Genomic DNA, 112871 nt, shown 5'->3' on the forward strand with positions numbered 1-112871 from the left:
GTTTCTACATCTGTTTTTCATTGTTTTTCATTCATTGCCAGGATTGTTAACAGGACTGCCAATTTGTTGCAAAGAAAAAAAAAACCTGGCTAGGATTAAAAACATTTTTATAATCCATTTGTTTAAAACTTATATTTTTGTGTAAAGTGGAAACATTGATATTACTTCTCATCCAGTCTTTTAAGCATGGACAGCTCTCTTTCTCTCTGAACCAGAAACCACAGAATAAGCATTTGAAGGCAGATTGTCATTAGCATGTAAGTATGCTGAAATGCTCTTCATTCTACACACATGTAACCTGGACAATAAGGTCTCCTCGGCACCTTCAACCTAAGCAAGTTAATGAGCAATTACTCTTAATTTACCAGACAAATAAGGCATAAATCTCTTCTGTTATCAAGATATAATGAAATGAAAAATACCTGATCTTTCTCTTTGGAGAGCTCAAAGTTATTCTCAGGTTCAGGTTGTACTTGTGTTTTTCCTTCTGTGGGAGAGAGTTGCTCATATTCATGTTACCCTGGACTGTAATTGCTACTTGACCACTGTGGCTTCAGTACATGCTGTCCAAGTCACATGCTGTGAATAGCCTGTCAGTGTGTGAGGCCACAGTGATGTCTATAGATGTCTATAGATTCCTCGGTTTCTGTGGGTGCAGGAAAACATGTGGCCTTCATTCTAACTAAGCAAACACGTTTCTCGCCAGGTGCTCCTCCAGCTACTGGAGGAGCTCGGACTTGGTTGATTAATATTGTGCAACCCCAAGTGTTAGCATTCCTCACTGAAACCGAGGAGTGCAGCCTGCCGTCCTCTCTAGCAGTGTGCTCGGTTTCAATGAAGTGAATGAAAAGTTGAAGCCATACGTTGCATACTCTTGCTTGTTTTAAAATGAGGTAGCCTTCTGTTGAAAAATAATGAGCACAGCAAAGAAGAGTCCCTCCGGGGGCCCCATTACCATCTGACAGGAGATCACCTCGTAATGGATTAGTCTGCTTATTACATGGCTTTACCTTATGAAGGACGTCAAAAAAAAAAAAAAAAAAAGACAGAAAATAATCATGGATCATTTATGACGGCTTTAGCCTACAAGCTAAGATAAAAAATCTTCATCACATTCATTTGTAGAGCTGTTTCCACAACACCATCAGTAGTGAAAGCAAAGAAATTACAATAAAACAGTTTTTAAAGGGCGGGGCGTGCCATCGTGTTTAAGTCTCAGGTTGCCAAGTGGTTTTCAATGTAACTAGTATGCAAACATCATCCCACCATAAATATCAGCAAGGCTTCACAACAGTAATTTGGAAAAAAAAAAAAAAAAAAAAAAAAAACATTATGGCAATTAGCTTGAAAACAGTCTGTCATTCAGAAATAACTGCAGAATGCCTTAACTGACCAACCAGGTGTCAACATAGCCATGTAATAATAATTATTGACAGTGCTGTCACCATGAACACGCTAATCGCATGGGATTATTTTACTTTAGCTTAATAATTGCATGGTTTTTGTTTATTTTTGATGCATCGAGAGGAAATTAAGTGTCATTTAAGCAAAATTCATGCTAAGAATTGCGAAACATAAGAACTGTTTTAAATTGCAAAATATGGCCTTGTAAACATATAATGAAACATGATTAATCATGATTAACTACTGATATTCTGAGATTGCAATTTAAAACTAATGTCATGTATGGATGTCAAGTTATTACCCACTTTATGACCTATGATCTTGAATTCCTTGTAGTTAAATTGTGTTAGTATGTTAACTCAGAGGGAGGGAGGTCTGCTGTTGTCTGTACAGGACAACCAGGCTAAGATATGACCAACTGTGTTCTTATGAGACGCTGTGATGTCTGCTATATTGGGGGAAAAAACGTTTGTGTCACATACTGCTAACATGGGAGAAATTAAAACAGTATATCGACACTTTTCATTTCAGTGACCTCACTCTTTCAGTGAGTGGCTCTGATTTTGAACCTGCCTTTATTATTTGCAAAAAGTGTGGCTGAGCATTGCCAGCTATTTCCTCTTTTTGTCTTAGCGAACAGAAACCTTGATGTCACGTGGGCTCGGACAAAAGGCATTAGGTCACCTGCTGAGTGCTGCTGTTGAATTAACCATAAAGCATACCTTATCGACTTGTAGTGGCTTGAAACCACAGACGTGCTGTGCACTCAACAGAAGGCTCGATGCGTGACTCGAACCACAGACTTCAATCCATAATCGTGTCCTTTCCACGAGGCTGTAATTTAAATGTTTTGCAGTTCGAGTTTTTAAAAGATTACTGGTCCAATAATGTTAATAGTTGGAGATTTTGGATTTCTGCTGAGAAGGCTTTCAGAAGCCAGGTGCTCTGATAGCAATGACAGACTTGGTGAGGTAGGAAGTAGGCCAGAGGAAAACCACGGACGGCACCTACAGAGAGGTGTGCATTGTTTCCATTGTGATAAAACTGTGAGTCTGCAGCCTCCTCTATCAGCAGGCGAATATGACACTGGTCTGGTTGTTGCTCTGCGCTACCTGGAGGCCGTAAAACTCACCCTAAAGATGCACTGGTGCACACCAATAAAACTGTATGTATCACTTTAATACTACGTCCCATCATAAAACATCCTTCTAGACTAAAAGACAGTGTATATAGCTGTGTTTTCACACCACTACATCCCTGATTAGACATAAGACATGGATGATTTTCTCATGAACAGCTACTACACTTTTTCGTCTTTGTATTGTCTCTTATCTGCAACTCTACTGAATGGGTACATACACTTGAAGCAACAAAAAACATGTCCTTGTACTTATTTCATTTCAGGGGCATGAAACTGTAATTCTTATTTGTAAAAAAAAATAGTGTCACCGTCATGTCTTACCAGTCTTGTCAGTTTCCTCAGTCAGAATAGCCTCCTCAGAAAGCATTGTGATGCAGAAACCTTGTTTTGTTTCCTGTTGAGCTGCATGCTACTACGTGCTGTTAGAGTGAGTAAAAGATTATCTTGTTTTTTCTGAACACGTCTTTGTGTTCGTCATTGTTCTGCTGACATACAGGGTGATAAATTTGCGATAAAAAGCTCTTCAGTAACCTGGACACTGATCTTTTGGGCACCAGCTGCTAAAATACAATGAGCGAACGACTATCAGCATCACTTTGAGAAACACTTTGACGTGACACACAGTGTGTTGCTCAGGCATAAAGAGAACCAACCAGCTTTCACTGTGGCCGTCACCTTTACAATGCACCTGTTGCCATGACATTTTTCTTACTGTTTCATGAAAATTATTATCCGATTCATGATTATGAAAACTTTCAAGGATTTCTTTATTCATGACCATAATGCAGCCCAATGCTAAATAAGTCAGTTCTGTCAGCTCTGCCAGTTTTGGCCTAATTTACAGTATAAATGATTTAATGGTTGGGCCTAAACTATCAGCTGTCAGCATGGATTGCCTATATTTTAGCAACGGGTAAACACTGGGAAAAATATGTGTACAGTACAGGCCAAAAGTTTGGACACACCTTCTCATTCAATGCATTTCCTTTATTTTCATGACTATTTACATTGTAGATTCTCACTGAAGGAATCAAAACTATGAATGAACACATGTGGAGTTATGTACTTAACAAAAAAAGGTGAAATAACTGAAAACATGTTTTATATTCTAGTTTCTTCAAAATAGCCATCCTTTGCTCTGATTACTGCTTTGCACACTCTTGGCATTCTCTCGATGAGCTTCAAGAGGTAGTCACCTGAAATGGTTTTCCAACAGTCTTGAAGGAGTTCCCAGAGGTGTTTAGCACTTGTTGGCCCCTTTGCCTTCACTCTGCGGTCCAGGTCCGGTGACTGTGGAGGCCAGGTCATCTGCCGCAGCACTCCATCACTCTCCTTCTTGGTCAAATAGCCCTTACACAGCCTTGGGTGTGTATGGGGTCATTGTCCTGTTGAAAAATAAATGATCGTCCAACTAAACGCAAACCGGATGGGACGGCATGTCGCTGCAGGATGCTGTGGTAGCCATGCTGGTTCAGTGTGCCTTCAATTTTGAATAAATCCCCAACAGTGTCACCAGCAAAACACCCCCACACCATCACACCTCCTCCTCCATGCTTCACAGTGGGAACCAGGCATGTGGAATCCATCCGTTCACCTTTTCTGCGTCTCACAAAGACACGGCGGTTGGAACCAAAGATCTCAAATTTGGACTCATCAGACCAAAGCACAGATTTCCACTGGTCTAATGTCCATTCCTTGTGTTTCTTGGCCCAAACAAATGTCTTCTGCTTGTTGCCTCTCCTTAGCAGTGGTTTCCTAGCAGCTATTTGACCATGAAGGCCTGATTGGCGCAGTCTCCTCTTAACAGTTGTTCTAGAGATGGGTCTGCTGCTAGAACTCTGTGTGGCATTTATCTGGTCTCTGATCTGAGCTGCTGTTAACTTGCGATTTCTGAGGCTGGTGACTCGGATGAACTTGTCCTCAGAAGCAGAGGTGACTCTTGGTCTTCCTTTCCTGGGTCGGTCCTCATGTGTGCCAGTTTCGTTGTAGCGCTTGATGGTTTTTGCGACTCCACTTGGGGACACATTTAAAGTTTTTGCAATTTTCCGGACTGACTGACCTTCATTTCTTAAAGTAATGATGGCCACTCATTTTTCTTTAGTTAGCTGATTGGTTCTTGCCATAATATGAATTTTAACAGTTGTTCAATAGGGCTGTCGGCTGTGTAGTAACCTGACTTCTGCACAACACAACTGATGGTCCCAACCCCATTGATAAAGCAAGAAATTCCACTAATTAACCCTGATAAGGCACACCTGTGAAGTGAAAACCATTTCAGGTGACTACCTCTTGAAGCTCATCGAGAGAATGCCAAGAGTGTGCAAAGCAGTAATCAGAGCAAAGGGTGGCTATTTTGAAGAAACTAGAATATAAAACATGTTTTCAGTTATTTCACCTTTTTTTGTTAAGTACATAACTCCACATGTGTTCATTCATAGTTTTGATTCCTTCAGTGAGAATCTACAATGTAAATAGTCATGAAAATAAAGAAAACGCATTGAATGAGAAGGTGTGTCCAAACTTTTGGCCTGTACTGTATGTCAGACAGAAATAATGTATTTAAGTTTTATAGATGCTCAGTTGCTGTAATGGCACAGAAGGACAGTATATGTTTTTTGAAGGCTTATGAGAGAAAGTTGTCAGTGGTTTCCTGTGGCCTTCAGCGTTGTTACCACTGCGACTGAATGTAATTTCAGCTCCTCTACTCATTTTCCGATCCGCCGGTGTTTATTTGGTCTTTCTCAACAGTGCCATAGTTATCCTGGGCTTGTTTCAGTGAATTAGCCTAATTGATCCATAGCGTGGAAATGTTTCAAAAGGAAGAGTCATTTGTGGAGCTTGGGGAACATGATTATGATGGTGTAATTACAGCAATTAGGGCTGATTAATTTCTGAAGGTAGGCGCTATATTAATGTTGTTTCGGAAACAATATTATCAACAGAAGAAATATTGTTTGGGGTTGTTTAGTTTTTTTTTCTTTTTTTTTAGGATGATCTGATATTTTGTTAATGATTTCTTATGTATTATGCATGATTGTGTAATTTGAACAAAGACATCAAATCATTTTTGTGTTGTCATTCCTCGCACAACAGAGCCTCTCTCTAGGGTAGATTTCACATTAGCCTTCAGTCAGAGAAACTGTGTAATGACTGTGGCAAACATCATTTATATCATTTGTTGCATTCTAAAGACTAATCACCTCATCAATACACAAACTGTGGAGTTTACTGAAAGAGAAGAAAAGAAAATTCACACTTTTTCACTTTATTTCACTGTTTGAGCTGTTACAGGTCAATGTCATCATAACTTTGGAAATATTTATTTTATTAACCGCCAACTTTCACAAATGGGTGGGATTGAGCTGTCTATTTCAATGATAATGAATTACAAACTGAGTACAATGTAATGTCACTGTCCATTTTTGGGAGTACCTGCTGTGTAATATGTAGAATATAATAAACAACATTTTTGCGCCATAACTTGAATAAATCTACTGTATGTAAAAATCCAGGTTGTCCCTGTGCTGTATGTGGATCTATTAACACATCTACTGTCATGGCTCTAATAAAATTAATATGCCTGGGCGACTGATTTTTTTTTTTTTTTTTTTTTTTTTTTCCAGTGCATTGAGTTTGGACTGGTCCCTCTGTCTATACTAGTGGTTTGACACAATTATGAAGGTTTTATCAAGGACTTATGAAAAAGTTATTATTAAGACAAGACAAACACATTAGGGGAAAAAGAAGTGCTGTTCTGAGCAATGTACAAAATATTAAGAAATTTCTCAGCACTATCCATCGCCCTAAATAGACATCACATCAGTGAAAAACAAAAAAAAAAAAACAAACAAACAAAAAACAACAGCCCCTAAAAGAAAAGAAAATGAGAGGAGAGTTTTTCTTTTATGTTCTCACTTTGTGCAACCGGCTAAAAGTTTCAAGTTCTGCCTAATTGGCGACTGCACTGGAGATGATCAAAAGGCTATCTATCTGTGATTTAAAGCAAGCACTTATGCAGCCCTCAACAACTGAGTGTCAGAACATCATTACTTTTCACAAAAAAAAAAAATAAAAAATAAAAAATAAAAAGGAAATTCTGTATGTAAAAAGGCGAACTTAATAAACTTAATTTGTGCAATAAGAAATTTGTGTTGATGTTGCGGTCACATGTAGAAGCTGATAGAGATCGTGGATAAGAATATCAAACCATGGGATGAAAAACTTCACTATTGCCCTCCTGACAAAGGGCAGTGGAGCCATATTCATGCTCCTCTCTCTCTAATCTAATATTTCTCCTCCAGCTCTGTAATGGAGCGTATAAACTGTTTCTTTCCCGGAGGTTTTTCCCGCTATCACTGTTGGAGCATCAGATGTCAGAGTTAATCCTGCTAACCCTCCTCATCAGTTCCCACCAGCAGAGCCAGCAGCCTGCACACAGTGACTAGTCTGGTTAGCCAGTTTCCATTCACACACACACACACACACACACATAGAAACACGCACACATTACCTGCCCACAGTTTAACATCAGTGTAGGAACAGGGAGAATAGGGAGATCAACAAATTTCACAATGCTGTTAATAGTTTTTATGATTAATTACCATAGTAATCAATCATATGTGATTTATTTTGTTTATAGAAATTATGAACCTCTATGGGCTGCAGGTGAAACTTCCTCACTCACCTGTGGTTAGGAAAAGGTGTCGAGCTGCTGTAGCATGTGAGGACAAAATATAGAGGACAAATAATAAATTAACCATTATTGTCTGTTCATTAAAGTCAAACTTAAAAAAAAAAAAAAAAATCAGATTTGTATTTCTGCAGGCATTGTGATGGTAATCCAATGATGATTTCACTGTGCATGTGCTGTCAGGTCAGACCAGTAAGACTGACACGTGCTGGTTCTGGAGCGAACCCAATCATTTGACTTGGATCTAAAATACAGTTAAAAATGTGCTATTAAGTTGATCACATGCATAGATGTTCATTCTCTTATTGATAATCTGTTCAGTTTGTTGCTCATGACTTTGATAATTGTGGCGGTAGAACGGGGACACGCAGTGGTAGCCGACGCCATTAAATTTTGATGAGAGCATAATATCTAGTGTGTGGACTATTTTTCTGTTTTTCACATGATTATATGTCCAGCACCAACAATTTATCATTTGGATGAGCACACTTTCGCAAAATTTGCTGCAACTAATGAGGATCCCAGTACACAAACAAATGAACCAACAAATAAAACAAGGCTTTTGTGCCGTTTGCCTCTAGGGGCACTAGGAATGAGAATTAAGGAGTGGGGCTTTCTAAAGAAAACTGTTGGCGACCTATAAGGAGCTGGAGTAGATCATGGACTTTATGTGACGTCTTGACTGTGCGTTATCACCCAAATGTGTCACTCATGTCATATCACTGCCTCGCTCTAAGGTTACATATCTTTTGGTCATTGACACTAGTCACCGTCTGCAGCTAATGGGATAAAAATGAAAGAAGTGTAGTACAAATCCAGTGGGAATTGGAGCAGCAAAATAAAGAAATTGACTCATTGGGTTTGATTCTATTTTTGTCATTCTGTGTCATCCTGTTCTGTTCCGAGTTGATTCAATTAGAGTTATGAATGGCTCCGATCCAGACTGCAGGGCACCTAATGATAAGTTGGTGTAGGGGAGCTTTGCAACACACGCACACACACATACAAGACAGAGAGGGAGAGAGAGAGAGAGACTGGTGGACAGAAAATTAGACCTTTGCAAAAGACAAACAAGTATAATGACACAGAGGAAAAGCATTCCCTTGTATTCACTTGGGCGATGTGGGAAAGAGATCCACAATCTAAACTGGAATAATTCAAATAAACTGGGAGGTAAAGCAGCAACAGGTGTCATGCAGCCGGAGCAGCACCTCTTCTCATCTTCTGCTCGTGTTGTTTCAGATTTTTATGTTCATATTTGGTTTAGTAGTAATGTAGTAACGTAATAATTTCTCACTTGTTTGTACAAATAAATGTGCCTTTCGCTGCTCTTTTTCACTGTTTTATATAACACGACATGATTCAACCTATTGCCAGTTTTTATATTTGTCAGACTTGATGCTCTGTTTGGAATAAACCTTTTTGCAACAAAGGTGATAGTGAATCAAGTTGCTATTCAACAAATATTACCATCATTACAGGGTGGTGATGATGTGGAATCGATGGGAAAGTGGCTCGACACACTGAAACACAAGAGACACATGTGAACAGTGAGAAAATCTACATGTGTCCGTTTTTATTTTTGCTTGTTTGACTCGGTTACATAATGCATTTCAGCAAATTGTCTTTGAGGACTTTTAAACACTGAACACCTGCTAACTCAACAGTTTTTTTTTGTTTGTTTTTTTGTTTTTTGCTCCTATAATATGTCTGCTTTCCATAATAATGTAACAATTCCATTTTCAGTTTGGTCTCCCTTCAGCCCCTACTATAAATATACAATCAAAGAACAGTTATATGAAAAAAAAAAAAAAAAATCACCAACTTAAAGTTAAGCATTCAACATGAGAGTAAGAGAAAACATATCAACCATCATACCTGCCATTCAACATCAAGATCCTCAAAGTAAAATCTTTATGATAATAAATAATACATTGAAGTGTGTATTGAAGATGTGGCTTTGGCTGAGACGATGAGGCTATAAATCAGAAAACAGAGTCTTGTTTATCCAAACTCCTACAGGAATAGAGTTCATCATGAAGAAACGCAATTCACTGACAAAGCTCAGGAAAATGAAATGAACGGATGAATATGAAGGGTTTAATTCCAAAATGCTATTTATACATTCTTAGAAGAAAATCGCCACTTGAAATGTACTCATTCATTCATTCGCCCGGTAGCTCATACATATAGAAGACTGGATCCTCTAAAATGTAGCAGTTGTTCACACTGTTTTTTTTTTACATTTTCAAAATGATACCTCACTTTGGAACAAAACTCTCCATATGTACACTGATCCCTAAGCCACCTAACACAATGCCACCGCTAATTCAGACAAATGTAACTGCTTTTTCATTTAACTATCAGTTTCTGTGGATAAGTGGTGAAAAGTTTAGACATCTGTTTGAAATGTCACGGTGTACTTTAGCCTTTAAACTATGAGGCACAGTAGCAGAGAAGATGAACATTTCTGGAACCAGACAGTTGGCTCGAAATTTGTCTGTTTTTCTGGCCATTTAGTGTGAGAAGGACTGACCAGATCTATGTGTGAATTCACGCAGCTATTCTGCCTCCAGGAATAATGATGATATCCTTTCTATCTGCAGTAACATCCAGAATCAGCTCACAGAGCAGCTCAGCAAACGAGCTCTTTAGTGTCGGGGTATTTGCTGGGTAATCAAAGCCTAATCTTGGAGAAACACCCCGACCTACATCCAAGAGATCCATGATCTTCATAAGGCATGTCACAAATCACCCACATCTGGCACCATCATGAAAGTCCACTGGAGAATTAGCTCCAACAACACCTAAAAAATGGCTAAATATACAACAATCAGGTCATAAAAAAATGATACCTGATGAAATGCTTGAGCACGTGTAGATCCGTTTGGTAACACTGTGAGTAAAAGTGGATAGTCTGGCAAGTTTGATCCAAATTTAGGTTACTGTGACACAGTCCACTCGTCTTAAGCCCTGGTTTCTACTCCACAACAGCATACTAATGACTACTAATGTCAACTTTTACTACATACTTTAGCTACTTTGCAAATCAGATGTGTACAGTGATAGTTAACCAACCAGACGTTGTGGTTCGCCAGTTAACAAGATAACATTACCCTAACACAAAATTGATGATAATGTGTCGGTGATAAGATGATTAGTACTCATTCAAAAACAGCGCAGACATTTACCATCACTACTGATTGTGTTGAAACGGCTAAGTCATCCGTTTCGAAAGACAGTCACCTGTTCACAGCCATTGTTGAGCTGAGGACCTCCACCATGGCCACCAGAGTGTGTGTTAAGTCGCCTGAAAAACCTCGGCAATAGTCTCTGCTACGGCAATCACACTGTCAAGTGTTTTTAGCAATGCATTGACCAGGGTTAGCAGGAAAGACAAGAACAACACAGGAAGAACATTCCTAATGCTTAATTACTTAAATAAAAAAAAAAAAAAGAAAATCTAACTTCATATTTTTTTTTTTTTACAATGCATACAACATATACCAATCCGTCAACTGTGTAATAAACAAGGCAAATAGCAGTCTTAATAAAATACTGACCAAAAACATTTAAAAAATCTTAAATGTGTGGCAACGCACAAAGCATCACCCAATAAATTACATTTGCAATAAAATTTCTTTTCTTTTTTTTTTTTTTTCCACCAGTGGTGTTAATGTGTTTAAGTTCTTCTACATACAAGTTTTACAATGCAAAAGATAAGCCTTTCTGGAGTCAGTTAACCTCTAATAACCTTAACGTAAGCAGTGAGAGGCTGACCTGCAGGGAGATTCGAGTGGGATTCAGTTGGTAATATTCAAGCAGTGTTTCTGATACAGATTTTATTTCATGTAAACTTCTTATCCTAAACACTGGAAGCATCTACAGTGGCCGTGTGTGTCCCTGTTTGTGTTACTACTTTGTTTTCCCTTTACAATGCCCCTGAACGACTTTGGAAAGAAGCATGACTGAATCCCAATGTCAAGCATGAGTCCTGTTGTATGTGTGTTATAACTATGAAATCCAAAAGTCATCTGTCAGAATTACTAATGACAGTTAACATCTAATAATAAGCATGTTTTTGGGTGTGAACGTTAACCCTCAATTGATCCCAGTGACGGTGATGTACACATAACAGCAAGTTCTGCATTTCCCCCAAAACATCTTACCGACTGAATCTTTTAATACAAACACAGGACAGGGCACTGACATGTCAGACAAGCAGCGTCATGGCCAAGCAAGGGCACTCTTTCTCCACAGAGAATGCTAAAACATAGATGAGACACTTAAGGGGAAACCCAACCCCAGATTTGAACTAATATTCAACTAATGTGGGTTTTTAAGGACTGTTTTTATTCTTATGTGCACATGTTTAGCATTACTCACTAAACTTACTAATTTTATTCTTGTCAGGATGTAATTGCCGATGAAACAGTTTTCAGTGATCGGTGATTTTCAGCCATGTGCTATCGAGGCCCAAGTGTCGTTAATTCTCATTCAAATCGAACACTACAGCGGCTCATTTCACTGATTCACTCCTTTCTGGTGGAGGTGATAAAAATGAGTGAAATGCACTGCTGTAGTAACTGGTGAAAATAAAAACTGAAAAACTCTTGGGGTTCAATGAGACATGGTGGAGAACCACTGCACATACCACAGGACGGCAATGCTGTCCTTTGAAATGCAGACAAATTAAATTATATTTGGGTTAGGCACTCCTTAAAGGTATACTTTACTCAAAATGCATAATATTTGTATCAAGTACTGTGTACATACTGTGTGCTGCCTGTCTTATGAAATGAAAAAAAAAAAAAAACAACAACTTGGTCTGTAATTTTACAATTTTACAACAGCAAAAGTCTATCAAAATTTCCATTTAAAAAGTTTGCACTTGTCATACTGTATAACCCGAGTCTCAGGTGTCCAGCTGTATGCTCAATATTTTCAAAACACGCATATTTTTGCTCAAATCTGCAAACCACTGCCCATTTTTTTCCACCGAAGCAGAGATGGCTGACGTTTTCGAAACATTCCAAGCTTTGCAAGTAAAACTCTCTTTGTTTGGCAGCACACGGTGAGTACTTGACGCACTAATTATGTATTATGGGTGAAGTATCACTTTAAGGTAAGGTGGCCCACCTCACCAATTCATTGGTACAGTACAGTACAGTACAGTAGAGACTCTGGCATACATTACCACTTTTAAATTACTACTAGTAAGAATTTATTTACAAAAGACATTTTCAAACAATCAAAGCTGCATTAGGCAACTTCCCATGTTGGTGGATCTAAATGGCAGGAGAAGAGGCAAGAGGCAACAGTTTGATAAAATGTGAACTTCGATACCCAAAAATCCTGTAGGGTGACATCAGTAAACTGCACACAGCATGCTCACATTCATCTGTGATACAGCCTCACTTTGTGATTTAGGCTGATTGTTATGTAAAAGTCTTGCCTAGTGCAGCTTTAATCATTCACTGCGTTTACATGCACTTTAGTCACAAGTTGGTTTCCCTAAGCGGAGTAAGGGATTAAGAGAAACACGTTAGCACAGGTAGATTTCTGCTGGAGAAACCTGATTATTAGATTGTGTAACACCTTACTTGGATCTCTAAACTGTGTTTTTGTGTGCGCATGTGCAAGAGAAGAGACCGGGTAAGGAAACTGATCCGAGAAACACAATAAACACACACTGTACAACGCTAGGCAGAGTAAAAACTGTTCTACATGATTGTTTAAGAATGCTTAATAATTTTATGTCAGCGTTACCTATGGTGAAAATACATGATAAGGAAGCAAAAAACGCATCTGCCACAGCGTGCTTGGGGAAATTCCCACAAGATGCCAGCTATCCGATGCAGGCTGCCGGCTGTGATCATTGGACAGTGCATGTTTACTGAGGTTTTTGAGTAATCAGAGTAAGGTAATACATGCAAACACGTTACCCGGTTTCCTGTCATAACCTGGTTACTCACAGAAATCTGAATTTTCATTTGCATGTAAATGTAGTGAACGTACAAGGAACATTTTTTTCTCCTCTATCATATCAGAGGAGGACAGCATTTACAGATTGATATCCAATATTTAATAAAAGGCAAACATCACCTCCATATATTGATCTGAAACCAACCCATTGAAACTACACAGATAACATGGAGCCAAAGGGGAAGCTACTCTGAGGTTTGTGTCTAACACTCTAGTCTATACAGCACACAGGCTCTGAGTTGCGCTGAGTGGGAGTGACATGTTGTGTACGCCGGCGTGATAGTTTAGCATTACAGCTGTCTGGCCTCATTCTAGCCAGCCACCTCACACTGCCCGCCCGCCTGTCTGGATATCTGTCTATCTGCTTGCCTGAGTCTGGCTGAGTCTTTTTCTTCTGTTGCTCGGCCTGCCTTATTAGTGGTTTTCCTGTCTGCTATTCTGGGTGCCCATCTCCCTGGCCTCATGTCATTCATTTGGTCTACATTTCTCTCATCTTCCCTCTTGCCTGCGCAGATCATTAGCAAATCTGGGCCTCTCTGTTTTTGAAGGGAAACACAAAGGAGGTAGCAACAGAAGATGACAGAGTGGTGTAATGTTTTGCAACACCACTTTGGTACCTAAGTTACTGTGAAGCCTTCAGCTAATAACCATGTATAGTATTTTTTTTTTTAGATTCACTGGCATGAAAATCAGGGCATGTGGAAAAGTCTTTTAAATACTATTTTGTATCTAAACTGGTTTTCAATGATCATGACTTTACTAGCTTCTGCGACTGCTGTACTGAAACCAAAATCCATCTGCAATCCCAAGAGATTACCAAAACAAGTGAAATACTTATACTACATGAATACTTCTTACATTTTTCTTAAATAACACTCAACGTACATACAAAATCCTTTCAGAACACCTCTGCACTGTGTATCATATGCAGTGCCTCAATGCATGATTTCAGACATGTTTATGTTGCCACATAACAAGAATACCATGTTTTCATGACCCTTGATCCATGGGAAAGACCAAACTTTTTTTATGTTCGGTGAAAATTTGAAAATTGAAGAGCACTTTGCCTGCTGTAATGTTTGATGACAGATTCAGGAGTGGGACATTATTGCCAAAAATATAATGCACATACAGCAAAGTCATAGAAGAGTGTGGTGAGGCACCCCCCCATCCCGACCCCCCCACCCACCACCACCTCTACAGTCCCAAATTTAACCTGTTTCAGATTCAACATCCACCCATATGATTCCCTTTTACCAAGCTAACTATTACAGAATATAGGCTGTTTTACAGTGCTTATTACAGTGCATACAAAGTCTCAAAGCGTATATGAAATTTGTCACAACAAAATATATAATGTTGGTAACGAGGACATCTTCAGCCAAATAAATACTTGGTGTCATAACTGATTCTTTAAAAAGCCAGTCTGGATAAGAGCCTCGTATTTTCTAAAGGCATGAGGAGTACTGTATACTCTCATGTGTTGGCCTGAAAAAAGAGACAAAATGGCCTTAGGAAAAAGCGCATAATTCATGAAGTCAACTCTTACAGTAAAGGGGGGTTTGCTTTTCTAAGAGATAGCTGGAGACAGACCGATTCTTTTCACATGAAAGAAGCCCATGCCCCCAGTAAGCCCCGAGTAAACCTGCAGAGACTGCCTGGATGCCAGTCAGCCTAGTTTGGCACCAGGTTGAACAAGCTCATTATCACCACTCCTTATAATCCTGACCCACGCGTCTTTATCTTTTGGGGCATTTTCTTCTAAATACGGTACAAAAAAAGAAAAGCCTCCAGCCAGCGAAGTGCAGCATAGGAACCGTGGCCCCAAGCCCCTTTGAAGTATGATTTCCACTCCCCCATCTCCCCTATAACCCAAATACTTTATAGCTGTAGACAACGCTACTCTCTCTCTCTCTGCAAAATATAATTTTCACCATGTATGGCACCTTCACTACTCTGTCTATGCGCTTCTGTTTCTTCTAGCCGTAAGAACTATCTCCCCCCTCCTCAATACTGAGGGCTAGATAACTCTTTAGAGAGTGAATTTACAGTTTTGGAATTGGCACTTGACAAATAGCTAAATAAATAACATATGGAACACCACCAGTAGCTCTTAAGATGTCCTTCTGCCCGAGGAAATGTCCCTCTTATGATGCCGTCTGTCTCAAGCACAGAGGAAGCTATTTGTCTGTCTGCTTCATTTCAGCTCATTTGGCTCCTTGAGTCCAAGAGAAATAAGCTTTAGAGTCCAACAGCAGCACTTTCTGGGGACCATGTCTTCAGAGTGTGTGCGTATGAGTGTGTCTGTGTCACTCATGTACAAATAAGTTAGTGAATTTGTGTATTCAGCTTCAAATGTAGTTGGGTTTTTCAGCCATTAGTGTGTGTGTGTGTGTGTGTGTGTGTGTGTGTGTGTGCACCTGTGTTTGTATGTACAGGTGCATCTCAATAAATTAGAATATCACCAAAAAGTTGATTTATTTCAGTAATTTTGTTTAAAAAGTGAAACTCATATATTATATAGATTCATTACACACAGACTGATATATTCAAGTGTTTATTTCTTTTAATTCTGATGATTATAACTCACAGCTAATGAAAACCCAAAATTCAGTATTTCAGAAAATTAGAATATTACTTAAGACCAATAAGTCTCGCATCTTCCAAATCAGCATCTCCATAAAGCTGGTCAGCAGAGGGACGCATGAAGTGCTCTAAAACTTGCTGGTAGACGGCTGCGCTGACCTTGGACCTGATGAAACACTGTGGACCAACACCAGCAGATGACATGGCTCCCCAAACCACCACTGACTGTGGAAACTTTACACTGGACCTCAAGCAACTTGGATTCTGTGCCTCTCCTCTCTTCCTCCAGACTATGGGACCTTGATTTCCAAATGAAAAGCAAAATTTACTTTCATCTGAAAAGAGGACTTTAGACCACTGAGCAACAGTCCAGTCCTTTTTGTTCTCAGCCCAGGTAAGACACCTCTGACACTGTCTCTGGTTCAAGAGTGGCTTGACACAAGGAATGCCATCTGTACGTGGTGGCTCTCACAGCACTGACCCCAGCTGCAGTCCACTCCTCGTGAATTTCTCCCAAATTCTTGAATGGGCTTCGTTTCACAATCCTCTCAAGGCTGCGGTTATCCCTGTTGCTCGTGCACCTTTTTCTACCACATTTTTTCCTTCCATTCAACTTTCCACTAATGTGCTTGGATACGGCACTCTGTCAACAGCCAGCTTCTTTAGCAATGACCTTTTCTGTCCAATACCAATACACTCACAATATTCTAATTTTCTGAGATACTGAATTTTGGGTTTTCATTAGCTGTACGTTCTAATCATCAAAATTAAAAGAAATAAACACTTGAAATATATCAGTCTGTGTGTAATGAATCTATATAATATATGAGTTTCACTTTTTAAATTGATTTACTGAAATAAATCAACTTTTTGATGATATTCTGATTTATTGAGCTGCACCTGTATGTGTGTGTCAGTTTGTGTGTGTGGTCAGGGGGTAGTTTCCAGCTGTCTATGTGTGTTTAGTCCAGCGACAGGAGTGGCTGCATGTTGTCTTCTTCACTCTTGACTTTATCCGGTCGTTTCAGAACACCGGGCTCCACCACGGACTGAGACCTGGGGAAGAAACGACAAGATGTCCACCATCATTATAATGATTTTGGAACAGTACCCGGGGCTCTCTGACCACCAGGAACCTGAGCCCCTTGGGATCAGAGGCCTTTGCTTTCCTGGGCAACGTTGTGATACTCAATTCCCTGAGGGCTGGTTTCCAGGCTTGCAAAGGCAGAAGAACATGGCAGAGGCCCCTGGATACTGTGCAGACCTACAATACCCAGGGACCTCTGTGCAGGAGGGGGTGAGGTATCCCCTGTTGGTCAGAGGGTCCAGCTGGTCTGAGGCTCAAGGGCACTGGGCTAAATATCACAAGCAGACCAAACACTTGGCTAACTGGATATCAGACCAGCAACTTGTCATGATTTTTGTACAGCACAATGTTTAAAATGGCCTTGGACATTCACAGGGCATGTAAAAGGTTGCTACAATATCACACTAATAAAGTCTGTGTGTTTTGACAGGTTGCTTTAATAGAGACCTTTGATGATAATGACCCTTCAGCATCACCTAGGGAAATCTGTGTGTGTGTGTGTGTGTGTGTGTGTGTGTGTGTGTGTGTGTGTGTGTGTGTGTGTGTGTGTGTGTGTGTGTGTGTGTACACCATTAAATGAACAGAGATTCACCAGTGAGTTGAAACACTGGACCTCAGACGCATGGCCTTGAATCACCTGGAACAAGGACATGTGAACCCTCACTGGAGAGGTATGGATGCTGCAGGTGCTTAATAATAGGTGTATTTCCCAAACAACACCGTTCAACGGTCCCTGAACACACCACCTCCAGGTATTATTGCTTTAATCAAATTAAAAGCAATTTTTTGATATGCATGTAGACAATTGTAAGAATTGTTGTCAGTGTTGAACAAGCAAGCATTCATAAAGGGGCTTATGTGATTTTCGAGAGATCTGTGCTAGTGTGCCTCAGCCAACCAGTGCCATGAAAATAGCAAAGCGCACCTCAGACCTGGCTTTTAATGACAATATTTAACACCAAAGTGGTACCAAAATTGCAAAATTACAGCATAAAAAAACTCTTAGTTTAGCTTCTTTACCCATCTCAGTGCTGGCGAGGTCAGTTTAGATCACAAAAAATCCCAAACTGGCAAAAATGCTCAAAAACTAGTTTAACACCTGATGAATAGGCAGCTTGAACGTTGGAAAGCCACAGCATAGTGCCCAGCTATAGCCATCATTAAAAAATAGGTCCCACACTGATTCCCACCATTATTGTGTGCGGGTGGACTCTCACTACGCTACTCGATGATGACACTAACCAAAAACTGCTTTCCGTGCACACATTGGGACTGGCTTTTAGATCCCCTATTTTTCTCTGCGATCTGTGTGTTCATGTTGTTTACTTTGTCGGACAGCAGAGGAAAACGCGGGGTTAGGTGGGACGACCAAACCTGCGCAAACCAAAATGTCGCAGTAACATCATGTGATACCTCTGAGAAAGACTGCAGGACACACAGCAGGCAAAACATGTCAAGGTGACCAATTTAGCACATCGTCTGTATAGAAGAGCATCCTAACTTAGGGTTTCTAGGTGGCTCGTGGTTCTGAGGTTGCTAGGGTGTGCTCAGGCAGTGTACTAGATTTTCCCTAAGACATTTCTAGCCAAATAATAATAACAATTAAATAAATAAACTAGAAAGAGTGTATAAATGTGTTTTGCTGAAGAAAGCACATTAATAAATAAGTAAATAAATCAATAAATGATGAAGTAAATAAGAGTGTAGGGCCTATAAGTGTGCTTTGCTGATACAAGCACACTAATACCGTGGCCTGGCTCGCCCTTTCGGCCCTGCAGTGGAAGTCATCTGCTGTTTGATCTCCAAAATAGAAGCAGACTGCAGAGCACCGCTAAGGCAAATGTCTTTGAGTGGATGAGTCACTTGACATCACATAGCTGTCGGATGAGTTACCGTGAATCATATTGCATCTTGGCCTATTGGAAGATTCAATACCCCATGCAAAGTCAAACATGCTTACAGTAACACAGTGCTAATGCCCTTTATAGAGGAGCAAAGTGGGCGGGGTTATATTGGGCGGCCTTTGTTCTGGAGAAAAAAATCCTACTTATTTTCCCAAAGTCAGTGTTACATGATGGCACATTCAAGTACCTCAAATATTTGGATGGATATCAAACTCCCGGTTCATCATCTGTCTCATATCACAAAATGATCATCATATATCTATGGGAGGTGGATGATTAATCTTACTGATTATTTAACTAGGTTTGACCAAGATTTATGGCATTCAAAACTCACTTTCTAGCTTTCAAGACCCCCAACCCCTTTTCTCTTGACGTTTCTGCTATACCTCTGCTGTAGCTTAGGCCTCTATATTCTGAAAATGTGACGTTTTTATTTATGTCAATTACAGGCCACTGTAAACTGTGCCAGGGCCTTGCTGATGTTGTAATTCCTAGTGGTCGCTGTTAGAGGTTGATTAAAGTCATATGAAACAGGGCCACTGAAGAACTAGGCCAGAAGTAGCTAACCTGGTCAGAAAGTTCTCTAGGACCTTTACAATAATCAGGCTGTTGAGGCCCACACAGATAATCATACTGATGTTTAGAACATATGTCAATATTCAATTTCTATAAATTTTCATACCAAAAAAATCCTCAGCATTCCAAGCATTGAGCATTTCGCCTTTGATTATATTGTTCTCATGGTGGATAAGCTTCTGAAATAGCATTTAGTCTGTAATACTGAAAAACTGAGGGTTGTAATATCAATACGACTAGTGATAAAACATGAGCTGTATTGTATCCATATCAAAGGCGGATCCACATTTTAATAAAATGGTAACTCTGGTGTCTGCCATGAAAAAGAAAGTCCTGCCTCATACATAAATAATACTAATGTGCCGTCTGTAGTTTCTCATAACCATTATTCAGTCAATTTCAAAATCATATCTCAGATTGCCTCGACAGAGACTTAGAAATCTGCTGCATCACAGACTCTCAGAGCACATATGCTTTGAGATTGGTTCTGCACAAATCTGCAACAACATGCACGCACACAATCTCTCTCTCTCTCTCTCTCTCTCTCTCTCTCTCTCTCTCTCTCTCTCTCTCTCTTTTGGTCACTCAATAAAAGGCTAACAGAGGCACATGTTTATCCCTGATGTTGCTGTGGAGGTCTTGTCACATCATCTTGTCTCACTGTTTTGCTCATACTTGTTTTCTCTTGCTCTCTCTTTTTCTGTCTCAAATACAGTATCATCATTAACAATAGCTTCTTGACTAAGGAAAAAACAAATTTACCAACCACAGTTTTTTTTTTTTTTTTGAGGTTAACAGGTAGATGACATCATTGTGAAGAAACAGTTCACCCAAAAATGAAAATGTTGGCTGTATGTTGTTATCCTTGTCACTTGAATCACTCTATGACAGATCTCTCCAAAACAACTGAGGTGAATGGGGAATGATCCAAATGGGGTCCATAAAATTGTGCAGTTTAAACCGAGTGGTATTAAGTTAAACAGGCTATATTTACACCTGTGTAGTGCAATTCTTCACCAAATCTGGCTTACAAAAAGGTCCATGCTCAAAAACTGATAAACCCAATGCAATAAAGAGTTTCCTGATGATGTTGTGTTGGACTTAGGCCTATATAGCTCAGTTCAGTGGTTCTCAAATGGAGGTGCACGTACCGCTAGGGGTACATTAGAGAACTGCAAGGGGATACGTGAGATTATTTAAAATGTTAATTTAAAATTTATCAGTTGTGGATAATCCCTAAAAAAATCAGAATCAGAATCAGATGTGGTTCAGTAAAAAAATGTAAATGTAAGTTTGATAAAGATTGAAGATGTCAAATGTGTGTGTTTGTGGTTTAAATCTGCTGCCGAGGTCGTCAAGCAAGGATGTTTGTTCACTAAGAAGCCAGATAAAAATCAAATAAATAGATTTGTGGTTGAAACGTGGCAGCGCTACAGCTGACAACAAGGAGAAAGAAGTGAAAAAGAAGGAAAAAGCCGACCAAACATTGTCAATATCAGCTTGTTGTTTCAGACACTGATGGAGCTGGATTGAATCTGCACTGGTCAGGGGTTACTTGTCTGAAAAAATATATATATATATATTCCAAAGGGGGTCCAGTATTGAAAAAAGTTTGAGAGCCACTGACTTGGTTTGACCCCTTTTCACACGTTTTGACTTTAACTTAAAGTGTGTGTAGCTTATAAACTAGACAGATGCATGTGTTCAAAGTGCAAACCCCACCTCTTCATGGTTTTCGGAGACAGGTCTTTTTCCAGGTCTCTCTCCAGGTCTTGTACTGACAGGGTGTATGACTCTGGACAATAGTCAGTCTCTTCATCATAGGCGTGGTCCAGCAGCGTTCGTGCCCACGTGCCCATGTCATATGGTGGCATCATGCCGCCCAGCTCCGACGGCAGGATCTCCGGGTGGATCAGCTGGTGTAGGCTGTTCAGATTGTTGCCATGCATGAAGATCTGTCCAGAGAACAGATCAGGAAAATGAAGGACAGACATCAGTTCAGTTCAGCTTGACGTTGTTAGGCAGGGGTAGCATTAAAAATATTAAAGCATTAAAAATTCAAAAAAAGAAGAGAACACATCTCCTGCAACATTGCGGCTTTAAATATAAAAAAGTATAATGTAGAAGTAATTCAGACTGACAAGGCTTTTTTTTTTCTTTTTTTTCTTTATTTATTTTTAATTACTTAGTAACTGTTAAAAGAATGTCATGCATGAACTATAGCTTCTTCTCTATGTAAGTAGACCTGTTTTAAAACTATACTATTGCACTTTGATGAAACATAGCCTACTTATGATACCATAGGAAAGAGTTTACGCAAATTTAAACAAAACATTCACAAAGATCCAAGCGAAGTGGGTCACCTCGTTTGCATGATGGGCACGCCAGTTGGGATTGTACATATCTGTGTTCTTGTCTTGAAACATATTCTCAGATTATCACGCAGGAAAGGTTCTACACTTGCCTTTTCCAGTTTTTTTGCTGGCTATAGTACAGATGTGCAATGTTGAACTTTGAACTCATTGTGCACTGTCCTCTGAGAACGCTTGCCAGCCTATGACAGCACCATATGGTAGCCTGTATGTTTCAGAATTTATTGAGCTGTGCAACAGCTCTCTAAAGGCATATAGAGTCCACAAAAAAAGATTGCCTCAACAAAGACTTAGACAGACTCTCAGAGCACATATGCTTTGAGATTGGTTCTGCACAAAACTGCAACAACATGCATGCACACACACACTATATCTATTTAAAAGTGGTTTGACACACTGGCAGAAAATCTAGAGTAGTGGTTTAAATTTTACCTTGCTGCAGTGATGTAATTTTGCACATCCAGCAGTGCTACATCACTGGGTCTATGCAACTCAGTTTCTCCCATAACAGGTTTAAACTTTCATCACCCTTTAATGTAAAGTACACTTACCCTTTTTCTGGTCTTGTCTTTGAGGAAGGGCCTTATGACTGTGTAGAGGGCATGGATGTACCAGGGCTGGTTAACAAAGTGGATCCCTCCAAACCTGGCAGGGAAACTGTCCTGTTACAAAAAGAAAAAAAGAAAATGCAGAGAATGTCTATATAACATCTAATTACAATCCAGTGAATGATGCACAAATAGCCAGACGTGATAAGAATAAATGACACACAAACAGTCAATCATGTGAACAGAATAGAAAAAAGGTCCAGTTGGGAGACACACCACACATGGGGATACACATGGGGTAAAGCAGAGCCTGCTGTGCTCCAAGCATGGAACCCCAGAGCACATCCTGATTTGCTGCTCCAAGGCACTAGGGGAGGGGAGACACTGCTGGTGGCATGCTGCAGTCTTGAAGGTCATTGCAGAAACAGATCATCATCTTCATGAGAGCTGGGGAGCAGCCAGGACCCCCCTGGAAGAACATCTGCAGTAAGTTTGGCCTCTGCAAGGAACTGGCAGCTGTTGGTGGAGCTAAATAAGCAGCACAAGTTCCCTCATATCACTGTTACTATTTTGATACCAGACATCTTTCTCATCTCTGAATGCACCATTCAAGTCATCATGCTGGAGCTAACAATCCCTTGAGAAGATTGCTTGGATGAAGCCTCTGAAGTATGAGGGTCTGATCAACGATTACTGGTAAGGAGACTGGAGGACAAGGAGATTCCCAACTATCGTTTCAAAGCTGGTTGCACAGGCTTTGCGGTGAAATCTCTTGGTAGAGCCTTTAGTGAATTCAGCATCAAAGGACAGAGGAGAAGAAGAGCCCTCCGTGGTGCCACCGATGTGTCAGAAAGAGCCTCTAGTTGGCTGTGACTCAAGAGAGAAGGACCATGGAGGACAAAAGCAGTTAGCTAGCCATCTGGACACAAACCTGAGGTCTGAGCAGCCTCAGCTGGGTCACCTGGAGGAGGATTTGTGATGCTGAAAGACCCAAAATACCAGAGGATTCTAGGAACATCACTGAAGATGTGTCCAGAAGCATCAGCAGATTTATTTGCTCATCTTGTCCTTTTACACTAGATTAGTCTGGTGAATGGGCTCTAATGTGATCATGTACTCTTAGGAAATGGTCCAGTATATTTTGAAGCCAACACAGCACAGCATGACTGAGCGAAATGAGTCGTTATAATCCAGGTTACAGTCTAGAGTCTGGGTCTGCCATGGTGTTTCCTAGAATGCTGGACACAATTATCATAATTACACTTCTCAGTGTGTGTGTGTGTGTGTGTGTGTGTGCATGAATCATCATTTGGCTTTGCTCCAACAGTATGGTGAGATTATATTCTGACATAACAGAGCTGGCTGATGATGATTATGGCTGGGGGCAGACACTTATATAAAAGCTGTTAACAGTGTCGGGGGAGAGAGAGCTGGGTTTGGGTTTATCGGGGCTGATGTCAACACCAGTGTGTGTGGTTTGAAACAAAAAATAGCTGATACTTTGTGCTGATATTCAATCTGTAAATCTGACTTTTTAATAGCCAAAAAAAAAAAAAAAAAAAGAAAAAAAGAAAATGAAAATGAAAATAATGCAAAAATTCAGGCTATAAAAGTCTATCTCACCATCATGGGGCACCAAATTTCTCCAATGAAAATCACACTAATGAGATCATTTGGGCTTATTTTGGGGTAGCAGAAGTGGACCACACCACTGGTATGAAATCATATCCAGTACGACCAACACTAAAGCAAAGTGACTTGTTGGACTGTTCCTACTGTATCTTGACAGCTGACAGTGGTAGGTGTTTTGAGTTGAGTTGTGGGTTGTCGAAAGTGAATTTGCACCATTTGCAAAAACACCTCCTTTTCCCACAGAAACTCAGAACATTCATCACTTAATTAAATAAATTAACACATATTGAGGAGGTGCAAGAATTACTGCATTAGCAGGTAGGTTGACAGGTACAAAAAATGAAAAAAAGAAAAATAAAATACAAATTAAAAATAAAAATCCAGACTTCTGTGTCTGAAATGTGCTGGACAACTATTCCCTCTTAGGACATTCTAAGAATTGGCATACTACGCACACTATACATACAACCTGCAAAATAATACTCTAGGGCACATGTACTGTAGTATGTTCAGTATGAAAGATATCTCATTCCAAATGGTCCCCAGAATGCATAGCTGTTAATCTAGCCAACTAATTAGGGTCTCGTGTGCACATGGGACATCAGGTGAATCTGAAATGTCCTTTGAGACATGCTTGTGATGAAAAGCTATGTAAATAAATGGTCTTCACTTGATTCGACTTGACGTAATTACCTGGTAGTGTAGAAAACCAGAAGTACGTTGAGTCTTAAGGGCCAGCATTGAGGAGTTACACGACATTAATTTATAGTATCAATTCCATGTTCGTGAGGGCTCCATAAACTACTCAGCACTTAATAAAAGCCTTCTCCAGTTGTTGAGTAGTTCAACAGTTTAATAGTTATGTCCTAATTAGCTAATGGCAATGGTTAATGATAACGTTTCTAAATGCATGCTGACAGTGTACTAGCCGGCTTATCTTTATTTTTAGCTAATACATATTCAACAGATCCTCGACTCTCATCTCTCCAGCGCACTTGCTCGCTCTCTTTTCCAGTATTAATCTGACTCGTCTAGATACAGGAGTCCTCAGCGCCGCTGCTGACTGCGTTTCTGAAGTTGCCACTTGTAATCTCACCATTTTGGAGTAGACACTGTACATTTCTGTGCTGTTTTGACCTAGCACTTTGCCAGTTTTTCAATAACAGTGTTTTTTTTATATCATAAACCACAGCATCTGGTCAGCTAATGTCACTGCCTTATTAGCACATCTGATTTCCAACAGTAAACATTATGTAGCTGCAAGTTTGTGAGCCATTTTCAGTTGAACCTATAGGGTACAGAAGGCTTGTGTGTCAAATTCTATAAGGTTTGTATCAAATCTAATTTCCCTTCCTATTTTTTCCTAACTAATTGCTATGTCCTAAACAGTATTACACAAAGTATTACAGCCAGAGTCCCCATGCCATTAGGTCAGAAGATGCCTCTGACCTATTTTTATATTTACCGTGGCCCAGATAAGACTCATCTTTACAAGCTGCAGGAATGCAACGAGGTCATTATTTATTAGTGTTATGAAATAATAAATGGGCGCCTGAATTATGTATTTCAGCAGCAAAATACAGTATGCTTTTGATTTCAAAATTAAATCATATTACCTTCACCCATGTTGTTAACTCTTTGCTTCAAGGCACATGAACTGTTGCCAGGCTGCTCCACCACTCACATCCACTTCAACTTTTTGTTTGGTATCTGGCTATGGGGGCAAATGTCTGTTCCACATGAATAAGTGATAGCGGTGCTTCATTTGTGAATTTGTGAGCCTTGGGTCACTGTTGTTCAATAGGAAAAGCTGATGAAGACTAACAGTGACAGAGGGTCAAGAAAATCCCATGTCACCCCTAAGACAATATTTATGTAAGAATCCTGCTGTCTTCTCACAATAACAGTTTAACATATTCATATGTCTCAAAATGTACCTGTTAATGATTTACTGGTGTTGAAAGTAGACATAAAATGTGCCGTATTGAGTGTTACGTAAATTAAAAAAAAGCACACAGACCTAATGCAAATGGTAATGCAGAGTTTTGCATTGTTTGATGGCACATTTAAAAGCATGAAACACTTTATTCCTTGATCAGAATTGGTCAGTGCAGGAATGTGCACTATGCATGGGTGTAGTTCACATTTTTTTAGCCGGTATGCTGTCAGTCAAAAAAATGCACAAATCCAATGTTTTAACCTCCAACAGGGGTCACAGTATTACACAAACTGGCAAGGTCCCGACACTGCGAGTTAAATGCTGCTTCTTTGTTGAGGGAAACACTGTGACATTCAGCGACAGTGACATGTGATGCTCCATCATCCCCTGAGCGGCTAAAGCAAAAGGCAGATGAATTCAACCAATCGTGAACTGGCAGAGCTGCTTCTCAGTAAAGTGTCTGTCCACCGGGATTAAAACCTGCACTGTGACTAGTGCAGCAGTGCTAGCCCGCTTACTGGATACTGTACGCCTTGGTGAGTCATGAGGTGTGCGTCTAATACATTTACTCTCTCCCTCACACACACACACACGCACACATACACACACACACACACACACACACACATACACACAAGCCCCGCAAGCCCCTCTGCTGGGCAGCTTTGACATAGTTTCCATGCTGGTGCTGCTGACGGCCTGGTTGTCAAAATCAGCATCAGTATGAGCCAGAGAGGAAGAGAAAAAAAAATATGTATGGTATATTAGATCAAACTGGAAATGTGTTAGAAGTCAAAGTTTTCCACTCAAAATTATATTATTATATTATTATTACAGCATTGCCTATATATGTGCTGAGGTATGAATCAAAAATAAAACATGTTTAATATGATGTCATCTCAATTGCTTTACATTGAAAAATGCAATTTTCTTTTCCAGCTTTCTGCATGGTGGTGTTAAGTTAGTGTGAATACATATTTTTTTTATTAAAATATATATTTAAATAAATATTGTATGATCAAGATCTGGATTTAGAAATGGGTGAAATTCTTATGTTACTATACTGCAAATATAATCAGTTGTCCCACCTTTCCACATGTATCTGTGGTGGCAACAAGCAAGATGCTACGTTTGAGAGGCTAATGATTTTGCTTACTGCCAAAATCACTAATCAAACATGGCAGACAGCCATCATTGTATAATACCAGGGTGCCAATCTGCAAGCCCAAGAGAAAATTCAAGTCGAGCTTGGCTTTTTCATTGGCTGTATCTGCCCCACTTAGACTCAGCATTTCTGTGCAGCACTGGACTGTGTTCTGAGGACCAGGCAGCAAAAGCAGGGGCTGAGCAGTGAAGCCAGTGCCTTAAAGTATAATTCTTCCTGATACCTCCTAATCTCAGCAGGTGGCCACTATAGTGGCTGCAAAAATAATCCGACTGCACGATTTATGTCCACAAGAAACATTTTCCCCACGAGGTAATGTTCTCAACTGAGGTTTTTAGCTCTTGCTTCATGTTGCCTGATGTCCACTGGAAATTATGGTCCAGTTCACCTTAGAGTAAAAAAATCCATAAAGCGAGGTATGCTTTTAGAGCGTGAATACCTTCTGATTGACAGGTCGCTGTCTGCAGGCGGGTGGCACAGACTTGTCTAGCTAGAAGCAGCAATTTAGTCTGTGTAACCACGGCAGCGTGTACATCTAGCTGCCTGTGAAGTTTTTTGTGCCATCCGGTCCGCAGCAAATGACTGCACCGTCTCTCAGGAGTTAGTGTTTTTGTTGAGAGACGATGACTTGGCTACATTTTCCTCAGCTCATCACTGAAATTGTCTTGTTCTGTATTCAAATTCCAACATATAGCATCTAAGGGTTCTGTTCTGTTTTTGTGGTAAGTTTGCTTTTGAACTGAATATCAAAATATGTAATTGCTCTGCCTATTTTAAGACTGTGACAAATTTTCAAAACATATCCTATGTATGAAACTTTACCTCAAATTATGTAACTGTTAATGTCATGTGTGGTCTGAGTGGTCAGTGTATTTTCTCTAGAATATTTTTCTTACAGAAGCAGCTTGGTTTGGGAGGTGAGGGTATTTTCAGCAGCAGCTATGTTATAGAATAATTAAAGAAATGTTATAGTAACCTTATAAGCAGCAGTGTGCCTAGTTGTTGCTTTGATTATGAAGGTGATATACTGTGTTCTGCACGGTCAAATACTATATTTATAGTATAGCACACTTATAGTAGCCCACTTTATACAGACTGGTGAACACAGCATGGTAAATTATACTATAAATCAGTGGAGTACACTTGCTTGTCCTTAGCTTCAATATGTCATTTAGATGGCCACCACTGTAAGGCAGAATTCAAAGTTTCAAAACAACGGGTCAGAAACCAACAGGTGGCATCACAACAGCTACATCCACTTCTTTTATACAGCCTGTGCTCAACACTACATCAGATACTGGGATGTTGACAGCTGATGCCATTCTGTTAACTTGTCTGCAGGAAGCTACCATTATATTTACAGTAATGTTTACATATGCTATAGTGTATCATTTGTTAGCATCTGTCCAACATGGCCGACCTCTTTTTACAGTGTGGTCATCGCCACTGTGTGCGTGGCTGTCAAGTTGCCATTCAAAACTCTCTTAGATAGATAGATAGATAGATAGATACTTTATTCATCCCGCAGGAAATTCACATTTTTTTCAGCAGTATCCACAGATTACAGATTAAGTAAATAAAAAAAATAGAAATAAAGAATAAGAACTAAGTACAACAGAATAAGATCTGAGTACAATAGAATAACCTAAGTACAACCCAGTGTGCAAAAAGCAATGTGCAACAAAAAAAACAGAAAAAAACGTGTGCATGGGTGTATAAAATGTGCATAGAGGTAGGTCAATGTGCAAATTTAGAAGAAATATACAGTATACACATGATAAATAGCAGTAAGCAATATAAACACTATAAACAAGGATTATAAAAAGATAGGAATATGAACAATTTCAACAGAAGTATTAACAGTTAAACAGAAGTAATAACAGTTAAACAGCAGTGGAAAATAACCTAACCTGAAGAACACACGCTCCGACCAAGGTTCAGAGTTAGTGTGAAACCATGAGACCAAGACCGTCGACAGAACCTGACGCCTGGTACTGGGAATTCAGGAACTGTCAGACTTGATCCAGCCTTATGGAATCACCCCTTCCCCTCCAGTCTTTACGTCTTGTAAATGCCAAAGATATTTCCACAGTTAGAAAGACAAGAGGGATGTGGTAAATATGTGAATGCATAAACCTGCAATTTCTAAAATCTGTGTAATTTCGCTGCAAAAATTCCTACAGTGAGTTTTGATTAAAGCCAATCTAACATCAAGCATTTTTGGCTGCAACACAACAACAACAACAAAAATTAAACTCTGGAGGTAATAATCTGGCATTTGTCTTTGTCATACAGAAACCAAACAGGCAGGCATGGAAAGCTTTGGCCCATTATTTGGAATGTGGGTCTGTCTCCATTCTGCAATGAAGAAGTTGATGTTATAACATCTGACATGAGATTTCTACCGCTCTGTGTGTGTCTGTGTACATTGTGTTCATATATGTCTTCCTCTCCCTGTCTCTCCTCCCCTGTCTCTCATGCTTTTTTAGTCTTTCGAAAGCACATCAGGTTGATGAGCTCTCTATTCTGCTCTGCTCATGTCAGTTGACATTGATAGAAGGATGAGTAAACTTGTCCTCCAGTAAAGGGGGGAGAAAGGCGGGGAGAGTGAACATTCATTTGAGTGCATTCCTTTTCTAATATAAAGTATAGCCTGGAGTGAAAACATCATTTTGGTACTGCTGTGCTCTCAAAGGAAAACCTCTTTGTGAGAGCACTTTTGAGGCAGACTGGAACTAATGCCAACTTAAAGTAGATCACTCTCTGCCTCTGTTTTTTTCACATGCTAACCAGTGCTAGGTACATGTGCAAAGCAGCAAATTTGTCACGTGTACAGATAGGTACAGTAAAGTGCTAGATAAAAAGTGAAAAAGTATTCTTTTCAGTTTTTGTTTGATTAGGAGGCTAAACACAGTCGGCAACAGAGTGACAACAGAGTGCTAAATGAGAGGCACCTAGAGGAAGAGCCTGACTCAGAGGATGGGTCACACCAATAACAGTTTCTGCGGGAGGCTGGTTACTAATATGAGTCAGCTCCATTCAGCTCATTCAGCTAAGCAAGGGAAGAGAGAGAAAAGTGGGGCTTTCTATTGACTGTGAGATAGAAACCTCAATTTCCAAAATTTAAACTTGAGTTGGTGCAAGAAACGAAATGCCTGGGGCCAGCAATGCAGAGAGCAACACTGGAACAGGCCCAAGAGGAACAGCCAAAAGATCAGAGCAGTGTGACCTTGGCGGAGAGGGCCATGAACCTGGAATGATGCCAGAAAGGTCAACTGGCTGATGGAGATCTCCTGCTGAATGAGAGAGAGGCAGCAGATTCTCAGCCTCTGCATGGAGACACAGAGTCACTTCCTGGAGCAGAGAGAGGCGAGTCTGTGAAGCAGACATCAGAGGAGCAAGGTGAGGACTCCTGCTCAGCGGGAGAGTGACAATCTTCAGGCGAAAGAAACTGAAGATGGGAAGAATTCAAGGACGTGACCTCTCCGTTGAGGGAAAGATAGTGGCTCTAAGTGATTGCTGGGGGGAAAAAAATGCTGAACATAGACTTGGAAAGTGTGCATCAGAAAGCACACATAACTCAAGGAGCCCTATTTTCATATTTCACGTTGACATTTTGGTGAGGTTTTTCCTTGCTTGAGCATGTTTGGCATTTTGGTGACATACTGTGCATCAAGGTGGGAGGAGAGGCACAGCAGTGGGTTTGCTGATACCGATGTAGCGGCAAGCTGCAATTTTGGTGCCATTTGATGACAGCAATTTGCACCAGCCAAAGCCTGCCTGCTAAGACCAGTTCAGCTGCGTAGTGCACCTACATTTTGTGTAATTTTCATCACCTTGTTTGGTTGAAGTGCATTCACCCAACTATGCATCTAGAATCACAAAACCCAGGTTTATGTGTTATGCTTGTGTCTTTCACTTTGATATGAATTTCTCAAGGAAAAAAAAAATTCAATACAGCGTTTATGCATTCTAATGCACAGCTAGTGGTGTTTAAATAATCATATCAACAAAGCTGCTGTACACCAGGGTGCATTTATCCTTTTCAATGGGCTCACCGATTGGTCAACTAAATACATTGCATTGTGTTCAGGGGTGCAGAGATTTGATTTAGAAAGTCAGAGACACAAATATTTCCTGCAGTTCTTCAACATAATACAGTACTCTCTTGAACACAATAAAGGCAAATAATTTAGAATTAAGCCAGTGTTGATTCAAACATACGTTTTTATGTTGGGCCTATTTTAGAAGCAAAATAATAGCATGGACATTAACAAATAGCAAATATATTGCATATTCTGTTTTGCCCAGAGGGAAAAGCAAACATAATGATGTTCTGCTCCATGACATTAAGTTACTCATGTATCTATTTACAGAAGAAAAGGAGGAGAATGGGACATAAAAAAGGCTTGCAGCTTTAGCACTTTCCCTCAGTCACCACAATACTGGAAGGATAAGAGTAATTGGTGGATTCAATCCCAGCTCCTGCCAAACCCACTGATGCTATATTCATCTCAATCCCGCAGCATTCCTAAAGGCGCCAGGTGCATCTTGTCAGGAAAATGTTAAAAGCTTACTGCCATGCAGAAGTGCACTTTGCACCATGTGTCAAGTGCATGAAAGTAGGGCCCAAGGAGAACAGTGGAAAGGAAATTCTGGGCGTGGCTGGAGGCTGCTGTGATGAGTGTATCACAGAAGCAGAGGCTGATGGTGTTGATGGTAGCTGCTATTGAAGCTGAGGATGCTCCTGAGTATATCACTCTGGATCAGTGGCCTGCCTGTGTGAGACTGATGAGGATACTACACCACCGACATCCTCTTCACTCAAAGCGTTAGAAGTGTTTTCAATGGTGTCTCTGCCTCCCAGCCTAGGGGAAACCGGGGAGACTGTGGTGCGAGAAGAGGGCATCAAGCCAAAAATAGTGGAAGAAGCAAGGAAGAAGCAGTGGACCCAACTGGTGAGGAGTCTGAAGAACAGCAATCAAAGACACCGTTTATGCTACATATAATTCTGCTAAGCAATAAAATCCAACAGAATATGAGCAGCATGAGCTTGAACATTTGCAACTTTCCCTCCATTCTGATTGCTCAATCAGGCAGTGGAGTGACAACAGGATTTTGGCCATATTTCCTTTCTCCTGAAATTGGAATTCTGGAGTTCCTGTATGAAAAAAAAAAGATGCAACACAGCCTTGCTCTGTAAAACTATGTGGCTTTTGGCCCTCTGTTGCTGATATGGAGCAGAGAATTAAATTTTACAGGTGCTTTTGAGCATCTTTTCACCTCTAAAGCCACTTGAGGCACCTCAGTTTCCTCAGCTGTGTCTGCTTGAGTGGTGGTATTGTGGTAGATTTCTTTGGATTGCACATAATGCATTATGAAAAATGTCTGTTCAGTGTTGATACATCACTGGTTTCATCCAGTAGATGGAGAATAGCGATACTTCTCTTCATCTCTTTCTTTATTTCACACAAGTAGCCTGTGCTCATATCAAGTCATTTCAGTTAATCAGGAGATAATGTCTCGGCTCTTTTGCCTTACTCTCTCTCTTTGGCTCCTTGCATTTCATGGTCAACCCTTTCAAAGGCAAAGTGCAAAGGCATTCCACCTGATCATGTTAAACATGTGTGACTCAGTGCTGCAAAGCTTCTTCATTTTCCCTTTGGCCCATTGCCTGCGCTGATTTCCATCCAGCCCTACTCTTAATCTTATCATCATTCATAAAAAGACAGCAGTGGAAGCAGTACATGGCACCATTCTCAGGAAAATATTCTAAACAGGGGTGTTCTTCATACCAGTGCGCCTAAAAAGACCAACCTAGTTTTTTTTTTTCTTTTTCTTTTTTTTGGAAACTGCAAAATGGGCCAACAGCATCCAAATGAATTTGAAAATTTTATGAAGGCCTCATTTTATTGGGTATTGTGATTTTGTACATGGGCCACATCAGCTGGATTTTGTAACATAAGCAAAACATCAAACTCTTGCAGGCTCCTTCTCCCGCGTGGATTCTGCTGTGGTTGCCTCACTCTCCATCTCTTCCCTTTCACTCTCTATCTCTTCTCTTCCATTATTGCCTCTGTCTCTGAATTTTCTGCCTCTGTCTTTCTCTGTTCCATCAACATATCTTCTCTTTCTTTCAGTGTGGTCCCACCTACTGGCACTTCTGTTTGACTCCCCATATCTACACTCTTTTGGGTAAGTCTTTTGGGAACAATGCTGAGTCAGCTGAAAGGTTATAGCTATATTGTTATTTCAATTAAAATCTGTCCGCGTGGTTACAGGAAATATGACATTACCAAGAAGGCAATGGACTAGGCTGTGTGTGGTGAGCTCTGATTTAAGTCCTATTTAATGTACCCTACATTGATGATTAGATACAGCAAAATTATCTCTATATGGCACACATTTTAAGACATCCTCAAACCTCAGCTTCAGTTCTCAGACATCACATCAAAAAACTTTGTCAAGTCCTATGCCTGGTACTAGGGCTGCATGATATATAATTTCAGCATGACTACACAATGTGCGCATGTGCAATAGCCACATTATAGGATGAGCAATGTCAAGTACTACAAATTAACTCAAACACATCCTGAAACAACTTTTTTGCTGCTTGAAACAAGAGGAAAACTCACAAGGTTCTCATTTTCCATGACTGAACTATAGGAAATGTTCAACTGTTATTAAGTAATTTTGTCCAGATTAAGGATTCTCAGATACACAAAGTTTGCTGCTAGTGACAACGAACAGTTTGCTACACATGAGGGGGTTCCTCAACATAACTCCACTGGACAAACTAGCACCAGCCAAAACAGTATAGTAGATATTATATTAGATATTAGATATTTACTTGTGAATCATTAGAAGTCGCTTAGCCCCATATGCAAACCCAAACGCCATTATCCACCATGGATGATAGTGGTGTGTGCATGTGTGTGTGTGTGACTGTAGATTGTTAGCGTAGTACATTTGAGCTGAACACCCAGATGGTGGGCCGAGGCTCAACAGATCTTGACTCCCTGCCAGAACAGGCTGAGGGAAGGAGAGACAGCGGGAGGGAGGCATTGAGATAGGCAGTGACAGAGCCCTGATTTGGCCCATACTGCCCTGTTTACCACCACATAATGCCTTCCTCCTTGTGAGCAATCAAAATTATATGTAGCCCATCTTGGCAGAGTCAGAACGGTTCATGGATCTCAGAATTAGACTCCTCCTGTCCTCGGTTGAATTCCTCAGATATTACAAGGCCAAGCAAGCACCGACATCACACCCCATATGAGGAAACCAGTCATCCATCCGCTTGTCCATTCATTCTTCACTACCAGTGACTCATCATTTGATAAGTGCCTTTAAAGGCCGCCTTGTTCCTTTCTCAATATGAAAAAGTTGGCTGCGGCTCAACCTTATAGTGACCTCAAAATTTTGTGTGTCAGCAGCCAATCACATAATATACCTGCTCTAAATTGGCTGTCAGGTCATATAATTTCACCCGCTTGCATCTACGTTGGAGGTGCTCCAGTCTTGGCAATAACACCACAGTTGTTTGCATTTCTGCATGTGGGACACACGGTACAATTCTCTGCTGAGCTTCAGAATTTGTACTGGCCCTCAAAAAGTTTATATTGATATTATGCTTTCAGATTGTGCTTTATTATGCTTTCATTTTGATATTTTACTATTATTATTGTTGTTATTATGTATTTTGTTACTCTTAATTTGTCATCATTTTTATGTAGTCTTATCACAGTCATTTACTGTATGCCAATTTTGTGCCCTGTGTAATATTGTTAAATGTTTTAACTTTAGTTAGCTGGAGGCTATTGTGGTCATTTTTGATTTATCATTGTCCAGCCTCCCGAATGACATCTGTGGGAGCCTACCCCCAAAATCTTTTCTTATTCCGTTAACAGTCAAGTTGCTGACAAGGCTCTGGTTTAGTTCAGTGAAAGTAGTCTCTCCTGATTGAACTCACATCATATCACTGACAAAAATGCAGGTTGAAACAAGTTGAGTTTGGTTCTTAGGAATAAATGAGTTTCTTTTGAGTTGAGAATGTTATGTTCTGTTCTGCCCTTTCCTTCCCTAGGGGATTTCCTTTTAAGTGAGCTCATATCATGTCAGTCATGTTACTTTATTTACCTAGATCTGAAAGCTTTTTGGTCAGAGAGCTGCTGTCCTTCTCAAGCTGTAGACGGTGAAGCATCAGACTGGGAAAGATAACAAGAAGAGAGGACACGGACAGAGCTAACAGGCTTAAATCAATACTGCACTTTTTACAAGGACAAACCTGGTCCATAGCACATTAAATCACAACAAACCCTGTCCATTGCCTGCTCACTGACAAATAACCACACACTGATAGCTAGCGACTCCCTTCAAAGAATTTCTGAAAACATTTAACTCTTTCTGTAGCAAACACAGAGCCTAAAACATGCTGTAAATAATGTAAACAGGTGCTTATCAAAATGGGATCCAGGGACTTCTGGTGGTCTACAGTGAAATGAATACAAATATAATTTCAATTCAAACTAATTTAACAGACATCATCCCATTTAAAGAACATAAGAACTCTCTCCGTCAGCCATGTTGGAAAATGCTGAATCTACAGTGACCCTGATATTGTTATAACTGTAAATATGAGTTTCCTATTGTTTTCTCCCAATTCAGAAACTCAGGATTTTCCGCTTCTGCACAATTTCTGTCACTTGTTAATATCAGTAGTAGTAGACTGTATAGCTGCATATTGCCTGTCCTCTGATGGTCCACATTGCTGTTTCAGAGAATAAAATCCAAGAGGAAATACTGAAAAAACAACATTTGAAGTCACATTTACACACTGATTCTGAGAGGTTTAATTATCTTGGAAAAAATAACCACATAAAAAAATGAAAATGAAAATGTTCCCATAATTATGACAACTGTGTTTTAAATAATAAAATAATAACACTGAAAGTTTCTTTTGTTTGTTTGTTTTTTTCCTGAATCATTTCTTCTAAAAATAAAAGAATGTTTTGGCTTGTTGCTGTTTTCTGAGAGGAGAGGTCATTATTAGCATTTTATCTTTACACAGCCACCATCAGCTCAGTTCTCTCAAGTGTGCCAATAAGCTGGAGAGCTTTGTATGTTACATAACAATACTAATGCAGGCCAAATCCACAGAGACCAAGTGACTGGAATTTTATATGTTAATGTAATCTAAATTTGCAGAATGAGTCAATAAAGTCAGTGGAGACAGGGGAGAGAGAGACAGAGAGAAAGAGAGAGAGAGAAAGAGAGAGAGAGAGAGAGAGAGAGAGAGAGAGAGAGAGAGAGAGAGAGAGCGAGCGACTGTACAGCTGTGTAGAGAAAATGCACTCTGCTATCTGAAGTTCTAAAGTTAATAACTAGAGATAAATAAAACCCAGTCTTATACAGATGAAAAGAATGGCAACTATAAAAGTAATTATACATGCATTTCATTTAGATAAAAGGCTCTTTATAGGAAAGCATGAAATGCAGTCAAATGACAATACATGATAAACATAAAAAAGAAACCCAAGAAAAGGGGAAAAGAAGTTGAAAAGGTTAAAACAAACAAACAAACAAACAAACAAACAAACAAACAAACAAACAAAAATCACCATGAAACAAGACAGTCTTTTCTATATTGTTTCTCTACTGGTTTTCCCCCTGAGCCTATGGTATATAGCAGCCTATTGAGCAAAATTTGCACTGTCTATGGTGAAATGATTTGTATTATGTGGAACATTATAATTTTATAATACACTATATATTTACAGTATTATGTGCAACAGCTGACTTTGTAATGTATGCTCTAAAATAGGGCATAATTTAATAAGACCTTTATTTTATTTTCACTTCTGGGGGATTTTAGCACCACAGAAATAATTTGAACAGTTTTTTTCTTGGCTGCAAGGATTCAATTCAATACACACACATGCACACACACACATACACACACACATTCAGCCAGTCAACCAGGCAGCCAGTCTGTCAGCGTCTTGGAAGAACGAGGGGTGGAAAAGTGTGTTTCTGTCATCGCACACACACGCACATGCACAAAAGGGAGCCCATCTGGAGAGGAACGAGCTCATAGCGTGGCAGTCGGACATGTTGCCGTGGCAACTTAGCAGGAGGGTGGGGAGGTAGAGGGAGGGAGGGCAGTATTATGCAAGGGAGCGAGAGAGAGGGTGTGGCGGAGGAAAGAGGAGGCTTACATCATCTGTCATGATTGGTTGCTGACGGAGAAGATGCTGTTTCTTAAGGTTTCAAAGAGACAAAAGAGAAAAATAAAGGGGGAGCGAGAGAGAGATTTTGAGGGCTGCTCAATATTTAACTACATATTCTGAATTTGGACTGCATTGCATTTCTATCGCTGGTTATGTGCTATTGTGTAGTATGATTAAAACAAATAATTTCTAGTTATTGCAGATGTTGGCGATTGTGTATTACTGTATTCATGTTTTAAGCCAAATAATTATCTGAATATAAATGCAATGTATGAGCTGCTGGTTGTTTTTCTTTCTGAAGGCTGACACCATATGGAATGCTCTTTGCCAGCATTGCCTCTGAGGAACAATGACAATAAAGTGGCTGAACCAAGGGGAGATGGAGAATGATAATGTTGACAGAGAGAGGGGGAGGGTAAGACAGAGCAAGAAAGCAGGAGTGAGGGGTGGAGATACCGGAGGGCAGAGACAGACAGACAGAAAAAAGAGGAGAGGAGTGAAACCAAGGTCTGTGTCTGCCTGATGTGGTCTCTCTTCTTTGACAAGTCAGACAGTGACCTTGACATTAATGCTGCCGGTGCTTCACCACTTTCAATATGATCTCTGTCTAACACTGAAGTCAGTGGACTCAGCAGGTTCAAGAGAAGGCCAACAAGTTCTCATTTGAATTTAAAATTATATATTATGTCATATAATTACGAATGCATAGAAAAGTGGGCCATGTTAATTTAACTCTGTTCAAATCAGCGCTAATATAAAAATCAGGATGATCTCTGAAATGAAGATTGTGTTATGGATACAAATTCTGTGAACACTGTATTCCTCCAGTACCAGTTCGATTATGTGATGTTAATAGATTTCATTAATAACATCAATTATACAAGCCATCTTCATATACTTAATAAAATTAGGCAACCGTAACAACGTTAGGATAACGTTAAGCAACTAAGTCTTTGTATGGACACTCTTATTTTATCTCAGACCAGTGCAACCTCCCACCTCCAGAGTGCCACAACTTGCGTGGCTAGATAACATTTTCCAGTGTGGAGAACATGATAAACTGCACCAGGGCGATTCAATTTTTCATCACTGTCCATGTGTAGCAGATATTCTCTTTTCAAGGGGAACTGGGGGTGAAGTGAAATCAGGTAAAATTAACAACATAACCTCTCCCACAGATCAGGATGAGTTAACTTTATTAACCAACTAGTTCCCTCACACTTGCGTGAGATGAAATTAAGTCTATTCAGAAGGTAAAACAACTTCAAGTGGCAGTAAGTGATTTCTGACCAGTAAAGAGTGCTGAGAGCTGAAACTCCACTTGTTAATAAACAGTCAGTGCAGCCCCTGGGTTCATGGTAGCTTGGTTATAACAAAATCGAAAGCTCAGGTGAAAAAAAAATTGTATTTGAGATGGAAGCGAGCAATATACAGTATTTCATTCTCACAAGGTTCTTGTTTGATTACTTGGATTATTTTGTCTCTGACCTCCAATTTCAAAATGTGGTGAAGCTGCAGAGTGTCAAGGTAAACAACTGCTTTAAATGAACTTTTTCTCTCACTGCAGCACTGACAGTAGCAATAGATACTCACATGACTGACTACAAATTTTGTTATGTTTATTTGCAGAATGTGGTGTTTCAGCGGCACTTTGAATGATGTTAAAGAAGTGAGGGGATGAAGTGGGCAGAGCTAAATTCTGGACTGGAATTTGACAACAAAGTGAGAAACAAGGTGGCAAAAAGAGGTCAAAATCACCAAGATGGCTAGGCCCAGCAACTTGGTAGTGGTTTATATAATATAAAAGTCTCCATAAAACACAGGTTAGGTTAAGAATTGTTAACAGGTTCTGAAATTGTATGCATTACAGGCCTTTATAGCTCAATTCCATTTTTTTTTCTCAGATTTCTGAGTGAATAACTCAAAGTGCCTCTAGTCACAAGTATTGGACTGTCAATCAGGCTTTAGGAAAAAAAAAATAACACAACACAAATCCTGCTGCTTTCAAGGTTGTTCATGAATTTACTAATGCTCTTGACACGCAACCGCAATGTGCAGCCTTGTTGATCTTTCTAAAGCTTTTGACACTATTGAATCTATTCAGTGGTTTAAAAAAATTGTATCAGGTGGGATGCAGTGTGTGAAAGCTGAAGGTCTTGCTTCGAGCTTCATCAAGGTGTCAAAGAGTGTTCCACAAGGCTCTGTTCTGGGACCACTCTTGTTTTGTATTTATGTTGGTGACCTTGGTAAGAATGTGCCTTATAATACAGTGATTTATTACTCTGCTTCCTCAAAAAAATCAAGTTTTATATCAACTGCAACTTGCTTTTAAACACTGACAGCTGTTTAAAACTACAAAGAATTACTCGCTGAACCTTCCAGTTATCCTCTTTCTGCTAGTTAACTATACTGAAATGGTATCTGTTCTGACTGATGAGTCACTTTCCTTAAAATAATCAGATTTCACAACTAGTGAAGAAACTAAAGTGTTTTTTTTTCTTCCAGGAATACATTCTATGTATCTGTTAAAGCATAAAAGAAGCTTGTGTCTGCCACATTTTTATCTGCATTTGACAACAGGGATGTAATTGATATGCATACACCCCCTCATTGCCTGAATCCAATACATACTGTATCATAGTGCTCTAAGGTCCATCACAAATTGTATAAGGCCACTGCACACCACTGTGTTTTCAGAGTGGGCTTGAACCCAATTACCAACATGTCGGCTCATACACTGGTATATGCTTATTTACAAAGCCATGATTCAATTGCCACTGTATTTCTCTACCTTCATTCAGCAAAAAAAGGTACTAAGTACTGCATGAGATGTTTAAATTCCTGTTTCCTTGTTGTCTCCACAGTCTGCACTGAACTCGATAAAGAGGCCTTCGAGTATGCTGCTCCTCGTGACTGGAATAAGATTCATGAAACCCTAAAGTTACCTGACCTTGTATCCTTAGACTATTTCAAAAGGTTGATACATGGCATAGTTGCTAGACTAGCTGCTTGTAGATGCTTTTAGACTATTTTTAGAAATACTTTTTTTTATGCTGGGTGCCTGCAGTTTTATTGATTGCAGTGAATCATTGCCTTATTCTGCCTATTTATTCTTTTATTCTCTGTATGCTAAATGTAATCTGTTTCTATATGTTGTTTTGACTTCTGCACTAGTCATCCTGTCTAGCCGTCTTGTGTCTCATTTTTGTAATTACATGCAGCCGATCTTGGCTCTCCGGGTTAAATAATGGTTTGAATAAACAAATATGTACCAGGTTTACAGCAAGGCCAGTAAGCTCCCTCCTCACTTTCAAAGAAAATTTGTCTCTTTTTATCAATCAGTGTAAATGCTCCACGCAGACTTTGACATCATCCTCCTCTGGCTTTCACACCATGCTGAGACAGGAGCATTCATTATAGAAAGAAAAGAAAGAAGAGATGAAGTGCTACCACATTTAAAGAACATCAAGATGATCATAATTTTCTTCTCTGCCAGAGAAACATGTGGGGCAAGCACTAGTTGTTCTTGTTATGGCAGCAAACAAACAAATAAAGACTGCAATAATATGATTTATCTTCAGCAACGGCCTTAAAAAAAGATTATTTCTTTTTCATTACTTGCATTGTGATAGGTCCTAAAGAAATTTAAATAGTCTCTGCTGAGCTTCAGGTTCTGGTCTGTGGGATAAACTAACAGAAAGTTGTCATTTTTGGCAGTTAGAGTGTGATGTGGGTTTTTGAATACTGATCTCCACCAAGTCAAAATGAATATAAAGCAGACTCTGTGCTGAAAAAATAACAAATAAAAAAGATTTCTGGCACTGGTTTATACTTTCTCGGAGCACGAAATGGGTGGGCTTTACTGTATCAGGAGTCTACAAACCCGGAGAAGGAGTCAATCACAGAGAAATGAAATAAACTGAACTAGAAGTGAATGAAGTGTGCTGCTTCAAATGAATGAAGTAGATACAGGCTGGGGCACAACATGATTCTGAGTAGTGATACGAAGCTGTAAACTTGTTTTTAAGGGTGCATGACAAAACACATTTGTTTTGGTCTCACTTTCAACACTCTTTGTAGTCCCTTGGCCTCCGAAATTTTCTGCCCTAGCACTGCCACTGTGTCACCATGCAGTGTTGCTCCGGTCCTGTATTCAAACTACAGGGTGATACACTGGTAGTGCTACTTCAGAAAATAAGCCTGTCATATTGGAAACCATGGGATTAGAAAGATCTTAGGAAATGAAACCAAAACAAATCTGTGCTGTTCATCCTTCAAAACAATTTTTCAGCTTTGGGTTGCTGCTCATCATTTTGTTTTCCTGTCTGCACTGTCTTCTTTATTAATTTTGGAGCAGTAGGCTGCACTCCAAGTGAAGCTCTTACTCTTGTGACAGGGAAGGAATTAACAGACCAAACTTGATGGATGTTTACACTCACATGGAGCATTAAATACAACTATACGGCTAAGAATCCAAACTATCACTTTCACTGTGTCTAAGCTTCCTGGCACTTTCTTGGTTATTGTTTTTTCTTTTCCTCGGGGCCTAGCAGTTACCCAAAGACTCAAACAAACCATTAAAAGTCCCTTGTAAGGTTATGAATCATAAAGTGGCAGGTACACACCACAGATGCAACATACATACCATTAAAACCGCTAGAAGTAGGCCACATAACTGCATGGTGCTCTATAACAAAATTCAAACCCCTGCTGCATTCTAGGTGAGTGGGCTTTCATATACAGAGCTGTTTCACCACTGTGTTCTCATTAGGAAAATACATGTTGACTTCAAGTGAAAAGGTCTACAGCATGACTACATATTCCAACATGAATTGTCACCCATTTGCCAAGCAGTAAGAAACTACAGTAGATGCTAACTCTGCAATCAACTCTGTGAGCCAGTTCATGAGTAAGTAGAAGTGACTCAGCAGAGGTCAAACCTCCACCAACACCAACACCGAGCAATTCTCCAACCTGCAAAGCTGCGGCCTCCGTAATGCTTGGATCATATTTCAGATTTGATTTTTAAACGCAGCAAAACAGTTATGGCTAAAAAATGAAAGTCAGTATATTGATTTGCCACCATGTCGCAGCCACACCTCATCATTTATTTTAGCCTGATATAATGACTGGATTTTTTATGCATAAGTTGTGATGACTGCAACTTTAAAGGTTAAACATATGAAAATGGATGAGTGAGTTATTCCACTGGTCTGCACTATACACTAAGTAACAGTCAGTGATCCAGCACAGCTCATCCATCAGTGTGAGTGTCAGGTAATTGATCTGAGGTCAGGTGATGTCAGGCTGTGACAGATCACCCTAACAAGATGTTTCACATCTGCTGCCTGTACAGCGTACATTTTAGGATATCCCCAGACCTCAGCTTCAGTTCCTAGACATCAGAAAAAAACGAAAGCCGTTTTTTTTTTTCATTTCCCCGTGAACTTTTTAGATAGTTCCTCAGCAGAGAGTGGTTTCTCCCGCCACAGACAACATAGAAATTTGCTTTCTTAAAACATCACACATTGTCACAGGTCAGGAATCAGATTGTTTTGTAACTGCCACCTGCTTAGGAATATAACATTTGTTTAGTGCTGTGACATACCCGCCCAAAGACATTTGCTTGCAAAATCCAAATATATAATATATTTATCATTTTACTGCAGTTTATCTGAGCCTGTGTTGTCTGAGACTGTTTTTTTCAGAGGGAGTTTTTTCTCTTTGAGCATTTTGTTGGAGGCTGTTTTATCCAAGGGAATTTTGTCTTATGGCTAGTTGTACTAGATCTAAGACATGACATATTTTTCCCAAAGCCTGAAGCCTAAAGTCTGTTTTGTCTGATGTTTGACAACTGAGGCTGAGGATGTCCTAAAGTGTCAGACAGTAGGCCTGAAAACCAACACACCCATATGACATAGGATACTTCACTTTCTCAAGTCCACTTTGAACACATTCTGAAGAAAAGCTTTTTAACCCCTTAAAACCCACTACTTTTTGAAGTTTGCTTGTTTTGGAATACTAAAACGAAAAAGCTTATAATAGAAGAGCTGTATGGCCAAGATGTATGTATGAGGCCTTATTTGAAAGGCAACATCCTGTAGTTTCTGTAAATGTCCTCAATGCAAATGGGGCTAAACTACAACCTGCACTACATCAGCTCAAACATGAAGGAAAAATTATATTTTTTGGTTGTTATCTTGTGTAAGTCATATTTGAATAGCTATAACTAGGCCATGCAATGTTAGAACTTCATCACCACATACGTTTTACATTATGTCAACACATCTGTGTAAAAATTTGCAACTATGGGACAAACTTTATGGAAGCTGGTAAATTTTTAGTTTACGGTGTCACTGGCATCAACCATAACCCTAGCTCTAACCAAGTGTGCTGCTGATACAGTGGACTTTAACAGGATAAGGAACATTATTACTAATAAACAAAAATTTAAATGTTCTAAATCCCTGGCTTCTGTCTAAAGATAAGGATGATTTTCTAATTCCTGAATCATTGCCATTTTGGAGATACAAGGTTTTCACTTAAAAGCAACAATGGTATTAAAATGGGCAACTCTACCAGATACAGTTTCAGTTGTGTGTTTTACTGGACTTATAATTTGAAACCAATTTCAAAATATTTTTTCAAACCTGACAGACAAGAAACAGCCAAAGAGGAGTTTGCAGACTTGAAACTTTAATCCCACTACAACCATGTAATCCTAGAGGATTATGACTGAATTGGTTTGAATCCCATCCTATACTGTCTCACCTCCTCTGGCTCCCTGGTCTATTCACTGTAATCTCCTTTGTAAAGAAATAAAGAGACGTAAGTGGAGAGGCTTTTCACAGCCACCCACCTACCCAACCAAGCAACCAACAAACTGGGAAAACTGGGTGAGTAACTACCCAAGAAGAACAAGCACATCAATAGTAACATAAAAAACTGAGACTGCAGAGAGGGTCAACCAAAGGCCAGCAGGCTTTGTTCACCCTGCAGCTGAAAGTGTCTCAAGTGTCATTTTTCCATAGATCTGATATTTTCTGATTAGCATGAACAGCAAAATGCTGCAAGGAGGTTTTTTTTTTTTTTTTTTTTTTTCAATTCTGATGTGGATTACATGTGACCAACATGAGTTTTGCATTTGAACACTTAAGTAGAGTTTAACCTTGTTGCCATTACAATAACTAAATGTTGTATCTTTCAGTTGTAATCATTTATTCTTCTTGTCTTAGCCAGCAGTAGAATAGTGAGCAACAAGACACAGTGCTGAAAAGAAAGACAAATAGAAAACTTGATGCCCCAATTCAGTCAAAATTGGAAGGCGTGTACAGCATCATACCCAAAATGTGTTGAAACAACAACCGATGTGACATATTTTATTACTCTTACTCTGCACATCACTGTCACGTCATATTGGTGTCAAGTATGGGTGCAGTGTCAAGGATGGGTTACACCCTACAATAGATATCCAAAAAGGGTGGGATATAAGCCGCAATGCAGAACTGAGCATGACAAACTAGCTGTTCTTTTCCTGAAAGGAAAATCTAACTTTGGACACAAAAAGACACAAGGATAGCAGAAAGATCTAGAGTTGCTGTTACATGAGGAATTTAACTGATTGAGCCGGGCACTGGACTACATCACTCATCAGCGGTGAAACTCTGAAACAGGCATTTTTCTGTTCTAATAGACAGCAACATTACAGCTTGAAGGTTAGGACTGTTCAGATGGTGTGATTCATATGGTGTTCATATTCATATTCATAAACAGATCTGCTCAAACAGAAAAAGGGTTCAGGTTTCAATATTTGGTCTCTTTCGAAGGAAATCACTCTAGTGTACTCAGTATTCCTGTCCTCTGATATTGTACACAGTACGGGAAGTAAATGTCAGTTTTTCCAGCAGATTCAAAAGCCTCCTTGGCCAAACTTTTCCAGTATCATGTTTAAAATTCTGATATTGAATAATTATTGCCATTGTTCTTTATTTTTTAATATAGTTTCCCACATAACTGCTATGGTTGTAGCAGTTACGTTGAGAAACAAGATGAAAACATTGTCATCACATTCCTAATGGAGTTCATTTATGCTCAATGGGTTAAATTTAATTGAATAAAAATCCAATCACACCAAAATATCCCATTATGCTTTCTTTTGTTTCTGTCCAAATCATGAACAGCTATTCATGTGAGCCTCAACTAGGAATGACTCAGCTTTGCTAATAGCTGTTATCAATAATTCAGGCTCTAATCTGCGCCTGGAGAGCTAACAGAAACGTGTTATATAGGGGCTCATCACGGTGATCTACCGGTTTTTGTCTAAAACCACGACACTGGTCTTGAAAGGATAACAGTTTGTCCTTGCTAGTGTAGCGCCTCAACTCCCCCTTGACAGAGTGGAAAACTAATATTTAGAAAAAAAATGGCAGAGGTTGAAAGGATACAAAATAATCCTGCTCATATAGATGTAAGCAACTGGTATTACTATTTTGCTGAAAACTGACAAAGCAGATGTGAAAGCATGATTGTATCTTTCTATTTTATTGCCAAAAGGGTGAGAAGACAGACAATTCCCTCACTCACCCACTCAAATCAGGTTATCAAGGTATACTGGTTGTTGGCAGAAGACACATGTCATACAGGCTTTACAACATAAGCATTACACCATCTACCTTTCCGTGGTAATGAAGACAAAATGCCAGATACAATACAATGCCCAAATAACAACATCAAGAGTCCTGCTTTCATCCTGCTAAAACTAACCGGGCTCCACAACACAGAGAGTGAGAACAAAGCAAAACATGAGCACTGCCAAACCAGCTTCCAGCAAACGTTACCAGTGAAGTCTGAGATGGCGCCAAATCTGGCCAATATCCATTTAAACATCATCAAACATATTGTCTGCAGACCATAATAATAGTTTACTATACATTTTACAACACATCTGTGGAACTGTAACATGCAGCTTTGAATATGAGCAACTGTGTACATTGCTCATCTTCAAACAACCATCAGAGTGGTCTAAAGCTTGTAAAATATATTAAAAAGTTAGAAACTGTATATGAGATCATTTCATCATACACCATGGACACATGGGAAACCCCCTAGTTCCATATCCAAATGGTTATGATGCACCTGTATTAAAGCACAATGCAAAAACGTGTCAACGTCACAGGGCCCGAGGCCACACTTCATCACATGGACCCATTTCAAGCTCAGTGGGCCAGAGGCCATCTTGAACCCACCATCATACATAAATAAAATTCTCCAAAAAGACAGGAGAATAGTTGCATTTTCTTGTCCTAAGGATGCAAGCTGCTATACAAAAATCATTCTAGACCTAAATGATAAAAACTGACCAACTCCTAACCATCATCCAACCTGGTCCTGTGGCCCCAGGCAGAGTACTGCGAGTCTTCCCCAGGCCCAGGGTCTTGTATCTGCCAGAGGTCTCACCCTTGGCCTTTCACGACACAGGCAGGAACCGGACACACTATCACAACTTCACCCAGAGAAGTGGAAGCCTCAGTACCCTTGGTTCGGGTAAAGCCCTTGGTGGTCAGAAGCCCTCCAGCACTAGCCCGTATTGGCCTGGTCTATAATCTGTCCTTGCCTATTCAGCAGTGGAACCCAGCAGAACAATGATTAGCATTATTGTATTTTTTCACTAATGAAAGCAGTATGCTTTTGAAGGCGCAAGGAGAGAACATTAAATTGACATGGCACAATTAAAAAGATTGCTTAGGACTTCCAAGTAGCTACACTGACCATTAATTAGGATTTCCGTCAAACAATTCCAATGAAGTGAATGCATTCACTATAATTAGTTCTAAGTGTCCAAATTCACCCTTGTCCAGTATTTTGTTCAAGTTCAAGTTCAAGATTTATTTGTCACATGCATGAATGTACGAGTACAGCAGCAGTGAAATGTAATTGCAACAACTCCGGCACTGTGCAAGTAAAAATAGATAGAATAAAATAGTAAAAAAAAATAAAATAAAGATAAAATAGAAAATATATATGACATTCCTATATACAATGTACAACCTATGTACAATTGCCTGCTATCACTTTTCCAAGAACACACACACACACACACACACACACACACACACACACACACACACATATATATATATATATATATATATATAGCCCGTATAGCCCATATATATATCAGATTACTTGTATGTAAATTGAAATTACATTCAAGTGTGTAAGCCTGACAACATGATGGTATCACCTGTAACTATTTAAGCACACAGAATCATGAATATAAATGAGATCAAATACCTAGGATAACCTTTTAGACTGATTTTGGTGCCGCTATGTTTGCAGAGAAACACTTCCCCTTAGATTTCACTTTGAGTAATGACGTCCAAGACAAATTGGCAGATGATGCACAAGGATGTTGAGAAAGCAATAACAACTCCCCCTCCATCTAAGATATTTCCTGTCAGGTGTTGCCAGCTACAAGAGGGCAACTAAATACTGTGCCTGCAATTCAATTCGCTTCTCTGCTAATTTCAATTTTAACAGGTAGCTTGGGAATTGCATGGACAAATGCTCTGTCATGCCTGGAAAAATCCTGTATTATACACAAGTTAAAACCCCAGAGTTTAAGCACATTGTTATATTTCTCTCTACCCTCTTTGCTGTCTGTACTATGTACTGTGTGAAAACCTGGATTATGTGAGGAACTAGAGTAACTACTCAGATCAAAAAAGAGAGCTTATAGAAAACCCAATTTTGACAGCTGCTTGCATCATCTACCTGCAGAACGAGCACTGAAATAATCACATGGCAGCCAGTAATCAAAATGGAAATGTCATTATTTCATAGTATGGTTCTTTAAACAAGCTCTCTGCTTTGACACGATGCTTGACTTGTTCCTAACTGGATTATTTGTGACTGCCGAGTGAGTGATGTAGAGGGTTCTGGCGGGTTTCCTCCACCACCATCAGGGAATGGAAAATGATAGTTTACAACTATGTCCCTTTGTTCTTTTCTATTTTCCTTCTTATTTTCTGTAGTTGTATTACTGTTAAATGTGTGTTTTATTGTCTTGCTGTAATCATTTTTTAACTCTTTTAATCTCTTATTTTTACAAAAACCCTTCTGGGGACAGGTTTTTGCAAAATAGCATCTGCTACAAACACAGTGACACTGGCACTGAATAGCTGTTTTCAGTTTGTCTATCAAATAAATCATAAAAAAGGTTCCAGGTAGCCACAGTTTTACTGTGTTGCAGACTAAACCTTGGATTTTTGGTTGCAAGGATATTGCACTTTGAAAATAGACTGTAAAACTGGTCTCCTTGCCACATTAAATCATTTTACAGTATTTTCGACCAATGCCCCTGCCGTTCAAGAGGCAGCTATATGTCCTCTGTGTAATAAAAGTGGTGACTGTTGAAGCTCTTTTATTAACGCTGACACACACCACTAGCTAGCACTTTACATGACTAGCCAGTGTTGTAGCCATTACAACTGTGATTAATTACTTCAAAGTCCTTTATGTTGATGTGCCTCTGTGTTTGTGTTATATATAGATTTATACACTTGTAAAAACAAATCTCAGCAACAGTGTGGTCGTTTAGAAAGCAGGTGTAAGGCTTCACCAGGTCTATTCATATTTGTGTGGATCTGTGGCATAGGCTGGGGTGGTTTGGTGGTGATATGGTGTAAAATGCGTGTTAATCTGTTTAGGTAAGAAGCTGGGGATGAGCTGTGAGGACCGGACAAGCAGGTGGCTGTACTCTGGATGCACTCTCTGTTGCTCGTTATGTTCTCGGAAAGCAGAGGTTCTTACCTGTAGCCCCTCGATGGCCAGCCGCAGCATGCTGGGAGTCAGCTTGGAGGCCTGCTTGAAGGTGAAGTTACTCCAGTCGATGATGAGGATGAAGCCATTGACTTGCAGCTCTGGATCTTCAATCATAGATTCCAGTGACAGTAGGATAGCCCTCAGTATGTCAACAAATGTGTACCTGGGAGAGAAAGACCAACAGTTTTATTATAAAGTAAGGCACTTCAAAACTTAGGTTTGGCTGCTCTGAAAATGCAGTAGTGCTGAGTGGTTGTGTCAGTGGTCATTACTTGTAGCTCACTGAGCGAAAATAAGAAATTGCATCCTGGGCATTAATGAACTAATCAATTAAATGACTTAGCTTTCAGTGTTAATTATTCTTTAATTTGTAAGATTTTTAGCATTCACAGTTCATATGTTAGCTAACTGCCAAGACACAAATAGCTTAATCTATCTGTGTGATGTTTCTTGTAGGTTTCAGTTGCTTTTAGTCCAGTTACATCCTGAACCAGTGGGATGGAAACAATGGCAACTCAGCTGTCTTATTAAACGTTACTCTTTTCATCCTGTTTGCTGCTGCCCCCTACAAACTCCTAACCTTTTAATCTCCCTGTTTTCCCTTTCCCCCATTTCTCCATCAAGAGGCCTTTTGGCTCTTGATGGCCATCATTGTAAAATATCATTACTTCTTAAACAGATTACCTGCTTTGCTACAGATGAACTAAAAAATAATAATCATAATAATCTTCACTTATGCAAGCATGAGGATACATGTTCAACAAAAAATGGCACCAGAAATACTCCACCTTAAAGTAGGCTATTTCTAAAATACCTATTTCTGAATATCTTAGTAGAATCTAAAATCTGGAGACTACTGGGCATCAAAAGTGAACTTGATAATTTCATCATATTTGTCATTATTTTATTTTGATTATAAATAGATCTATGATTTCATGTCATGTAAAAAAATCTACAATACAGACCAGATTTTGAACTCCAAACAAAAAGAAGGAATGGTTAATGAACAGTTTACATAAATATAGTGCACACCAGGAGGTATGGTCACAAGATACTGCTGTTTCTTATCAAACTTTAATATTATCATTTTAAGAAAATCTAAGTAAGGTGCTCCTTAAACATTTAAAGTTATAACTAAATATCACCTGTATGTAGATAGTAGCAAACACTTGTTCTCATTGAGCTAATGATTAAAGATGATTTGGCTTCACGAAATTACACTAGGAGTCCTTAAAGCATTGGGAAATAAGTGACGTGATGGGTAAACTGGTGGAGTTCCACTGCGTGGTGCTGAATGGACAGCTCCCCAACCCAGCCGTGCACCTCACAACAGTGGAGGGCTGACTAAATGGGTGAGATGATGAATATTTCCAACTCCAAAACGGACTTTTCGACCCTCTCCGTTCATTATTACCTGCTCTGGTCCCAGTTAGCTGCAAACAAGACCATTATTTTCCTGCCGTATCTGTCCAGATTGGCCAGCACACCGGGAAAGCCGTCCTTCAGGGCCTGCTTGATGCCAGGGTCTGTGGCTTTCAGGTTCTTGAACATATCCAGGTTCTGCTGTCGGTACTCGAAATACTGAGCCAGCAGCCGAAACGCCTCGAAATGGTTAAATTTCCTCGCCCGGAGAAATCTGAGGATAAACGCGTCGTCTGTCCTGAGGAAGCCGATGTCTGGCCGGGTGATGATCATGTCCCGCACCTCCTGGATGTCCTGGTGTAATGTCTCCGGGTTTTCTTTCAGCTCCACCTTAGCCTTCTCCAGGGTCTCCGGGGAAAGGCCAGCCTGTAAGTGAGTCATCCTGCCAACTGGTGTCCGTCCACTGGGACCACACCAGTTTCCAGTGGAAGGGTAAGCAGTACGATAAAAATAAAATGTCAGGCTTCAAGCCAAAAAAGAGGGGGGAATGTTTAGGGTTAATTCCTTTAGAGTTGTCTGATTAAAAGCTCACTTCAGAAGCAGGCCTGTGCTGTGGACGGGAATCGCCCCTGAGCAGGCAAAGAGGATGCTGCTATGATGCTCCTATGATGCATCATCAACATATGGGCCATTCACTTCTAACCACAGCAACACTGCAAATCCACCTGCGCCCTCCAGAATTGAACTTTTATCCCTCCCCTCCCCGCCCCATTTACCGCGATATATCTTGTGAATCTAGTTCGGGCTCCTCCAGGCTTCAGGCTGTACATCCAACCTGCTGATCTGGACAGCCTGAGCTCAGAGCCGAGACACAGACACATCCACCCATGTCAAAGCCTCTCTCTCTCTCTCTCTCTCTCTCTCTCTCTCTCTCTCTTTTTCTCTCTCTCTCTCTCTACAGCACAATGACGACGACAGCATCACCGTCTCCCCGGCATCGTTCACAGCGGCCGGGCAATGCGGCACCCTGCAGCTGCTGTTATCATCATCATCATCATCATTCCGCCTTCACAACGCATCTCCATCCACCGACCAGTGATGCTGCTGCTGCTGCCACCCGCTCCAACAATCAGGGCAGAATCAGGCGCTCGGTCTCCGTCGACATCCCGTCTTAATCCTCAGCGCTTCCATCTTCCCCCTCCCCTGAGTTCACTCGGTTAAATTATAATTCACACACGCCTGGGGGGCTGTGTGCTGGGTCCGAATCCGGGTATGGCTATCGGAGGTTTTCTTTTCTTTCTTTCTTTTTTTTTCTCTTAATCCCTGAGCTGCTGCCTTGTTGCGCCGGTCCGTCAGCTGCTGTGGGAGTTGACCGTCGCTGCCTCTGCTGCTGCCGCTGCCGTCTGGTCGGTGGAAAGTGACTCAAAGCAGAGAGTCGGTGATCTGGTCGGTCTGGCCGCCACCAGGGGGAGGGGAGGGGATGGAGTAGGTGGAGAGAGGGAGGTGGAGTAAAGGATGAAAAGGCAGGGATGGAGGGGCAAGAGGGGGGGTTCACAGCAAGTCCAATATGAAGAGATTTGTTATTCAGCAACAGTGTTTTCAGCACCCATAGACATTTTTGTACCTCTTCAGGCTCTCCAGCTTTAAACATGGGTATAATATACGACAGTCGTTTTCCGGACTGTTTGCAAGGTTTGTTGTTCCAACCCAAGCATGTCCCTTGCTTTTGAGTTAGATAATGAATCAGTAAGTTTATAGACTTCCTCTTCGGTGCTTATTCTTTGGTTGAAAGCCTAGGAGCTAAAAGTGCTGAGGAGGAAGGGTATAGAAGTAAGCTTGAAATGTTGGAAAACCTCTAAAATTCATTGAAATAAAAGTGACAGCTATATCAGAGTCTTATGCTCCATTCACCTTTACTTGGAAGTCACCTGTATTAGTAGAGGTTTTTAATATCAATTTGTTAAAAACAAATATCCAAAATTAATTTGTGATTGCCTTAAGCCTCATTAATGAATAGCGATTTGCTTCAGCTTTCCTGTAATGAAGATTATGTTGTTTTGTAGATCTTTTGTAAACTACTCTGTCAGTTTCAAGACCGGATTTCAAGAATTTCTTTAGGTATTTTGAGGCATCTGTAATTAATTTTTCTCACATCATTGCGCCTGCCTCTCTCTTTCACACAGCTGTCTAGTGGGTTTTACATGTGAAAATGACATCTGGTACATTAACCTTCAGGCTGGGCTAATAATCAACATAACACAAAAGTTTGCAAGCATCAGAAATGAAAAGAACACTGATGATGGCAACAAATCATCTCATATGACTTTTTTTCTGGGCAGAATAAACTGAAAAGTAACCTTTGACCTATACAACTTTTCAGCTACCTGCACTATTAGTGCTGGGTTATTTTGCTTTCCATGTTATATTTTCAGTTTCAAGGACAAGAGCCTCACACAAGTCAGTTGTGTTCAAAATAATTTGGCACTCTCCACCCAAGTGAAACCAAATGTGATCTTGTAGTTTTTTGTTTCATAATGGAGAGCAAAGTTACACATGTCCACATCCCAAATAGGAGACCATAATAAAAGACTCTTATCAAGGAGCTTCCAGGACCAATTGAACCTCTAAGCTGACAATCTGATGACCCAACATATCTCTAATAATTAATCACATTTAGACCAAATAACATCTTGGCAGCCTGTACATTTAATAATCCATTACGTTGCCCAAACAATATCAGTCTCTATCAAATTGCCCAAATAGAGTAATAATATCCCAAAAGTTCCAGTGTCTAACAATAACAATGACAAAATGATATTTTATCAGTCATTAGTCACTGCACCTTTGTCCCCAGGTATTTAGTAGGTGTAAGTGGTATTTAACCTTTTCCAGCTCAATACCCGCATTCCTAAAATGTCCCTTTCCTCAATGGTTACTAGTTATATGCAATTAAGGAATGAAAACCGTGTTGACTTCTATTTAATTGCAGTTTAATCAAGTGTTGATCATAAAGTGTTTAACAGCAACACACAGCCCACTGCCCTCAGTACATGTTTTCATCTTTTTCATCAGTTCATGTGTGGTTTTGGATGCTTCAGTTGCCCTTTCATCTGTGTTGGTGTGGGAGTAGTTTTTCTGACTAGTGCTGTTCATTGTGTCCTCTCAGCTTTTCAGCCTTCAGCTCCCCTCCTTTTGGTTAAGTCGGCACTGACCCTTGAGTGTTTTATTTTGTGATGCTGCTGCAAATTGGACCTTTTAAATTGTGAAATGACATTATCGCAAAGCAGACAAACACATTTTCCCGCACCGGGTACAAAGAAAAACCCAAGCTCCCACTCCTCTTCAAACGCTCAAATTAGTTTTCCTACTATGACCGGGAGTTTGCACTTTCAGTTCTCGCACTATAAAGAAAATATGAGACCTGACATAAATTCTTATTGGTTGTTCAGAGGGTTGACAGATTTAGATTTAGATATTTGTTTATTTATTTATTTATTTTCTCATAGGACTTTAAAGACCCACAAGGAGTCATAAAAGAGCCACATGCAGCTCATGAGCCACGGGGTGAGTTCCACTGGTCTATGTAGTGTCTAGCTTGAACACTACATGAAAAATGTGTGTTGTGTGATTTATTGTGGGTCATGACATCCCAGCAGTGTGCAATCAGCTGAGTCCAACTATTTACTCGATCACATGTAGAAACAGCCACAGGCTTGCCTTTGCGCCTTTGTAGCTTTGTCTCAGTGTCTAAGACCCCGCCCTCCCCGCCCCCCCACCCCACCCCACCTACCTCAACACACACACACACACACCATCACTGTGACCACCATCCACCCAGATTGCAGGACCTACCCCTCCCACCACCCTGCTCCCTGTCACCCCGCACCCCCCTGGGCTGGAGCAGATGGCTTCTGAGATTGAATAGTAAATATTAGCCTCTCTAGTCCAATTTCTTGTTTCTTAAAAAATGTATTAAATCAAGTTCCCTCTCTTATATTCCCAGGAAGAGGACAGTGCTCAACAGTTCTTGGTTAGGGTAGTAATTCTATATGGAACCGTTATGTCTCAAAGAACACACATATATTAGAAAAAGGGTAATAAGAATAAAGAACCAAGTGTGGGGATCTTTAAAGTTTTTTTTTCTTACTATGTCTGGTTTGGAACATTTCCTACATTCTCAGGGTACTTTACAGCAATTTTAATGTTCTATATAGAGCCTGTTCAACATGGGCCTGAAGAGAGCCTTTCTAACCTTTCGATCAAGTGTCATGAAAGGTGCTATGGTGAAGCCCTAAAGAATCATGCTCTGCTACAAACCCTTTTTGTGCAAGTGTGGGTCATCTGTAATCGAGCTCATGAATCAAAACATGAAATCACAGAGTTCCTTGCTGATGTCCAAACACATCAGTCCTACAAGAGATGTCCCACAAAAAGCTGTAAAAAAAAAAGCCAAGTATCACCGGTTGGTAATGCATTTTTAAATCTGAATTTGCTGTGCTGTCAAAACTGCCTTTTGTCTTCTGATCTGCCTCCGTTTCCCTTGAAGGGATGAGTCCCTGGGTTCGCCAGTCTTACAAAACTCAATACCATGAAACAAAACTGCATCTCCCCCCAAAAAAACCTAATTTATTTTGTTGGTGTCCACCAGTTTTTCAAGCTTTAAAATACAGAGTTTATTTCTCAGTGAGCACATTTCCTACTCAATTAACCACAAAAGAAACACTTACTAAAAATAGTTCCAGGCAGGTTTTTGATGTTTTAGTGCTGCAGGAAGTTTCTCAGCTATATGGGGCTGTTTCCCTTGTCAATTTTTATCTTTTTGTGTCTCTTCACTATTTCTCTCAACAATGCAAAACATTCAAGTTGGTAGCCCTCCGTATCCCATTTCCCAAAATAGATTCAAGCATGTTATGATGATTTGTTGATGAGGAGAGTTTCACAATTATACAAGTATTTTTCAGAACAAATCATCACTAATAATGCATTCTGGCCTGCCTGTGTAATGCTCTCTGCTGCAACAATGGATGTGGAGAGCAGCAGATAAAGGCCAGGGTCTGGATAATATCCTGGATCCCTGTTGCCTGTAGGGAGCAAAGGAAAGTGTGGGGGTTGGTCGGGGGTTAGCGGGTGAAAGGAGTGAGATGGAGGGGGTAGACGGAAAGAGAGGAGGTAAGTAAGAGGATCCCAGGGGAGGTGGGGGGATGGAGGCTAATAGCTGCACTCGGCTCCTACTGGCCAGTGTTGGAGCAAATCAGATGAATTATGGACATGCACTAGAAATTATCTCAGTTTTTGCAAAGGCAAGGCCGACATTTTTGGTGTGGTTTGTTGATTTGTCACACAGTCTCTGAAGAGCTGTTTACTGAGTGATGACTGGGTCTGAAAAGACCTAAAATGTTATTGTTAAAACTAAAGAGGCTGATGGGTTTTGGCTATCTGAAGATCAGTTTTATTTTCTTGTATCACTGATTGTTTATTTACTGTTTTTACTCACTGATTACTGTTTAAGGCCACATGAGGTCTGGGGCCTTCCCTAGAAATCGAGGCATACAGCCTACTTGTTACTTCAATTTGTCAGCATTGCCATGACAATAACTATGTCTTATGCCATTCACCTGAAACTGTTGTTCTTATTTAGTTAGCTTCGCTGAGCATGGGTGTTTGGTATTCCTTGCACAACATAACATAATGTTTTCCCCCCTACAAAGCAAGTGTACCATTTTAAGGGCAGGTGCGCCTTTACATACTGGTCCACAACACTGTAGCATTTTTGTAAATAAAATTAACATAGTGAGACTGAACCACTTTGTCGAATTTAGATTTGGACAATTATACGCCAGCCTCCTCCAGAGTGTTTTTAATGTCCCTAGACGTTGTGAATGGGTTTTTCTTCACCAGGGAAAAAATTCTTTGGTCATGAACTTGTCATGAAGATGTCTTCTGTGGTCCTCTAGGCCTTTTGGTGTTCCTGAGCTTACCAATATATTCCTACTTTTTAAGGATATACCAAACCGTTGATTTGGCTACTCCTAAAGTTGTTGCAATGTGTCTAATAGATTTATTTATTTATTTATTTATTTTATTGTATTTTATTTATTTATTTTTTTTCCTTTTGGTCCTAATGATGGCCTCCCTCACCTGCATAGACACCTCCTTGTATCGCAGTCACCAAATGCAAATGCAAACACTTGGAATGAACTCCAGATCTTTTATTTTCTTAATTTGTCATGGAATAACACGACAGTAGGCCACACCTGGCCACGAAACTGCTTTTTAGTTGAGAGTCCAATGACTTTTGAGCCTCTGAAAATGGGGTGACAATGTATAAAACTGGCTGTAATTCCTAAACAGTTAATGCAATATTTTTATTCAGCGCCTTAAATTAAAGCTGAGAGTCTGCACTTCAGTCATGTCTTGATTACTCCACTTCAAATCCACTGTGGTGATGTACGAGGGCAAAAATATGAGTATTGTGTCGCTGTCCAAATACTTATGGCCCTAACTGTAAATTCAAACATTTCCCAGCCAAAAACCACTTCAACCTCTTTCCTCTTTGTCAGTGCTACACCCACACATGCTCACTTGTGTTAGGGAGTATGAGGTCGTAGTTAAAAAAAAAAAAAAAATAAATAATAGCTCACCTCTTGTAAGAGTGTGTAAAGTTCAAGATCATTTTTTAAATGAAGGCTGAGGACTCAGGATGTTTCATAAACCCTCAACTTTGTTTCCCTTCCATAATGTTGCGCTCCCACCAAGAAGAGCTGTCCCATTGATCTTTACACGATGAAGAGCATGTAGGCTGGCCTGTTCGGGTTGGATTTAAAAGTAACACTTGATTTCAACTTTGTGATTCATATATTGAATTTACTCAGGGTCACTTGATCTTAGGGCTTCTCTAAATAAATGATCTAAAGTGCCATGAAACTTAAAAGTCCCTCCTTTTGTCCTTGAGTTTTATTTTTTGATACCATGAAATTTCAACAATTTCATAAGATAAGATGCAACATGAGGCACTCAATCTCTTGAAACTTGCAGCCATCATCCTGAAACCAGGATGATGGTTGCAGCATATTTCATAACATATTAAACACATTTATGTGAAGTTGTGTGGCATCTGCTTGTTTTGGCTGCATCATTTCAGGCCGAGGGCTTCCCATAGAAAATCACCAATCAGCTCTGCAGTAAACAAACTGCATCATATCCATCACATGATGACTGGACCAAAGAATGGACCAAATCTGGTTTTAATGAAAGGACAACAGCAACACCATACATCGCTCTAACCCTGACATGTGTTGTAGTAGACAGGCAGTGTTCAGATGGCTCTAATGGCCCATTGCTGTTGGCTTAGGAAAGTCATGCTGCAGGCATCCAAACTTATATGGCTGCTGCCATTCATCTGTCTCCATGTGTTTGTGTGAGTGTGTATGGGGGGCATGGGGGTGGGAGGGTGGTCAGTCACTCTCTCTCTCTCTCTTTCTCTCTCTCATTCTTTCCTGTGTAAACTGTTTGCCCTTATGTGTGTATTCAGGCTGCTATATGGCGAGTAAGCATATGACTTTAACGTTAAATAACATATGGTAAACGAGCCCCGAAGGCTGCCTGAATGTGAGCAGACTGACATCTGGTAGAGTACAGAGGATAACACACACACACACACACACACACACACACACAGTTTTTAAGGCGTTTTAAATCTGTAAGTAATTTGATTTTATTACAAATCTTGTTAAATTTATTAATGAAAGTACTGTCTCTGTCTACCTGGTTAAAGCCTGGATCAGACAATAGGATATTTCTGTCTATTGTGAAAATCTCAGTGTCTCATCAGATGTATCACAGTGACATAAATTCTTGTCATGTCTTGGCTGAGACAGACACTATACCACAAGTTTGACCCCAACCAATCACTAGTCTACGTGCAGTTTTTTCATGATGTAGGACAATGTCCACAGGTAATGGTGGAGGAGGGCCAACCAATGAACATTTTGACAGTCAGAAACATGCAGTGGGAGTAGTTACACTAGTCGACACAAGTCAAAGGAATATTCTGACATTTCAGACTTTGTGTCAGGATATTGTTGGCATCTCCACTCACATAAAGATCAGATTTATGTATTGAATTTACTACTGAAACCATCTTACACATCATATAAGGAATTTTACCAGGTGGCTTACAAGAAAAAAATCAGATATATTTACTTGAAGTCTTATTATTTATAGCTTGTTATTTATAATTGTATAACTTATGTAAAAGCACTACAGACCATAAGAGTTAAACACAGATACGATTTCTGTAAAATCAGTTCTCTACCTATATTTTATTCTCTAAGACTCTGTATCTACAAGAGTAAAGATGTTTTTTTTTTTTTCTTTTCTGTTGTGCCTTAAAGGTAGAATGAGTAGGATTTGTTGTTGCTGTTTGCAAACACAGCATTCAAAGTTGGCCCCTTCTCCTCAGCGAAGCTAAGCGCCAGTGGGCATCTACCTGTCCAACAGAAAACAGGCCAACACCGCGCCTTCATCACACTCTTCATCCCCATCCTCTCCTTCAGCTCTCGCCAGTAGGTGATAGCCAACCCCTGATTCACTCTCCTTGTGGAACGAGCTTTTTCTGCTTGGCTTTTCGCCTTGTTGTATTACCTTTTTCCTTGGCGCTGTGTTCGCCATTTTTGTAGCTTCCTCTTGGACGTTGTGCTTACGATCTGGCATCGTGCGCTGTTATTGGCTGGGAGCTACACACCTGCTGTCCAAAGTCTGATGCCCAGAACACAGCAAAACAAGAAAATCCAGGCAGAGGGCAGGGTCTCTGCTGATACACATGCCGCCACACACTTCTAGTGGGTCATAAGTGATGACTGAGGGGGGTTATTTTTGTGTGAGTCTGTACATTGTTTTTATTCTTCAGGAAAATCCTACTCATTCTGCCTTTAAACAATCCTATCGTTTACCCTGACCTTTCTTCTCCATGCCAGTAGCTTCTAAAGTGTCCTATGTCAAAGTGTGTAATTAAGTTAAAAGCACAGCAGCATTAAATGGATATGAATACTCTCCACTCCCCAAAGTAGGCATTGCCCATTCAGAACAATGCACTGCTAGAGGAGGACCAGCTGATGGCAGCATTGATGCAGTTAATAGGCCAAGCTGACTGGGCCTGCCTCTGACTTCAACTACACTTCAATCCTCCTGAGTAGATTATAAAAAAAAAAATACCTCATGCTTTATTGATTTTGTCATACTAACAATTAGAAATGATGCTATTTCAGCTCTAAATGTGATCAAGATACACATTGTACACAACATGCACTTTGTTTTTCTTTCTCATTTGCATATATTTTGGTTTTTGTATAGTTTTTGGCTTATGCAGTATAGGTTTTGATCTTTGCCAGTTTTATCTTGATTGATTGATTTAATCTCTGATTTTAAATCACAGTTCAATTCAGCTCCCCCTTTTTAAGAAGAATAGGTGATCGATTGTTTTCGACACTGCAAGCCAGGGACCAGCCTTGATCCTGATAATATAAGTAGCACGGTGCTCATTACCTGTGCAGAGCAGCTGGGTCCTATATTCTACCAGGTTTTCCTCATGTCCCTAAACCAGCAGAAGGTGCCTTGATTGTGGAAACAATCAATAGTTACCCCTGCTGCTAAAAACAATGAGCCAAAGGAACTTAGTCACTTTGGACCAGTGGCCCCAATCAAGTCTGGTCAAGAAATCTTTTGAAAAGTTCATTATAAAAGATTCTGGTAGGGATGGTTGATCATTTGGGAGACCTATTTCAGTTTGCTTACAGGGCCAAGACGGGTGTTTGGAAAAGTATTATAACTCTGTTCAACCCCCTGCACAAACATCATTAACAGTAAAAATAATGCCAGGCTATTTTTTGGTGTCTTTTCATCAGTCCATTTGTTAGTGGACAAACTTGTCAGTGACTTTGGTGCTGCGTGCTCTGGGTTGGATCCTTGACTTTTTGACCAACAGAACACAGGAAGAGAGGGCACATGGGCATTAGTCAGGAGAGCGGTGTTCATCCATGGGTTTCCCCAGGGTTGTGTGTTTTGTCTCCACTTCTTTACATCCTTTGCACTGATGACTGTCACAACTTGTTTGACAGTCGCTGTGTTCTAAAAATGTGCCAACGACTCTTTCATTATCATTTTCCTTGAGGACGATGAAACCCAACATGTCCCTGTTACAAACTACTTTGTCAATTCTTCTTCCTAGAGCAAAATGTGTCAGAAACAAAGGATATGTGCAATGATTTCACACCTGCCTCGAAAAACATTGTCATCAAGGGACAGGCAGTGAAGAGGGTTGAAACCTACAAATATTTAGGAGCTGTGACATACAATAGACTCAATTTGGAATGCCAAACTGACCTAATTTGTCAAAAAAAAAAAAACAAAAAAAAAAAAACAAAAAAAACAGAGGAGCTGTTCATTTGGCAACACCAAAACAATGAAAAACTCATTGAATGTAATTATCAAATTGAGCTTTACATTCTGTAGCTTTTTAGCTTTTTAAATGTCTCATCTGGGGAAGAAAACCCAAGATAAAACAGAGCAGCCTGACAAAAAGCTATTGACAATACCCCAAAAGCCAGTGAACAAAGCATGACGGCTCCTCCCTATTGTTGCAAACTGATGACAGAAAAATGTTATGTGTGTATGTGCAGTTACAGCCATCATGTAACTTCCATTTCAGTGCTCTTTTACAGTTTTACACCGTCATGGGGAAAATGCACAATTCAAAAAAATAAAATTTCAACCACAAAATTAGATAAAATGAGGGAAGAAAGGAAAGAATAGGGGTGGGGAGGAAGAAGAATAACCCCTAAAGTGGGTTCCCAGAGCCCCTCCACTGAGCCCCAGAGTCTCCTATTGGTCCACTGGGGGTTGGACCACAAGGTCAGTACAGTGCTGATCAGGTGGAATAAAAGGGGTCGTGACCCTCATAGTGATCAAAGACATTAGCCAACATGCCACGCCCCTTCACCCATTTGTCCTGTACAGGCCTCTCTTGGGGCAAACCCACTGACCCTAAACAGACCAGGCAGGAGCGGATGGGGTGGAGAGGAGGGAGGCATAAAGATTTTGCATGGATCCGGATGGAAACATGGATGGACGGATAGAGGGAGAAATAGAGGGGAAAGTAATTACTGTAAGCCTTACTCAGCTCAAGATTCAAAAGATTTTTTTTCTTTGTTGGGAACTATTGCTAACATCAGGGGTGACTAGAGGAATAAATGGAAGAGAGATGTAGGGGGAAGACAGCATGTTAGCTTTGGTCACAGCAGTGCCATCTCTGATTATCACTTAGGCAGCTTTATTGAGTTTATATAAAACTCTGGAAATAAATTAAACAGCAAATTGTTGTCTCAGTCAAATTCTCCATATCATTGTGCTGCCAGAAAAGCCCTGACAAACATTATGAGATTTTCACTCCTATCCATTACATTTTGTGAAACCTCGTTTTTTTTTTTTTTTTTTAATAATAACACCATTCACAGATGAAATATGTCTCTTATATAAAGGCTTTGCAGTTTTATCACAAATCTCACAGCAATGAGAGATACGAACAATGAGAGATGAAGGCCATTAGCTAGTTATGCACTTTGAATATGTACAATTTTGAAAACGACTCGCACCGATATTGAACACAACTCACAAAGCTGTTTGAAGCTGATAAGGTTACTTGTAGCCTCTGGGCAAATTTAACAAAGTATCTGATCCTCTGATTACATATTTCTTCTGTTGCTGGCTGTCTCTTTACAGTTAGTGATCATGTATGTTTTACCAGTAGGCTATTACTCTTAGTAGAACTACTATTAGCAGAGGCAGTAGTACTACTTGCCACCACTACGCTACATCTAAAAGTCTTCTATGATATAAAAGAGATGCATCTTATCAACAACACATTTGCTTTATATATACTTCATTTACTTCTTTTATTTCATATATATATATATATATATACATACATACATGTCATTCAAGGGAAAAAATGGTGTCAAATGTGACAATGATTTTTTTTCCCATTGTTCAATTTAGAAGATACGTTTTATGCAACTTTCAAAGATTATTTAATAACACCCTGTCACACATAGAAAACAAGTGTCATCTTTATAATATTCAAGAGAATAATGATTTTTTTTTTTTTTTTTTTTTAGATAACCGCTATCTTTTGTGCCCATTCATAAATTCATCACTTCCACAATAATCAGAGCTTTGTGTTCAAACACAATAGCTTTTCTCCAGTGTTACATGGGAAATGTACTGTGTCTATGGGTGAAATTTTAATTGGCAGTGAAAACTGAACACTGCATCTATAGCTGGCCTACTTCCAATATAGTAATGCATTCACACTGACTATACACACCACACACACCCACACTCACATGAACACACACTCACTCCCTCCTAGAGAAGAGTTTTGTTTTTTACCTATCATAATTTTTGAAAACTGGATTTGGAGAAGTTTCTGAGGGACAATGTGAAGGCCATCTCTGAGGCTGCACATAACCCAGCATTGGAGTGGTGTTGGATTTACAAGTTTACAAAAATGCCACAACTTGGCAGTCCAAGTGTTAACATTATTATCCAGAACACAGGTAGCTGCAGTTTCAAATTTAAATCTGTGTAATCTATAATCACAGCTTACAGTCTTGGCTTCAGAAAACAAGACTCACAAACGGCTATTATGCAATAAAACACAGAGAATGGATGCAGTAGTTATTGGCAAAGGAATATCCATGTCTGTTAAAATATTCATTGTGGTTCATTTTCACCTTTATTATAAGGAATTTGCATCTGTGTGCTCTTTTTGGACATATTGAGAAGAGCAACTACGTACAATCTGGTCTCAGCTATGAGTGTTACCTCCTGGTGGGAAACTGTGGCCCAACATGGATATATAGCAAGAGTTATAGTTTACACACACCACACATGCTTGCTGGCACCATGTAGACAAAGATGATTGTTGTTGAGAAGATGGCGGTTGTGTAGTTAAGCACAAACCTGATTTGCTTGTCCTGCTGATGTTCCTGTAATAATAAGATGAAGGTTGGCCCGGGATGGTCATGCCAGTAAACCAGTCATATTCAACTGACTGTTGTGACGTCAAATGATTGTGTCCTCCAGTGGTAATTGTTTTTTCTGTGAATATTCACACCCGGACAGATTTTTGGTTACAAAACACTGACACTGACAGAGGCCGACTGAAAAATTGCAAAATTCCTGGCTAATTATTGAGCTAGCAGCTTGGTGGCTCACTGTCAGTCAGAGTGGTTTGCATGTAGTGGACTCTCTAAAAATATTTAAAATTTTAGGATTTGGGCCTAGAGCATTTTTTTTTCTTTGTATGTACTTTGTTAACCCTCCTTTCATTATATCAGTTAATTTAATCCTCAATTTTATTTGTATTTTTTTATCATTGTTTTGTATCCAGAGAGCCTAATGTTATTCACCACAGCTAAAAGTTGTAATTTTTATTATCAATGAATGAAAAAAAGGGGGAAAAAAGTATGTATTATTCATTTTTGCATTGAAGTGAAGTTGGTCCAGGACTGTCATTGTAAAGTTTGTGCAGGGTCATCATGATAATGTTTGTCCTGGACTATGACCAAATCACCGCTGTGCTGACTCCCTCTCGTGTGATATTGTTTAATTATCAGTGTGGAGCTACGGATCATTAGCTGAGTGTGAGTCCTCCTGGTGGAGGCCATTAAGGAGTTGGACCTCATCCTACTGTTCATGAAACCAGAAATGTGTGGGGAGGAATTATTATCGTGGAATATGGATATCAGCACTTGCACTTCAGGATAGTCCAATTCACATTTCATTCGAAAAAAAAAAAAAAAAAAAGCTTTGATAAAAAAAGATGGATCACTGATTGATTATATTAGTATATCTTAATTGTAGCACTTTAAATATATTATTGAAATAAAATGAATGTATCCTTATCATAGAGTCCGTGTAGTAAAAACACTCCAAATGTGGATCCAGTTCTGTTGTAATTGTTTAGTCTGTAATTTTGTCGTTTTAAGCAGTTATCCTGTTCAGTCCATCTGTTCCTTGCCACCTTTCTTCCTCTGTCTGTTTTTATCATATGCTGTCATGAATTTCTTTGAAAATTATTTTTGCAGTTGATGCTCCCTGACTTTTTGATCTCTGTGTGACTTTTCTTTGTCTCATGCTGCTTTGAAAAACTCACGTTATGAAGTGGTGATTGCCAGATTGTCAGTTTTTTTTTTAAAAGATGACACGTTCAGTTTAACATGACTGGCCTTTGTAGCTGCCTTTGTAATTTTGACTTATTTACTCCAAAGTAAAGTCCCTTTCATGGGATATTTAGTCTTGTCCAAACCTTCGTAAACAATAACAGGTCAACATATACTTTTGATTTAGGCTGTTGGCTATGCATTTATTTTGTGAGAGGTCAGAGAGAAAAGTTCTCATGCAGGGATCAGCCAACGAACCCTTAAAGGTTCTGAATTTCCCTTTTTTATTTCCAACATGGCACTTCTTTTTTTTTCTTTCTCTCTGCCTTTGTTTGCTTTCCTCCCCTAAAAGAAGTGCGTTTTGGGTGGATGCTCATCCAACTTGGCATGGCTGCCATCAGAGAGTGAGGTAATGGCCTATGTGGGATCTGATTGGCTCCTGGAAAACTGCCTATGGTGGGCCCATACAAAGGAGTGATCTTGGGTACAAGAGGCTTAGAGCAAACTCAAATCTGAGACTGAACACGCATGCGCACACGCACGCACACGCACACACACACGCACACACACACACACACACACACACACACACAAACACACACATACACACACATACACACACACCTCCCTCCCTCAGACTGCTTGTTGCTGTCTCCATCACTGAAGAAGGAGTCCATTCATGCCAGCTGACAAATTACTACTGAAGCATGAGACTAAAGAGACCCCCCATCCTCCCTCTCTTTCTCTTCATTATAAAGTATATGAGACTTGGGTGTAAGAGAGCATCACATGGGAGACTAGCACTATGAATAGGGCATTATGTTTAGCTGTTTAGCCCAAAACAGAATGCTGGCAAGCTCCTGACTTATTATTGGAGATGTTGGGAATAAAGGCTTCTGGCTACTTTGGATTTACTGCACTCTTCACAAGGTTAACACACCGGGTTCAGGAGAGTAATATAACAGGAAACCCTCAACCAGATGAAAACGGTGGCATTACACTGCTGCATGTCATTAAGTACTTGGTGTCTTCTAATTTTCCATGTTGTATATGCAACATTTACCATTACATTTTGAATACAAGCCTCAATATGAATTCTGATCCAAAGGCTGTCTGACTTATGATCATTGTTTTCTTTAGTTTTGTGTAAGGGCCATTTGGCTGTTTGCATACAATTATTTTTGTAGTTTCATGAGTGAAAATCACATTTGAATTAAATAATAATAGTGTTTAGTGATAAATAATTATCTTATAAATGCTTTTCTCATACTAAAGTCCTGCTCCATTGTCCCACTACCTCTCACAACCCCTTACAATGTACAAAGAGGAGAGATTATGTCTTTTCTTCACCTTACTAGACCTTTTAATGAGATCATTTGCACAGTGATTTACAACCAGCGCTCACACATGATTGGAGATGGGGGTGTGGGTTCAGTCATGTTGCGGTAAATGAAAGAAAGAAACAATTAAACAAGGTGTTCAGAAGAGATTAGCCAAATTATAGTCTCAGTGACTTCAAATAGGCTTGAAGCGAAATGCTTAGCTCCATAGAGGTGATGCAAAACAAACCTGTGGGCAAACAGTAAAAAATAAAAGCTTTTCAGCAATAACAGCAGTAAGCACTTTTTGCCCCAACCAGATCAGACCAGCCCAGGAGGATTATCCATGGTCCTTTAAGAAGAGGTAACCACCAGTCACAGACCACAGCCGACCTTGCATGTGAGGTGATAATTTGTCAACTTTCTGATTCCCCCTGGCAACACATATTTTACACAAGCTGGCGAAGTCTTCCCAGATCGCTGTTGCTGAGGAATGTGATGTCACCCTGACGACAAATCTCATTTTGGACACTCCCTGTTGCAGCCTTATGGTGGTGGAGAGGTTTGTGAGCCTCTGCAAGCTAAGTGGTCGACATCCTTGTAGGGGCATCCTAGACAAACTGAACTCAGGCGAGGGACCAGACAAATGGCAATTCAAGAGCACCCCTATGACGCTCTTAACTAGATCCGAGTAAACCTCACAAAGGATGGCAATACCACGGCAATACCAGGAACATCACAGATTTACAGGAAGTGATTTTGTGTGTGTTTTATGGTTCCATTTTTTTCTGAAATAATTTTTTCAACACAAAATTGAGGGAAAAAGATGTCCCAGTATCGCCCACACTGTTTGACTGCCAGGTCACCTCTGGGAGGCGTAGTGCAGAAAACACCACAGAAATCCACACTTAACACACTTAGCAAGACACACACACACACACACACACACACACAATCTTGCAGAGCACCCTTTGAACACATGCAGTCTATAAGTAAGTGTTTCTGTGGGTTTCGTCCAAAAAAAAAAGAGCTGGAGAGGGTGCTATAGTCCCCTGTAACTGCAACAATATCAAAACCATTTTAACTCATATGACATTTGAAATGCATATGTTGTACAAGGTCCAATGATCGCTACAAGAAATTACGTTCATTAGACCGATGATGGTGGGAATTGTTGCTGGACAATCATTTAAGGTGACCATCACGTAGATCTGGAAGATAACAGAACCCCGATCGAGTAAAAATGTGAGATGCAGGAGATGTTTAAAACTTAAAGATGTTAAAGTGAATGAAAATGCTGGTGGACACTGAAGGGTGGTGGTGAACTAAAACACTGAGAGAAATTGTACTCTTGTTTTTATGTATTTATATGACAGCTCCCCCTTTGCTTCCTTAAAGTCCCCACACACACATTATAACTTAAGCCGTTATATTCCTGAGATTCCAGCTCCCCAGGGGATGGCAGTTGGACAGCTATACAGTCCTGACAGTAATCCTCAGATTAAATGGTTGTGGGGCACCACCAGTCTGGCAGCCAGACATTCAGCCAGACAGTCAGACAAACATTCGGTCAGCCAGACAGCCAACCAGCCAGTCAGTCACTCAGCCAGCTGGAACAACAGAAGAAATGTATGTGAACCTAATAGTGTGTGTAAGCCAGCCAGTTACTTATGCAACCAATGTGCCGACCAGCCATTCAGCCATCCACCCATCTAATAATATGATTTTGAAGTCTTTGATATGATCTTCCAGTTCCTCTTGATCTGACATCATCACTGCCCCACAGGCAAAATCCTGCTCAAACAGTTCCAGTCTGTCCATGGCATTACCAGTACAACACACTACAAGCCTGTGACAACATGGAAAAACATGAGTCCTCGATGACTTATTTCCAGAACTACGTATTACCGATTTAAATGAAGAGAATAAAACAGCTGCACTACATGGACAAAAGTATTGGGCCACACCTCTTCATCATTGAATTCAAGTGTTTCATTCAGTCCCATTGCCACAGGTGTATAAAATCAAGGAGCTAGCCATGCAGTCTGCCTTTACAAACATTTGTGAGAGAATTGGTCGTTCTAAAGAGCTCACTGAATTCCAGTACAGGTGTTATTGTAAAGTGGAAGACCACGTAAAGTTACAGAGTGGGGTCTCCGAAGTGCTGAGGTCCATGGCGCATAAAAGTCACCAATGCTCTGCTGACTCAATAACTGCAGTTTCAAACCTCCTCTGGCATTAACATCAGCACAAAAACTGTGCACCGGGAACATCATGGCACGGGTTTCCAAGCATCAGATGGAGCCATGTAAAGCACGCCACCACTGGACTCTGGAGCGGTGGAAACATGTTCTGTGGACTGACCAATCACTCTGGCAGTCTGATGGACAAGTCTAGGTTTGGTGAATGCCAGGAGAACGTTCCCTGTCTGACTGCATTATGCCAACTGTAATGTTTGGTGGAGGAGGGATAACGCTATGGGCTTGTTTTTCTGCGGTCGGCCTCAACCCCTTAGTTCCAGTGAAGGGAAATCTTAATGCTTCAGCTCACCAAGACATTTTGGACAATTCTCTGCTTACAACTTTGTGAGACCAGTTTGGGGAAGGTCCTTTTCTGTTCCAGCATGACTGTGCCCCAGTGCACAAAGCAAGGTCCATAAAGGCATGGTTGGGTGAGTTTGGTGTGGAAGAACGGGGATTGCAAGCCAGACCCTCTCGTCCAACATCAGAGTCTGAGGCCACAGATGACTTTGGATAAATGGGCACAAATTCCCACGAACACACTCCAAAATCTTGTCAAAAGCCTTCCCAGAAGAGTGGAAGCTGTGAAAACTCCATATTTAAGGCCTATGGATTTAGAATAGGCTGTCATAAAAGCTTCTTTGGCTGTAATGTGAAAGTTACAAATTGAATCGATATTTAGGAAGATCTTGCAGACTGCCGCCACACCGCTGTTAACACAGGAAACGATTCAAGAAATGAATGCCTGCAGTACAACTGAGATGATGGAGTGGCATGCAAAGACATTGTTGATGCTTGCTGCATGCTTGTTGTAAATGTGAGGTCATGGTACAAATCTGGTGTCTGTACCAGTCATACACAAAGATAAATGTGAACAGTCGCGTCAAAAATCTCAGACTTGGGTCACTTTCATCTGCTGGGTGAACGTAGCTTATGTTCACACTGGCAACACAAGTAGATCTATCAGACTAATAAAGGCACTTTGATAGTGAAGAGGATGCATTCGACATGGTGCTGTGTGATTTTGATGCAGGGCAGGGCTTGTGTAAAATGTTATTAGAAGCAGGGCTCAACACTGCACCCATGGACAATGGTCAATGCTTATTTTAAATTTCTTCTACCTTTTCAGATTTATTCCACATAAACCACTGTTGTTGCTTCTGTGAAGGTGCATGCATCAATTCCTGTGTCCCAGAAAATTTTCCCCAGGTAAGGACATCCTAAGAACATCACTCACACTGACTGATGGTTGAATTGCTATTGTTTCATATCAGCTGGAGACACAGGGCATATCTAATGAAATCCCACCAAGGACAGCAGTACCGGAGTCTTCCTTTGTCCTCTGTGACCCCCTGTATCTGTATATTGATGTATTAGACACAAAAAATATGTTCTTTGTCTTCTTGAGATTTACAGAATGTGTGTCAGTGTGTTTTACAGAATGTGAGGCTGTGTGATGAAAACTGATGAGGGATGTGTAAATTTAGCTGTGCACCCTATTTGCTGGGTGACAGAAGAACTAGATCACCAGTGTTCAAAAATTTAACCGCTTTCTTTACAGCTCATGAAGGCAACGGGGGAAATACTAACCCAACTAAATGACATCCATCTCTCTTTCTCACACACACAAATACACACACCCATTTTTTCGGCGTTGTTTTTCTCTGTATAGCCATTCATCCATCCATCTACCAAATTACACACACACACACACACACACACACATTGGATAGAGAGCCAAGCTCTCTGTCAAGCAAAATGTGTGTTAACAGTGACCTAACAGACAGATTCCACTTTCTAGGAGTTATATTGCTGTTGCCGTGACGATGGCGTCCTCTCCATCGCCATGCCCACCTCCAACTCCGTTTCCATGGTTATGTATTACAGGCCAAGCTTGGTCAGGAATTCTAATGGCGTGGGGGCACATGAGGGAAAAGACTTACACACACACACTCACACACTTATGAAGGTGGTGAAGAGATTTATCCGTCATTGTTGAGTCCAGCTTTTTCTGGACAGAGCACTCACTCGCTGCTGTTTTGGAGACACTTTTGGATTTCACTCCACAACTTTTCATATAAATACACGTCTGTTCTGCTACTCTCCCTCACTGACTGATAACCACAGTGTAGTGATTCAAGCCACAACCAGTTTATAAAAGCGTTTACATTCGCTTTTGTAAAAACCTATGATGGGTTTGTGGCTTCCTTCGTGGGAAAAATGCTCTGTTGCATGTTTTCTGAACACAATGAGAGCTGGTGGGAATAAATAAAAGAATGTAGGAGAAATATAAGAGACTGTAGTCTATACTTTCTTCATTATCATTTTCGCATGTTAGGACACCGAGTGTAAAACACTAAAGCAGGAAACACTTATTAGCCTACCATCGGTGTTGCAACTATCAAGATAAACAAGAAACTTGTGGATTATCATTGAAAGTTCAAATTTGTCACTTTGATAATTAACTTTGATAAATAACTTTGATGAAACCCTAATTCAGTTTGGGCAAATGAGGTGAATGTATGGTGTATCAGAATCTGAATCAGAGTCAGAAATACTTTTTTTAATCCCTGAGGGGAAATTGGGTTAGCAGTAAGTGTTGATAAAAAACTGTACTCTGTATTTTTCCATAGAGATCTTGCCTAGTGTAGCTTTAACAGTGAGAAGAGAAAGACTGTTGGGAAGAAGTGAAATGAGGACCAGGGAGGGTAGGGAGAGCTGAGGGTGGGAGGGTGGAGGAGGGGGGCACAAAAGGGACAAAAGAGCTGGGAAGGGAGAGGGGTAAATGCTTAAGGTGGTGGCTGAGAAACAAGCAGAGTTTCTGGCAAGTTTGCAGGGGAACAGAATGAGCTGGGGGTGAGGGGGACACGATGGAGAGAGGGAGGCTGTTCTTGAGGGGAGACGAGGGTCAGATGGGGTCAGCCATTCTGCCAGCAGAGACATACTGGCCTGGAAAAGCTACATTACAATTGCTTTCAAGTTAATCTCTCACAGCGAGTTTCTATTGTATACCCTATAAATCACAAAGTCAGCCTGAGATCTAATAACCTTTTTTTTTTCCCCCTCAATGCATGTTCATCTAACTGCTGTACCCCCAGCTGATATGTACAACTTATTAAATGAATGCACTTATATGCCAACAAAATGTTATGCACTCCCTCACTGCAGTTCAGCTATTTAAATTAAATCAGTTTCTGAAAGGTTTTTCCAAACTGTTACCCTTTACACTGCTCTTTTGGTCTCTTTGTCCTTGGTGGGCGTCTATTGGTGACTTGATGTTCCTTTGAAAACAAAAGTGACAATTGTCCAAACTCACATGTACTGCTGCCATTCAACCTAACATAGCTAGCCTGAGCAGATGCCTTCAGAATTGTGATTTAGTTGAAGTTATAGTCCTTTTTAATATGGTGTTTGCATTATTTTGTTCTCCCACGTGGTGATAGAATAGATGGCAAGAGACAGCATGAAAACGAGAAAGAAATAGAAAGAGAGGGACTGTTGAAATCAGTCTTAAAAGAGATCTTTATTTGTATAAAAATAAGAGAAGTGAATTACAAACACACCCATTCATACTTACTCCTTCAATTAAAATTCTTACAATCATGGCTTTTTTCTGTGCAACAATGCTAGTAGTATTAATCATAAAAATCCAATTTAACTGGAATGTGTGGCACCGACTGCTGTAACTGTAAGTGCTGTTTTTCAGCAACTGCAAACTGCTGTAATTCAAGTAGTACAGTGATGTAAATCCAGATAAAAAACTGTATCCTTATTGCTTTCCCTTATTAAATCTATGTCAGTCACAAAAAGAGAAGATGTAGGTAAGGAGAAGTCAATGAGTGGAGGATTTTTAAGCTTTGACAAAGGCGATAAAGAGGTGAACTGTAAAACTGACTGTCATTAGTCGACTTTAAATGAGTATCAATCTCTTTTTATGGCCGTTACTTAATGAAGAGGAAAGGTGAAAACATAAAATATTTAAATATATATGAGAGAACCTGACGCAGAGCATGGTGTTGTCCTTCTGATGATTGCACACATTTCAAGTGAAGTGAGATAAAAGTGAAATTCAAGTGAAATAAAACTCTCAAATCAAAGAGTCAACCGGCGTCCCCAGTAAAATCCCTGAAAAAAAAATCCACGTGTTTTAGTTCACACTGATCCTACCACTTTCCCTTTGCAGTGCATTTGGAGTAGGACTGCTGGTCCAGGTAAAGCACAGCACACACCTGGCAGAGTTTACAGTCTCCTTCACAGACTATACTGTTGTTGTAGCTGACCATGAAGTGACTGAAATACTTGTCAAAGGCTTTGGTTTGTGGCAGCCTGAAGCTCAGGGCCAGCTGGAGCAGGCTTTGTGGCTGCAGGTCTTTCAGTCCAAAAGCCTCAGTCATGATGTATTCAAGCCTCCAGTCAGATCTTTGTTTCTCATTGGCTTCCGTCAGATTCAAAAAGTACTGCCAGATATCCTTCAGGGGCAGAGAAAAGCATTGAAAGAGAGAGGGAGAGGGATGGCATGAGAGTCTTTTAGTCTTTTTAAAATCCAGAAAAAGCCAATACTCAGTTGAAGTATCTTGAGTGGAAACAGCTTTTGTCCACACTGACATTGTGATTAATCAATAAGAAAGCCTGTCCCTGATCGGTGGCAGGAAAGTTATGGTTAATTTGATTGCACACTTTTTTTTTTTTTTTTTTTTGGTTTAACCTTAATTCATCAAGATGTTTGCTAACTCAAGCAGTTCTCACTTTTCTTACTTCTTGAAGTCCTTTTTGTTTTTCAGGTTTTCCTAATGACGTATAATCACTGACACACATTCTGAAAATTTGTTACCCTACAAAAAAGCAAGCTCTTACTTAACTCAGGAACATCTTTACTAATTTTTACTTATTGGTGCAGAAAAATCAATGGATTTCTTCAGGGAAAAAAAAAAATCATCAAAGATAGGTGCCAAACAGAAGTCCCTAGAGGTCAAAAACCACTCTATAATACTTTCATAAAAAATACAATCTATAAAGATCATTCTCTTGAACCCTATGTGGCTATTTTGTCGATTGTAAATGTCCAAGTTACCAACAGAGGCAGAGCAAGAGTGTTTCTTACCAACACGCTGAAGTCCTTGATGTTGTAGTGGTACATGCGGAAGGCTGGGTTGTTCGAGTAAGGCTCCGAAACACTTTTGATCGGCGTAATGGCCGGTGACACAAAGAGAGAGTTCACAGGTTTACCTACAGAGCAATGAAAGGGATGAATAAATATGTTTATGTGTGAATGTGTTATGTGTACACAGCAAAAATACATGGAAAATGGAAGACAATATAAAACAATTTTGATAAATTTTGCTGTAAAGATTCCTGTAAACTAACTGCACTTCAACACTATGAAACAGTTCAAACCTGATTTTTGTCGTAGTGTGAGTCATATGAGCTTTTCTTTTACCTCCCTCGTCCAGCAGCACCATAATGCTGTCTCGGTGGGTGTGGCCATAGAAATGTCCCGCGATGACGTGGCTGTACTCTCTGAAGATGGAGACGAGCCTCTCATTGTAGCTCTCTCTTATAGCTGTGATGCCTTTGGCGAAGGGCAGGTACCCCACCGGGACATGGGCAATGATGAATACCTACAGCATCGGACATGGGCCATTTCAATTTCATACTAACTGAAATGACCTTTTTTTATTATTTTCGGTCATTTTTTTGTGCTATTTTCTCTATTATTTTACATTTTATTTGCATTCTATGTTGAATTTACACCTAAGGCAGATAGGCAGTTTTCCAGAGTGACTTATGAGTGCATCACTTGAGGAAACATCAAATCCAACAGCACAACAACAAATAAAAGCTCCTATGTGTATCATTTTAACATAAACAGCTCATTAGCACATTCATTTACCAGCACGTTGGTATAATTACTGTGATAAATCATGACAATTACCAAGAGCACTAGCAGCCTATGCTGGCTTCTTCACTGCATTGTACAGACAGAGCCACTGGTTTGGATTACAGGGAATCTGCTGGATTGGTTTATGGCACATAAATGGAAGAGGCTGCTGTCTTTTTTTATCCTGAGCAAACTGCGTTTTCAGAGTATCTAACGATGACAGATGACAGATGACAGAAGTGAAACACTGACATAAAAAAAAAAAAATCCCAACTTACACACCATTTGAAAAAAAAAAAAAAAAAAAAACAGCAACTAGGGAGAGGGGACAAGAAGCAAGCATGATAATGTGAAATGTAGTCACAGATTTGAGAAACCCTAGGCCTAAAAATGCCATTGAGATGAAGGCAAGCAAATGTCTCCACCACAGCTTATGAGTTAACTATGGCAAGAACTGACAATCAGTTTGACAATTATATATTGATGTAATCAAAGATCACAGCTTTACTGACCACATAAAGATCTTATAAGAGCAAGAGCTGGGAAAATAAATAAAACAAGAGCTCAAAATAGACTTTTTTTTCACCTTCTCAAGGTTCTGCGCAGCTCTCTCCAGCGTTTCCTGCAGCCACTGGAACTGTCCAGCAGGGTCAGTCATGTTGATGGTGACTTTATTTGGGCTATAGTAGAGAATCGTGTTCAGACTGACCAGCCGCAGGCCAGGCCTTACCAGCTGGGCGTAGAAACCACCTGCAGATACAGAACAATATGTAAGAGAAAGCTGGTGTTGACTTGGTAGGGGATCATATACCTCCTGTCCTGACATCCTTCAGTGGCACAGATCAGTAAATTTCTGACTCTGAAATTGAGACCAACATTTTCCCCAATTGTTTTCAGCCTGGTTTTCAGCCTGGTCTCTAACCTAAAAAAAATTGTCTTAAAAGTTGCTCTATAAACAGAAAGTGAGAGAAATCCCTTTCCCAAACACTGAATAATTACATAAAGGGGATATGGAGAAGCAGGCAGTAGTTTGAAACTGAAATAATGCAGTGTAACATAACGGTGTATGAGTTGCCCAATAAACAGTGTACACTTCCCCATTACAGTATGCCAGTAAGTTTCCTGCGGTGAATGAAGCTTTCATTTGAAGTTTTTTGTTTCTTATTTAAACCCGCAAAACGTTACCCTAAGTGCCTTTTTCTTGCCTCAATTTCCCACTCAACCTTAATTCTAATCTTAATGCTAAAATAAGTAATGTCATCTCACTTGCCTTCACTTAACTGTGAATTAACCTCTTCATGTGACAAACAAGTAAAAATGGCTTGTCCAAATGATACTATGGTACTATAATCCAATTTTTGGTTGAGGAATCTTCACATAATTAAATTTAGTATGTCAATGACATGTAGTGTACCTTTCAGAGTCTGTGCTCATTTCACAAAATTGTATGGCTCTGCTGTTTTCTGTTTATCCATTTTAAGTACCTCAGAATGAGAGGGTTTTGTGTTTAGGGCAGTGCATAAATATTTGACTTATCATATCATCCGTATATAAATTAAGTAATTTTATCAAATATTTAGACATGTACTTTCTTTGATAATACAATAAAATGAGCCCTTGAATCACAAAATAATCACTCTATAGAAGAGTAATGATGCGTACACACCTTAGACTATATCATACACACTGGGCTTGGGTAGTATCAAAGTAATGCGGTATATCAGGGTATTAAGAAATCCCGAAGGTTTTGATTTTCAAAACTGCGAAAAATAAACAAACTCCACTTTCCATTAAACTGATATTGAAATGTTGCACTGAGGTGCTATCTTGCAGTGCACAACTTAGATTTTTTTTTAAACATAAATACTAGAACAACCAGTTGCTGTAAGTCTATTAATCTTCCCTGACCTGAAATGTCAGCTGGTCATGACCGCAGTTTCCCCACACTTCTGCTTTCTCATTTTCGATGACGAAAGTTTGTAGCAGCTGAGTGCTGATATAATGAATGTACTGTCTACTACCACACAAAGTTGACAGTACAGCTAAAAATCACCTTCTTGAGATCAGCCATCAGGATGGTAATGAGGCAAAATGGTTTGAACCAGTCTGAAGGCAGAGCAGATCAGGGCTCCGTGCACAGTTATTAAAATCCATCTCAGATGATCCAATCTCAAGTGGATGGCCAAGACAGACTGCGTTCACACCTGGCATTATCATGCATCTCAAATGTGTCTCCAGTAACCACTTACACCCAGATTTGAGATTCAATTCAGACCCTTCAACACAGGCTACTTCTTTACTGTGTTTTCATATTCCTCTGCACCTTATTCTAACTCCCTCCTGGCTATTCTTCCTCCTCACTTTTATATTCCATGCTGTCACTATATTCCCAATGTCTCCTAGTCATCCTGTTTCCGTCCTGGCCCACTGGGGAAGCACTAGTGCCCAACAACTCTCTAGGCAGTCCTCCATTGTTGGGCATACATCAGGACACATTAGCGTTCGCAAATGTTATATGGCCCAATGTGTCCCTGGCCACCTCTGATGGCGGTTTGGGTGATCACAATGTGTGTCTACGGTCTTACTGCTATGTAGTAAACCCTCTACCAGGAAAGCCACCATGGCATCCCACTAGCTGATACAATGTTTGAAACCTTACCTTCTGAGAGTGTGAGCAGGGCTTCAGGCTCCAGCCAAGGTGCCCACAGCTTGGCAGCAGCCTGGTAAATGGCATTAGTGGAGGTCAGCATCTGATCCTAAGAACAATGATGGAAGCATAAAACTGAGCAACCTGAAACACAATTTTTTATGTCCGATGTCTGACCGAAGACACTGGACATAAAATAAACCATATTCCATAATGGTCCATAATTCCAGAATAGTCCATAAAGGGGTGAAAGGATTTAAAGTCTATGGTCTGGAAAACCTGCAATGAAACCTGCTTCACCCTGGCATAAAGAGCTTTTAACACACTACAATAAATTTTATTGGCCTGGTTTTCAGTGGAAAAAACTGGCATCAACTATTAGAGCTTTACATAGTTTCTGAGCTTCTTGTATCCTCAAGTGAATGAAATCAGAAATACTTTGAATTTCGGGAATGAAATGGTGAAATTTTAAACTACTTTTAACATATGCCCTAAAAAACACCTTTTAGCAGCTTACATCCAAAAGTACTGGTCTTCAAAATTTTAAATCAGTCAAACTCAGCCTGGAGTCTGTAGTATAAGCCCTTCATCACTCTCTCACCTACAGCTCCATGCTGAATGGTGCTCTGGTAAAAACATATTGCAGAGTGGAGGAAACTACTGCAGTAAGATTAATTTAAATACAAAAATAAGGAGGCCTCAAATGCTATCATTTAGTAAAATAAGAATGTGCAACCAAAAAGGTGCAGGTCATTGGTTTGAAAGTGTAGACAGCAGGAGGACTGTGCACTTCTCTCTTCTGATATTAAACTATTTATAGGATTATTTTTTCCACCAAAATGTCAGTGTTCATCGGGGTGTGAAGGCAAAAGCTGAAACATGTTGGTGTAAATCAGTCCAACATATAATTTAAAAAGATGATAAAAAGAGGTGTGCAGCCCTCCCACTGTCTCCTTTAAATTCACAGGCCATGCTACACTGCAAACATTTGCCTCTGTTATCAACTTCATAATATTTTCTGTTTTGGTACCTGTGGCCAGTAGTCATGGTTGCCCAGAGCAGGGTAGACTTTCAGGTCGGGGAAGTGGTCTGTGATCGTCTGTGTCATATTGCTGATCACCTGGATCACTGTGTCTGTAGACAGCTCACCCACTGGTACATGAGGTGGACTATCACTGGGAGGAAGGGAAAATAAAATGTATCATTAGTGGTGAAAAACAAATTCAGACTATATGTATGGGCCAATGCCCTGAGCACTTTCAGAAGTGGAGCCTTCACAAAAATGCTGCTGATCAGCCATTCCTGATTACCAATAGACAATAGGTTTGCATTGCACTGGTTATTGGCTATACTGTAAGTATACCAATTTCAAAGATACAATATGCAGGTTTTCATCTTAAAATAAAAATAAAAATAAAAAAAATAGATAAGAGAGTTTATTCCTAAACAATGCCTAACAAATCTGCATGATTTCCATACATTTTTCCTTGACTAATGAATGTATCTTCATCTAAGGCTCCAGTTCAGCAAATAAATAATGCTACAAATTAAGACCAAAAATAATGAAACAAAAGCAAAAATCTGTTGCAGAGTAACTTAATCCTTAGCCCTAGGCGGTCTTTTCAAGTTTTAATCCAGGTACAGAGGCAAGGCGTCCTCTTAATCATGTTTAATAAGACTTATGCATGCCTATAAATGCCTGGTTTAGCTGATCAGCTGCAGATTAACAGAAAACTGTGGCGCTATGGTGGAAACACTGGTGTGATCAAAGCTTACAACTGAACCCCCGGTTTCTAAGTGTCATTATGACAGTTTTTTGAATATCAGTTTACACCTCCCATAGAGACTCTATGGCAGCTCTTGGTTTCCACTGTAGCTCTTACACATGTTTCAAGGCCTGGTGCCTCGTGCCCTTCAGCACTAATTCAGTTCTGTCAACTACATTTTTAACAAGTGGTACTGTGGAAAATATCTGTAATACAATCAACTACAACAAAAATACTTTGTCTGTTGCCTTTTTTAATATATTGGGAATATGATGACATTAATCTTAGCTAATTCCACGGTTAATCTTTTCTGAACACAAGAAACATTGCATGTTTGAACAGTGGGAGACTGCTGACTTCTAACACTAACAGAGCACTAGTTGGATAAAATTATATGATTTAATATAATTACAGTATTAAAAATATTTTTTAAAAAATAGAATAGTATTTTAGTGCAACAATTAGCACATAAGTAGGATTAAATGTATAGAAATTATAACCCCAGTGGCATATTTCATTGAGGTTGGGCACAATCTGGAAAGATTTAAAGTGTACTGGAATAGAAAAAAAATATCCTAACATAGAAGAAGGGGATTCTCTTGAACTGTATTCAAAGACAGAGCCTGTACATAATACATGATTTTAAATTATGTAATATATGTTATATGTTGTAAGTTGTGGATGTTCTAACTGACCCTAACTCAAGACTATATGATTTGGCTACATAGTGCTAACCTAAAATCCAAGATAAGGTATTTATGATTCAACACTATGATGGCTTAGTGAGAGCACTGCACTGCTAAATAGATGGGAGGAGAGAAAAGATGTGGAGCCATGTGTCATGACGGGAAAACCCTGTGTGATATCTGTCAGTGCAGGGTCTCAAATGGGGTTTCTTCAAATCAATGTTGTGAGGAAACACTCTGTCTAGAAATGTGAGAAATAAGGGAAAAAAAATCAGTAAAGAGACATCTGATGATCTGAGTGCAACATCATGTCATACACTGTGATCTAGTACATCAAATAAATCACCATGAGTCAGTGGATGGCAGTCAGAAGAAGATTCATAAACCTACAATAACCACAGCATCCGCACATTTATCTTTATTAATACACTCATCACTAACCTACCCAGTCCATATGATGAAGTCCAGCGGCGGGGTGACCTGTGCCATGTGTGTGAAGGCTGACTGGATGAGGCTGTACGGTGAATCACATAGGAAGTCTCCATACAGGCCAGCCTGGGTGGCCGGGGCCCCTTTGGAAGAGAAACACACCTTGGTGGGGTCTTTGGCCAGGTGGTAGGTGGGGTCCAGGTGCAGGTCAGTGATGTGCCAGAACCTTCCTGGATGGAGGAATGGGAAAACAGACAAAAATGAGTGTTTTGCATAACTCTGGCATATTTTGAGAAATGCCAATGCACTCTGTCTCTGCGACTTTTTAGGTGTCTGTTTCCCATAAAAATGCCAAATGGCTGATTTGGCCCTAAACAGACTTATCTGTGTTGGCATTTACTTTTTAACATTTATCTGACTTGTTTTTCCTTTGCATTAGAGTAAGATGTTTAAAACTCTGTATTTAGACTTTATTTTATCTGCACAAACTCTGCCTTAATCAAGGTAATAATCAATGAAAACATTTGTTGCCATTCTTTTAGGTAAATCGTCCAACAAAGCGTGCTGTGACGTCCTAATCTGACATCTTCCGTTGTCTTGAACGGGGAGACCGTCAAGCAAAACCCCGTTCAAAAATCTACCAGTTGGACTGATTTCACTATCCCAAAAAGACGTGCGCAGCTCTTGGAAAACGTCTTCAGTTTTTTTAAGAACTAAAAAGGTTTTTCTACTATTCGGCATGAAAATGGTGCACCAAACTGCATTTTGTAGAGGATAAAAACTCAAGGTTTAGCCTTAAGAGCTGATTCAAGCCGCACTCCTGCACATCTCAGTGTTTGTGTATTTTTGGTGTAGTAACAGTTAGCTAACTGACTGTAACATAAAGTAGCACTGGAAACAACAAGGATAAGGGCTATAAAAATAGGAAATATATACATATGTGGGTCAAAATGTATGTCAAAGCGAGAGCTGTTTGGGTTGTATGCCGAATTAAACAATAGCCCGTTGCTAGCCAGAAAACACCTTAAGTCGTTTTCTATTGTGCATCTACTTCTGCCGATAAACATCTTAAAATTGAACTGTTATGTTTCGAGCACATTTCAGCGTAACGTTATGGTCCATGCCAAAAGAAAGTCAAGGTCAGCCTTGAGATATTAACTGTAAGTCAGTGCTGAGGAGACAGCCAGGGGACGGGGACAAGTTCAGGGTTTTCGACTCACCTGTGCTCGGCAGGTGAACGCTCTCAACGGGGGCCGCAGCTAGCGGAGCCAGGCCGCAGAGCAGCAGCAGGAGCCCATACAGCTGTAACATGGCCCTTCTGCTAAAAACACACAGTGCCATGTAGCTAAAGCATAGCTTGGATTATGCTGGTCCCATATGCCATATTGGAATAAACAGGAAGTTGCCTGCACTTCCTGGTCATTCGGCGCAGTTCTGGTCCGACTACCAATCAGTGGGGCCGCTTGCGTGCGGCTGGAATTTCCCAGATCAAGTTGCTTTCCATGCACCGGTTTCATAAGTCATAGCTGTGCATAACCATGTGTGGTTGACTACACTCCACAGCTTAGTGTAAATGAGTCCAAATTTGACATTCTTTGCATTTTTTATTATCATATGAGAGAGCAAAATCTAAAAAGGTGCCAGCAGGGTAGCATTTAGGACAGCATCATTCTACTTTTAGACAGATTAGTTATGATTTATCACTCTCAGATGAACATCTTGCTATTAACAGTCTAAAGATATGTAGCTCAGGTGAACTGAGGACTCTAAGCCAGTGGCTCTCAACCTTTTTGGTGGCAGTGACTCCCAAATTGGTAGCCTGAACATCAGGCCACTGACTATGATGATGATGATGATGATGATGATGATGATGATGAGAAGATGTATTTTTAGATTCAGATTTAGTTATTCCACAACTGTCTATAAAGTAGTTTGGGAGATTAAATAGTATGAATCCTATAAGAGAATTGAGGAATGAAGAGTCATTCTTATACATTCTCTCATTAGGCTAATTTCTAGTCAGTGAAATAATAGTGAAATTGAATTTTTCTGGAGATCCCTGGGACCTCTCAAGGACCCCTGGTTGCCTCTCTAAATGACCCATAGGTGTAAATAAGTGTCTGTGATTTAGCCCTGTGATTTATGGGCGAGTTGGGATAGGTTCAAGCCCACTGACCTACAAAAGTGGGGCATAGAAAAGATGGTTTATGAATAGGCTAGGTTCTCTCCACTCTGTTTTTAAATGCAGTCCCTTCAGAAGCAGGTTTGGTATCTTTGCTGGTAAATATTAGGCCTTCATATCAATGATTTGTCATCACTTATAGCATTTTTTAGCACCAAAAGTGTTAAGTCACCAAATACCTGAACGAGGCCTATTTTTTTATTTTTTATTTTTTATTTTATTTTATTTATTTATTTATTTATTTTTGTAGCCTGAGACGATCATGGTATTCTATGTTGTAAAAAAAAGAAGAATGCAGAAAATTTAATAAATATGGTAGAGATAGCTGCCAGCTGCCCCTGGAAAGGGCACTTTAGATCCTATTTGATCCAATTGAGTAATATCACCGCCATAGTAATACACTGTTGAGGCATACATATGAGAAAAGAGACAAGTGTTTATTCTCTACGTTTTATTTCATCTCTTGCACTGGGTTGCACAGATGACCCATCCATCACAACAGCAAGGTAGTAATATAAAAATTTCTTACAAAACCATGTCCAGTCCATGTTGTAAAACATTTGGAGGAGGATGAAGTGCAAAGGGAAGCATACAGTCAATAATAATTATAAAAACAACATTTCTTGGCCAGTTCAGGAGGCTGTCAGACCAGTCATGCCTTCTCATAGGAGCGAACGGCATGGACGTCTTCAAAGGTCAAGTTCTGCAGAGGAGAAAGGACAGTCGTTGCATCAGAGAATGAAATGATTCTGCTGGCCACAGTGACTGGCACGTACTTCAGACAATATACCACTTTTAACATTTCTTTCTTTTCAAGTCAGCACCATGGTGGAGTTTTAGCTGCCACAAATGAGGAAAAGCTGCATTTATCATGTGATTTGTGGTAATTTATTTCTCAATCTCATTGCAAATAAGCTGACCATGAATGTGTGAAAAAATCTGTGTCAGCGCTTCTTTTAACACAAGATCAAATGTTACTTTCAATCATGTTGGCATACCATATCATGTTACCAAGAAATGGCAAAGGCAAAAATGCTTCAAAAAACAAGCTCTATTTTCGATCTTATATCCTATGTAACCAAACAACAATTCTTGATTGTTTTTTTTTTTTTATTGTTTTTTTTTTTTTTTTCTGTTTAGCATTCAGGATCCAAACACATTATTCCTTGGTGATGTATAATAACCTGCACATTCTCAACGGAGCATAAAGAAAGTAAAGCATATTACCCACCAATATGAAATTACCTTTTTGCCCTGATTATCAGGATTCCCTGTAATATTCTAGATTATTTAAGGATATTCAGTTTAGATGTGTGTGTGTGTGTGTGTGTGTGTGTGTGTGTGCATGTGAAGCGGGTCTAACAGTAATTCTCTTACCATGATCATCTTGCCATCCTTGATTTCTCTGACAAACTTGGTCTCTTTGCCATCCCATTTCTGGACATGGACCAGCTTGTCATCCTCGAGGGTCACTGTGGACTGGGAAAAAAAAAAAAAAAAAACAGAAATAAACATTTTCAGCATGCGAGACAGAAACTTCATCAAAAACTTCATACAAAAAAAGCTTCAAAATGTTGGCCTAATATTTGTTCTCAGACATCATGTCATGGATCCACAAACTAACTAACACTGGACCGCTGACCTCCAGTTTGATCTTTTTCTGAAGGACCCATAGGCAAAATGTTTTTACTGATTGAGTATTAAATTGTCTGCACTAAATGTGGAGAAGCAATTCTCTAATTAGAATTATTTACATGAAACCACTGCTCATTCAGTGACGGGACCCTTGAGACTCCCCTCAAGGACCATGGGAGCTCCTGCATGTTGAGAACCATTACACTTTTGTAATATATGAACCAGTGATGTTTTATGAGACCTCTCCGCTTCAGGCACAGAATTTGCACCTCGCACCATGAATTCCACAAATTTAAGAGGTGAATGGGCTTGCTGTCTAATTGATGCTTTAGTATTTTATGTTTATATGCATTTTATTTTTTCACATACAGCGGGGAAGTTAACAATATCCAGTTTTATTTCCATCCAGTTGACTTACTTTGCAATTTCTGTCATCAGCAGTGGCTTCATCAAACTCCTCCCCCAGTTTGAAGGAGATCTCGGTGTTTTTGAAGGTGCTCTGGGTGCGGATCACCACCTTGTCACCCTCCTGGCTGATGATCACCGTCGGCTTGGTCACATTCCCAACCTGCCTGGTGGCAAAGCCAACACCTGACAGAGACCAGGGGTGAAACATATGACTGAGATCAGCTTATATTGCAATCAATTCCTTGCATTTTTAGTGCTTTCAGCACATAAAGTTGTTAAATGGGTCTGAATTAATGTCCAGAGACATCACAGTTTTACATTTATCAGAACAATTCAAGAATCAAATACAAAAAACATAGTAAAATGAAATAATATTTTAAAACAGGATTAAAAAGGGATCAATAAAGTTTCATACTATCAGAAGAAGAAGAAAAACTGCAACTCACCAAGTGCTTTCATGTATTCATCAAAGTTCTCACTGTCAACCAGTTTCCAAGTGGCACAGAAGGCGTCAACCATGGTGAAGCTTTTAGAGAGGCAATGTAATCTCCCAAGTCCAAACTGCAGCAAAGTGCAGCTTTTCTAAGTTTCCTCCTGTGTTAATATTCTGCCTCTCATTAATATGTACACCTAGAGGTGGGGCCAGGCCTCCCATTGGCTCAGGAGATTTTATTGAGCTAGTGATTGGTGAAAAGAGTTTTTTTTTTTTTTTTTTTTTTTTTTTTTTTTTTTGTAGTTAAGTCTGGAGTTTACATGCTTATGTTAATTGAGACTCTTTGCAAAAAAAAAAAAAAAAAAAAAAAAAAAAAAAGCAGGTTAAGAGGCTTTATTAGTGCATTAAGAGGCCTAATGATGCAGTGACTCTCAATAGGTGTCAAATGAGTTTGGTAAGGCAAGTAAGGTAAATGAAGTACGGGCCATTTCTCAGCCTAAGTGAGTCCAGATTTTCTCTTCAAGATGTTTGGAAGCTATAATATCTAAAATACAAATATTCTATCGTGGGGCAACATGACCATTGTGTGGTGAAGTATGTATAATAATTTATCATCAGTCAGAAAATTGGTGGGTTTATATGGGCTTCAGAGTTTTGGAGGTAAATAACATTAGGAACTTTAGTGAACAAACTCACCTGCTCTCTTTTATCTCATCCAAGCTGATAATGCAAGGCCCTTTATGGATTTGCCCCCATTTATCTTTTAATAATTCCTCCATCAGTCTCCTGCATGCTAGAGTTGTGTTGGGAGTCTCGTCGGAAGGCGGTGTCTGGAATGTTCCATGTTGGAGCGAACCACTGAAGCATAATCAGTTTGTTTGACAGCCCTTTGTCATTAACTGCATTAACCCCCCCTGAATCCCTCTGTGGCTTTTCTGCATGCTGAACACGCACACTAATTACTGTGTCAAAGTGTGTGTGAGTCTGAGAGAGAGAATGCATATGACTGCTGGTCTTGTTGTATTAGTTTTGCACAAAGTAAACGCTCATCCCTGATCCCACAGTTGTAGTGAAACCTGACAGGAGCATTAAAGGAACTGTTGTTCTATATGTTGGCATCTGGTCATTGTTGCAGTAAAAGGAGATAAACAATGAGTTTCATATGCCAAACAACCATCAGTGGCAATAAAACCAATTACATGTGTATAAAAATCATTTTTCTTGGGACAAGCATATATGTTTCCCACTCTATCAGAAAATATAACTTAAATTCAATGGTATGAACTAAATTTGCAATGAAATAACACATGAAGTGAGTCTTACACCTGTTGTGAAGGACCTCTGGCACCTCCTTCTGGCCACAAATAGAAACAATTTTGCAACCCCTGAAATTAAATTCACAATAATTTAAAATTCACCAGAAATTGTCTCAGTTACACAATTTGATTAAAAAAAAAATTGTACCATGTGGGTTACTGGATTAAATTTAAATGGCGGCTGTGACTTGTAAATATTTGAGACCACCTGCCATATACCATACATGTGTTTTCATATGAGCAACTCACACATAACTCTGACATACTGTACATAGCATCAGTTTTATTAGCGTCAGTAAACACTGAAATGTAGCTTTACAGTATGGACACAGATATACTGCAATGTAAAACTATTTACAGACCCAAAATACACCTTATATTCTTTTACTTCTAATAAATTAGTTTTCATTTCTATTGCACCTGTGAAAAAAAGACATACAAGGTTGAGGTTTGTACTGTACCACAGCCTAGTAAACCACAGAGAAGATAAAAATTGTACTTTACATCACCAAATGGAATGTTTTTGTTGTGAAAAAAGATAAAAAGAAAAAGAAAAAAACATTCCCGATGCTACATTGTCGACATTCAGAGAAAAAAATGCTTAGGTTTGGAATTGAACTCCATTACGTTTTGCACGACTCTCTACTTTCAAATATGAAATTACATTTTCTTTTATGAGCCACAGGCAAATTTCCACAGTTGGTGCCATCGATGAAATCACTGCATATGCTACTTATGTGACAAGGACACAATGCCAATAATCAGTTGATAGCAGTGGCTCAAGATATCCACGCATGGAAAGATGAGATCCATGGGTTCCTCTTCAGACACCTGAAAACAATCACATAGTCTCCCTTTATCATCATCATCATCATCACCATCAGGGTCTTCACCATTGCATTTTGCTTGCTCTTCGTCATAATGATCAGATCACCGCCATCATCAGCATCATCATCAGCATACACCATCCATCTTGTCTCTCCGCAGCACAGTCATGCTGCTGTTGATGACCTTCACTTCACTCTCTCCATCACCTGTCTCCTCCACCCACTGTGTTGCCATGGTAACGTCATCCTGAAAGATGTTGCATAGTGACAGCGAGTGAGTTTACAGTTTTCTGGTCAAGAGGGTTGGGGGTGTCTGTAGGGAGATGGCCTATGGTGAAGAGTCTCTCTCTGTCCATCTTTCTCTCTCTCTCTCTCACTCTCTCTTTCTGTGTTAATCAGTGTCTCCATCCATCAGTCCTTCTGAGGGTGGTCAGTACATCTGTTGTAATACGAAGATGAAGGCTGTATTACGTGGCCTTGGCCTTCTCCTCCTCTGGACTGCTAGGTGGGCTGGAGGATGATCCCTCGCCCCCTCCATCTGCATCACCTAACACACACACACACACACACACACACACACACACACAAACATAGACATGTATGAAAGATAAGCACATTCACACATAGGCAAAAAAAGAGAAACAGACTACAGATACATTACTGTATATATAGAGATTCTAATGTAGCATATTTGCAGTTGTGTCACATCAACCAGTGTCAATCAAAAGCTGTCTACATATATAATAATCAAAGATGAAAAAGAGAGATAAAAGCTTGTTGTGGTGCGGCTGAAGTGTCATTCTGTATTGCCCTAAGACTACAACTGAACCATGTGGCACGGCAGATTTGTTCACTGCGACAAATTAAATTGTCAAAGTCAAGTCCAAGAGATGCGATTCAAGTCCACACCTATGACACAAAGTAAAACACTTGAATCAGTAAATCTGCAAAATAACAGAAATAAAGGTTGGTTTTACTCCATCACAGCTTAAAATTGCTACCATTTTCTTTGGTAGGAACAAATTATATAAAAATGTGTTTCACTTGCTGACTTGAAAAACAAATATGTTGACGTAAAATCTCAAGCACTGTCAACTGAGTTTAAAAAAAATGCTCTGCAATTTCCATTACAAAGGTGGACTTAATGTAGAAACACAGTTAGAAACCCACCAACTACTGACAGTTCGGCCAGTTTTCCAGACAGATCAGCAGCTCCTGCTCCAGCACTGGAGCCCAGAATATCAGGCATGGCATTACGTCGACCAGTACGCCCCGTTGACGTAAAGTCTGTGACAACAGGCTCCACATCAGTCATCTCTGGTAACTGTCTTCATAGCTTCATGGTCTGCGGAAGAGAGATATGGACATATTCATCTTTTATCATGATGATTTTTCTACAAACACTAATAGGGAGCACAAACATTTATTTCAACTGGAAGTGACAGGTTTAGAGCTGTCATTTTCTCTGACAAAAAGGGTTCAAAAGGATTTTCAACCACATGAGAACCACTGTTGTCAAAGTTGTTGTTGTCAAATAACACAAAACTTCAAAATGTTGCCACTGGCCATGCATAACTCAAATCACTGTCTCTTTTGCACACTGCATACAACAAACACAATGTGGCTGCTGCAGGCAACAAGGTAACTGTAATTCAAATGATGAAGTGCAGCATTATGCGGTTACAGATTTTGATGCAGAAATGCTCGTTCCAAGTACAGTGAACGAAATGGAAAGGGAGGGATTGCAGACTCTTGGACTTGCATGGAGCATGGTGTGAGATCAAAGATGCAGCATCCCACAGGGACGTGGACCAGAATCCTTTTGAACCAGCTAGTCAGTTTGATATCTTATCCAGCTTTGAACACAGTGGAGAGGTAGAACCCGGCTGATATAACAGACCCATATACCAGGACCCTAACTCAACGGGGATGTATCTTTTGATGCATTTGTCATTCCTTATATCTGCCTTTCCTTCTGTGTGTAATCAGAATGAAACTCTCTCAGTGACAACAGTAAATCAGGTTTGATTGAAAATAACTTTTACAGTTAATAAAGGCTGATATCTGATATACATGATATGCCAATTTTCTCACTTATTCCCTTGATCCTCGTGATATGAAGGACAACATGCCACAGGAAAATGACATTTAAATCATTCCCTAAGATATTAGGTAAATATTTACATTTTTGTCCAAGAGTGCAGTGCATTGTTGGGATGTAAGTGCGTAGAAAAATCTCTAAATGTTTATGGGGTGGCAATTTTGGGCGTGTCACAAAAGGAATAAAATTGCCAGTTGAGTACAGTCCACTCTCAGTCCACTAGATTTATCATTATTATTATTATTATTGATATTGTTGTTGTTATATGTCCTTCCCTGATGTGACTGATAATTTGAACAGAGAGGCAAGCCAGAATGGGAACAATAAATCAAACGCACTATTCCAGGCGCTCAGTGTGTTTGGGAAGTAGCTAACAACACGGTGATCTGATGCCGTCGGCTTCTGTAAAAGTTGACATTAAAGCAGCCAGCAGATTAGTAGGGGACTTTACAAGGGAACTTTACACTGGAATCTCATTAGTTGGTAGTGAAATATGGAAATCATTCAACTTGAAAGAATTCTGAAGGTGTTCAGTGTTTATAATGTATTTCCGCAATGAGATAACTCTGTTCCACATGAATCATATGCAACAGGCTATCTTTTCATGATTAGATGATACTCTGTTCCTTATGCTCATACGCTGTTACACATATGAAAACTGCTATGGCTTTGGTAATAGATTTTGACCTTAGAAGTGGAGTGTCATGCTCTCTTGGAAGGATTGCAGCTTCAGCCATCCATTAGTAACTTTTAAACATAAGCAACCACAGAACCTTTTTCATAATTTTCTGCAAGATTACGGGACTTCATATTTTGCTGCAACACAGCAAAATTTTTTACTAGTACAATAAGAATCAGGTAAACTGGGGAGACTATTTCACAATTATTAAATACCTTTGCAGACTTGCAGTTTAGTGTGATTATATGCCCTAAAAACTGTGTTAATGCCAAATGTAGAAGCAGACTCAAAATGCAAAAGCACACACACAAACACTCTTACACACCGAGGTTATTGTAAGGTTTATTTTTGGCACTGCTGACCTGCTTAAATCCACTGTTTAAGACAGCGAAGGGCCAGCAGTGAACTAAAATCGTGGACACACACAAACACACTCCAGCGAAACTTATGCAGCAAAGAAATGAAACAAACTTACGAAAACAAAGGAGGGACATATAGCAAGTGTAGTTTTCATAGAGGCAGATATAGGGGTGTGTGTGCATGTATGTGTATGGGTCGTATGAGTGTGTTTGAGTTTTACTATGTATACTCACATGCATGTCACAGAAAAGAAAAGAATAAAAGAAGAGTGCAGCACAGCTCATTCAGCTGAGTTGCTCAAAGCGACTTTCTCATTTGTATCTCTCACCAGGAGAAATTTGTCCATGTTGTCCTCTGAGTTATGCTGACATGTGACAGCATGATGTGCACACAGTCTACAGTAAACTAAAAGTCTCCCCAGACAACAGAGTTACACTATATTACCAAAAGTATTCGCTCACCCATTCAAATGATCAGAATCAGGTGTCCTAATCACTTGGCCTGGCCACAGGTGTATAAAATCAAGCACTCAGGCATGCAGACTGTGAAACAAGACATTTGTGAAAGAATGGGCCGCTCTCAGGAGCTCAGTGAATTCCAGCATGGAACTGTCATAGGATGCCACCTGTGCAACAAATCCAGTCGTGAAATTTCCTCGCTCCTAAATATTCCACAGTCAACTGTCAGCTCTATTATAACAAAATGGAAGCGTTTGGGAACAACAGCAACTCAGCCACGAAGTGGTAGGCCACGTAAAGTGACGGAGAGGGGTCAGCGGATGCTGAAGCGCATAGTGCAAAGAGGTCGCCGACTTTCTGCACAGTCAATTGCTACAGAGCTACAAACTTCATGTGACCTTCAGATTAGCCCAAGTACAGTACGCAGAGAGCTTCATGGAATGGGTTTCCATGGCCGAGCAGCTGCAGCCAAGCCACACATCACCAAGTGCAATGCAAAGCGTCGGATGCAATGGTGTAAAGCACGCCGCCACTGGCCTCTAGAGCAGTGGAGACGCGTTCTCTGGAGTGATGAATCACGCTTTTCCATCTGGCAATCTGATGGACGAGTCTGGGTTTGGAGGTTGCCAGGAGAACGGTACATTTCAGACTGCATTGTGCCGACTGTGAAATTTGGTGGAGGAGGAATTATGGTGTGGGGTTGTTTTTCAGGAGCTGGGCTTGGCCCCTTAGTTCCAGTGAAAGGAACTTTGAATGCTTCAGGATACCAAAACATTTTGGACAATTCCATGCTCCCAACCTTGTGGGAACAGTTTGGAGCGGGCCCCTTCCTCTTCCAACATGATTGTGCACCAGTGCACAAAGCAAGGTCCATAAAGACATGGATGACAGAGTCTGGTGTGGATGAACTTGACTGGCCTGCACAGAGTCCTGACCTGAACCCGATAGAACACCTTTGGGATGAATTAGAGCGGAGACTGAGAGCCAGGCCTTCTCGACCAACATCAGTGTGTGACCTCACCAATGCGCTTTTGGAAGAATGGTCAAAAATTCCTATAAACACTCTCCTCAACCTTGTGGACAGTCTTCCCAGAAGAGTTGAAGCTGTAATAGCTGCAAAAGGTGGACCGACATCATATTGAACTCTATGGGTTAGGAATGGGATGGCACTTCAGTTCATAGTATGAGTAAAGGCAGGTGAGCGAATACTTTTGGTAATATAGTGTATTTTCAGTTTTTCATTTTCCCATATTCTCATCAACAACAAACGACATCTCAGTTAGTGCATATCCCTGTGGTACAAACGGGCATGTTTGAGGGGATATCTGATGTCTTTTTTGGTTTCTGAATATATTTTTCTGTTATTTCCACTATATTACACAGTATACATATTGAGGTTTCTATGTGGTTTTGACTATAAGCTGCTGAACTCGGCTGCTGGTGAGTACATGGTCACCTGAACCCCCTGGCCATAGCACAAAACAGTCACTGATGATCCATGGAGTTATGAGCACTGTATGACTCAGAACCAGCTTGATCCTTAGGAACTATATACATAGCCATTAATAGGACAAGACAGGGTGCTAACACAGATGCCTGCCCTGACGCAGGCAGAGATTCAAAGTACAGTACGTTATTGCAGCAGAACATGTACCAAAATGGTGTGATTTATTTGGGGAGCACAGAAACATGAGACTGACTCTGAAAGTTTCTGTCATTCAAAATGTGTGAGTTGCAACCTTGCTTATTTTATTTAATTATACAAATGAACTGACTGTACCTATATGAAGAGGAGAGATTTAAGTGTTGTAACAGTTTCAGATAATGAGACACAGAAAATTATTATTGGTGCACATGCCCCAGGAAATGTTAGTTAGTTTAACAATTCCTCTGTTGAATGTTTGGCAAAAAGTAAAAAAAAAAAAATATTTGTTATTATGGTTATTTCCCATTAGTTGCTCACTCGAACTGAGTGAAAAAGTAGCATCAGGTGCCAGGAGACTTGGCAAACCCCATCAAGTAGGCCTGTTGAGTAAAATTTTAAATTAAGTCCCTCTGAGAAGGGGAGTCAGGATCCAAAGGAGCGACTCTTTGCATGCCAGAAAAAGAAAGCTATTGTTATTGTACATTTCCCACCTTAGAAAATCTGTGCAGACTAACCCTTTGGAATGAAGGACCCTGGTACTATACAATGGCAAACATCTGCCATTCTACCTTATTTTAGTAATGAGCAAACTATTTTGAGCTTCTCGTTATCTAGCTACAAAGTAACATACTCAGTTGATCTTATCTGACAGTGGAATGGGTTAGCATTAGAGTACACTCTGTGCTTCAGAGACAGAGAGCAATGATGTCCATAATTTTTTTTTTTTTTTTTTTTAGAAATCTACATTCATCAGTTGCTTGAGGGAAGCATTATGACTAGCATGGCAGTCTTTGACTTACAGCAGAATGAAGTAGTCATCTTTCATCAACTCTTATCAGCAACTAAGGAAGTCACATTGACAGGTTTCTGATATGTACAGCTTCACTGACCCACACATGTAATCCCAGGATCTGAGTGTGGCTATAACAACTGGGCATAAAATACAGCAGCTACATTAGAAAAAGAACACTTGCTAGGGTCTGCATGTACTTTTGCGCTATTTACGAGATTATCTCTGAATATCTCTCAGATTAGATTAACTATATATCAGTTACTCTGCATTATTTAGTTATTCTCAAAGCTGCTCTCACCTCTTTGTTCATCCTGTTGCCAAAATCCACAAGCGAGGACAAACACACCTGGCTATGCACCCAGTGTGCTCATTTATTTTTGAGATGCTGGAAGAGACTGCACAGCTGTACTGTGCTGAAGGCTAGCAAGAAGCTGCAGAAAAGTTGTTGGTTTCTTATGACTGAATCTAGTGGTGAGGTTGTGCTATGTATGATTATATATCATAAACATCACGATTTCTACTGACATTTGTTTGTGTGGGGCTGTGCAGCCAACACCCTACCAGGAGAGGGTGCCAATGGCTTCACCTTATGGGTGGTTACTGGCCTGGGACTTCATCCAAATGGTTTCCACTGTTATAAAAAGCAAGTAGTTGCAGTGAGCCATAGGTAAGCAGCAGGCACAGAGTTGATGTTTCTTTGCAGAGGGGGTGAGCACCTTTAATGGGTCGTCATACAAGCAGAAACAGATTAAAGATGAACAGGGACAGAAGGGTGGAGTGGAGAAAAAGTGCAAATACAACAAATGCCCTTGCAAATCGCTGATATTTAAGAACCATGGTCAGCGCCATGCTTAAAGCTAAAAACCTGCACAGACGTCAGTCAGATAAAGGATTAATCAGTCGGGCAGACCTGCATGCAACTAAGGATATATCACATAACAGAAAGTGAATAGGTACACATTTTTAAATTCAGTGGTGACAGGTGCCTATACAACCACATACAGCCACACAGTCAGTGTTAACACCATCAAGCCACACAACAACAAAGCTGTGTGCACACTAAACCTGTGGGCGATCCAGTGGCTGCCACAGTTTGAATCCATATTCACTCAAGTAAAAATGTAATGAAATCCAAAGGGCAGCTGACTGCTGCTGCTTGCTGCTCAAAGACAAAAACCCTTCGGCAGTGCCGGGGGCTGGCCTCTGCTCTGCTGAAGACACAGGTGTTGTCTAAATAATAATAAATATGAGAACATGAAACTACCAACTAACCACACTATCAACTGTCCCAGAGAGAGTTTTTACTTTCACAGAAAAGTACCAGTGAATAGTTCAAGAAGCTTCTGCTGCAGTTAAAATTCACCTCAACCTAACGTCGCCTTGTGGAAATTGACATAATGCATACAAACAAGGCACCACAATGGAAATACAACTCAGGGCTTGATATTGTTATTTTTGGATCACTCGCTGGTCCAAAACTCGTGAGGATACATTATTATTTACCAGATGGATAAGAAATCCCTGATGATGACACGATCATGTTTTGGTGATTGTTTTGGGTGGCCTTTGGCCTGGATGAAGTTCCTGGGCAAAGGCCAACCAAGAGGTGAAGCCAATGGCACCCCTCCTGGTAATTTCTGAGCATCAGAACACACATGTGCTGATATGTAACACAATATCAAAGAGCTAAACCCAGTGGTTTTAGAATTATGAAAGCTCCTGCACACTCTGCATAATATTTTATTTGTTCATTGCCTGAATCTTGTGTACACTGTGTAATGAGATATCAGAACCAGTTGACAAGAAGGCCACTAAAATACACTGATGCTGCATTCATGTCACATCAGAGGTAGGAAAAAAAAATATTCATTAACTTTCATTGATATTGGCAGTCTGAGGTGCCAAAATCAAAGTCACTTTTATTTACACTACTACAATCAATTAAAAGTTAGTTACTACTGGTGCTTATGGAAAGAAACATTCTCTGCAGTTCATATTCATACATACAAATATGTTTGGATGTAGCTGTTCCAATGAGTGAAAACAAACAAAGTACACTGTCAAATTAAAGCAACAAAAGCATGTGAGTGATTAAATCTTCAACACAATCTGTCATCATCAAGTTGATTGTTTGAGATTGCATTATATTCCACAGCCCTTATTATTTCATGGCACATCCTTAGAGCAGTGGTAGAGTATATGCAGCCAGAGATACTGAGCTGAGCATTGATTAGATTTTCTACAGACAATCATGTTGAGTCGAGTCATATTTTCATAAAACAAAATTATTATTGGTCTTCTGACATTACTCAGATTTCTTGAAGTGCATGAATTAACTGTAGTTTATTCCATCATGCTGTGTTAAAGGAGGAAAACAAGGCCAACACTGTAGAGAGGCTGATATACACTTATTCTCCCAGAAAAAAAACAGGGTCTAATCGGAGAGATGACCTTGGTCTAAAGTGCCATGATTCCATTATAATATTACAGACCTTATATTGTGATGTTTAAATGCCAACCTCCATCAGCTTTCATCCTTTCAACCACCTTTCATCAAAAAGCCAAAGGATTAGGGAGCTTTTGAAATATGGTTTGGCACAGCATACGGAGTATAAGCAATTGGTAATGTGGATATACTATTGGATTCAGTGTGTGGCTGTGTGTGTGTGTGTGTGTGTGTGTGTGTGTGTGTGTGTGTGTATGTGTGCCTGTCCTGCATCCATGTAAGTCAATGTAAAAGCATTTATATGAGGCACCTGTATGCCTTCCGCTGCAAGGCAAATAAGAGCTGTGTCTAACTGTGATGTGAATTTCATTACAGAAATTAATACGCAAATTAGCTGAAATGAAGGACACTAATAGGCTTCCTGAATGTATAGCAGGTTTGTCAGACAAAAAAAATCCACCAGAGAAATGGAGAGTCTTCCCTTATTTCATAAATATGTTTCCAGTGTTATGTATCTCATAACTTCTTTATGTTTTATGCTTTTCTTAAGAGTAAAAACCTTTGTGTCATATAAAGGGAATGTAAGCAAAAGCAGACATTTCCATTAAGACTCGTATAGTGTGATACACCAGCTACTGTGTGATCAAATCTAAGGCTGCTTATGAGAAAGTGCTGGTGCTACAGTTGTTGTTACAGCGTTACAAGGCAGTCCAAGAGGAACTTAATTTTAGAAAAAGAAAAAGAACCCTGAAATGTGCTGGAGGCCATAAAAGCATATAGGACTTTCAGAAAGCGCACTCTCTTGCAGGTTTCACATGATTTATTCACGAGACTGGTGAGCGTCCACTCTCTGACTTGCAATGGAGATATTGCACAAAATGGTTTATGATCTTGGAATTACAAGTTTCCAAAAAATAAATGAATAAATAAATAAATAAATTTAAAAAACACAAACAATTAACTTTATTTGTATATTATTTATATTTTTTCATTGTTGTAATATATTTTATATAAAGAACCTTAAGACGTGAAGTCATATTTGCTTTTTCAAACCAAATTCACGCACTAAACCCTTACAAACAGTGTGCCATTGCTATTTGTGCATTTTTAAATTGGGCAATTTGCCTAAATTTGGCACTTAGCCCTTCCTATGCAAACTTGTATTATCCTACCCTGGACTCAAAAACAGTAGGGGAGAGTGGGGTAATTTGTGCCAAGGGGGCAAGTAGTTATCTAGAAAACCACAGAAGAAGTTGGTCATGTGACCACATATTTTTGAAGAGGCATCCATTTCACTCATCCTGCAAAGAAGGGAGACACATGGCTTGAGAGGTAAGCACATTTCAGCTCAAAAAACATTTTTTTGCCCACCAAAGTAAAACTTCTATGATCAAGGTTTTTTGATTGCTGTGTTTGAACAATTATAGAAAACTTTGAAAACAGTTCACACAAGTTTTAGTACTTTAGTAAGCTACACCATGAGTCTATACAGTTAGCATGATGTTAACTCAAAACAGCGGGGATGCATTTTTTTCAAAATGGTGGGCTTGGGGTAATTTGTGCCAAAGGGTCTGGGGTAAGTTGTGCCAGTGGCACAACATGTGATTATATACTATATATTACTTTATTGTATTTTATTGTTACTGTACATTGTCTTCTTACCTTTGATAACTAAAACTATTCAGATTCAGATGAAGATGATTTGCAGGTGCTCATTTTGGAATTTTTATTTTGTTCTGGGTATGTGTTCATGAGGCGCTCCGCCTCATTGTAGAAAAGTGGCCTGTGATCTTGTTAAAATAATAAATAAAAGTTAAATAAATAATTTTGTATTGAATTTGTTTTGTTTTTATATAGCATTATCATTTGTGAGATTAAAATGATCTGTTTTACTTCAATTATCAATGGCACAATTTACCCCAGTGTATTCTCTCTAATGGCACAATTTACCCCGCACCGGGGGCAAGTTGTGCCACAGGACCACTTTTTTTTCGAAAGCTATATTTCTCAAACAGTTTATATAAGATCCAAAGTGATTGTTCCCAGGGATGCACAACATCCTAAACTATATATGCATATTTTACTTGGAGGCATTACTGTAATCCCCTCGCTTTAAAGGCACTTAAAGTAAAAATTGGCACTACTTACCCCACTCTCCCCTATACTCTCCCTTGAAATAAAATTGGAAAAGCATGATTTCCCTTGTTTTCCGCCAGTGTATCCCTCCCATAAATTTTCAAAAGTCACTTAACATGAAAACAGTTTATGGGCCACCTCCTGCCCTATATAGTGGAAAAGGAAACACAAGGCAGTTTCTGAACTTCACAGGCTCTGGCAAGTTCCTGCTTACAAAAAGTTCCAGGTTGCCCTCTGAAGTCGAAAAGCGGCATTATTAATGCAAAGATTAGGCAAAGCAAAGTCTGATGGGAAAGGAAAGCGTCCCTCCTGGGGTTTCACCTGGGAAATACCTGCACAGAAACTGCCAGGCTACAGTCTCCTTGATAAAATCCATTAAAGAAAGAGAAAAAAGGAGAAACCTTCAAAAACCTCCCGTAAAGGCCACATGACAAAAGGCTTCCCATCCTGTTTCCTAGTCTTTAGAGTTTTCCCTACATGTCGCTCCCTGTTGTCTCCAAGCAGCAACAGAGGAACACTGGAGCACAACTGACTGTTGTTTTTAATTTTAGAAATGAAATACTCATGTACGGCTTTTAATTGACTTGCTGAATGCTTAAAATCCACTGGAATTTTACGTTTGAGTGTTTGGTCACTACAGATGAGTTTTTACAAAATGACTCTGGCTCTCTGTAATTGTAAAGAAAGTTTAGAGTGGTGTGAATGCACTGAGTGTCACTGGAATAAGGTGGAAGGTATGGAAACCTCCAAAAGTGCTGTGAACTGAGCTTAAATTACGCTGATTCAGTGAAGCAAAGGGACTCTATCCAAGTACAAGTAACATTTCTCCGCATACATGCCATTTACAGCAGGAACAATATCAACAGCAATAAACATTATCTCATCAAGATGCCAAAGATGCCAAACAAAGCTGTCAGTGATGTCTCCCTGCTGTTTTCTGCTGCACATCACCAATTTGAGTACTGACTTTTCAATGCATCAAAGTATGAAGAAAGCTTGGAGCCTAGATGTAGCTGAGATATAAATATTTATGAGACTCTTGTTAAATTACACTGTGCACTTTGTTTATGCATTATGACCACCACAACCCCCCAGAGGCAGCTGCAGTATGTTCACACATGCAGGGAAGCATGCAAAATCTCAGCTCATTTCTCAGTCCCCTGAGTGCAATTTCATATAGCAACTGCTCACGCACACACACACACACACACACACACACACACACACACACACACATTTCGGACTTCAAAGGATAAATCATTACTCTTTGCCTGTCATCAAATCTGCCAATTAAATGGATATTTCCAGGAAGAGTCGTGCGGTTCTACAAATTACTGCAGGGTGGCTGCATGGCAGATAATTTAGATTTCAGCGAGGGTTTCTCATTTAAAGCTTCCAGGTGAGATGCTGTTTGTTCGCTGTGGCGGCTGTTAGCTATTTAATTATTTAAAGGCAGAATGAGTAGAATTTTCCTAAAAAAAAAAAAAAAAAAAGAACATATGGAGACATATAAAAATAATCCCACTCATTCATCACTTATGACCTACTAGCAGTGTGTGTTGGTGTGTGTGTGTCTGCACAGACCCTGCCCTCTGCCTGGATTTTCTTGTTTCGCTGAGTTCAGGAATCTTGTAGGCGTCCGCCCGCGAGCATATTTCAAACCATGACTTTTAACATTTTTCCTGTCACATTTCAACATTTCAACCTCCTCAACAAAAGGCCTTATGACTGCTCATCTGAAATTTTTTATCGTCAACTCTTGGCTGTGTGCACATGAGTGCCACCATTCAGTATCCAGAGGTACAGCCAGGTGACATGGACAAAATCAAATATCCAATAATTTTGACTGAACACCTTGACATTGATGCTGTGACAATAATGCCGGGATGACTACTGGTGCTTTCAAGATATTTGAATACCAGAGTTTTGATAGACAAACATTAGTAATTTGGATATGACAACCAAACAGTAAAATCCCAGTCTCTAATGACAATATTGCTATAATATCAATATATTGCGCAGCTCTCTTCTGAGGTATTAACAAATGGGTCTACTCTTTTCAGAAGGTGACAGAGGCAGGTGTGGTGGTGTAGCAATACATGTTAAAAGTCATTTTCCCACAATATTGTGTTCTAATTTAATGCCTAACGACTTAAGAGTCTTTGTAGGTTCAGGTATGTCTTCCTCGCTTGAAACCAGTTTTGGTAGGATGCTGCTTGGCAGGATCCGGATGATTTATGTGGAATGAGTGGCAAAGTTGAAGATGTGAATTGTGAAACTTTCTCACTAGGCGATATAAACATTGACTGGCTAGCTGGTCAGTGCCAATGAAAACAAGATGCTATCCTCTGCTAATGCTTGTAATCTATGACAGATGGTCCCACAAAAAATACTGCTGGCCATACATCTGCCACGTGGATCAATCATATTTACACTGATGCTTGAGGGGTTTAGTGAGCCCAACATGATTGCAATTACCACAATGAATAAAACTCCTAAAGCTGGCGCTAAAATCATAAAGAGAACATATAAGAAGTTGATATTCGCATGCTTTTAGAAAGATGTAAAATACATAACCCAGGAGCATGAGGCTGCATTGAATAGATTTACGAACATCTTTATGAAGACTGTTGATAATCATTCCTCCATGAAGACGTTCACAGTTAAATCCATGACAGAATCTTTAAATGATCTCAGGAAACAGAAAAATGAAGTTAAATCTTTACAGTAAAGTTGGGTTCAGTGGCGCTGCCTGTTCACATGCATGTGCAGAAGTGTTTGCTCAAGAAAGCGCTTTGAGAACCAGCTTATCTCGTAATTGATTCCATGGATTTGTATGGAATTTGGCTTACATGCTTTAAATAAAGTCAAGTCAGTCTTTATTATCTCCTAAGGAAATTATGTTTTCAGCAGGTCATAAAAAAACATGTTGACTCAGAAAACTTGGTCATGACTGATTGAAGTTTAGGAGCAAAGAAACACTTTTTCATCAACATTGCACTCAAAATGTCCAATAATCAAAAAAATAAAAATTACACTGTAGATCCTAAGAAAAACATAACAAAATAACAAGGTACCCACAACATTTATTAATGTTCACGCTGATAATCTGTCTTAGTCTATTCAGTCTAACTTTGACTCAGTTAGCCATGACGAAGCTGGTTGCAAGGTTTGAAAATAACAGGTGTTGGGTTTCTCTTTTATTAATTATACTGGTAATATTATTCTTCTTTTTTTTTATTTTTCACAAAATCAGCACAATATAAATATCACAAAACACAAGTAAATACTGAGTTATGACACCCTGGTTTTAAGGTTGATATACACTCCATGTGTATGTATTGAATGGAAAGAAAAAAATTCAAAATTGAAGGCATGCATTCTATATTTCCAAAAAAATAATTTTTACTGACATTTTAACTTAGACTGGCAGGTGCAAGCAGTCAAACAGAAGTTGCATGGGGAACAGTATCTTAGTTAGAAAAGGAAACCCGGCAGTCATCCATGTTTCTGAGAATTTCTGATTTTTGAATTCAGCATAAATAAAGCTGTTGGTCAAAACAAATTCAATTACTCACTAAAATTATTTCTCACTTGAACATAAACCAAAATAATGTATAACCTACTGCATGCAATGTAGTGTATGTCTACTTGTTTGCACAGCCAATCAGCCTATATTTAAATTAAAACAGTGAGTAATTCCCTCAGTATCATCATTATTATTATTATTATTTCATAATGCACTGAGGAGATTGCTTCCTGAGGGAGCCAGTCCACTCAGCCTGCCTCCAACCAAATTAATCTCCAAAGAAACACTGGGCTAAAAATAGACCAACGTGACTGGAGGGATGCTGAAAAAAAAAAAAAAAAAACCCTGTTAGGTTAGTCAGTGGTGCCAAACTGAGCCTGAGCCATTCAGCAGCACAGGCTGTAGTACACACAGCGGCAGAAAGCCTGGCAAAAAAAAAAAAAAAAAAAAAAAAATCAGTCACATCGCCACAATTACAACAACACCGCACTCACGTGGATGAGCACAGCTGTCATTCCCTCATTAATAATATGTAATTAACCCAAATTAACGTCCGATTACTAAAAATACGGCTTAAGCGGATTTTGTCAGCGAGCTAACATATTAAAATAGAGAAAAGCGGCGGCTATTTCTGGCATGGACAGTTTGCACCGGGCACAGCGGAACAAGCTTTATCCTGTCAATGTCCTCTGTCATCAATTATGATCGATATCGCTAAAAGGCCCGGTTTATCAATAACACTGAGCAAAGCTGCGGTCTAATTGGTGAATATTCAGGGTTTAAAGGCAGGCAGGCAGGCAGGCGCTCTCAGTCTTTCAGCTATGTAGATATAGATACATATACAGACTACAGGCTGGTGTGCGCTCAGCTGTACTTTGAGGTGTTCTGCATGGTGGCCGCTGGACCAGCCGCTTCACCGCAATGTCAGCCTGTAACCTCAACTTTCACAGCCACAGCCGCCGCACCGTGCAGCTCATCACCGGCCGCGCTAGGAGACATTGTGTCGGGACTTACCGGGTCAGGAGAGACGGCGGCGGACGGACGGGACACGGAGCTACCGTGCATTATATGGCGCTGTGGAGCATTCCGCTTACACCGCTCAATCTGCTCTCTCTCTCTCTCTATCTCTCTCTCTCTCTCTCTCTTACGTCACGGGCAGCGCCGGTCACGGGAGCGCGCAACGGCAAGCAGCGGCTTAACTTAAAATAAATAAATAAATACATAAATAAATAAATAAAAATGTAACACAGGGCCTACAAAAACATCGAGAATGAAATCACTTATCATTACGTCTGCTATGACTTCAACCTCATAAAAAAAAACATTTTTCCAGCATTAAACGGTGGCATATCGGATTCCTCCAGGTTTGCAGTGTTTTTCCTGTGTGTGCCACCAAACAAAAGAGCAAAATTGAATTTCTCTCCCCATGATTTTTATCTTACCAGGTATATTCAACTAGAGGATTTCCAAAATTACCATTATAATAATCTTAGATTTCACCGTCACTACTAGTGTCACTTTCAAGTGTGAGTCTGAATAACACTGGCATTATTATTATTATTATTATTAGTAGTAGTAGTAGTAGTAGTATCATCATCATCATCATCAATAATAATAATAATAATCATAATAATAACAATCATAATATTAATAATAATAATACCGGAAGGGTTACTGTAAGGGTTGGTGCAAAAAGCATTAAGGTAACCAACATGGTAAGTGATATTTCTGCAGATGATCATCTCTCTCTCTCTCTCTCTCTCGCTCCTCTACTACTAACTGGCTTGATGTTTTCCTTTCCCAGAGTGTGTACATGAGGTTTTCACCACACACCTGGTAATTCTCCCAGAAACAGAGTTTAAATGCAGGGAAATCCTCTGCACCTTAGTGAACAGGTGGCCAGGCTGAGGTAGAGCCACTGATTCATTTACATTAAATTCATCTAAGACTCTTTTTGGTCTGTATCTCACATAATTACCACAATGGACTATTTACATTCCCAATACAAACTGCTTTGATGTCCAATGTTTAATTGTTCTGTCGTGTTTAAAGGGGTGATTCATCATCACAGAGACATTTGAAATATGACCCTAAGAATATGTGAAATATAAGGACTTAAAACGGTGATGTGTGTCTTCGGTCAGAATTACCTGCACAACTTAGCTCAAGCCACCTGAGCTTACGACTGAATGAGAAAGTGTTTGAGCCTCGGAAAGAATTAGGCTGTTACGGACTTAATCCTCTTTGATTAACATTAATACAATTAGCATTGTGAGTAACAGGACAGGACAGTGAGTCCTAGGGTGACCTCTGCTCGCCTTGTTTTAAAGCCTCGCCGACTGGATGCACATTCACCAGCACAGGTGATCTGAGCTACTCATCCTTTTCCATGAGTGCCCACACAGAAAACTAGGAGGTTGTATGTCAGAGGGTCACAAATGGAAAAAGGATTACCACACCTCCACAAGGTTATACGGTACAACAGTATTGTCCTCTTCTCATATTCAGTTATGGTCCGACCTGTGTGGTCCACCTCTGTTATGATGTGTTTGGACTAATTACATATTTATTATTAAATTGATCAACACTACTGGACTACTGGCTCTCTATGACAAGCAATTAACATGAACTGATATTACTAAGACAAAATGTTCACAGAGGATATGATGCAAACCCTTGTGCCATAATTCAGCCTTCCTACAGAAACCCAATTTAGAGTTTCATGAGAAGTAAAGCAATCATATAAGTGGGTACCATAATAGACATCATAATATGCTGTCATAAATCTACAGACACTTGGGACACACAGGAATCACTGGTCAGCTGCCCCTGGCTTTCAAGGTGAATGAAATTAGTCATTTGGGTACCACCAATGCTTTGTTGAATTAGGCCCATGACACCTAAAGAAAACTCAGCAGTCTATGCCAGCACCACAGAAACACCAGATGTGTATTTCAAATGCACACGATACATTGTGTAAATAAGACAGCTTTGGAGTTGCTGCAAGGTTTATTTTTTTCACTTTGACAGAGCCAGGCTAACGACTCCCAAAGTCTTTGTCCTAAGCTAACACAAAATACTACCCGTAGGAACCAAACCAGTGGATGTGCAGAGGTAAAAATGGTGTTAAACATCTTTTCTCAGTCTGGGTAAGTTGGGTACAGTGGAGTACTCCTTTAAGAAAGCTCAAATTGACACTACAACACTGGTTACACTGCCTTTGCAACCAAAGACTATATTGTACACTGATCAAAATTTTAAGACCAGTTGAGAAATTGCAAGAATTTACATTTTGCACTGTTGGATCTTAAGAAGGTTCTAAGTAGTGCTTCAAAATGCAAAAGAAGAAATGGGAGTGAGACAAAAAAAAAAAAAAAAGAGCAAGCAATTTATTGCAAACAACCATTAAACCATTAAACTGAAATAGGCTGTTCATCAGCTGATCAAAAGTTTAAGACCACAGCCTTTAAAAGCCCAAATGTTCACAAAAATGTGGATTCAGTGTCATTTTCTGTCAGGTGTCCACACTGTCATGACCTCCTGATGGCAAAGGCAAAAAAGCTTTCTCTCCTTGAACGCGGTCGGATTGTTGAGCTGCATACGCAAGGCCTCTCGCAGCGTGCCATTGCTTCTGAGGTTGGACACAGTAAGACAGTCATTTTAAACTTCCTAAAAGATCCTGAGGGTTATGGAACAAAAAAGTCAAGTGGTAGACCCAAAAAATTTCACCGGCCCTGAGCTGGTGGATCCAATTGGCTGTCCGTCAAGACACAGGACGATCCTCGGCCCAAATTAAGCTTGTCACTGGTGCCAACTGTAGTCCCATAACCATCTGACGGCATCTGCGAGAGAAGGGTTTTAAGAACAAAAAACGTCTTCAAAGGCCTCGTCTCCTTAAACGACAAAATTGCCTGTTTGGAGTTTGCACGAGAGCACCAAACATGGGACATTGAAAGGTGGAAGAAAGTTTTGTTCTCTGAGTAGAAAAAATTTAACCTTGACGGTCCTAATGGCTTCCAACGTTACTGGCATGACAAGGAGATCCCACCTGAGATGTTTTCTACACAGCACAGTGGAGGGAGCGCCATCATGATCTGGGGGGCTTTTTCCTTCAATGGAACAATGGAGCTTCAGGTTGTGCAGAGGCGTCCAACGGCAGCTGGCTATGTGAAGATGTTGAAGGGGGCATCCCTCATGACTGAAAGCCATCGTCTGTGTGGTAAAGACTGGGTTTTTCAACAGGACAACACTGCAGTTCACAATGCCCGCCTGACAAAGGGCTTCTTCCAGAGAAATAACATCACTCTTTTGAACCATCCTGCGTGTTCCCCTGATCTAAATCCAATTGAGAACATTTGGGGTTGGATGGCAAGGGAAGTTTACAAAAATGGACACCAGTGCCAGACAGTGGATGCCCTCCATGAAGCCACTTTCACCACTTGGAGCAACATTCCCACTAGCCTCCTGGAAACACTAGCATCAAGCATGCCGAAGTGAATTTTTGAGGTGATTAAGAAGAAACCTTTTTTGCCTTTGCCAGGAGGTCATGACAGTGTGGATACCTGACAGAAAATGACACTGAATCCACATTTTTGTGAAGATTTGGGCCTTTAAAGGCAGTGGTCTTAAACTTTTGATCAGCTGATGAACAGCCTATTTCAGTTTAATGGTTGTTTGCAATAAACTGGTCTTAAAATTTTGATCAGGAGTGAATAATCTATCATCATTAAACTTCCAGAGCTGACATTTCCACATTAGCAAGCTGCACACTACATCTGATCCATATATATATACCACATTACACTCAAGCAGAGAGCAGATACATGACCAGCACAGCGCTCTGCATACACACGTTGTATCTGAAATCAAGGGTTCAGAAAATGCATGTACAGAAAAATTGTGCAATAATTTGTAAAGTGACTTGCTAAATGGTTTAATTAAAATAGATGTGACTGAATGCATATAGACATTGTCATTCATCATTTATTACCACCTCCCTTAAGTTGCCATTTATCATCTAAAACAACAAACTGCCATTTATTTAATGTGAGAAATTTCAAATACCCACAAGGGAGGAGGCAACAAAAATGAAATGATAGATATAGAGGTGATAAAAATGAAGGAGGCCTCAGGGGCAGTTTGGTTAACTGAGGAGGTGATTACAGAATTTAAAAAAGTGGATTTATGACTTAAGTGTTTGTTACTCTTCCTGGAGGGGAAGAGAGAGGGTACACACACACACACACACACACACACACACACACACACACACACACCACCACCACCCTGTCCTGTCCTGCCCTGCCCTGCCCTGCCCTCTAAGCATACACATCATATAAAGAGGTAAATGGCGATGAAGCTGTATTCCTTTCACTGTAATGCCAAAAAAGGTATATCCTGTAATGTCTCTAGTCTCTCCAAAGTGACAATATTGAACATTTTAATCACCATAAAGGCTGATGCAGTCAACAGCAATGGAGCGTCGCTTTACAATTTATCCACAAGGGGGCAGCAGGGCCACATGTAGGGAGCATTGACTGTAAATGATAGTTGACAACATGAACATGACGTCACCCACTGATTTGTGACTGGTTGTTTTGAAAACAGGAGATGTGTTCATCCTCAGTAGTTCAGTAGTTTCCCCATTGTTTTTCATGGGGGCTGGAGAGGTTTGCAGTCATTCTGGAGCCTCTACATGGCATTAGAGGAGCTGTCTCTGCCTCCAATTCTGCTACTGAATGCAACATTCACTGTAATAACTACTGATACAACATATACTTAAAGTGGAAACTACTACATATTGGTACAGCTGTGTATTCAGCACGACTTATTAATTCTGTGCATGAATGCAAAAAATGAGACTGACATTGTGTGACCATGTAACAGGTCTACCCCTCACATGCCTAAACCTAACCTGTACCCTTACCTTAACCTTAAAACTCATACCCTAAACTAGCTGTAACCTTATCCTAAATCTATTTCTGATTTTAATCATAACCCTAAAACCAAGTCCTGTTACTAAAATATTCTTGAAGAGGTGAGGACAGCCATAATGTCCTCCCTCTGAAGGATTTTTCTAATGTCCCTAGAATGGACATTGGGTCCTCCAAGGGGACTAAACGTCACTTCCTTGGTGGCCAGCAAAACAAGTTTTAGCTTAGGAGTTCCTTCGTGGGTCAAATCTATCTATATATCTCTGAATAAAAGAGGGACAATCAGCACGACTCCATCAGTATATGTTTCCAAATTTTTGGTGATTAATGCGCTACTGTTTTTATTGAAAGTAACTTTCCCCTTAATGAAAGAGCCTGGTTCCAACGCTTTTCCTTGTCTTGTTTTTGCATAACATTCAGAACATTATATGTACCAACAGATTTTTTTTTAACACAATAAGCTTACTCTGAGCACATTTTTAATATCCCTCTTTTTCCTTTTCTCTGAAGGTTTTACAATAAGTTTACTCTGAGCACATTTTTAATATCCCTCTTTTTCCTTTTTTTCTGAGGGTTTTTATTTTATTTAACAATTTATTTATCTATATATTTATTCCCTTATTTTATTATTAATATTTTCACACTAGCAATTTTCAGGAGTAGGGCATCCCAGGATTAAAGTATTATAGTTGTCTTTGCAATCCTGGTCAAATCCACAGCACTCCATCAACTGTAAATATACAACAGAGGAGGCATTGAACATATCATCCTCTTTCCATTATGCCTTCTTTCTTCTTGATGAGGCACTTTGAAAGTCCTGGATTGACTCTTAAGATTTTAGGTGGACTCTGAAGGCCCTCTTTTGCTCTGGCTAGAAGAAACACGTCTTTCATGAGCTGCTTGATCATCTACTGGCTCTCCTCGACTGTAGTGGTCATTATTTTGTTCGCTCTAGTTTTCAGCCACTCAATGCCGTGCTCATCCTGATCCAGTGGAGTAATACAACTAGCTGACTGAGCCTTCATTTTTCAGGTTCCACTGGAAGAATGGCTTTTTCAATTTCCTTGTTTCTTTCTTCGGGATTTTATCAAGAACCCCTTCTGCTCTTTGCTCCCTGTAAGAGGAGCAAAGATTTCCTCTCTCCAGCCTCAGGAGCTACTTGGTCTGACCTCTCCTTCTCCAGAGCTTCCCCCAAAACAACTTAAGCATCAGCAGCAGCTTTAAATAAAGAGTCATATAATAAGCTGGCATGGAGCAGCAACTGATTTGAAGAGCTTGGGCATAAATCTCAGAGTATTCCAATGATGAAAAGACTTTTGGCAAGCTTTGTATAGTGGCAGATATGCTAGTTAATCATAATATGAACAGAATTAAGTAGATTATAGCTGCAGTGTGGTGGCCAGGAAAATCTTCCCTATTTCATGAGAAAAAAAAAACAAAAAAAAAAAAAAAAAAACAAGAATAAAACAAAGACTTAAACAAGGCCAAATTTTAAATTTATTTGAATCATCTGGTAAAATGTAAATGTTCAATAATTTCCATTGTTTGGTGTCAGCACAATAGTGACAGTCAATCTCCCAGTGACAGTATGCGGAGAATAAGCATGTTAAATTTTACACAAGAATGTGGCATCTACAGAGGTGTGAGCAATTAAGAAGTTTTGCAATTAAGAAGGTGAAAAGTGCTTAACATCATAATTTGCACCTCCAGTGCCTGTAATATTGGCCACCATCCTCAGAAAGCAGTACACAGTGCATGTGGTTGGCTTTTAAAGGATTATTTTAAATTTTAAACTCGCTACCACTATGTAGACTCGCCTCGACTCAATATGCATCATTTTTATCAGTCTCATTAGTTTTATGCATTTTTTGTTGAGAAGAAACCAGTTTTAGTCAGAGGAAATAAAGACAGGCAGAAAGATATAAAGAACACACACAAACATGGCGGTGTAGCCAGCCTTAGAAGATGTGGGGCTTGTGCACAAAATTCAAATCTCAGTTAAACATCAACTTTTGTCTTTGTTTGCTTTTATTGAGAACAGAAAGACAGACATCCTCAGTGAATGAAACAGTATTGTGTGTGAACTAACACGGTGTTGTTTAGATCTGATCTGCAAGAACACACAGGAAGCTTACAAAGAGTGTTACTTATGTAAATCCCATTATGCTTTACACCCACAGACACAGATACTTAAGTTATTGCCTGGAGGAGTGAGTGTGTGTGTGTGTGTGTGTGTGTGTGTGTGTGTGTGTGTGTGTGTGTGTGTGTGTGTGTGTGTGCGCGCGCGCGTGTGTGTGTGTGTGTGCGTGTGTGGATGATGACACATTCTTGTGAACACAATAACTCAATAATACATCATAGACACTTGATACTTGTACCACTGGTTCCCACTGGATCTGACTTGGTTTTGGAACACCTTGGAGCATTAATTTGCATATTGTGTATTATGTTTGATGATGATGATGATGATGATGATGATGATATTAATTGTCTGTTTTCACAGAAATTCATTTTGCTTTCCATGTTCTGACAAACTCACAAATCAAATGACACAATATTTAAAAAAAAAAAAAAAAAAAAAAAAAAAAAAAAAATATATATATATATATATATATATATATATATATATATATATATATATATATATATATATATATATACATACAGATACAGCATAAAAATGCATATAAGAAAAGTGGAAACACCAATAACCGGTAAGTAACAAAGATGTAGGGTGTCTACTGGGTTTAATACTTCACAGCCACATCATACTGGCAAGATAAATACAATTCAACCAAGTATGCTCTGTCAGCTTTCCCCTGGCAGAACCCAAAGCTAATTTTTAGAAGTGGTTGTCAAGCTGGCAACCAGGCTTTTGGTTGATGACATTGTCAATACACTTGTCATCTTTTTGGACAGAAAAAGTCCTTAAGAGCAGGGAAACCCAGACACCATGAAATGGTTGACAGGGGCCCATATCTGGTTGCCAAAAGCAAACAGACAGCCGTTAGTGTCAAGCCCTGAAAGTGATGGCACCTCTCACAACACAGACGCTCTATTTGCTTTCTGGTTCTTTCAAAGTCTGAGACGTTTTTGAGGAATTAAAATGTTTCAATCCATTCACCACAGATCTTATTTTTTCACCATGATGTCCACTCTTAAAATGAGTCCAGAACAGTTTTAGTGGTATAATATGCAAAGTGTTGGCTTTACACAGTTCACAGCTCTATTCTGGTTGCTAATTTGGTCTTAAATTCAGTTCCATGAGGCAATAAAAGTTCTTACAGTCTATTATTTGGCTTTCAGAGAGCCTTAATGCGGTCTGATGTAGTCAAGACAAAGACACGGAGGTGGACACATGCGCAGGCAGTTAGTCAGAAAGATGTGCATACACTGCACCTGCTTAGGAGTAATGTAATGAACATCACAGCATTTGAGTTCTTGACATTTTGTGTACATACTTTACAGTAGGTGTCCACCAGAGGGCGCAGTCAACACATCACAAGTCTGAAGAGTCAGACTACAGTGAGGGTTTTACCTCTCTCTCTCTCTCTCTCTCTCTCTCTCTCTCTCTCTCTCTCTCTCTCTCTCTCTCTCTCTCTCTCTCTCTCTCTCTCTCTCTCTCTCTCTGTGTGTGTGCATGTGTGTGTGTGTGTGTGTGTGTGTGTGTGTGTGTGTGTGTGTGTGTGTGTGTGTGTGTTTGTTTATCCAGGTGGTCTGAGGTATTGTGAAGTGTTGTCATCAGATCTCCAGAACAACAAGCTGAGACTTGGTGCCACGCAGAAAATCAGAGTGTTTTCATCATCCTTCATCCCTGAGCTGGTCGGTCAGCCCACTAGAACTAACTAGAAAAAAAGAGAGAGAGAGAGAGAGAGAGAGAGAGAGGGAGAGCAGGAATTTCAAAAGTAAAGTGTGAGAGCATTTCAAATCTAAAGTCAACAGCACAGTGGAGTGAAAGGCAGATTGGCGCTCCACAGTCGCACTGCACCAGAACTCAACCACGGAGCCAGATCTGAACCAGATGGCGGTTTGGGCGTATTTCTGCTGTGTGTACATCAGTGAAGGAACAGGCTGACAACGAGACCTGAACACTGTGTATGTTCTCTGGTTGGTTACGGTCATGTAAATACTAACTACTGAGAGTTTAATGACTGAGAACTCTAATGTCCACTGAACACTGTTAGTTTCTGGACTGAGGAACAAGATCTAAAGCAAAACCTAAGTTTGGTAGAGAGTCGGGTTGCATAGATACCTGGGTGTTATATAAATGCACATGGTGGTGAAACATCCTCATTAGTTGCTCTGTGCACCTCAGATTTTGCATAAATTTTAAGTTTTTGGATAAATTTCTGCCCTTGTTTGTTCTTGTTCTCCAATTTAAATTGGAAGGTTGCATGTGCAGGAAAATTCTGCATAGTGTGCCAGGAAGAAACAACCTGATGGTAGCCTACTTTCACAAATAATTGTATTTACACAAAAATGGGCACTCAGAGCTATTGCATGAGCACCCGCTTATTTATTTATTTATTTATTTTGGCATTTCTGGTTTATTTGACAGTTACGTTAGAGAGAAACAGTGGATTACCTGCAGTAAGGGGCTTGGGATCAGGGTTCACCTTTAACTAGTGGCACGCGCTCTACCAGGTAAGCTACCAGGGTGCCCCAAGCTCCCACTTGTTTTTGTGCCAAAACTAAATCTGTGTTTGAATGTTTTCACCTCAGAGCTGGCCAGGTGAGTTCACTTCAGATTTAAACAGGTTAAAGGCACACTCCGCTATTTTCGTTCATGCTGCCCTATGTTTGAGATAACCAGTACAAAAACATTGTTGTCTTGGTTTTGAACTTAAGAGCAAATGTCCCTCTTTGTTATCTTTGCTCTTCCAGAAAATGTTGATTTTGGAGGTGTTGTTCCATTTAAACAAAATCGAAGAATGTGTCTTCAAACAAGGCAAAATATGAGCATTGGGAAAACTTGTTGTTCAGCGCTGGTAGATTTAGTAAACATTCCTTACACACAAAAAGTGGGGGGTGAAATTAAGAGCTGCATTTTATTATTTCCCTCTTATAAGTAAATCCATCTCTTCTCCTAAGCTGCCTTTAGTTGCCTCTAATACATGGGAAGGAAATGATGACCCCCCATTGTATTCTGTGCCATCTTCATGACGCTTCTTCTACTATACCTTCAAAATGTACCCATAATGCTGCACTGGTAGCTGACAGACAATGTTTCCACGTCGCCACAGTAACTTCTGCTCGGCTCGGCTCGTTATGAAGGCAAACAGAAGAACTGGCAGCCACACAAAGCTCCACTCTTTTTTAAATCCTCCATTCTCTTCATGCTATTCAACAATTTTGTTTTGTCTCATATTTACTTAATTAATCTTTATTAGGCTATTTGTTTGCACTTTTCACTTTACACAAGGTGTCTATGAAACGCAAAAGGTGGTTTCTGCTTCAAATATTATGTGTTTCTGCCACACACACACACACACACACACACACACACACACACATACACATAATAAATAAAAGACCTTAGAAGGCGTATTATTGCTTAGTTTTTTGGCTCACTGTGAATAACTGACCTTTTGAAATGAGCAACCTTTTGAAAGCTTCTGAATGGGCCAACTCTCTTTAGGATAATGGCCATTCTCCATTAATGCATTTGATATCCACTCTGGCATGGACCCATCGTGGCTTCTCTTTGTGCTATTTTCATGCTGCTCTTTCATATAAGCTTCTCTCTCTCTCTCTCTCTCTCTCTTTTTAACACTTGAGTGTATTTATGCAGGGCTAATGTGTTAATATTTTTCCTAATTTACTTTCCATTGGTGCCAGCATGTAATTTTAACCCATTTCATGGAACCACCGTATAATGCCCAACTGAAAAAGTGAGATCGGGTTGCATTTGGACCAGGCACATCTTAACACTTCCAGACATAAATAAATAAATAAATAAATAAATGTGCACGCATCATTATCAAACATTTGGTTTCAGAAGGAATGCTACAAACAAGAATAAACTGCCATGAATTATTTGGAAGAGTTTAAATAAAATCATTTTAGTAGCTGTTTTTAAAGAACATCATTGATCTGGCCTGTCTAATCCCTCAAGCAGAGAGTTTCACTGTTTAGGGTCACTAATCCTGGATTTAAGAATAGCCAGGAGGTTAACAGGTTAATCACCGCTGGATTTATTATTTTGCACAAGGTTCTGCAATATCCGGCATCGGTTCATTACTCATTAGAGCAAAAGTGTCACTTATAGTTACAGTCCATTCATCTCTGCCCATGTGTACTTAATTTTACGCAACCATTTTGCAATGCATGCCATATGTTATTTAATTATTTACCATTTGCTTA

General features: G+C 39.8%; 4 protein-coding genes across 10 annotated transcripts; all 4 read right to left on the bottom strand.

The window, feature by feature from the left end:
* Positions 1 to 16229: 16229 nt before the first annotated feature.
* Positions 16230 to 51175, bottom strand: clvs2 (clavesin 2). The gene is made up of 5 exons (XM_030047900.1): positions 50496 to 51175; positions 49070 to 49244; positions 22297 to 22407; positions 21096 to 21328; positions 16230 to 16862 (listed from the first exon to the last, which is right to left on the bottom strand). Exons 1-5 carry the CDS (start codon positions 50882 to 50884, stop codon positions 16769 to 16771), a joined length of 1002 nt encoding a protein of 333 aa, XP_029903760.1. The 5' UTR covers positions 50885 to 51175; the 3' UTR covers positions 16230 to 16768.
* Positions 51176 to 71717: 20542 nt separating this feature from the next.
* smpdl3a (sphingomyelin phosphodiesterase acid like 3A) lies at positions 71718 to 81034 on the bottom strand. 2 transcript variants are annotated; one of them, XM_030047752.1, is made up of 8 exons: positions 80848 to 81034; positions 79790 to 79857; positions 77777 to 77921; positions 76759 to 76855; positions 74686 to 74849; positions 73659 to 73839; positions 73323 to 73447; positions 71718 to 72690 (listed from the first exon to the last, which is right to left on the bottom strand). In XM_030047752.1, exons 3-8 carry the CDS (start codon positions 77852 to 77854, stop codon positions 72385 to 72387), a joined length of 951 nt encoding a protein of 316 aa, XP_029903612.1. In that variant the 5' UTR covers positions 77855 to 77921; positions 79790 to 79857; positions 80848 to 81034; the 3' UTR covers positions 71718 to 72384. The 2 variants fall into 2 exon arrangements, with proteins under 2 accessions (XP_029903612.1, XP_029903610.1); XM_030047750.1 differs by having other exon boundaries at positions 79644 to 79857.
* Positions 81035 to 82245: 1211 nt separating this feature from the next.
* LOC115356538 (fatty acid-binding protein, brain) lies at positions 82246 to 84429 on the bottom strand. Its single transcript, XM_030047747.1, has 4 exons — positions 84299 to 84429; positions 83863 to 84035; positions 83187 to 83288; positions 82246 to 82512 (listed from the first exon to the last, which is right to left on the bottom strand). The coding sequence occupies exons 1-4, from the start codon at positions 84369 to 84371 to the stop codon at positions 82462 to 82464; spliced, it is 399 nt and encodes a 132-aa protein (XP_029903607.1). The 5' UTR covers positions 84372 to 84429; the 3' UTR covers positions 82246 to 82461.
* Positions 84430 to 85864: 1435 nt separating this feature from the next.
* pkib (protein kinase (cAMP-dependent, catalytic) inhibitor beta) lies at positions 85865 to 101703 on the bottom strand. Of its 6 annotated transcripts, none has more exons than XM_030047466.1 (4): positions 101590 to 101697; positions 91956 to 92051; positions 87599 to 87773; positions 85865 to 86975 (listed from the first exon to the last, which is right to left on the bottom strand). In XM_030047466.1, exons 3-4 carry the CDS (start codon positions 87741 to 87743, stop codon positions 86896 to 86898), a joined length of 225 nt encoding a protein of 74 aa, XP_029903326.1. In that variant the 5' UTR covers positions 87744 to 87773; positions 91956 to 92051; positions 101590 to 101697; the 3' UTR covers positions 85865 to 86895. The 6 variants fall into 6 exon arrangements, with proteins under 6 accessions (XP_029903326.1, XP_029903328.1, XP_029903327.1 ...); XM_030047468.1 differs by lacking the exon at positions 101590 to 101697 and adding an exon at positions 98631 to 98649; XM_030047467.1 differs by lacking the exon at positions 101590 to 101697 and adding an exon at positions 92472 to 92510.
* Positions 101704 to 112871: the final 11168 nt, after the last annotated feature.

This window comes from Myripristis murdjan, chromosome 24, assembly GCF_902150065.1.
Source record: "Myripristis murdjan chromosome 24, fMyrMur1.1, whole genome shotgun sequence".
Classification (NCBI taxonomy): domain Eukaryota; kingdom Metazoa; phylum Chordata; class Actinopteri; order Holocentriformes; family Holocentridae; genus Myripristis; species Myripristis murdjan.

Coding starts and splice junctions, on each gene's coding strand:
- smpdl3a (XM_030047750.1), bottom strand. CDS start 80,968: ATGGCACTGTGTGTTTTTAGCAGAAGGGCCATGTTACAGCTGTATGGG. Junction 74,850..76,758: donor CCTGCTCACACTCTCAGAAG/GTAAGGTTTCAA, acceptor CTGTATCTGCAG/GTGGTTTCTACGCCCAGCTG. Junction 73,448..73,658: donor GGTGCTGCTGGACGAGGGAG/GTAAAAGAAAAG, acceptor ATTGCTCTGTAG/GTAAACCTGTGAACTCTCTC.
- LOC115356538 (XM_030047747.1), bottom strand. CDS start 84,371: ATGGTTGACGCCTTCTGTGCCACTTGGAAACTGGTTGACAGTGAGAAC. Junction 84,036..84,298: donor TGAATACATGAAAGCACTTG/GTGAGTTGCAGT, acceptor GGTCTCTGTCAG/GTGTTGGCTTTGCCACCAGG. Junction 82,513..83,186: donor AGGATGGCAAGATGATCATG/GTAAGAGAATTA, acceptor TCTCCTCTGCAG/AACTTGACCTTTGAAGACGT.
- clvs2 (XM_030047900.1), bottom strand. CDS start 50,884: ATGACTCACTTACAGGCTGGCCTTTCCCCGGAGACCCTGGAGAAGGCT. Junction 49,245..50,495: donor GCTAACTGGGACCAGAGCAG/GTAATAATGAAC, acceptor TTTCTCTCCCAG/GTACACATTTGTTGACATAC. Junction 16,863..21,095: donor TCTCCGAAAACCATGAAGAG/GTGGGGTTTGCA, acceptor TTTCTTCCCCAG/GTCTCAGTCCGTGGTGGAGC.
- pkib (XM_030047465.1), bottom strand. CDS start 87,743: ATGACTGATGTGGAGCCTGTTGTCACAGACTTTACGTCAACGGGGCGT. Junction 86,976..87,598: donor GGCCGAACTGTCAGTAGTTG/GTGGGTTTCTAA, acceptor TGTGTGTGTTAG/GTGATGCAGATGGAGGGGGC.